At 40.2% G+C, this 144179-nt stretch overlaps 3 protein-coding genes across 3 annotated transcripts in view; all 3 read left to right on the top strand.

Moving 5' to 3' along the window:
* Positions 1 to 46764: 46764 nt before the first annotated feature.
* KPNB1 (karyopherin subunit beta 1) lies at positions 46765 to 72342 on the top strand. The gene is made up of 22 exons (XM_074261317.1): positions 46765 to 47191; positions 47333 to 47391; positions 49822 to 50004; positions 53027 to 53227; positions 54593 to 54745; positions 55723 to 55782; positions 56194 to 56283; positions 57381 to 57491; positions 58853 to 58954; positions 60276 to 60500; positions 61511 to 61702; positions 62441 to 62571; positions 63708 to 63855; positions 64109 to 64180; positions 65236 to 65380; positions 66572 to 66654; positions 67108 to 67215; positions 68355 to 68498; positions 68610 to 68715; positions 69374 to 69488; positions 69871 to 70032; positions 71151 to 72342. Coding segments are annotated over exons 1-22 (2631 nt in total). The 5' UTR covers positions 46765 to 47151; the 3' UTR covers positions 71152 to 72342.
* Positions 72343 to 84739: 12397 nt separating this feature from the next.
* Positions 84740 to 108653, top strand: TBKBP1 (TBK1 binding protein 1). The gene is given in 10 exon segments (XM_074261316.1): positions 84740 to 85023; positions 85574 to 85696; positions 86208 to 86312; positions 86619 to 86799; positions 87312 to 87499; positions 88134 to 88158; positions 88161 to 88194; positions 103578 to 103696; positions 103901 to 104613; positions 106715 to 108653. Coding segments are annotated over 10 exon segments (1842 nt in total). The 5' UTR covers positions 84740 to 84798; the 3' UTR covers positions 106844 to 108653.
* A 31207-nt stretch (positions 108654 to 139860) lies between these two features.
* The window catches only part of LOC141540807 (T-box transcription factor TBX21-like), a 31309-nt gene continuing 26990 nt past the window's right edge, over positions 139861 to 144179 (top strand). The window contains exons 1-2 of the mRNA XM_074264760.1: positions 139861 to 139940; positions 140025 to 140094. Of these exons, the coding sequence (XP_074120861.1) occupies positions 139861 to 139940; positions 140025 to 140094 (150 nt within the window). The remainder of the gene's footprint in view (positions 139941 to 140024; positions 140095 to 144179) is intronic.

Raw genomic sequence — 144179 nt, 5'->3', positions numbered from 1 at the left:
CTTAAAATTATAAAAAATGAAGGCTAAAAATTGTTTTTATTAAGCCCAAAGGACTTTAAGCCTGTGTTACCTTTTGAACTAGCAATACCACTACTAGGTCTGTATCCCAAAGAGATCATAAAAAAGGGAAAAGGACCTACATATACAAAAATGTTTATAGCAGCTCTTTGTGGTGGGAAAAAATTGGAAATCAAGGGATTGCCTATCAAGTGGGGAGTAGCTGAATAAATTGTGGTATATAAATGAAATGAAATACTATTGTTCTATAAGAGATAATGAACAGGTGGGTTTCAAGAAAACCTGGAAAGACTTACATGAACTGATGCTGAGCGAAGTGTGCAGAACCAGGAAAACATTGTATACAAGGAACAGCAACATTGTGTGATGGATAATCAGCTTTGATTGACTTAGTTCTTCTCAGCAATACAATGAACCAAAAGAATTCGAAAGTAATCATGATGAAAAATGCCATCTACATCCCGTGAAAGAACTGTGGAGTCTGAATGCAGATTGAAGTATGCTATTTTTTTCACTTAAAAAATTTTTTTTTTCCTTACTTGTGGTTTTTCTCTTTTGTTCTGATTCTTCTTTTACAACATGAATAAAGTGGAAATAGGTTTAATGTGATTGAACATGTATAACCTATATCATACTACTTACTGTCTTAGAGAGGGGAATTCTTCCCAAATTTCTCTGTTTTTAACATGTTCATCACTACTTACAATTACATTAATGTGCCACAATTTATTTATTCATTTCCCAAACAATTGGCATCAACTTTGTTTCAAGTAAGAAGATAAGTTTTATATAGGGATGAGTGTAAAGTTCTAAATTCAAGTTTAAAAATGTCACATAATGGGATTGCTGTCATCTAGGGGAGGGGGAAGAGGGAGGGAGGGGAAAATTCAGAAAAGAAGTGAGTACAAGGGATAATGCTATAAAAAAATTACCCATGCATATGCAATGTCAAAAAATTATAATTAAAAAATTAATTAAAAAAAAGTCACATAGCTGGTAAATATCTGAGATGGGATTTGAACTGAGGTCTTTCTGACTCTAGGCCCTGTGTTCTAAATACTACACGACCTAGCTGGCCACTTTAGTAGGGATACATAGATATTTCAAATGTATCTATAATCTCATTCATTCAAGACTTCCTTCCCAAAATCCATGCTTATTATATATAATTCTTGTCTATTACTTTTGAACAGTTAACACAGGAAGTTCATTCAGTATAGTGGAAGACTTCACTTCTTTTACAACATATATCAAAAGTAATTTGTTGGGAAGAAGGCACTAATATCTGCAGGCTTCTTTCAGGAGGTGATGTGAATTGAGCTTTGAAGGAAATAGTCCTATGCATGAAGGAAAGAGAAAAATCAGTTGTCTCTGAGGTTTTAAATCTGAATGACTGGACTTTCCTCTAGTAGAAAAGAATACATACATACAGTTGGGTACAGCAATACATTTTACTCTATAGGGAAATAAGACTGAAAAGGTAGAAAGGAAAGGAGGAAATAAAAGACAGGATATATAAAGGGTGGGTGAAAAGCTAAGAGAAGAAAAAATATGGGAATAAGATGAATAGAAATATATAATTAACAATCATAATTGTAAATGTGAATAAGGTGGTGACACACAAAATAGAAGAGGATAGCAGAATGGATTATAAGCCAGAATGCAACAATATGTTTTTTTTTTTAAACAAGAAATAAGACAAATCTGGAAAGCATAAGAATAAATTATATCTTTCCTTAATACAATATGCAGTATCTATGTATAAAACTAAGAATCAGCATTATCTCTAATGGTGATAAACTAGAAGCAATTGTAATAATATCAAGGCTGAAGCAAGAAAGACTATTATCAGTGCTAGGAGCATGCTAGTAAATGTTTAGTGGCTCTCTGAAGGAAAAAAAAATTGCCTGGCATACTTGTAAGTTTAACCTGCATTATTAACATTTTCTCCATAACTTTCTTTTAAAAAATACATTAAACCTTGATTTCTACTGTTTGTCTATTTCTGAGACATAAATATTCACACTGAAAATTTAACAACTAGCTCTCATTAGTTTGGTTTCAACGCAGTCCTGATTATCACCATTACTTTAATCCTAGAAATTCTAGCTATAGTATATAAAAAAGAACAAATAAGCACAGGCAAAGATAAAACAAAATTATCATTTTTTGCAGATGAGACTATTTGCTTAAATATTTTTAGAGAGTCAGCTAAAAAACTAATTGGAACTATTTACAACTTAAGTAAAATTACAGGATGTAAAATAAATTCATTTAAATAATAATCATTTATTATCAAGAATGTATACTATCAAGAAAATCTAGCAGGAAGAATTAGAAAGAGAAATTCCATTTTAAATTACTACATGAATTATAAAACACTTGGAAGTTTTCCTGCCAAGATTCATAGAGAAACCATATCAACACATTTACAAAATACTCTTCACACAAATAAAACATCTAAATACCTGAAGAAATATTAATTATTCATAGTGAGCTGAGACAATTTAATAAAAATGACACTTAAGTGTGCTTATTTATTCAAAGATCCAACAAGCTGAAGCATACACAATGACCACATCCCAGTAAAACCATCTCAGCAGACAAGCTAAACCAGGTTGAGGGTAACTGATGGGCCTCAAATCTGTTGATCAGCTAGGAGGAGGTTTCCCTCAAGCATATAAAGACTTCCTGGGACAGTATGGGTGGATGAGAACAACTTGTTCCAATGGCCATGAAGGCAACTGAAGCAGATACTGTGAAGCACTTAGAGCTTGGTAAGACTTTGAAAATTGCAAAGAAATCCACTGCATCACAGGCCATTGTCAATAATCTTGAACTTTTTTCTTGACATTAAACTTCAATGACTGGAATTGAGAGTGAGACTCTGCCTCACTCAAAGCCAATTAACTAGCAAATCAAGACATTACTTGGAATGCCATAAATCCTCTGAAAACAAAAGACAAACAAAACTTATTCAAAGCCATACCAATCAAACTACTAAAGTATTATTTTACAGATCTATAAAAATTAATAAGAAAATTCATCTGCAGGAGCAAAAGATTAGCTAGGGAATTAATGAGGAAAAAAATAGGAAGTTAGGGGATCTAATAGTACCAAATTAGGTACTTTATCCAAAAGTGAATGAGCACAGAAGTTTAGTGTTTGAACCTAAAGGTCATAGCTATTAGAACAAGAATTCATTATTTGACAAAAACTGCTAGGAAAACTGGAAAATTGACTGAAACTAGTTGTAAGTCAGTATCTCACACCATATGCCAAGACAATCTCCGAATTGGTACACGATTCTGATACAGGTTACATCATAAGCAAATTACATGAGCAGGGAAGAAACTACTTGTCAGATTGATGAATAGGAGAAGAGTTCATGACAAAGCAAGTGATAAAAAGGATCACAGAAGGTTAAAATGGATAATTTTGATTACATAAAATTAAAAAGGGTTTGTACAAATAAAACAAATGCAACTAAAATTAGAGAGCTAGGTAAATGAGGGGAAAACATCTTTGCAGCAAGTTTTGCTAATAAAGGTTGCATTTCTAAGATAGGCAGGGAATTGATTTATATTTACTTATTTTTAAACATTCTTTTAAAAAATAATAATAGATTTTTATTTTTCAAAATATATGCAAAGACAGTTTTCATTATTCATCTTTGCAAAACCTCGTGTTCCAAATTTTTCTTTCTCTCACCCTCTTCCCTAGAGAGCAAGTATTCCAATATAGATCAAACAAATGCAATTCTTCTAAACATATTTCCACATTTATCATGCTTCACAAGAAAAATCAGATCAAAAAGGGAAAAAAATGAGAAATAAAAAGACAACAACAATAACACCAAAAAGGTAAAATGTTATGCTGTGATCCACATTCAGTCTCCATGGTCCTTTCTCTGGACGTGGATGGCTCTTTCCATCACAAGCCTATTGGAATTGCCTTGAATCATCTCATTGCTGAAAAGAGCCAAGTCCATCACAGTTGATCATCACATCATCTTGTTGTTGCTGTGTACAATGTTCTCTTAGTTCCACTCACTTCACTTAACATCAATTCATATAAATCTTTCCAGACTTTTCTTATAGAACAATATTCTATTACATTCATATACCATACCTTATTCAACCATTCCCCACTCATTTTCCAGTTCCTTGCCACTACAAAAAGAACTGCTACAAATTTTTTGCATATGTGGATATTTTTTGCATATTTCCCTTTTTTAATGATCTCTTTGGGATACAGACCTAGTAGAGATACTGCTGGATCAAAGGTATGTACAGTTTTATAGCCCTTTGGACATAGTTCCAAATTGTTCTCCAGAATGGTTAAGTCAATTCACAAACTCCTCCAACTCCATCATTAGTGCCTTAGCCCTCCAACATTTATCATTAGCTTTTCCTTTCATCTTAGCCAATTTGAGAGATGTGAAATGTTACCTCAGAGTTGTCTTAATTTGCGTTTCTCTCATCAATAGTGATTTAGAACATTTTTTCATATGGCTAGAAATGGCTTTAATTTCTTCATCTGAAAATTGTCTTTTCATAACCTAAAGCCCATTGATCAATTTAAGGAATGGCTTGTATTCTTACAGATTTGAGTCAATTTTTTACAAATTTTAGAAATGAGGCCTTTTTCAGAAACATTGACTGTAAAATTTTTTCTCCAGTTTTCTAGTCCCCTTCTACTCTTAGCTAAATTGTTTTGTTTGTACAAAAACTTTTTAATTTAATATAATCAAAATTACATACTTGCCTTTTATAATGTTCTCTAGTTCTTCTTTGGACATAAATTCTTTCTCCACAGATCAGAGAAGTAGACTATCTCTTGTTCTCCTATTTTGCCTATTGTATCACCCTAAAAATCTAAATGTCTAAATCATGAACCCATTTTGACCTTATCTTGGTATGAGATGTTAAGTGTTGGTCAATGTCTAGTTTTTGCCATACTATTTTCCAATTTTCCCAGTAATTTTTGTCAAATAGTGGGTTCTTATCTCAGAAGCTGGAGTCTTTGGGTTTATCAATCACTACTGTGTCTTATGAACCTAACCTATTCCACTGATCCACTACTGTATTTCTTTGACCAATTCTATTTTTCAAGAAGTTGTTTTCTTTTTCCATTTTGTCAAATCTATTTTTAAGAAGTTGTTTTCTTTAGTATATGTTTTTTTCCATTTCACCAAATGTAGTTTTAAAATTGTTTTCTTCAGTCAATTTGTTTCCTTTTCCAAACTTTCCTGCATAGTTTTCCCCGTTTTTCTTCTAACTCTCTTTTAAGATTCTTTTTCAATTCTTCCAAGAGAGCCTTTTGACTCGGAGAATAGTTCATATTCTTTATGGCTTCATCTGAAGGTACCAATGCCTTTAATGTCCTCAGGGTTCATAGTCTTCCCTGTCTCCATCATCAGAACTCTTTTTGCTTTTGTTCATTTTTAAAGGTTGAGATCTGCTCCTAGGGCACAGGAGAGATTGTCTCAAGCTTCCTCTACAGGGCCATATGGACTTCTTACTGTCCCAGAGACTTTTCACTGCAGGCTTTCCCATTGTGCTGTGTGGGTCGGGCTAAGTCCTCCTATTATTTGCGTAGTTGCATTGGAGGTCTCACAACTAGTCTGCTAATCCATTAGCCTTCTAAATCAGGACAGAATAGCCAATGCTGTTGTATTTTGGCTAAGAACCTCCCAATATATTCCCTGCAAGGAGCCTCTCTGCCCTGGGTCTTGTCCCTTCTGTGCAATTGAGACAGACCTTTCCTGAAGTCCTTCTAAGATATCTTAAGCTGTAAATTTGTTACACTACAGATATTTGTGAGTTCTGTCACTCCAAAATCCTCTCAGAGGCTTGATCTAATGATGATTCTGAGGGAAGCTAGAAAGAGCTCAGACAAATCCCTGTCTTGGCTCTACTCCCCATTATTATTATTTCTTAGCCAGTATCAAAAGGATTTAATGATCGCTGCTTTATAATATAGTTTTAGGTCTGGTACAGGTAGACCACCTTCTTTTTGTATTTTTCCCCACATTAATTCCACTGAGATTCTTGACCTTTTGTTCTCCCAAATGAATTTTGTTATTATTTTTTCTAGCTCTCTAAGGACTGATTTATATTTATAAGAATAAAAATCATTCTCCAATTGATAAATTGTCAAAGGCAGCTTTGAGAGGAAGAAATAAAAGTTACCAATAGCCATAGTAAAATGCCCTAAAATCACCAAAAATTTGATGTGAATTAAAACAAAACTGAGGTTCTATTTCTTATCCATCAGATTGGCAAAACTTACATAAAATGAAAATGACAAATGCTAGACAGGCTGTGAGAAAACAGGCACATCAATGCTTTGTTGGTAGAGTCATGAATTGTTCCAGTCATTGCAGAAAGCAGTTTGGAACTGTTCCCCCAAAGCTATTATATTATGCATACTCTTTGATTTAGAAATACTATTACTACCTGGTTCATACTTCAAATAGATCAGAGAAAGAGGAAAATGTCCCATATTAAAAAAATATCTATAGCTGCTCTTTTTGTGATGACAAAGACATGGAAATTGAGGGGGTGCCTATCAATGTGGGAATGGCCTGCTCAGGTATTTCATCCTGTAATTCAGTTAACCTTTTCTTTTAAGCATTTAGATACTATACAATTTGGCGCACATTTATTTGGCACATATTAATAATGTGATCATTTCATTATCTATGGTACTCATGTATAATATAGGGAGAAAGACTGGAAAAAATAAAAAAGATATTATAAAGACAAAAACACAATTATAATTTCTGTGAAGATAAAACCTCAATTATTTATTTTTCTTCATATCCATCAGATTGGCAAAGGTAACAAAGAGAAAAATAGCAATTATGGGAAGAACTGTGAAATGGTTCAGCTATTTTAGAAAATAATTTGGAACTATGCCCAAGAATTTAATTGTATATACTTCTTTGACTCCACAATATCGCTGTTAAGTATGTACCTTAAGGAGGTCTGGGACAGAGAAAGGATCTATATACACAGGAATGTTTGTAGCTCTTTGTGATAAAGAACTAAAAACAAAATAGGTGTCTATGAAATGAGGAATGCCTAAACAAATTACAGCAAATTGTGACATATGAATACAATGAATTTTGTTGCATCAGGAGAAATGAAGAATGGCAGATTCAGAGAAACATGGAAGGAAGGATTTATTTAAACTGATGGAGAGAAAAATCAGAGAACAATTTATGTGATGGCCAAAATAATTCTGAAAGACCTCTGGAATATGACTCTTTGTTACCTGTAAAATGCTCTGTAAATGTGAGTGCCATCATTATTGGCAGGCACCCATATTGCTGGTGCCTGGTATTTTCATAAATATGCAATTCTACCTTTTACTTTACAGCAATCTGTGGTTACTCCTCAAAGCTTCTGCATTCTTACTTAGTTACTCAGCCACCCTGACTGTCTCTTCTGCTGGCTGTTCCATAGTAGAGGTGTTTCCAAATTCTTTGGCTTAGGAGGGCTGCCATTTTTCTTTTTCAGTCCAAGAAAAAACATTTGGTGTATTTTCCTCTCTGCCTACACTTGTTTCCTCTCTGCGTTTATTAGCCAGAGCTGCCATTGTAAATGTTCACTTATCCCCAATATTTTTAAGAAAAAAAGATTTGGAAGCACATTCTACTTTCCCTGTTTAAGCTGATTGATTCATCATTTTTTTTCCTGCCAATTTGAAGCCTGGCAATTTTCTAGCAACTGACTTTTTATATGCCTTTACCCCTTTATGGAATGTTTTAACACAGTCAACTCTCAATTATTCATACACAGCTCACTCATTTATAGGCTAAGTAGAATTTTTAAAATTAAATTGAAAGTTTTATAGCTGCCTTTTGTTTTTATTTCCTTGCCTCCCTCTCATGAACCCTTCATTGGAACAAAAACATCAAAGATTGCTAATCAATGCGTGACCTCCTCTGATGCTATCTACTCCACAACAGTGATCCCACTAGTGCAGTAATTAGGATGGAACAGCCAGGGTCTTTGGGAGGGAGTTTTAGAAGATGTCAGAATCTTCATGGGGTCTCTCCTTTCCCTGCCTAGCTATTTTTGCCTCAAAACTTCAGTATCAGACTTGGCTCTGTTTTGGTCCAGAAGACAGAAACAATAGCTAGGTGTGGTGTCTCCAGAGTGAGTAGGTCTGATCAGAAGTACTTGAGGTAAGTTCCACTCCCTGCGGATTACTGGTTAGCTCTGGTCCCTACCTCTCTGATAAGAGGAGGAAGATGTGTTTCCTTATTAGCTACCTGAGCCTGAGTTAATTCATTAGATTTCATCAGAATTTGACTGCTTTTTAATAGTCATGAATATAGAATGTTCAAGCTAGAAGATACCTTATAGAGAAAAAAACACTCTGTGCAAATGTAGGTTGCAATTGGTTTAAAATTCTGGACTCTAGAAGTAAGAAGAACCATTGTACACAGTAACATCAAGATTTTGTGATCAACTATGATAAACTTGGCTTTTCTAAGCAATGCACTGATCCAAGACAATTCCAGTAGATGGAAAATGATATCCGTATTCAGAGAGAGAGCTATGGAGACCACGGTTGGAAACATACTATTTTCACCTTTTTTTTGGTTTGCTTTTTTTTTCTCATGGCTTTTCCCTTTTGTTCTGATGTTTCATTCACAATTTGACTAATACGGAAATTGTTTGCTGTCTTGGGAAGGAGTAAGGGAGGGAGATAGAAAAACTTTGGAATTCAAAATCTTACAAAAATGAATGTTTAAAATTATCTTTACATGTAATTGGAAAAATAAAATACTATTGAATTTAAAAAAAAAACGATTCTAGGCTCTATCCTTTAGTTCACAAGTTGAATCTCGTGACTATGCTGTCCATTTTAACAAAAGTGGGAGATAGATGCTATTAAGGATCAAACTAGTGGGAGATGATGAGTAATCTGTTTTCATAGCAAAAGTAGAGGGTGGTATTATTCTTTCTACCCTTAAAAGCCTTGGGGACTGTTGAAAATCTACGCCTGTAATTTTGATTAATAAACACAGGAAGTGTTTATTAATTAAGTCTAAGTAGAAAAGACCAAATTATTTTTCTTCTTTTTGGGTGGAAACCTGTAATACTATTGAGGTCAAGAAGGGGGACCCCAAAAGTCCCAGCCCAATGTTGCAAGGTATCTCAAAAGAATTTGCAGGCTTGAACCTATTTCCTCGTCAAGGGGGAAAGTTTTTTTTTTTTTTTTAATTTTATTTAGAATTTTTTTCCACAGTATATATGCATGAGTAATTTTTTTATAATATTATCCCTTGTATTCATTTTTCCAAATTATCCCCTCCCTCCATTCCCTCCCCCCAATGACAGGCAATCCCATACATTTTACATATGTTACAATATAACCCAGATACAATAGATGTGTGTAAATTGCACATTAAGTATTAGATTCCGAAGGTATAAGTAACCTGGGTAGAAAGGCAATAGTGCAGTTTACATTCAATTCCTAGTGTTTCTTCTCTGGGTGTAGTTATTTCTGTCCATCATTGATCAACTGGAAGTGAGATAGATCTTCTTTATGTTGAAGATTTCCACTTCCATCAGAATACATCCTCATACAGTATTGTTGTTGAAGTGTATAGTGATCTTCTGGTTCTGCTCATTTCACTCAGCATCAGTTGATTTAAGTCTCTCCAAGCCTCTCTGTATTCCTCCTGCTGGTCATTTCTTACAGAGCAATAATATTCCATATACCATAATTTACCCAACCATTCTCCAACTGATGGACATCCATTCAACTTCCAGTTTCTAGCTACAACAAAAAGAGCTGCCACAAACATTTTGGCACATACAGGCCCCTTTCCCTTCTTTAGTATTTCCTTGGGATATAAGTCCAGTAGTAGCACTACTGGGTCAAAGGGTATGCACAGTTTGATAACTTTTTGGGCATAATTCCAGATTGCTCTCTAGAATGGTTGGATTCTTTCACAACTCCACCAACAATGTATTAGTGTCCCAGATTTCCCACAGTCCCTCCAACATTCATCATTATTTGTTCCTGTCATCTTAGCCAATCTGACAGGTGTGTAGTGGTATCTCAGAGTTGTCTTAATTTGCATTTCTCTGCTCAATAGTGATTTGGAACACTTTCATATGAGTGGAAATAGTTTCAATTTCATCATCTGAGAATTGTCTGTTCATATCCTTTTTATCAATTGGAGAATGGTTTGATTTCTTATAAATCAGGGTCAGTTCTCTATATATTTTGGAAATGAGACCTTTGTCCGAACCTTTAACTTTAAAAATATTTTCCCAATTTGTTACTTCAAGGGGGAAAGTTTTTATTGAAAGTAATACATGATATAACCAAGCAGACTGAATTCTAAGGGAATCCAGTAAAGAAACTGAAGCAAGGAGATACACTTAAACAGCTTTCGATCATAGATATGCTAATTCTGTAAGGCTAGGAAGTAATCTCCAGATCAATTAAGGGTGGTCTCCAAAATTTGATTAGCCCAGACCAGATCATCCCTCAGCAATGAACTGAGAAGTAGTTTTATTCACCATTGTTTTAGGAGTTTGATCTGCGGGAGTTTCCTGAGGTCAGAAGCTATCTGATTAAGGAGTGGTCAGAATCAGATAGATTGAGGCAGATTCCGAAGCCAGAAGACCCAGGCCACTGAGCCATTAGAACAGAAGCCCCCCAAGGTCAGGGGGCCACAAAATCACATTACATCAATACTACTGTCCTAGGATAATGGAAGTTCTATATCACTACTATTGCATGCCTTTATGCCAAGTTTGTGAGGAAGGCAGGAGTGGCCTAAATTCAGTCCTTGATACTTTTGCTCATGTCATTTCCTCCACTCGTAACACTATCTTTTCTACAATTACTGTCCTACTCCTCTTCTCAATTCTGTTCAACAAACTAAATATTATTCTTTAAAATATATGTAAAGATAAGTAAATAAAAGGCATTTGAAGAGGAAGAGAGCAATAAGACAAGAAGGGGGGGTGGATCAGGAGAAACCTCCATAAGAGATGGTATCCAAGATAAGTTACGAAATATGCAAGGAATTATAACAATAGAAATGAGGAGGGAGTTCATTCTAGACATGGGAGATAGCTTGTACAGAGGTGAGAGACAAGAGTAGGGATACTGGACTCATTAAGCCCATGGATTAGTTATTAAGCCAGTTTGACTGGAACACCGAGGGCATGCAGGAAAGTGATACGAAAGATCATGAGCAAACTGTGAAAGGCTACTAAAACTTTTTAAGCAGGAGAGCTACATGGTCATGGCTGTGTATGTTTTGGAAATAGGGACAAGACTGTGATTTCACTGATAAAAGAAATTCTTTCTGCCAATGCAGGTCAACATTTTTTCTGCAACATAAAGCCTTAAGAGAATTGCTAGGAGTACCGAGGAATTAAGTGGTTTGTCCATGTTCATATTGTCATTATGTGCCAGATATGGAATTTGAACCCATCTTCCTGATTCCAAGGCCAGCTCTCAATTCTTCATTCCACACTGCTTTTTAGAATAGAAAATTATGTTTTCGCCATTTTTAAGATAGATTTGAAAGGGGAGAGCTAGAAATTTAAAACAAAAACAAAAACAAAAATCACAACACATTGAGCTATTGTAATAGTCCAGATTAAAGGGCAAGAGGGTGGTAGCCATGTCAGTGGAGAGTGTTTGGCATATCTTAGGCACTATGCTAAGCTCTAGGAATACAAAACAAAACAGTTCTTGTCCTCAAGTAACTTATATTCTACCAAAGATGTTATAGGTATAAGCATTTCTAAAGTTTGACAAGAGATTGGCTTCTAAGGTTGAGGGAGAAAATCGTCAAGGATGACTACAAGATTGCAAACTCAAGTTTATCCACTGGAAGGCAGTGTGAAATAGGAAAGTTTGGATGAAGAGCAGGTTTGAGGAAAGGAATTTTGTTTTACGTGTGCTGAGTGTGAGATGACTAAGAGATACCCAGATCCAGGATGAAGAAATGGAATTTTAGAAAGAGAATAAAGATGATATTTAGATTTGGGAGATCATCTTCCCTGCTCCTCCATTTTCAAGACCTTTAAGACATTCCTGTTGCCCTGTAACTGAACCTTCCTTTATTAAAATGGAATCTCCTTGGGAGGAGCCATTTTATTTTTCTATCTGTATGCACTGAGCTTTGCACATGATAAGTGTTTAATAGATCCTTTTTCATTCTTTCATCTTCCTAGAGATGGTAATTGACCTAAGGTAAGATCACCCAACAAAAAAAGTATAAAGAGGAAATAGAAGGACCCGTTAGAACCTAGGGGTATTGCAAGACTTAGAGAACAGCAGGCAGATGTTGATCTTACAAAGAAAACAGAGAAGGCATGGTCAAATAGCTGTGGGAACTCCAGTACTGTCACTGAAGGCAAAGGAAGAAAGAGAAGAGGAGAGGCTGGTTGACAAAGTTTGGAAAAGTCACATACAATAACTGAGAACTGAGAAAGGCTTCTGGATTTATCAGTAAAGGGATCTTAAAAAGAGCGATTTTAATGGGATGGGTGAGGTTAGTCCAGATAAAAAGTTAAGAAGTATATGAATCTTCATCCAGGTCACTCTGGCTAGCCACAGATGTCCCCAACGGTTTTATCCTAGACTCTCTCCTCTCCTCTCCTCTCCTCTCCTCTCCTCTCCTCTCCTCTCCTCTTTCTTTTCCTCTCTTCTCCTCTCCTCTCCTCTCCTCTCTTCTCTCCTCTCCTCTCTTCTCCTCTCCTCTCCTCTTTCTTTTCCTCTCCTCTCCTCTTTCTTTTTCTCTCCTCTCTTCTCTTCTCCTCTCCTCTCCTCTTCTCTCCTCTCCTCTCCTCTCTTCTCCTCTCCTCTCTCTTCTCCTCTCCTCTCCTCTCCTCTCTCTTCTCCTCTCCTCTCCTCTCCTCTCTCTTCTCCTCTCCTCTCCTCTTCTCTCCTCTCCTCTCCTCTCTTCTCCTCTCCTCTCTCTTCTCCTCTCCTCTCCTCTCCTCTCTCTTCTCCTCTCCTCTCCTCTCCTCTCTCTTCTCCTCTCCTCTCCTCTCTCTTCTCCTCTCCTCTCCTCTCTCTTCTCCTCTCCTCTCCTCTTTCTTTTCCTCTCCTCTCCTCTTTCTTTTTCTCTCCTCTCTTCTCTTCTCCTCTCCTCTCCTCTCCTCTCTCTTCTCCTCTCCTCTCCTCTCCTCTCCTCTCTCTTCTCCTCTCCTCTCCTCTCCTCTCCTCTCCTCTCCTCTCCTCTCCTCTCCTCTCCTCTCCTCTCCTCTCCTCTCCTCTCCTCTCCTCTCCTCTCTTTTCTCCTCTCCTCTCCTCTCTCTTCTCCTCTCCTCTCCTCTCCTCTCCTCTCTCCTCTCCTCTCCTCTCTCCTCTCCTCTCCTCTCTCTTCTCCTCTCTCCTCTCCTCTCCTCTCTCTTCTCCTCTCCTCTCCTCTCCTCTCTCTTCTCCTCTCCTCTCCTCTCCTCTCTCTTCTCCTCTCCTCTCCTCTCTCCTCTCCTCTCCTCTCCTCTCCTCTCCTCTCCTCTCCTCTCCTCTCCTCTCCTCTCTCTTCTCCTCTCCTCTCCTCTCCTCTCTCCTCTTCTCTCCTCTCCTCTCCTCTCCTCTCCTCTCCTCTCCTCTCTCCTCTCCTCTCCTCTCTCCTCTCCTCTCCTCTCCTCTCCTCTCCCCTCTCCTCTCCTCTCTCCTCTCCTCTCCTCTCTCCTCTCCTCTCCTCTCCTCTCCTCTCCTCTCCCCTCCCCTCCTCTCCTCTCCTCTCCTCTCCTCTCCTCTCCTCTCCTCTCCTCTCCCCTCCCCTCCTCTCCTCTCCTCTCCTCTCCTCTCCTCTCCCCTCCTCTCCTCTCCCCTCCTCTCCTCTCCCCTCCCCTCCTCTCCTCTCCTCTCCTCTCCTCTCCTCTTCCCTCCTCTCCTCTCCCCTCCTCTCCTCTCCCCTCCCCTCCTCTCCCCTCCCCTCCCCTCCCCTCCCCTCCCCTCCCCTCCCCTCCCCTCCCCTCCCCTCCCCTCCCCTCTCCTCTCCTCTCCTCTCCTCTCCTCTCCTCTCCTCTCCTCTCCTCTCCTCTCCTCTCCTCTCCTCTCCTCTCCTCTCCTCTCCTCTCCTCTCTCTTCTCCTCTCCTCTCCTCTCCTCTCTCCTCTCCTCTCCTCTCCTCTCCTCTCCTCTCCTCTCCTCTTCTCTCCTCTCCTCTCCTCTCCTCTCCTCTCCTCTCCTCTCCTCTCCTCTCCTCTCCTCTCCTCTCCTCTCCTCTCTCTTCTCCTCTCCTCTCCTCTCCTCTCTCCTCTCCTCTCCTCTCCTCTCCTCTCCTCTCCTCTCCTCTCCTCTCCTCTCCTCTCCTCTTCTCTCCTCTCCTCTCCTCTCCTCTTCTCTTTTCATTCTGGACTACTTGGTGATCTCATCAATTCCTATGGACAGAATTATCATCTTGATGCTGATGAGTCTCAAGTCTACTTCTACAGCCCTTACTGTTTTCCTGAACTGAAATCTTGCCTCTTCAATTGTCTTTTAAACATCTTGAACTGGATGATTTATAAACACCTTAAAGTCAACATGTCCAAAACTGAATACATTTTCTTTCCCCCACAGCCTTTCTTTTTTCAAACATTTCTGTTATTGTCAAGGGCACTACCAATTCTCTCAGTGCTTCAGGCTATTAAATAGATATCATACTTCATCGTGTCTAAATTTCAGAACTATCAGACCAAGGAAAAATATTGCAAAGGCCAGAAAGAAACAATTTAAACACTGAGGGGCTGTAATCAGGATTACCTAGGATATGCAACTTTTACCTTAAAGGATGAAAGGGCCTAGAATCTGATATTCTAAAATGCAAAAGAACTTGGATTACAGCCAGGAATAAATTACCCAGCTAAAATGAGCATTATCTTTCAGGGAAGAAGATGGACATTCAATGATACAGGTGAATTTACCTATTTCTGATGAAAAGACCAGAGCTGAAGAAAAAATTTGATCTTCAAATGCAAAACTCAAGAGAAGCATAAAAAGGTAAGAAGGAAAGGATTCTTGAGAACTATATTTCTGTTATAGGTATACTTAGAGATTACAAGTATAATTTGATTTTATTATGATAATATGAAAAAAGAAACTAGAGGTGGAAAGGGGAATATACTGGAAAAAGAGGGAAAAGGAGGTAAAATAAGGGAAATTACATCTCACAAAGAGGAAAAGAAGACTTATAATCGAGGGAAAGAAGGGAGGGGGATGAACATTGTGTGGATCTTACTTTCATAAGATTTGGCTTAAAGAGAAAATATCAGACATATTTGGTTTCACAGAGAAACTTGTCTCACTTTATAGGGAAGTGAGAGAGGAAAGGGGAAAAGAAAGGGGAAGGTTAGTAGAAAGGAAAACAGAAGTAGTAGGGGAAAGGTATAAGAAAGGGGGAGGCTCTAAAGGAGAAAGGCTGTTTGAGAGAGGTAGTGATCAGAAGCAAAATATTGGGGAGGAGGTAAGGGGGAAAGGAAACAGAAAAGTATAACTTGGGGTAAATAAGATGCCAGGAAATACAAAATAAGTATATATTCACTATTAACTGTGAATATGAATGGGATGAAATTTCCCATAAAATAGAAGCAGATAGCAGATTGGATTAAAAGCCAGAATCCTACAATATGTTATTTACAAGAAATACATGTAAAGCAGAGTGATACATACAGAGTAAAAGTAGAAGGCTGGAGCAGAATTTATAATGCTTTAGGTGAAGTAAAAAAAGCAGGGGTAATGATCTCAGATTAAGAAAAAGCAAAAATAGATCTAATTAAAAGAGATTAGGAAGAAAACTATATCCATAGATAATGAAGCAATATCAATACTAAACATCAATGCACCAAATAGTATAGCATCCAAATTCCTAGAGTAGAACTGCAAGAAGAAATAGACAGCAAAACTATACTAGTGGGGGATCTCAACCTTGCTCTCTCAGAACTAGGTAAAATGAACCACAAAATAAATAAGAAAAAAGTTAAGGAAGTAAATAGAATTTTAGAAAGTATACTTTTTTCTCAGCAGTTTATGGAAACTATATAAGAACTAATCATGTATTAGGGCATGAAAACCTCAAAATCAAATGCAGAAAGGCAGAAGTAGTAAATGCATTTTTAAAAGATCATAATGCAATAAAAATCACATGCAATAAAAGACCAGGGGAAAATTATTGCCAAGGACTAGATTTCATCTTTGCAACATCTCCCTAATGTGCGTCCTTCTTGATACCAACCTGATTCAGAGCTCCATTTCCTTATGCCTGGATTATTGTAATAGCCTGTTGGTTGTCCTTCCAATCACACTTTCTCCCACTCCAGTCCATCCTCTTCATTCAATCATTAATTAAATTAAATTTCTTGTGATGGCTCTCTCCATCATAAGACTAGTAGAATGGCCTGAATCACCTCATTGTTGAAAAGAGCCAAGTCCATCAGAACTGATCATCATATAATCTTGTTATTGCTGTGTATAATGATCTCCTGGTTCTGATCATTTCACTTAGCATCAGTTTATTTAAGACTCTTCAGGCCTCTCTGAAATCATCCTGCTGATCATTTCTTATAGAATAATAACATTCCATACATTCATACACCATAACTTATTCAGCCATTCTCCAACTGATGGGTTTCCATTCAGTTTTCAGTTCCTTGACCCTACTAAAAGGTGTGTTACAAACATAAAATCCAAACTTTTACCAGAAACTTTTCCCAATTTCTTTTAATGTGAGAGCTTTCCCTCTGTTGACTAGATACAGATAAAAATATATTTCTAGATACAGTTAGGGATATTGATATTGATACAGATATATAAATATAGTTATAACTATGGATAGTTATAGATGTGCACATAGACATAGATATAGATATAGCTTATTAGACACAGTTATTATATCCTTTTAGATTTTAAGGTCCTGGTTTTGCCTTTCTATCCCAAGAGTTTAGAAATAGTATATGCTTAATATTTACTGATTGTTTTTATTAATATTTTAATATTAATATATTATTAATTAATAATAATACTAAATATTAATTATTTACTGACTAAGAAGTAATGGTCTAAGAGGGTTGTACCTTCCACTCCCTAAGGATTTTGCTAAATTACTTAAACTCAGATTAGTGATTAAGGAACTTCCATCCTGTCATGTCCTCTCTAACCCAACGATTCAGAATCCCCATATCATTATCCCATTTTCTGTCCCCCACTACCTGTTCCCATACTCCCATCTCCCACCATCTAAACCCTCTTTCCTCATAGCATTTAAACCTACCAATCCCTTCCACTGTGCTCTATAGAACACCTGCCCCATAGGTAACAAACTTGCTTTCATCTTTAAAATTTTCCTTTCACATTCCTTCCATCTTCTAGATCTCATCTAGATGTAGACCTGAGATCTACATCTCAAAGACAGTCTCCATGGCCATATTTTTCAGAACTGACTGCACTTTTACTCATTTGCTCTGACTCACTGATCAAGGTTAGAATACTCCTTGCTCCTTACTTCTAAGTTCTCCTCCTACCACTGCCACTCAATAATTACTCTTCCTTTGAAGTTCATTCACTCCATATCTACCATAACATTTGTGGTAGCTGTTATCTACTGATTCCAAGACAATTTCTTTTTTTCTTTTATGAGTTCAATGTGTAGCTCAAAGCTCAATTTACTTTTTCCTTCAACTTACATATTGGCTCCCCTCAATATGCATATTTATACCCTCTCAAACAGCCTAACTTCTGAGTGCCTCAGCTTAATCATTTCCCTTGGCTTACTCCTCCACCTGAACTCAATTAAACACAATTTACTTATAATTAAATTGTTAAAACACACTAAAAAACATGGTCAATTAAAAAATTGTCAACACAAATGCACCATGTCCATATTCATGAACACTGATATTCTCTTATCTGATCATAATCTATTGTTATTCTATATCTCTTTCTGTCTTAAAAAATCTAACCCTGTTCTTTATACTTATTATGATCTCTAATGCTTCCACCCCCTCAGCTCTTTCCCAGGCTATTACTCTGACATTGGCTACCCTCTTTTCCCTTCTGCATCTTGAACATCCTGATGAACTCTACACTATCCTCTTCTCTGAAGTCCTTTGTCCTTACATTCTATCAAACAGCTTGCCCTACTAAGTCTCAGCCCTGGATTACTCCCACCATCTGCTGTCATTGGTCTTATCTGTTGCTGAACGAAAGTGGAGAAAATCATGAAACTATATTAACTGACTAAAATTTTATATTACATAATCTCAATTGTATATTCACTGCTGAAAGGCAATACTTAACATGATCATACTCTTAGTTATAGCTGCCCCTCAACTCTCAGCTAAGGATTGCCTTATATTTTACTGAAAAAAATTAAGGTCTTTTGTCAAGAGCTCCCTTTTCTCCCTTCTGCCACTATCTTCTCCTTCCTCTCATCTCACATGAACAGGTTATCCTTCTCCCCTCCAAGGCTAACTTTTACAAATACAAATGATCCCATTCCATCTCATCTTCTGCTTGTCTCTTTTGTCATCTCCAGTCACACTTGTCTTCAACTTCTCACTTTCTATTGATTTTCCCTACTGCATCAAAGATGTCTATATCTCCCCCATCCTCAAAAAGCCCTCTCTTTATCAGTCCAATTGTCCAGTAATGAAGAGAGCCATACCCAGAGAGAGGACTGTGGGAACTGAGTGTGGACCACAATACAGCATTTTTACTCTTTCTGTTACTGTTTGCTTGCAATTTTGTTTTCCTTCTCAGATTTTTTTTTCTTTCTAGATTTGATTTTCCTTGTGCAGCAAGATAACTGTATAAATATGTGTATATATATATATATATATATATATATATATATTGGATTTACATATAATTTAATATATTTTGTTAATTTATTGGAGTACCTGCCATCTAGGGGAGAGGGTGAAGGGAAGGAGGGGAAAATTTGGAACAGAAAGTTTGTAAAGGTCAATGTTGAAAAAATTATCCACGTATATGTTTTGTAAATAAAAAGATATAATAATAAAAACAAATAAAAAAAATTTTTAAAATCTGTTAATTGCTAAGCATAATAGACTTTTGCATTTTTTTTTTGGCGGGGGAAGGCTAGGCAATAGAGGTTAAGTGACTTGCCCAGGGTCACATAGCTGAAAAGTATCAAATTTCTCAGGCTGGATTTGAACTCAGGTCCTCCTAGCTCCAGTGCTAGTGCTTTGTCCATTATACTAATTACCTCAAAGGCCTTTTCTTAATTCTCTAACTTTCTTTGTAACCTCTGACACTGTCAATGACTCCTTGAATAGATACTGTCTTCTTTATCTCTAGGTTTCTGTGACACTATTCTCCTGGTTTTCTACCTACCTATCTGACCGCTCCTTTTCAGTTTTCTTTGCTGGATCATCAACCATGTCATGCACATTGATGGTGGGTGTCCCACCGAGGATCTGTCCTGGTGCCTCTTCTCTTCTCATGTATACTCCCTTTATCTCCCTATTCCTTGTGAGGGCATGACTATCTTTCTAGTCATCTTGGCTGACTACCTAGGTGTCATATTCTTCACTCTCTCAGCCTTCATATCCAGTCTGCTGCCAAGTTCTGTCAATTTATCTTCATAGCATCTCTTGTATATGCCCCCTCTCTTCTTTGTCACTTATACCATTCTGGTAGAGCCCCTCATCCTCTCATACCTGGGTTGTTCCAATAGCCTGACAATTGGTCCCTCTGTCTCGTCTTTTCCTACTCCAGCCTATTCTCTACTTAGTTGTTAAATTAATCTTCCTAATGCTCAGATCAAACTATTGTTACTCCACTAGTTAATTCCAGTGATTCTTTATTACCTTCAGGATCAAACATCAAATCTTTTTGCTATTTACAGCCCTTTACAATTTAGTCACCTTCTATCCAGTCTTTTAACACCTTACTTCCCCCTCAGACATACTCCACCATCCAACGGTACGATGTTCTTTATTCTTTCTCATAGGAGACACTCTACCTTCTGATTCTGGCATTCTTACTGAGTATTTCACATGGCTGGAATTCTTTCCCTTTATTCCTCAGCTAAAATCCCTTCTACAAGAAACCTTCCCCAACCCCCCCCCTTAGTGCTAGTATCTTTCTTCTGTTGATTATCTCCTGTATGTGTCTTATTTGTACATAGCTATTTTCATGTTGTCTTCCCTGCCAGACTGCTGAGCTCTTTGACAAAAGGAATTGTCTTTTGCTTAATAAAGTGCTTCTTTGTATTGTTGTTGGCCAGTCTTGAACTATGGCCACTTCAACAAGCCAATTTAAAATGCTTTAAAGTTTAAAATAAGAACAGCTTAACAGAATTAAGATAAAAACACTCTTCCCTTTTCTTTCAGAATTAGCACAGCAGAGACAAGCCTTCCCAAGAGGACAGTAAGAGCACAGGCAAAGCTTTTAGCCCAGTTTCCCCCCAATGCTGAGCCTCTTAAACTTAAACTTCAAATAGCAAGGAAAAAAAGGAAAAAAAAAAGTCAAATGTTCTCCTTCTTAAAGTACAGACATATAACCCTGCTCTTAGCAATGCTGATAGGCACACTGGGTTGGTTAGTTGGTTGGCTGATTAGATTAATACAAGCTTGGAAGGCTCTACCAAAGGTTGGACACAAAGGGTCCATATGAACATTTGGGATATCTCTTGGCATGGCAGCAACTTCTCAGTGCCTCATTCATCACTCACACAAAACCAGCTGAGTTCTGACTCCAGAAGATAAGGAAATAGTTGCAAAAAATAGAGAGAACTTCATTTAGGAGTTTGTCTGTGAATGGAAAAAGACACAGGATAGGGGATGATTTAGAAAGATTGACTTCAGCTATATTGTGAAGGTTTAAAATGCCAAACAAAGGCATTTGTATTTCATGTTAGTTACAAGAGATAGTCAGCCATTGAAGGTTATTGATCAGGAAGGTGACATGATCAGAACTATACTTTAGGATTGTGGGGAATAGAGCGAGATAAGGTGAAGAACTTACAGGAATATGTGAATTCTTTTTCTGTATTTTATTTTCATTATTTCTGTGTTTCCCCTATGGCCTGTATAATATGTGCAGGCCCATATTTACTTGAGCCTTGGCCAGCTAAAATCATATTTACTTAACCTGAACTGATGATATTTATCAGTATTTGACATTTATTGATATTTAGTTTATTAGCTGGACCACTATCTGCTTGATTAAGCCTGAAGGTCTGACTTTCTGTTTCCTAGAAATCAGGAGATTTAGGGGAAACAGAAACCTTCCATTCCAATCTCTCCAAATAGCAACAACCAGTTAGATGCTTTCCCCTCCCCTTCTCTATTCTCTCTTACTTGTGATGTAATTTCTTATATAAAAGCTATGTATCTTTACTACTACTTTAGCCCTCTTACCACGAGCTTTCTCTTTCTTATCTCTCAATGGGACGGCTCATCCTTCAGAGATTTTCAATAAACAACTTTTCTGCCTTCAACTGAGTGATCTCTGAGTAGTCATTTTGGGTAAGGGTCTTCTACATCCCTCACAGGATTATGAATCTTCAGTGATGTGGAGGATGGATGAGCGAGTAGAGATACCAGATAATTTCAATAGCTCAAGTGAACAGAAATTAAGGTCTAAATCAGGATAATAGTGATGTGAGTGGAGAGAAAGGAGAAAGGAGAAAAGATTTTGTGTAGGTAAAATCAGTAAGACCTTGCAACTGATTTGGAAAGAGAAGTGAGGGAAAGGAAAGGTTGCCAACTTGGATGATTCAAAAGATGCTATTTTCCTCAGCAGAAATAGGAAGAGGGGAGTTTTCATGGGGAAAAGATAGTTTATTATATTTTGGATATCCTGAGTTTGAGAAGCCTGTGGGACATCCAGGTATACTCTACCAGGAACCTTCTACAGTGCTGTGGGAGAAGTATTTCTATATATAAACTTTCTTCCAAGATCCATCTGCAACAATATGGAGCTTTTGAAAGTATACTACTCAAGGAGGAGGAGAAAAGGCTTTGAAAGGGGCTAAAGAGAACAGAAAAGAAGAGAAAGTTTGGAATAATGTTTATGGGAAAAAAGAACCCAAGGATTGCTAAGCTTCAGTGAGGGGCCAGTTGAAACTAGATAACAAATTTATAGCAGATTCTGTTAATCCAAGTGGCTTATTTCATCCAGCAATGTTCAGTATCACTCCCTGCTTCCTTGACCCTCTTCTAAACAACTTTGCTTGCTGTCTTTCAGCTCTGATCAGAAAAAGTGCCCCGGAGATTTTAAACATGTTATCTTTGAAATTTTTACTCTTTTCGGCTTCAGTCTCCTGATTGGTGACTGCCTTCCTTGGTCCACTGTTTACAGAAGACCTCATTCATGCTTCCCTTTACTCCCAACTCTCCAGCCATCTTATGAACAATTTTGTCAGTTGTGTGCTGCACATGTGTTCATCCCCTTCTCTCTTTCCCTCCTCTTCATCATTTTGCAATCAAGGATTAAATCAACTTAGTTATTGTTTCTAGAAGGGTATATCAATCTTATTCTTCTACAGCTCCACTCATCATCCTCATAGCTTCCCAAAATGTTCCCTTTTCCATTAATTATACCCATCTGTGTTGTTTCTCCTTCTTAAAATATAAGAATCACATGGTCCAGTGGATAGAGCTGGGTTCAAATCCGGCCTCAGATACCAGGGCAAATCACTTGAGCCTGTTCGTCTCAGTTTCCTCATCTATAAAATGAGAAGAAAATGGCAAAGCAAGAAACCTCAAAATGGCATCGTGAGTCAAATATGACTGAAATACCTGAACAACAAAAAGAATTACAATGCAAGTTCCTCAAAGGCAGAGACTATCTTTGCTTATATATTCTACCATACTTAACGCATAATAAGTCTTAGTAAATGTCTTTTCTTGCATTCGTAATGTAGCCTTGATGATGGGAAGATGAATGGGAGTAGAAGAGGCAGGAGATGGTCATTGCCTAGGTTTGAGATTTGGCAAAGTATGAATGCAGATTGGACTGGGGGCAAGGGATTCAAGACTGAAGGATTGCATAGAATCGAACAAATCAAACCTGAGTAATGACTATGAAGTGGGGTCAGACCAGGGAGATGATGGACAAAGAGAACAGAAAGGGTGGAAGGTCCAGTTTTAAATTTATGATCCTGTGATCAGGAGTAGTTTTAGGATGAGTAAGGCAAAGGGAAAGATAGAAAAATATGAAGTGGGGGCAGCTAGGTGGCGCAGTGGATAGAGCACCACCCCTGAATTCAGGAGGACCCGAGTTCAAATCTGGTCTCAGACACTTAACACTTCCTAGCTGTGTGATCCTGGGCAAGTCACTTAACCCCAGCCTCAGGGGGGAAAAAATAAAGAAAGAAAAATATGAAGTTATTTTAGAGTTCTAAGTACAGAGGTACAGGGAAGAGAGGTAAAATCAAATGTAAATTATTAGACATGAATGCTAGTCTAGAGTGAAGATGATATATTATAGATTCAGAAATAGAAAGGACCTTAGAGGCCATGTGATTCAATCCCTTTGATGTAAAGTTGGAACTCTTACTCAGCTCCCTGGCGTCCATTGTCAGTAACTCTACTCCATCCATAATGTCTCTGTTGTCAAAGAGTTAGGTCAAACTCTGAGATTGTCTCGATTAGTATATCTTCAGACAAGTCTGAGTCCTGGTCAATTAGATAGACTTTACCTGGCTCCTCCTCGATCCCTTCCTGGCCTTTCCTTAACTTTTTCCTAAGTTTCTCCAGGTTCCTCCTCTGCTCAGACTTTGCCTTTGCTCTGCTTCTCTCTTGAGACTCCCAACCCAGAAGCATGTTGTTTAATCATTTATGATTTTGCCTTGCTTAGTTATATTTGGTGAAGCCCACGAACTATTTCACATAATAAATGATAAATCTCTGTGACCCATGATAGATGTCTAATAAGATTTCCTCATGTTGTAAAGCATTACTTTAACAGTCTAAAACAATGTTCTATCACAAAATAACTTGGTATTCTCTCTGTTTCCTAATCTACTTTTACTCTACAAATGAGAAAAATGAACCCCATTAAGTGTAAACAATTTGCTCAATATTCCATAGGTTGTGAGCAGCTGAGCCAGGATTTAAATTTAAATTTAAATTTAAATTTTCTAACTTCAAATCCAGAAGTAGGGCATGGAATTTGAAAAAAAAAAACAATTAGGTAAAGTTTTAGAGGATATCGATATTAAAGTTCTTGTGTATGCAAAACAGAATTTGGAGTGGAAAATAATAGACTGTAAGCTAAAAATTAGGCTTCTTATTTAAAAAAAGAGAATAACTTGGAAGCTGATAAGTGACTATGACAGAGATCTGGACTATGTGATGGACTAAAATTCAAAAAAGAGGAGTTGCATGATGGTAGCAAAGAAATAGTCTGGAAATGGCAGTTAAAAAGCAAGAAAGGAGTGAGCCTGTTCTTCCTCACACAAAGTCACACAAAGGGCATGAGAGGAGCACCTAGTGCTAGAGAGAGTAGTGAAGGATGAAGGGTCCTTCCGAGAAAGTGAGACTTCTATCGGGATTCAGTTAACAATAGAAGGCATAGGAATGGTAAAGCAGAGGAAGATATGTATCATGGAAAAGGAGGGCTGAAGTCTATTGGCATGAGGGTAAGGGAAGAAGAGAAAGGAATTAGTTATCATCTCAGTTTATTATTTTAAATCAATTAATACATATTTTAAAAATTTACCAGTTTAGATTTCTAATGTAAAAATAAACATAATCGATGTTAAAAAAACAAAACAAAACAAAAACAAAAACAACTCTTTGGTGTCCTTAATTTTTAAGTAAAAGGGTCCTGACATCAAAAAGTTTGAGAAGCAGTGCTTTACGGTAATTAGTTTCAGTTCAGTCATTTTCCACCTTCCAGCCACCTTTGGGAATCTTATGTACAAGACAAAGGTGTGAATGTAGTCTGTGCCCTGGGGCACAGTTCATAGTCAATCTTGCACTAAAGGTATTCACCTCCTTTTCCAAATAAAGAGAATTTATTTAGTCTTTGAGTGTTACACTTGGCAGCCCCTCACTTTTTTCTAAAGTTCTTCAGAATCACCCCTTCTTAAAAGATGAATAAGCCACAATCCCAGTCATTTGGGCACTTATTTTCTTGTATCTTCTCATGGAAATATTTTCTTCTCCTAATTTTCATGTTTATGTATCTTAGAGCCATTCCAAGCTAAGATTGTCACTCTTGGAAGACTTGGACTGCATGGTTTATTTACTTTTTTTTTTAAATTCTCTACAATTTCTAGAATAGAGCTTTACTTTTTTTTTTCTTTTTTCTGGTTATTTATTTATACACACACATAAATTTTTAAAAATACATATTTCTTTAGCAATCATGTTGGAAGAGAAAAGTCAGAATAAAAGGGAAAAACCATGAGAGAAAAAAAAAAAAAACCTTAGAAAAAGAAAAAAAGTGAACATGGCATGTGTTGATTTACATTTTTGTGGCACTGTGTAAGACCCCTTTTCCCAAATTAACTAATCTGAGACATCTTCAGGTACAAAGAGAAAGCATTTATTTAATCCCTGCAGGGAGAGGCCCAGACACACCTGGGAACGATCCCAAGTCCTGCCATGTGCTGCTGGAAACTTGGCCAGCTTCTGGCTTGTTCAGGACTTAAAAGCAAAAGACTGAGCCTTCTCATTAGATAGACTAAAGGGACATTACCATTCTTGACCAATGGTGTCCGCTTCCTGTGGGTCACATCACTTCCTGTAACTCCACTAACTTCCTGCATCTCAGGGTTCAAGGTTTATTCCTCCAAAAATTATGTGATTTCCCCTCCCCCCCTCCAGGGTCCCTTCCAGGCCCAGGGTCCTAGCTCTGGGAACAGGAATCATGTGATTCAATACTGAGAATCAATATCTAATCAGTCCCATTCACATTTATTCTACTTAATTCTTTCTCTGGATCAAGAGGGGAGTTTTCTATCCAAAGTTTATTGAGATTGCCTTGGATCACTAAAGCACTAAGAAGTTCTAAGTTATTCATAGTTGATTATTACACAGTCTTGCTGTTACTATATACATTGTATTCCTGGTTCTACTTATTTTGATCAGCGTCAGTTCATTTAATCAGCTTGTTCATCATTTTTTTTTCTTTTTTTTTGAGGCTGGGGTTAAGTGACTTGCCCAGGGTCACACAGCTAGGAAGTGTTAAGTGTCTGAGACAAAATTTGAACTCTGGTCCTCCTGACTTCAGGGCTGGTGCTCTATCCACTGCGCCACCTAGCTGCCTCTTGTTCATAATTTTTTATAGAAAAAATGGTATTCTATTACTTTCATATACCAAAACTTCTTCAATCATTCCTCAGTTGATAGGCATCTACTCATTTTCCACCACAAAAAGAGTTGTTGCACATGGGGATCCTTTCCCCTCCTTTATGATTTCCTTGCACAGTTTTATAGCCCTTTAGGCATAGTTTCAAATAGAGCTTTACTTTCAATAAATACTTGTTGTTTTATTAAATGTTAGAAGATATAATTATTCTCATATTTATATAATTATAATTTATATAATTATCTTTCTTTATATCTCCAGTGCTTAGAGCATAGTGCCTGGTAAGCATTTAAATGCTTGTTGATTGATTGATTAAGGAAAGCTTAATGGAAAAGATGAGAAACTTGTTAGGCATTGAAAGATAGGAGAGTTTGAATAAGATGAGGGAGAGAAAGAAGGAAGGAATTCTTTGTAAAGGCAGTAACATGAACAAAGCATAGAAACAGAGACTGGCATTTCAGGGGAGTGAATCATCTAATTGGATGCATGTTGGAGAGTAGTAAGGATAATGTTGAATTGGTAGAATAGATTCAAATTATAGAGTGCCTCAAGAGCCAGGCCAAGATGGTTTTAAATGGAAGTATATAATGAATTAGGAGAAGATACATGATCAAGACAATAATTTAGGATGACTAGTCTTGTACTACACAGGAAGAGACTGGAAGCAAGAAAGTAGAGCATAGTAATTTATGTGTGAGGAATTTACTAGACTGCAGTGTTTTTGAGAGTAGAGACTGTCATCTTTCATCTTTATATCCTCAGTATTTTAGTATACTACTTTATACATGTCAGGGAAAAGATTCCTCAGTACCTTGGGTGGAGTCCCTATGGCAGATTTATGAGTTTAAATATGAGAATAATAGACTTAATCAAGCCTCCCTTTCCCACTTATAACAATAAGATACCTAGGCATATAGAGAAGCAACAAGTCAAAATTATGCCCAAGGAGTTGTGAGTTGTCTGTAGTCATTTTCAAGCCTGTTGAGAAAACTTAAGTCACTTCAGAGATCGGACCTAGTATGGCATTGTGACTAAACCCCTTGAGAATCAAGGGAGGATAGAATAGAGGATGATGGTAAAGAGAGGTATTGTCTAAGGTCTTCTTCCCACTCTTCCCTAGCCAGAGAAAGACATTCTAAGATTTGAAGGGCACAGAGGATTTTGAATTTCCCACCTTCCCATACCAGCTGATGTCATTGTCTCTTTTGAGAATCAAGCACAGTTGGATGTAGATTCATGACTCCACAAAGAGCTCAGCAAAGAATCTATATGATATCCTACAAGGGATAGTAAAAGACCAGGAACTATGTTACCCCTTTGCACAAAGTCTTTTAAAACTCAAACCCACTTTCCCTGATCTCTGTATATAGTTGTGGAAGAGAATGTCACAGACTTTGGGGAAATTTCATAACAACTGTTCTTAAAATACTACCTTAGTAACTACTACTTCAAAAAATAGTTGAGTCTGGCTAACTAAATGGCAATCAACTTGAAATTGTGCTGAGTACACAGAAATGAGGGCTTGAGAACCAGTGACATTAGTGAAAGCCACTCTACTGCCCTTTAGAAGTATTCCTAGAACTTGACAGGGTGATGTAGTTAATTTAACTCACTCTGAGAGAGTGAGCTCAGAATACTGATAAATAAGAAGACATGGGCAACAATTGTACAAGGTTAGAATCATAGACGTAGACCTCAAAGAGTCAAGGTAGAGTATGTACCAGGCATTTTGCTAAGCACCAATCCAAAGAAAAGATATATTAGGCAATCCTTATCTTCTTTTTTTTTTTAATTAAAAAAATTTTTTATTATAGCTTTTTATTTACAAGATATATGCATGGGTAATTTTTCAGCATTGATAATTGTAAAACCGGGGCAGCTAGGTGGCGCAGTGTATAGAGCACCAGCTCTGAATTCAGGAGGACCCAAGTTCAAATCTGAGTCTCAGACACTTAATACTTCCTAGCTGTGTGACCCTGGGCAAGTCACTCACCCCTAGCCTCAAAAAAAAAAAAAAAAAAAAAAAGATAATTGCAAAACCTTTTGTTCCAACTTTTCCCCTCCTTCCCCCCACCCCTTTCCCCAGATGGCAGGTTGACCAATATATGTTAAATATGTTAAAGTATAAATTAAATATAATATGTGTATACATGTCTAAACAGTTATTTTGCTGAACAAAAAGAATCGGACTTTGAAACAGTGTACAATTAGCCTGTGAAGGAAATCCAAAATGCAGGAGGACAAAATTAGAGGGATTGGAAATTCTATGTAGTGGTTCATAGTCATCTCCCAGAGTTCTTTCTCTGGGTGTAGCTGGTTCAGTTCATTACTGCTCTATTGGTAGCCATGTCCATCAGAATTGATCATCATATAGTATTGTTATTGAAATATATAATGTTCTCTTGGTTCTATTCATTTCACTCAGCGTCAGTTCATGTAAGTCTCTTCAGGCCTCTCTGAAATCATCCTGCTGGTCATTTCTTACAGAACAATAATATTCCATAATATTCATATACCATAATTTATTCACCCATTTTCCAATTGATGGGCATCCATGTAGCTTCCAGTGTCTGGCCACCATAAAGAGGGCTGCCATAAACATTTCTTGCACATACAGGTGCCTTTCCCTTCTTTAGTATTACTTTGGGATATAAGCCCATAGTAACACTGCTGGAGCAAAGGGTATGCACAGTTTGATAATTTTTTGAGCATAGTTCCAAATCACTTTCCAGAATGGTTGTATTCATTCACAGCTCCACCAGCAATGTATCAGTGTCCGTTTTCCCACATTCCCTCCAATGTTCCACATTATCTTTCCCTGTCATTCTAGCCAATCTGACAGGTGTGTAGGGGTATCTCAGAGTTGTCTTAATTTGCATTTCTCTGATTAATAAGAACTTGGAGCATCTTTTCATAAGGCAAGAAATAGTTTCAATTTCTTCATCTGAGAATTGTTTGTTCATATCCTTTGACCATGCAATCCTTACCTCACAATGTATTGGGGGGAGACAACACATACAAAAGAAGGAAAAGGGAGAGAATGAGAGTGACCTGTTCAGGATATGAAGTCCTACAGTTGGAGTGGGAAATAATAAGGTCCTGGGAGGCCTCCTTATGTGGAGGATATACTCTCCACACTCTCCCACCAGAGAGATGCTAAGGAAGTGAGTTTCAGGGTTATTATCATGTTGTGTGATGATGAGTTCCTAGAACTGATGAAGACTAAAAGAGCAACAGATTGGAAAATTACCACAGAGGTCATTTAGTACAATCCCCTTATTTTACAGATCAAATGTGGCACGTGGATAGAGTGGATCAGAAGTCAGGAATACCAGAGTTCAAATCTAACCTCAGATATTTATTAAGTATGTGACTTAATCTCTGTTTGACTTGTTTCTTTATGTGTAAAATGATGATAATAATAGCATCTACCTCCTAGGGTGGTTGTAAGGACCAAATGAAATAAAATATGTCAAATGCTTAATGCAGTTCCTGACATATAGTAGATGCTATATAAATATTAACTATTATTATTCTAAGAAAAAAAAAATAAGCCTTATAAATGTAAAGGGACTTGGCCAAGATCACCCAAGTAAAATCAGACAAAGACTTGAAACGAGACTCCAGAGCTGGGGCTTTTTTTTTCTATAAGAGATGAATGGATTGCAATTTGCATCATTGAAGGGTACTTCCACTTGAGAATGACCCACCTCTGATGAGATTACAGATCCATGACATTGGGAGATGGTTAGGAAACTGTGCTTATTTTGTTAACGTTTCTGATATAATCTGGTTTGTTAAATTCATTGTGAAAATATACTTAGCCTTAAGATGACAGGAACAAATAATGATGAATGTTGGAGGGGATGTGGGGAAACTGGGACACTAATACATTGCTGGTGGAGTTGCGAAAGAATCCGGCCATTCTGGAGAGCAATCTGGAATTATGCCCAAAAAGTTATCAAACTGTGCATACCCTTTGACCCAGCAGCGCTACTACTGGGCTTATATCCCAAAGAAATACTAAAGAGCGGAAAGAGACATATATGTGCCAAAATGTTTGTGGCAGCTCTTTTTGTTGTAGCTAGAAACTGGAAGATGAATGGATGTCCCTCAATTGGAGAATGGTTGGGTAAATTGTGGTATATGAAGGTTATGGAATATTATTGTTCTGTAAGAAATGACCAGCAGAAGGAATACAGAGAGGCCTGGAGAGACTTAAATCAACTGATGCTGAGTGAAATGAGCAGAACCAGAAGATCGCTGTACACTTCAACAACAACACTGTATGAGGATGTATTCTGATGGAAGTGGAAATCTTCAACATAAAGAAAAACCAACTCACTTCCAGTTGATCAATGATGGACAGAGGTAGCTACACCCAGAGAAGAAACACTGGGAAGTGAATGTAAATTGTTAGCACTAATATCTGTCTGCCCAGGTTGCATGTACCTTCGGATTCTAATGTTTATTGTGCAACAAGAAAATGATATTCACACACATGTATTGTACCTAGACTATATTGTAACACATGTAAAATGTATGGGATTGCCTGTCATCGGGGGGAGGGAATAGAGGGGGGGGTAATTTGGAAAAATGAATACAAGGGATAATATTATAAAATATATATATAATAAAAAATTATTAAGTTAAAAAATATATATATATACTTAGCCTCTCTAAGTTTATTTCCTGTGAATGTTCTCTTTTCTCCAAGGAAGGGAATGAGGGGGAAAAAAGGGAGGAACAATAAAGAGACAAAAGTATATGGTCTCAACAAGAAGATTATGTGACAGTCAACTGTAATAGACTTGGTTCTTTTTAATAATGAGGCGGTTCAAGGCAATTCCAATAGACTTGTGATGGAAAGAGCTATCCACATCCAGGGAGAGAACTATGGAGACTGCTTATGGATCAAAGAATAGTATTTTCATCTTTGTTGTTTTTGTTGTTTGCTGGCTTATTTTTTTCCCTTTTGATCTTTTTTGTTGTGCAACATAATGAATATGGAAATATGTTTAGAAGAATTGCAAATGTTTAACCTATATATCAAATTATCTGCTATCTAACAGAGGGAGGGAGAGAGAAAGAAAAATCTGAAGCACAAGGTTTTGTAAAGGTGAATGTTGAAAACTATCTTTGCATGTATTTGGAAAAATAAAATACTATTTTTTATTATAGCTTTTTATGTATAAGATATATACATAGGTAATTTTTCAGCATTGGGAATTGTAAAACCTTTTGTCTCAATTTTTCCCTTCCTTCCCCCTCCCCAAGATGGCAGGTTGACCAATACATGTTAAATATGTTAAAGTATAAGTTAAATACAATATATGTATACATGTTCATACAGTTATTTTGCTGTACAAAAAGAATTGGACTTTGAAATAGTGTACAATTAGCCTGTGAAGGAAACTGGGTGTAGCTGGTTCAGTTCATTACTGCTCTATTGGAACTGACTTGGATCATCTCCTTGTTGAAGATGGCTTCATCCATCAGAACTGATCATCATATAGTATTGTTGTTGAAGTATATAATGATCTCCTGGTCCTGCTCACTTAACTCAGCATCAGTTCATGTAAGTCTCTCCAGGCCTTTCTGAAATCATCCTGCTGGTCTAAAATATTATTTTAAAAAAAGTATGCGATACTAGGACTTAGAAAAATAATTATAGGAAGGCACTAAAAAAAAAAAAAAAAAGGACCCCTCTCCCTTTACTATTTTCTAAATATTACCTTTATACTTCCTTAAAAAAAGGTATAGTTCATGTTCCCTTTCTTCCCCCACCCTTTTATAGCAGTTGATTTTGCTCAGTGAACAACTTGTTGACGGCCATAGAATAAGTACTTTTTCAGTTCTCACTACCATCCTCAGCAACATGTGCTTCTCTTGGACACATGAAGAGCTAAATGAGAGATAGGGGATTAACCTAGTACCTGAGAAATAACTTGAAGTACATGTTTTGCTGATGGTTAGGAGCCTCTGAAATATATGATCACACATTGAGAACCAGAATGGACCTTAGAAATTATCTAGCCTAGTTGAAACAAATGTTTTTGCAAGGGTCAATGTTGAAAAAATTACCCATGCATATGTTTTATCAATAAAAAGCTATAATAAAAAATTATCTAGCCCTATCTCCTTTTTTTCAGATGAAAAAACTGAAGAAGAATTTCACACATCATGTGGCATGTTGAGCTGGGATCCAAATATAGGTCTTCTGATTCAACATTGTTCCATACATTTGGCTTTGGAAACACTACAGAATGGTGATAGAGTAGCTCACTTTTTCTTGTTCAGTTGTATCTAACTCTTTCTGACCCCATTTGGCGATTTCTTAGTAAAGATGCTGGAATGGTTTGCCATTTTCTTTTTTGGTTCATTTTACAGATGAGGCAAACAGGGTGAATGACTGGATCACAGCTAGAAAGTGACTCAGACTAAATTTGAACTCAGGTCTTTCTGAGTCTACGCCCTGAAGTACTCTAAATTATTTTCAGGACATTGTCTTGTTTGTTTAGCAGATTTCTTTTATTAATGCCTTTTGCTTTTGCATCATGATCTGTTAGAAAATATAAGCATAAAAACCCCTTATGAAATATATCTGGTCACCAGTGCAGGATATAATCAAAGATGTGGGGACTAGCGTGGGTCAGGACCAACCATCCCCCAATAGGTCCTTTAAAAGCAAAAACCACCTCTGAAGAAAAAGTCTACAAGTTAGTTAACTCTGATAGAAAAACCCACTTCTTGAGCGTTCACTTTTTACTTTTTCCTAATATCTCTGTCAGAGTTCAGCAGAGGTTGGGAGGGATGATAATGGAGATTTTTTTTCCCTTTTCTTCCCCCACCACTGACAATGGCATCTTGCAGAGTAAAATCAGCAAACCCATTGTAAGAGATAGATATATGAAGGATTTTAGAAAAATGATTCTTCAGGTGCCAAAGTTAAGTGTATATTATAGTGTTTGGTGAATTAAAACTGTTAACTAAAACTTTCACCTGAACTTTGTTCTCTGGGGAGTGCCAACCTCATTATACAATAAGAGTAGCTCATTTTTTCTTGTTCAGTTGTGTCTAATTCTTTCTGACCCCATTTGGCGATTTCTTAGTAAAAATACTGGAATGGTTTGCCATTTTCTTTTTTGGTTCATTTTACAGATGAGGCAAACAGGGTGAATGACTGGATCATAACTAGAAAGTGACAGACTAGATTTGAAATCAGGTCTTTCTGAGTCTAGGCCCTGAAGTACTCTAAATCCTGTGACCCCCCTATGCTTTTTCTCCCAGCAGCACAGTGGGTCACAGGATTTAGAATTCTTCATCCTTTTGTAACTTTCATCTTATTGTGAAAATTTCTTTTGTTTGGGAATACTGCAAATTATGAATGGAAATGATTTGTGTGAAAGATTTTCAAAGGCATTATGGATCTCTGTCCTCAAGCAGATGACTGAATTTGTAATTACTGTCATTTCTTATAGTGTAATATTACATTACATTCATATACCAAAATTCATATCACTCTTCCAAATTTCTGCTATTCTCTCTCTTTTTCTTTTCTTTTTTTTTTTTTTTTCCCTGAGGCTGGGGTTAAGTGACTTTCCCAGGATCACGCAGCTAGGAAGTGTTAAGTATCTGAGACCAGATTCAAACTCGAGTCCTCCTGAATTCAAGGCTGGTGCTCTATCCACTGCGCCACCTAGCTGCCCCCGAAATTTCTGCTATTCTCAAGGGTATCACCAACTTCTCAGTCATCTACACTTACATCAACATCATCCTCTATTCTTCTCTTGAACCCAATATCCAATCTGTTGTGAAGACTTGATTCTATCTTGATAATATCCCTCTTTGTAACATTCCCCTTTCTCTCCTCAATACTGCCAATAACCTGGTACAAGTCCTGATTACCTCATGTCTAGATGAATGAAGTAGGTTTCTGGTTCCAGTCCTTGCTTCAAATCTGCCTTATGGTCCATCTTCCACCTACCTGCCCAAGTGATCTTTTTAAATTAAAGGTCTGAACATGTTACCCCTCTACTTAATAAACAGTAATGGCTCGCTATTGCTTCTAGAATCAAATGTAAAATCTTCTTTGCATTTAAAGTCTTTCCTAATCTGATCTTTTCTTGTCTTTCTAGTATTCTTACACTTTATTTCTCTCCATGTATCCTAATATCTATCAGCATTAGGCTTTTATGCTGATCTGTTTCCTGAATTGGTGACTTTTTACTGCCTGAGATCCAGGCCTGGACTGCTCTCCCTCTTTACTTCTACTTTTGGGTTTCCCTCTCTTCCTTCAAATCTTACCTCAAATTTCTTCTTCTAACAAGAAGCTCTTCCTGATGACCCAGATTAGAGAACTTCTAATTCTTTCCCTCTTGAATTGTCTTCCATTTATCCTATTTATATCTGGTTGTTTGCATGTTGTCTTGCTTGAGAGCCAGGACAATCTAATTGCCCTATAACTCACTTAGAAACATATAAAAAGCCTGATATGGAAACATACCTATTCATATCCTATGGATTCATTTATTAACTGAATTATCTGTTGTTGTGTTCAAAGAAAGAAGGCTTGCCATGGGGGGATGAGACACCTACCTATTCCTTCAAATTCTCTACTTATATTTTTATTCTTTATTTATTTAGAGGACTAAGAATGAGTACATTTATGAAGTCTTTTAAAAATCTATTTTACTGATTTTTTTTATTACTGTCACTTCCTAATTATTTCTACTCATCTTCCCCAGAAATCCTTCCTTGTAACAAAATATAGTTAAGCTAAATAAACACACTGACCATGTCTGACAGAAAATGCCTTATTCTGCACCCTTAGTCTCCAGCACTCTTCTCAGAAGAAAGATGTTTTATTTCCAATCCTCTGATCAAGACTGATCCCTGCAACTGTAAAGTGCATATAAGAATGAAATGTTTTGTGTTGATATGCTAAGCAGCAGATAGAATTATGAGGGTCTGGTGCATGTGTAGACTTCTTTGATTTGCTCAGCTGATGCATTTCCCCCACATGGAGAACCTGGGAAGGTTGCTTCCAGGGGACTTGTTATGATGTGTAAAGTGGAAATGTCTTAGAGAGACTGGGGAGCATTTTAGACATTGGTTCCAATTGGCTAACCATGGAGGTGGAAGGAGCTTTTTAAATTTCTTTTTCTTTTTCTACAGGCTGCTTATCTGGAACTGTTCTCATCTTTAAGAAGGTCTGAGTCAGTTTTGGCCATCTCTTTGCTCCATTTGTATCCGAGATAGCTCAGTGGTAATGTCACAGTGTCTATTTAGACCATGTGGTAAAGGGAAGAAAGCCTTTGGGCTTTTGCCTTCTGAGGCCATAACAGGTTAAGAAATGGGGCCTTGATGGTTTTTCCATTTGCTCTTTTCCATTCTAGATGAAGAGAATTTCAAAGGTTGGAAAAATGAGCCACAGCTATGCAAAAGACAAAATCTACCAGAGTTTGTACTCCACTGTCCAATAATTTTGATATCAGAATGAGGTACCTTACTCTGGATTTTGCAGTTAGGTGAGAATCAAAGTCCTGAAGAGCAAGGAGTGCTTTTTGGAAATGACCAAAAATTTTTGGGACCCCAGTCCAGACTTACGCAGCATTGATGCCACATTTGGACATGAATTTAATAGGACCCACATTATATAGGAATTGATCCAAATCTTGTACTCACTTTTCTACAGACTGAAGTGGTAGAATATCTCAGAGGATTGGATGAATTATTTGCATACACGTTCTTGATATATCTTTGATGTAAATATTCTTCGTTAATATATCCTTTGAAATAAATAACTAGTGTTGAGTGGTTAAATAAATTGGAAGGAACACAACCAGTAGGTGCTCAAGCTAAGGACAGTATGGAAAAAAATTATATAAATTTCTCAGGGTATCTTAAAATCCTGGGGGGCAGACATAGGTCTCCCCAGGGAGTAAGACCAGAGTGTAACTATTGTAATAAAGCATTTATTAAGTCCTTATCATGTGCTAGGCATTGGGGATACAAATGGAAGTAAGCAAATCAGGCCCTGCCCTTAGAGAGCTTACATTTTAATAGAGGAAGATATGCATAAAAGGAAGTTGGAAAGAAGGGACTGTTTGAGTGAGGTAATATGAAAGGAACTTGGAGCTCTGGGTCCTAATAAGATAAGATTTATCTATTAGAGCTAATTTTCCAGGAATGAATTTAGGTACATTGTCTTTCCAGCATAAGACCTACCAGAGTTTGTACTCCACTATCCTTATATCCTTCAATACCAGAATGAAGTATTAGAAGAGTACTGTATTCTAATGCTCATCTTACTCCTCTGCTTAAGAGTGTAATTGGACTGTGAGATCTATAAGGGCAGGGACCTAGTCATTTCTAAATTTGGAATTTCTTCCAATAATATAGTAGTGCATTTATACTTAAATGGAGCTTAGTCTCACAGATATAGTTACTTTTTTCAGCAGTGCTGAATTCATTCAAACTTTACAGCATTCTTTTGTCATCCTCTCATAAATCCTCTAGACCTTTTTGTAAGGAACCATTTATCAATCTAGTGAAGCCTACAGACCCCCTCACAGACTAATGTTTTTAAATGCATAAAATAAAATACATAGGATTACAAAGGAAATATTATATTGGGATAGATTTATACTTTGAAAAATATTTTGGCTTTTTTTCCAATTATATGTGAAAACAATTTTTAACATTCTTTTTTAAAAATTTTGAACACCAAATTTTTTTCCCTTCTTACTTCCCTCCCTCTCATTGAGAAGCTAAGCAATTGGATATAGATTACATACGTGTAATCATGCAAAATATATTTCCATATTAGTTGTATTATAAAAGAAAACAGATAAAAATGAAAAAGATAGAGTAAAATATAGTGTGTTTTTTGATCTGCAGTCAGCCTCCATTAAGTTCTTTCTCTGTCAGGGGATAGCATCCCTTTTTCATAAGTACTTCAGAATTGTCATGGGTCTTTGTATTGCTTAGAATAACATTTACAGTTGATCATTGTATAATATTGCTGTTACTGTACACAATGTTGATTTAGTTGTATTCACTTCATTTTGCACTAGTTCATGAAAGTCTTTCTAGGTTTTCCTGAAACCCTCCTGCTTGTCATTTCTTACCAAAACTGTATTCTATCATAACTATATATCACAATTTGTTCAGCCATTCCCCAATTTTGAGCATCCCCTCAATTTCCAATTCTTTCCCACCACAAAAAGAGCTACTATAAATATTTTTGTACAATTTCTTTTTCCTTTTTTATGATCTCTTTGGGATAAATAACTAGTAATAATACTGCTGGATCAAAGTATATGCACAATTTGATTGCCATTTGGGCATAATTCCAAATAGCTCTCTATAATGGCTGGAGAGGTCACAACTCCAAACTTTGCCTGTCCCTATTTTTCCATACCTTCCTCAACATCTACTTTTCGTTTCTGTCATTAACCAATCTGATAAGTGTGAGGTGGCACCCCAGAATTGTTTTAATTTGCATTTTTCTAATCAAGAGTGATTTAGAATATTTTTGTATGACTATAGATAGCTTTATTTTCATCTAAAAACTGCTTATTCATATCCTTTGGCCATTTATCAATGGGGAAAGACTTATATTCTTATAAATTTGGCTCAGTTCTCTATATATTTGAGAAATTTGTTGTGAAAATTTCCCCCCAGTTTTCTACTAAATTTTTCTAAAACCAAGTTCATGAACTCCAGGTTAAGAACCCCTGCTCTACATAGAAAATTCACTCAGTTGTGTTGAAATCCTTCATCCCTTACTCCCATACCTAAGTCTTTGACATGGAAGCAGTGCTTTCTTTGGATTATTTGCTACACCTTGCTGTTTAAATGACCAGCTTACATGCTTTTCTTATCATACATTAAAGGATATCATCTTCTAAGCCAGGCAAATCTCTAAGACTTAGTTGCAGAGATGTCAAGCAACAGCAGGAGAGAACATTCCTTACTGGGAGTTACCTACATTAAAAACAAATCTCGGGCCTTATCCATCTTTTAAGCCACTTCATGTATGTAAAGTCATTCTTGGTAATATGCTTCAGTTACTATACACATATCATATATCTCTGTAGGGCTCTTCCAGTCACTCACAATTTTGCTTCTTTGGAGACTTTCAGACAAACCAGGCCAAATGCACTCAGAAGAAATTTGTGCTGAAAGCAAAATGATTTTTTAAAACTTGCAGGAATCCATTTTCTAGACATTTTGAAAGACAGGAAGATAACCTAAGTATTGGGAAAAACATCAGAGGTAGAAATATTGTTCAAAAAAAGAGTTGAGAAGATAACAATAACTACAAATCTGTGTCTTCCTTCTTATGAGAAAGATATCCATACGCATTAAGGATACCCTTGATGAATATATGATAAGAGAATAGGTAAGCTTGGGCAAATTATTTTCTATAGCTCTGTAGTTGACTATATTGCTACAGTTCAAGTGAAATGAACAAGCATTTCTTAACTGCTTACTATGCACCAGACACTGTGCTAAGCATTGGTGTGACAAAGGCAAAAATAGTTCTCACCCTCAAAGAGCTTATACTCCAACGAGGGAGATCACACACACACACACACACACACACACACACACACTCAACTGGAAATAAGGAAGAAGATGCTAACATTAAGGAAGACCCATCTTACAGTTGGCTAAAATCTATGAAAAATAAAAGATCCTATTATGTTTATTTAAAACAAAATCTACTTGTACAATAATAAGAGATTCTGTTCAAATCAGCTACACCCAGAGAAAGAACACTGGGAAATGAATGTGGAGTACTTGCATTTTTTTTTCTCCCCAGGTTATTTTTACCTTCTGAATCCAATTTTTTTTTTTTTTTTTTTTTTGCAACAAGAGAACTCTATGGATCTTCACACATATATTATATCTAAGATATACTTTAACATGCTTAACATGTATGAGACTGCCTGCCATCTAGGGGAAGGGGTGGAGGGAGGGAAGGGAAAAGTTGGAACAGAAATGAGTGCAAGGGACAATGTTGTAAAAATTATACATGCTTTTGTTCTGTCGATAAAAAGCTATAATAAAAAAAAAGAGAGATTCTCTTTAATGTATCTGCCAATCATGGACCCACATTTAACACCACATACTAAGATTAGATCAAAATGGGTCCAAGATTTAGGCATAAAGAATGAAATCATAAATAAATTGGAGGAACAGGGGATGGTTTACCTCTCAGACTTGTGGAGGAGGAAGGAGTTTGTGTCCAAGGGAGAACTAAAGACCATTATTGATCACAAAATAGAAAATTTTGATTACACCAAGTTAAAAAGTTTCTGCACAAACAAAACTAATGCAAACAAGATTAGAAGGGAAGTAACAAATTGGGAAAACATTTTTACAGTTAAAGGTTCTGATAAAGGCCTCATCTCCAAAATATACAGAGAATTGACTTTAATTTATAAGAAATCAAGCCATTCTCCAATTGATAAATGGTCAAAGGATATGAACAGACAATTTTCAGATGATGAAATTAAAACTATTTCCACTCATATGAAAGAGTGTTCCAAATCACTATTGATCAGAGAAATGCAAATTAAGACAACTCTGAGATATCATTACACACCTGTCAGATTGGCTAAGATGACAGGAACAAATAACGATGAATGTTGGAGAGGCTGTGGGAAAACTGGGACACTGATGCATTGTTGGTGGAGTTGTGAAAGAATCCAACCATTCTGGAGAGCAATCTGGAATTATGCCCAAAAAGTTATCAAAATGTGCATACCCTTTGACCGAGCCATATTACTACTGGGCTTATATCCCAAGGAAATACTAAAGAAGGGAAAGGGACCTGTATGTGCCAAAATGTTTGTGGCAGCCCTTTTCATAGTGGCTAGAAGCTGGAAGATGAATGGATGTCCATCAATTGGAGAATGGTTGGGTAAATTATGGTATATGAATGTTATGGAATATTATTGTTCTGTAAGAAATGACCAACAGGAGAAATACAGAGAGGCTTGGAGAGACTTACATCAACTGATGCTAAGTGAAACGAGCAGAACCAGAAGATCACTATACACTTCAACAATGATACTGTACGAGGATGTATGCTGATGGAAGTGGTTATCTTCAACATAGAGAAGAGCTAATCCAATTCCAATTGATTAATGATGGACAGAACCAGCTACATCCAGAAAAGGAACACTGGGAAATGAGTGTAAACTGTTATTTTTACCTTCTGAATCCAATTCTTCCTGTGCAACAAGAAATTCGGTTCTACACACATATATTGTATCTAGAATATACTGTAATATATTTAACATATATAAGACTGCCTGCCATCTGGGGGAAGGGGTTGGGGGAGGAAGGGAAAAAATCTGAACAGAAGTAAGTGCAAGGGATAATGTTGTAAAAAATTACCCATGCATATGTACTGTCAAAAAAAAAAGTTATAATTATAAAATTAAATAAAAATAAAAAAAAGAAAGAAAAAAATGTATCTGCCAATACACATCAATCCAAGATTGTCATATGCAGCCATAGAAATAATTTTTTAAAAAAAGAACAATCTTTTGTTTATTAATATATATAATGGCATATATACATATATATATATATATATATATATATATATATATATATATATAATAGTATAAAATAAGGAGAGCTAGCTGCAGTGTCTCCTTGTTCAAAATCTATCTGATTCCATTAAACTTTGTCCTGTACCCACAACATAGAGTACTGAAATAATCAGGGTACAAGTAAAATATTCTGGGCTATATCCACATAGTTCAGCATGACAGCCATGTATCTAGTATCAACATATCTGGGGGAACTGATGAGATCTTCTATAAAGTTCCCTCTGCTTCTTTTACCTTCAAACACTATGCTATTGTATTTCCAGCATTACTATCCTCCCATCACTCTTTCTGACTCCATGAGCTTGAATATTTCTACAGAGGCTCACCAAAACTTTTCACCAATACCTTGGAGTTTACCCCCACATAATCTACATGGAAGAAATCGGATGACAGAGTGCTAATTTCTTTAAGCACCAGAATACTACTGAGCATCCTCAATGAAATCGTAAAAAATATCCCAATAATCCATATGGGGAAAACTGAATGGATGAAAAATGTCTATTGTTTAGGCACACTGGATGAGCATTCATTCAGTTAGATAGGCAGGCTACTGAATTAGGCCATAGGTAAACATCTCTTGAAGAGGTAGATGACTCTGGATGGAAAATGAGCCGGGATCTGAATAGAAGGCACTAAGTAAGCTGGAATATTTGGAATATTATCCACTATTTTTAACAAATTCAAAATGTTTCCCAAAACCACCACTCGGCTTTTTCTTTTACCTTTATGGATAGTATTATTATTTACACCACAGTCATTGCCTTTAATTTCCTACATCTATTGTTTAGGGCTAAGATTAATCATTATAATTAATCAGACTTTGACTGCCTCCTAATATAAACTATCATTTTGCTTTGGTTTAGCAGACTTATTTTTTTTTTCCCACTTATCAAATCACAACTGTCCCTCAAATAGTGCAGATCTGCTCTGTAACTTAAGAGAGCTGCCTACAGCACTGAGAGGTTAAGGGTGCTGCCTAGAGTGGGACAAATGTCCTTCTGGCCGTGAAGGCCAATTTTCAATCCACTATGCAAGACTGACTTTTCTTAATATTATTCTAATAATGTTCAGTCTATCTGTTAAATGTTTTTGTTTGTTTGTTTGTTTTTGTTTTGATATTTTAATAGTTTTTATTTACCAGATATATGCATGGGTAATTTTACAACACTGATAACCTTTTGTGCTAAATTTTCCCCTCCTCCCCCCCCCCCAAGATGGCAGGATGACCAATACATGTTAAATATATTAGAGTATAAATTAAATACAATATATGTATACATGTCCAAACAGTTGTTTTGCTGTACAAAAAGAATCAGACTTTGAAATAGTGTACAAATAGCCTGTGAAGGAAATCCAAAATGCAGGCGGATAAAATTAGAGGGATTGGGAATTCTCTGTAGTGGTTCATAGTCATCTCCCAGAGTTCTTTCTGAGTGTAGCTGGTTCAGTTCATTACTGCTCTATTGGAACTGATTTGGTTCATCTCATTGTTGGAGAGGGGCTTGCCCATCAGAATTGATCGTCATATAGTATTGTTGTTGAAGTATATAATGATCATTTCACTCAGCTTCAGTTCATGTAAGTTTCTCCAGGCCTCTCTGAAATCATCCTGTTGGTCATTTGTTACAGAACAATAATATTCCATAATATTCATATGCCACAATTTATTCAGCCATTCTGCAATTGATGGGCATCCACGTAGTTTCCAGTTTCTGGCCACCACTATCTGTTAAATGTTTAATAAAATATCTGTTGAATTAACTCAAACAATTTCATGGCTCCAATTGCCTACTGAATAAAGATCAAGCTAATTTGTCTTTTAATGCCTTCCACAATACAGTGCTGGCCTTGAGACTCCTTCCTTCCATATGTTCTGACCTCCTCCCAAACTAGACTCTGAGATGACCCCATACATATCCTGTACTTTCCTACCTCTAAAACCTTAGTGTTGTGGCTACTTGTCCTCTATCTCCCAGAACCCTAGGGGGCTAAATTCTAAGTATTCTTTAAAGTCCACTTCATATGCTACCTCTTTTTTTAAGTTTTGCTGATGCCTCTATTTGGTGTTAAACATTTCCCCCTTGAATCTTACTTAGTTCTGTATTGGTATTCTTATGCACTTACTTAAACTTTTGATAGATGCCTTTTTTTTTTTTTTTTTTTTAATACTACAGAATTTCTCAATAGACTTCCTCTCCTTCAAGAGATCCCTCCCAGGTCACAAATTAAAATGTCTTATCTACTTTTGCATTATTTTATATTAGTTATTCATGTGTGCCTTATCCTCCCCAACTCTCCTGTGTATGCTTTAGCAACATTGTCTCACCTAAACTTTGTATCTCTTCTCCTACCAAGCACATGATAGAGACTTTTTAACAAAGTCGGATTGAATGGGTTCCATTCTTAGCTACTCCATCATTGGATGACCCTGAGTAAAGGAAGGTGGCTCTGAGTCAGACTAGATTTTATAGTCTTGTAACGCTCAAATAACACAAAATTATATTAACTCAATCCTATAACTGTTTGCTTTCCTCATAACTTTACTAGATGAGGAAAGCTATAGGATTTAGGCCTAGAAGGTATCTTAAGAGAGAATTTAGTCCAATTCTTTTGTCTTACAGAGGATAGAAAGAGAAAAAAAAAATCTGAAGTTAGAATTACCTACGACAGAATTCCTTACCATTTGTAGGCTTCAAAGAGGCTGGTTCTACTTAGCAGGAAAGTTTTGGTTTTTCCAATTTATAAATGAAGCAAAAAACAAAAAGAACTGTGACTTATATAGAAGTTAGCTTTAAGGGCTCTGCACTCACTAGTCATGGTTAGACCTCTGAGGTCCTCCCAACTCTGACTATGGGTTGATGAAACTGAAGGACAGAGCAAAGCCAAGATTTGAACCTTAATCTTCAGATTTTAAATACAGTACTCTTTCCACTCTTAATTGGCAGTCTAAGTTTTGTAATCCCATTTTACAGAGCAGGAAACTGAGACCCCAAAATGTTATATAACTTGTATGACTTTTTGGGCCAGTCACAATATTTCTGGACCGTGAGGGAGTTGGACTAATTGATCTTTTAAGTTTTCTTGTACATTTTTCTCACTAGTAGAGCTTGCAATTCATCTGTCTGTATCACCTTCTGTATATATGTCACCTCTTTCTATGCTATACTAGTCCATATTTAGTTCTACCTCCATATCACAAAAAGATGACTCTACTATGAGGCCTATATGCCCACTGGTCCACTCTCTAGGAGCTCTGGGTATGTTTCTCCTCCCCACCAGTTACTTTGCTGCCCCTGTGTAAGTACCTTTTCCTTCCTTCCAGCTCACCCTCTTGTTTTGTCCGTTCTCCAAGTCAGGATAGTCTTGGGACATTTTTGTTTGTATCCTCTAACACTTAACCTATCTGCTGCTATATAGAGGATTACCAATTACTTGTGAGTAAGGAATAGCAAAAAGATATTAAGGATAAGGAATGAGAATTCTCACTGATAGCTCATTTTCCATGTCTGCATATATTTGCATAGGCAAATTTATGTGCTTTCTCACATTTGAGTCCCATTTTGTTTCTGCATCTTAATTCTTTTACAATTCAGATGTCATCAATTCTATGTTTTTCCCTGACCCTCTCCTCCAACCCAGTGTTCTTACCTTTCAGACATTACCTTGGATTTATTTGTATACCTTGTCTTCCCCCCAAAGAATTTAAGTTTGGAGAGTACTTTTTTTTTTTTTTAATATCCCCAGTTTGTAGCAGGTGCTCTAAAATGTGTGTTGAATTGTATCAAATGTAGTGGTAGTGAGAGGTGACAAATGAACAGTTCAATTGTTGCGCTAGTATCCTCAATTAGGAGGGTTGAAAGGAAACTTTAAAAGTTCTAGTACAGCTTATTTAATAGATAAGGGAGCTCCTGAGGTCACCCAGTTGCTATGTCAAATGTTTTGACACACGCCCAGGATCTATCCTGTTTTATGATATGACGTATAACATCCTTTTTTTTTTTTTTTTTTTTTTAAATATATCACATTGTTTCTCACTTCAAAAACCCCAAATGCCTCCAGAACAGTGGGAGATCTTTCAGGCAGTTCTTAAGACTATTTTGACTTTCTGAGGGTATTTCTGTCTTGTGAGGGTTCTGCTCTGCAACACAAAGAGCACTGAGAAAGGAATGACCGTGGGGGAGGGAGGGCCTGTAATAATTAGGATGCACCAGAAATGTGGGGGAGCATTCAAAAACATAGCGATGTGATACACAGAACTTTGTGAGATTTGGGTTTTACAATTTTCGAATCAAGCATGATGGAACCACTAGAAGCAAGGGAAGCACTTTGGATGACAGAATAACCTACGTGATATATGAATCCCTACACATTTCTAATTTCTTCTGGGGACTTAGATATAAACTGAAGCCTCAAATATTCTTCCTCATGACTCCTTGGATCCCTTCCTCGTTGGGCCTGATTTAAGCTGCCTTTCCTTACTCCCCTAGCACTCGTGGCCCACTCCCAAAATACTTCATACATACGTAAAACACACCTATTCTCCTCCCCTGAAGTAGAAGACTCAAATGTTCAGCCTCACAATCTCTCGGAATGTGTGGTCCAGCTTAAACTCCTTTGCTTATTCCTCCAGCTGTGCTGTTCCTTCCTTAAATGCTTTATATAAGCACATAATTTTGTGCACCTTTTTTTCCTCTTTTCCCTGAGACTGGAGCTCACTCATGCATGTCTTTGAGTAGTGTCAGTACTTATTACTGTATAGTGTGTAGTGTGACTTCTTGGTCCAGGAGCAGTAATTTCAATGCTTTGGTTTTATACACGCGCACACACACTCCCCAACTGGAAGAATCAGTGATTTCTTCCGCAACGAGACAACTCCCCACACATGCAGATAAGACCAAGCTTAATTATGCAGAGATCAGAGAGCAATTCAGTGTTACGCACTAGTAGATTTGAGGATTAGGATTAGAACCCAGATCTGCCAAAAGCAAATTTATTATAAGCTCGAAAGCAAGAGGGTCTCTAATAAACACCTGGACGATTTTCCATTTTCTGCGGCTCACCCGGGGATGTCTGCAGTGAGCCTACCTCGTTAGGGCACCACCCTCACACCCTAGTACGGAACCCCCCCCTTCCTTCCGCCCCAGCCTCGGGCCATACACTAGCCTCGGCAGAGCCCCGGCCTCAGCCCCGCGCCGAAATCAGTTAGGAAGGAGGCCCCGGCACCGCGCCCGCGCCCGCGGCCTAGAGCGACCACACCAAGCCCAGCTCAGGAGCTGGGCGGGGGCGTCCAGAGAGCCTACTTGATTGCTAAGCCGGCCCGCCTCTTTCCTAACATATCCCATGATGCCCCGCGGGCCGAAGGCCGCTTAGAGCCTCCCGCCTTTCAGACCGAAGCGACCCCGAACTCCTCTACTCAGTTCTCTGGAGCGCCCAGCCTCAGTTCATCCAATCGATTCCCAGCATCGCGTCCAATCAGAACCCTCCGGGGCTTTCCCTTCTATTTTCCCCCCTCCTTATCCCCAACCAATGCAAGTGCAGCACCCTCATGAGGCGGGGCCAATCAGCGGGCGGCTCCGGGCAACCTCTCTCCCGCCCCCCCCGACGCCAATCCGCGCGTCCTTCCCGGCCGCCTGCCCATCCAACCGGAGCTTCGCAGTCAGCGGGCGAATCGGCACGCGGCGGTCCTCCGGCACCAGCTTGCGGACCAATCAGGAAGTCCGCGTGGCCTCGTCGGGGGCCAATCGGATGGGAGCGCGGTGCCGCCGCGACGAGTTCCGGCCCGGATATCCCTCCGCCTCCTCTCTCGCTCTCTCCCCGCCTGCGAGCCGCCGTTCACTCAGTGACTACCTCCCACCCTCTCTTCCTTCTTTCTCCCTCCGCCGCCCCAGCATCAGCCGCGCTCCGACTTGCCCCCGGGGTCCCTCCCCCGCCGCCGCCACTGCCACAGCCGGAGGAGCCGGAGCTCCCGATACAGCAGCACAGGAGGAAAAGGAAGAGGAGGTGGAAAAGAGAAGAAGGCGGGCAGAAAAGCGGGCAGGGAAGCCGGAGCGACCAGTAGAAGGGAGCCGGTGAATGGGCTTGTGGTGACCCCCGCCCCCCCACCCCAACCCTCCCTTCCCACCCGGTCCCCCAACCCCCCGTCCCCCATCACAGCCATCGTCGCTGCCGCGGGAGTCTGAAAAGCCGGAGCCGCCCGAGGAGGAGCCCGAGCCCCCGTCGCCGCCATGGAGCTGATCACCATCCTCGAAAAGACCGTGTCGCCCGGTACGAGACCGGGGTCGGGACTGGGGCCGGGGCCGAGACCGGGGGCTGGGGCTGGGGGATGGGGCCTAGGTGATCTGACTGGGGGAGGGGAAGCCCCCTCTTCGCGGTTTCCCTGACCCCCTTCCTTTCCCCTCTCCACAGATCGGATTGAACTGGAAGCGGCGCAGAAGTTCCTGGAGCGGGCAGCTGTAGAGAACCTGGTGCGTTTTGCGCCTGGCCCCCTCCCATCCCCCCAGGCTGGGGCCTTCCCGCCCTCCCCGGGGCCCAGGCCTAGGGAACCCACCCCGCCCCATCTCGCCCCCCCTCCCCCTTCTCCCTCCCTTCCCCCCCTTCTCGGACCAACCTAACCCCGCCATCGGGAAGCCGGTGGGTGTGTCCCGCCCCAGGCCCCGGCAGCCGGCCAATAGCGAGACGCGCCGGGCGATGGCTGTCCAATCATCGCCCGGCCTGAGGGCGGCGGTGCAGCGGGAGGGAGGGGAAGTTAGGTTGCATGGCGCTGCGTGTTCAGTAAGGGTGGGGGTTGGGGCGCCGGGGCCTAGGGACCATGTGGAAGCCCTAGGAGCCCGGCCAATCGCCCCGCCTAAGGCCTTGCTTCTCCTTTCCTGTAGCCCCTCTCATTCCCCGTCCACTTCATTAAACCGGTCTCTTGCAGTCCCTGTTTCCGTAGTCAGGCCTGGCACCCCCAAATCTCCTTCCACCTAATGCCAATATTTTACCCTCTCTGTAGAGGTGGGTCTTCTGCTTTCTCCATCATGAAGCCAGATGGGCATAGAGTTAATCGGTCAGGGAGTTAGTCTTATAGACTAGGCAGTGTGGCCCAGCAATGAGGAGATGAGGCCTATTTCCTGTTGCAGTGTCAGAGGAAGTATTTTGCTATTTAAAAAATTTTAAGAATTAGAAAAAATTAAGCAGTTGTCCCTCATTTAATAGGGAGCACTCTCTCTGGGTAAAAATTTAGGATTGAATGAAGCAGTCCATATGCCAGTCATGTCATTTTTTGGTGTTTTTCTGGTAAAACTGAGATTGAGATGTCTGTGGTATAATAATATCTTTAAATGGCTGGAGAACCGTTAAAAATACAGTATGGAATTATTAATTTAGTGAATTAGGTATAGCATAAACCTTATGCCAAAAGAAAAAAAAGTGTAGATAATTTATTTTAAAAATTAAAAAAAAAAACTAAATTAAACCATTTAGTTTGGGGTATTTAAAGGTCAGTGTTAGTTGGCACTACAATTTGGATATTTTATTCCTTAGCTTGTCTGTTTGTGCCCTTCACATTTTGCAGGCAAGACTTTTTACTGATATAAATGAACCATATTTGTGTTTTATTTTTGTGAAGAACTGTAAAAAATCTATTTGACTTGTTACTTAATAATGTCCTGCTATTGAGATTAATTCTTTCATATCTCATTTCAAAGACTGGCTGGGTTCATTTATGGATTAGCCAATGAACTTTGGGAGAAGGGTTGAAAGACTTTGGGGGAGGGTATATTCTGTACATTTCTAAGAAGCTGTGACTTGATGGAGTGTCTTGCAGATTATGCAGATTACTAGATTTCTAGCTTCAGCAAAATGCTCTGCTCCAGAATAGAGAATCAGAAGCAACTGCTAAGTATAAATTAGTACTTGATAGTAGTTTGTTGAAATCTCACCTTAACAATTTTTCAATTCCTTTTTTTTCAGAATTAAATTGTTTCCCTTTTTCACCAACTTTTATGTCTTAAACTCATCCTTCTCATCTTTAATTTTATGGCCCTTTAATGCTTTGAACTTATTTTCACTTTACAATGTCTTTGGCTTGGGTTCAAAGAGGGTTTCTGAAAACTTATTTTACTTTGAGTTTACATACAAGTAATCATAGAATTTCAGCTATTATTTATTTGACAAGTCATCTAATCTTTGCTTGAAGTGAAATCATTATTTCCTGAGGCAGCCTATTCTTCCTTCATATGTAGAATTTTACATTGTCATAAAACTTTTCCTAACATAAGCTTAAATTTGTTTCTTCTACTGGTTGCTCCTGCTAAAATAAAGCTGAGTTTGAAGCCAGGGGTCTGGAAATCCTGAATCTTCTCAAATTAGCCATGTGACCATGGGCAAAGCATTTTGCTTATCTGATCTCTTCTATGAAATGGGCATGGTAAAGGATTTCCAAGACCTGAGGAGCACTAAGGTTTAGTGAATCAATCTAATCCATCTTGAATGAACATTTCTAGAAGACACTTTTAAAAACTCGTGCTCTTTAGATTCACTGTCAGATCACCAAATGAACTTTGACTATAGACAAGTTAAATGGGGTGATGAAGACAATTTACAAATCAGCTTGAAATAGAAAAGAATATTTTTTAGTTTTTTAGGGTTTTTTTTTTGTTTGTTTGTTTTTGTTTTTTGTTTTTAATGTGGTTTGGGAGTTGGAGAGGATGAGTAAATGTACAGGGTGTCCCAAAAGTCTGAGTGCAGCTTAAAGTATATTATTAATGTATGAACAAAAATAGAGTATTGTAATTGTTATTTTAAAATTTACAAGGACCTTTTGCTTATCTCTCATGAGTTGTTAACCAAGCTGGCTTTAATCTAGGAAATTCCCAGAGGTTGTTTCCATTTACAAATATTTCTCTTCTTACCAGCCCACTTTCCTTGTGGAACTGTCCAGAGTGCTGGCAAATCCAGGAAATAGCCAGGTTGCCAGAGTTGCAGCTGGGCTACAAATCAAGAACTCTTTGACATCTAAAGATCCAGATATCAAGGCACAGTATCAACAGAGATGGCTTGCTATTGATGCCAATGCTCGAAGAGAGGTCAAGAACTATGTAAGTAATTGACATGCAAAGTGTTTCTTTAGCCCTCTTGGGAAAGAGAGTAGCAAGTATCTTTCAAAAATTCTCATTTAGTCTTTGGTCATTTGTTGGGAGTGGAGCTTACAAACAAGGTGAGGTATTACTTAAAGCACAAGCTCCTTTCAGATCATAGTTTAGGTCTTTGTTTTTTGGTTCAGAATCCCACTTTTTATTTTTTCCTTTCCAATAACTGTTGGATACAAAAACATAATAATTTTGCAGACTTATTGTTAAAGATTATTAGGTCTTACATTTAGTGATAGAAGTTGGGAGGTCAGTCTTTTCCAGTGACTTTCCTAAGTGATTTTGATGAGCTCCTTTTGGTGCGGGGAGAGGAATGGATAATTCAAAATCTTCAAATCCAATTTTGTGAACTAAGAATGTCAAGTTTTTTTAGTGAATGTATTGACCCAGGATGATCTGAATGATTTTTTTAGAAATGGTTTTCTCATATTCCCCAAAGGACTTTTGGAGGGTATTCCAATACCTTAGGAAAATAGAATTTCACTTGCTAGAACTTGTTTGGAATTTCCCAATTGATCTTGAAACATGCAGCTCAATAACTGAAGTATGAAGATAGGTTCCATGGACATCATATTACTTTTTCATTTTTCTCCTTTCTGGACAAACAGTTAATTTGAAGGCATGGTGCTCTTGCTTGCCATTGGATAAATTAATGGTAACATTAATACATTTGGGGAAGGTGAATTTGATATTGATATATGGGGTATTTTTCCTTGTGCTCAGTGTTTCCTATTAAGTTGAAGCCATAGAACAGTCCAGGTGATGCACATTTGAGGGGGACACAAGGAGTATATTATTCAAATCACTTCCTTAAAGTTCTCACCTGTTATTTTTTGGCTTTGGATCCCATCTGTAGGTAAGTCAGCATCACTCTGGTACATTTCTCTACTTTTTTATTATCCATAGGAATAAGGTGGGGTGAGATTCAGGGTTCTAAGTCTTCTGTAATCAGTCTTTGGAATATAAAAACAAGATTGTCATCTTTAACTATGAATTCTTTTAAAACTCTTAGCAATTTAACAAGTATTATCTTTTATTATTGGAAATCCTAAAGCATATAATGCTGTTTCTTCCATTCTCATCCCCAAACAATTACAAAGTAAATAATAGATAAAAGTAATATTTTTAAATGTGAGGTAAGATTTGTGGATGCTTTTTAATATTCAGAATTCAGATGAGGATGACCCTGGTAGACATTGTTTGAATCCCTCTTTTTGTAAACTAGAATGAAATTGATTGGTATTTGCCTAATAATTACTGTACTATGAAGTAGTATTAATAATAGAGGTTCCTAATATATAAATCTTTGACTTATGGTTAATGACTTTATTATTTTGTTAGACACAAATCTGTTTGTAGTTGACAGAGGGCTTTTTTGAATGATGTAGGATATTAATGCATTTGTGCATCTGTAGCCCCTGAAATCACATTAGATAGCATTAATTAGTATTTTCTCTGGAGGATTGCTTCTTTGAACTAATATATTATGGGTAGCATGATACTGAATACTTCGATAACTAAATTGAGAGTCGAGACTTGAGTTTCAGAATTGACTTTGAGGAAGTCATTTAATCTCTCTAGTTTCCTCATTTGTAAAATGTTTTGGATTGTGAGATCACTAAGTTCTCTTACAGATTAAAAAAAAATTCTATGATTCGAGGGATATCTTCTATGAATTAGAAGATACTTTGTTAAAGTCTCATATATGGAGTCGAGGGTATTGGGAGAAAAAGAAAAGATTGAGTACACGTTATTAACCACAAAGCAAGTTACTAGATGACCTACCTTAGTCAGTAGTTACCTGAAAAGTCTGGCAGCTTTCCATGTTTCCTCTGATCAGCATTAGGAACAGTTAACTGTTTGTCTTTTGGGTGGCCTGGTGATTTCATTGACAAAATTAGACAGAATTAGCTCTAATGGTAATGATTAATCCTTAGACCCATTGGTGTTATAATTTTCTGCCTTATCACTGTATCTTCATTGCTCTTATGCTTTTTCCTTTTAATGAACTGATGTAAAATTCTACTTCACAGTGGGAGAAAAGTTGATTTTAAACTTTTTTGGGCAAGCACCAATAAGTCCTTGCAAACAAATTAAGAGTTCGATTGGTACTTAAATTTTTTGAGGTTTAGGTTCTTGTAGCAATTTATTCAAGATAGTGTGATAGATTTAAAGCTAGGATAGGTCTTGGACATCTAACCATTTCATAGTTGAAGAGACAGATTCAGAGAGCAATTTCTGTAATTTCAGATAGTAAAAGACAATTAAGAGATGAACTTGATTCTGCTAGCTAAACCAGTACTCTATCACATTGCTTCCTAGGTTATTGGGTTATTAGTGAACAAACAAAAGGAAAAAATATATATATTTTTCCTCTTCTGGATAAGTGACATGTTTTTTGTTTTGTTTTGTTTTTTGAGACAATTGGGGTTAGATAACTTGCCCAAGATCACTCAACTAGTGTTAAGTGCCTGAGGCTGGATTTGAACTCAGGTCCTTTGACTTGAGGAACTGTATTTTAAACCTTTCCTTCCTCCCTTCCTCCCCACCCCCCCCTTTTTTCCTCCCTCTCTATCTCATTAGTGCTGTCCCTTGTATTTGTCTTTTCACTAGTGGTTTGATTCCCTTCCTATCTAAATACTTGTCAGTTGATTTTCTTTCCATTCTCCTGTTATTTTACTTAAGCCAGATTTTGAGATTCTGGGCATTGGTAAGATCAACCTTATACTGGAACCTGACAGTCAGACCTGCTACCATTGTTGCTTTCACATATTTTCCTTGAGATTTGTTTTCTAATACCATCCTATCCTTGTCTAATGTGGGCCTTTAGAAGGTTGTAAAAAATTACCATGACCATTTTCAGTTGAGGTTAAGGCTCATTGATATGGGACTGAATGAAGTAGATTAATAATTGTTTTTCTTAAGCATCCTAGAAGGGATCTCAAAAGTTGTTGTTCTTTCTGTCCTGAAGGTTTTGCAGACTTTGGGTACAGAAACCTATCGGCCAAGCTCTGCTTCACAGTGCGTAGCTGGTATTGCTTGTGCAGAGATTCCAGTAAACCAATGGCCTGAACTCATTCCTCAGCTGGTAGCTAACGTCACAAACCCTAACAGCACAGAGCACATGAAAGAGTCAACATTGGAAGCAATTGGTTATATCTGTCAAGACATTGTAAGTATCTACTCAAATAGACACCATACCTCATTTCCTTTTTGTTTCAGAAGTTGGATGATATTAAATGGTGCTTGAAAAGGTAATGGGGGAAAAAAAATCTTAATGATTAAGTGTAATTGGGGGGGATAATATAATATCCGTTATGGATACCAATTTTCTTTAAAGCTGCTTTAGGGAGAAGAGTTGTCCTTTATTGCATGAGAGAACTAAGTGTCTAAAAATAAAAGTGTCTTTAATGATAGAGTCTAAGCATTTGTAATTATACTGTCATTACCTTGTCTAAGCACTGAGCTAAAAAAGAAATTTAAGGATGGGAAATTTGGAATTCCATCTCTTGATAGTCTTCTGGACCATAGAACCAAGTGGTGATTTTCAACCTTCTGGTATTTGATTTGTTACAGTTGGCCTGGATAGAACACTGAACTGCTGACCCCATTTACATTAGAAAATTCATGTGATTGTACTAGTAGGGGCTTAAGATGATCTTTACTTCCATGGTTTTCACAGAAAACCATAGGATCTTGGAGGAGTATTCCTTTGTCCCCAGTTTTTATAATAGATGTATACACTTAATTAATAACTTTTCTTTATTAGTGCAGATTGCAGCCCACTGTTATTTTCTTTTTCTTTCTTTTTTTTTTAATTATAATTTTTTATTTACAAGATATATGCATGGGTAATTTTTCAACATTGATAATTGCAAAACCTTTTGTTCCAGTTTTTCCCCTCCTTCATCCCATCCCTTCCCCCAGATTGCAGGTTGACCAATACATGTTAAATATGTTAAAGTATAAGTTAAATACAATATATGTATACATGTCCATACAGTTATTTTGCTGTACAAAAAAGAATCAGACTTTGAAATAGAATCCATTGTTATTTTCACTTAATATTGCTATGGGCATTCCTCTAGAAAAATTTTTTCATCACTATAATTTTTTGCCATGTGGTCAGTTATATATCTGATTATGTTGGTTCGGCAATATCTTTTATGTTCTTTCTTGCATATCAATCATCATATACATATATGCTGAAGTTTCCTTCAACCTTTTATGTAATCTCTTTAGAATACCCACAACATTAATTTGATACGGGGAGGAAGAAGCAAAGTTAATACTACATTATTTCAAGATTTGTAACTATACCATATCTCTGGGCAAATATTTGTATTTAAAAATGGGATTTTTATACTTTTAAGTGAGGGATTAATAGGAAAATAGAAGAAAAGGGATCTTTAGGGAGATAGCCAAAGATCAAGGAAAGCTGTTTTCTAGTGCACTTCACAATTAATTGAATTCCATAACTACACTACTGTTGGATTTGTTACTAGCATAACTCCTTGGCCTTTTCATCTCATTTCAGGACCCAGAACAGCTGCAGGATAAATCCAATGAGATCCTGACAGCCATAATCCAGGGAATGAGGAAAGAAGAACCTAGTAATAATGTGAAGCTAGCAGCTACCAATGCACTCCTGAACTCATTGGAGTTCACCAAAGCAAACTTTGACAAAGAGGTAAGATTGTTTTGGCATAGGATGTAGACTGGGTACAAGGAATCAAAGGGCTATGTGATTCCTCACTGGTTCATCATCAAAGTAAATACATCATGTCAGTTTCTTTGTGCATTGATTGCTTTGCTGGAAGATATATTTGTCTTAATGTAAATCCAAAATCGTGGAATAGTTGAATGTAGTATTTGCCACATCTCTGTCTCTAACCCTGCATCAGTTCTATCCAGTTGAGGCTGCACACAGAAGGAGATGACTTGGCCTGGCATGGATGCTTTTCTGCTACCAGCCTCCTGTATTTTCTCACCCTTTTTATGTAATTGGATTAGAATTGAACTACCTCAAGAAATGTTTACTAAAGCTATTCCAGAAAATATGGCAATCAAATCCACAATAATTTCTTGGTTGAAAATGAATTTTTAAAATTTTTTATCTGATCTATGAGGAAGACTTAGAACTATGTTTCTAATTGGTTCAAAAGGCAGGAAGATTTATCTTTTGAATTTTAAAAGGTTTCAAATAAAAGTGTGATATATTGTTATCTTCTGCCACTACATCTAATTTGTCTGCCATTCTTGGTCTTGTTTCTACCTCTTTGTTCTCTCGTGTGCCTCTGAAGCACAGCAAATTTTTGATAATGTATTTCAGTTTTGATAATTACATTTTTAAACATGGTTGTAGGGAAAATTCAGAGTTGTGCTAAAGTCATGTAGAGTTTTTCCAAACTAAGATTACCTACTTTTGTTCTTTCCATCAGATCCTGGCCTTCTTAGGTATTTTTAGTAATAGTCCATTCTCAAGATTAGATTAGCAACCTTATGTTATGTAGCAGGTACCAAACTTAAATTCCTTATAGGTATTTATAGGATAATTACTCCAAGAATAGTGAATTGGCTTTTGTGTTGCCATATAACCATAGGAAATGACCTTCCCGTGTTTGTTTCATGTTTTCCTTCATTTTCTTCATGTTTTCTTCCTTGCAGTCTGAAAGGCACTTTATTATGCAGGTAGTCTGCGAGGCAACCCAGTGTCCAGATACAAGGGTAAGTGTTAGATCGAATGGAACCTCTCAAATTATTGTTGTAGCATTCCCAGAATCTTCTTACTTGGTTTAAGATTCTGGTATTGTATTGACTGAATATGGGAGGATAGGGTTGGAGCTTTACATGTTGATAAGAATTTTTTTGTTTGAAATCTGTAAGATTACTAAAATGTGGTAGTTGGTCTTTGAAAGGTTCTAAAAAAGAGAATTACCTTCTGTCTGGATTATTGCTCTGCTATGATTGTTAGTAGGATGAGTTTCACTACAGGACCTCAGATAAGAGAGGCAGAGAGAAAAAAAAAAGCAAGAGCCACAAATGGTGGAGAATGATAATATAATAGTTCCTCAGAATCTCAAGTTATATACCTTTTGTCACTTGACTTTGAGATTAATAACTTTGTTTCCTCTGTAGGTTCGAGTAGCTGCGTTACAAAATTTGGTGAAGATCATGTCCCTCTATTATCAGTACATGGAAACATACATGGGTCCAGCTCTCTTTGCTGTAAGTAGACAACTAGGTGACAACAGTGACCTAAAGTCAAGAAGACCTAAGATCAAATCAGGCCTTATACATTTAATTTGCTGTTGACTGAGCAAGTCACTTCTGCCTGCTTAAGTAGTCAGCTGTAAAATAGGTTTAATAGTAGGACCGATTGACAAGAGTTGTTAAGACCATCTTATGAGATAATATTTATAAGAGTGCATAAGATAGGACCTGGCACATACAAGGTGCTTTACAAATGTTTATTCTCTTAAAGAACTTGTAAACAAATAAAATTAATTTTTTAAGAATATTGCTGTCACTTTCCAGAGACTTTGGTTTTCAGGACCCTCCTATAATGAAGCACAGAGAAATAAAGCAAATCAACACCATTGACTATTTGATTATATTAGTAATTTATCACCTTTTTGCCAAAAGCATATTTTTTATGATTGGTCTTTGTGTTTATGAAAATCTGGCATTTTTCAGTTTTTTTGCTTTGGGTTTTTGTTGTTGTTGTTGTGTGTTTTTTTTTGTTTTTTGTTTTTTTGTCATTTTTGTACCTCCTTTGTCTCTGCAGTTTTTGAAGTCCAACTGAAACACTATCTTTTCCAAGAAACTTTCCTTGATCCTTTTAGTCAGAATGTGATTATTATTTTTTTAAATACGTATTTAAAATAGCATAGAGAGATGAATGGAGTGGTGGTGTGGAGTCAGGAAGACCTAGATGTACCATCACATTAAATAGCTGTGTGACCCTTGACAAATGATTTTATTTCTGTGCAGATGAGAGAGTTGGAGGATGGTCTTTTACACCTCTTAAAACTACAATCTTATTGTGGCAGTTGTACATCACTCTCCCTTCCAATTTTATTTATCTGAATTTGAATTTTTGTTTTAGACATGGTAGGTACTTAATATTGGTTTAATGAGATTAAAGGATCCTGAAGTCGAGGAAATTGTTGAGCCGGAGCTATCGTTAACTTTAGCTGTAGTTATAATACAAGTTTGAAATAACGCTTTGAACAACTTAATTGCTGAAATTTGTTTTCATGGAAAGGAGGGAGAGAATTACTAAATGAAGAATTAATTGGACTGGGGGTATTTCTTTCTTGAAGATCACAATTGAAGCAATGAAAAGTGATATCGATGAAGTAGCCCTTCAGGGAATAGAATTCTGGTCCAACGTGTGTGATGAGGAAATGGATTTGGCCATTGAAGCATCAGAGGTGAGCCAGGGTGTGGGGGGGAAATGGGGTTCTGACTGGGAGAATCAAGGAGGTTGATTAGGTTAGCACAGACCAAACTTCTATTAAACTTCTTGGATAAAGAACAGAAACCTTGAATTAAACACCAGGGGGCAGTAGGCCAGCACCTTTGCAAATCTGGGATGTGTTGTGTTGTTTTTCTAGTAGTGAAGTGGTTAAAAGAGAAAGGGGCATACTCTAATTAATTAATCTATTTGGTGATTAGTTAATTTCTAAGACTGGAGTTTCTACAGGCACTTTGGGTATTCCTTATGTAAACATAGAGCCTATCAACTTTTCTTAAGACTGCCTATATAATCAAAAGGCCAGCTAATTGGTACAGTGCAATAGAACACTCAGGAAAACCTGAGTTCAAATCTGTAACAGATAAAAGTTTGGCTTTTTTTTTTTTTTTTTTTTTTTTTCCAAACTGTAAAATGAACTGGAGAACTAAGAGTCTACTATTTCTGAGTGACAACAAAAAATGATAAATAATATGAATTCAACCAATGAGAAAAGAGATTTTCTTTGATTATAGTTTCATTGAAAAGATTTAAAATAAGAACCTCTAGAAAAGATTCTTAACCTTTTTTAGGTCATGGACCCCTCTTGAAATTTGGTGAAGCCTATGGATCTCTTCTCAGAATAATGCTTTTAAATAAATGCATTAAAATATATGTAGACTTAAAATAATTTTTTCTTTTGTGATAGTTATTAATTTTTTTTTTTTTTTTTTAAATTTATAGACCCTAGATTAAACATTCCTGTTCTTAAGGGGAGAAATTCCAGACTTCCCTCATCAGTTGTTTGCCTTACACATATGATAGCACAATATGATTCAAATTTTAGTAGTGCTCTAAGATTTATATGGCACTTTTACTTATAAGTTTAAGTGAAAGTTGTATTCTCTGTTTTATAGCTGAAGATTTTTTAATATGAAAACTGACTTTGGATCCATATCTTAGTCTCTTGTCTAGGATTTTTTTACTCTATACTTTCACTATATATAATCCTCTCACTAGGCTGCATCTGCTATAGATTCAGTTGTTGATAATATGAGTTCTTTGAGGAGTGACCCCTTAAAGTGCTGCTACAGGTGTTTTGGAGCTTGCAAGCATTTTGGAACCTCTAAAAATGATTTATTTAACTACCAGCAATATGATTCAGGCTACTAAAAGGCCTACTTAATAGTAATATGATAAAAATATGTGAAATGCTAGATGTCTGTTTTCCCCTATTTATCTCTAGATCTGAACTACAGTTCCTTATGTATACCCCTTGTTACAAACTGATTCCTAAAGATCTCTCTAACTGGGATTTTTTTTAATGTATCTTCCCCTCAGGCAGCAGAACAGGGACGACCCCCAGAGCATACCAGCAAGTTTTATGCCAAGGGAGCACTACAGTATCTGGTCCCGATCCTCACACAAACTCTAACAAAACAGGTGAGTTTGTTCTAAAATTCAAACCATGACATGAAACTGTATCAACAGTGTTTGGCTTCCTGAAGTATGATATGGTTTTAATACAAGAAGTTGGCATCTTTTCAATGTTCTTACAGATGACTCAGGAACAGTGAGCTGGCTCTAAGAGATCCCTTAGGCTTTCAAGAGTTGTTTTTGAAGGCAAATTGGGTCTGAACAGTTCAAGTGGGGATGGGGCTTGGTCACTAGAGATGAAATGATATACATTAATTACCGAGTTGTCCTAGGTGCCTTATCTCATTGGGTTTTAGGAGCTTAGGCAGCAAAGTACCAGGAACATAGGGATTCACTTTAGTTACTTCTCTCTAGAGTGATTTAGTGATAAGAGAAGTCTCTTAAGTTTTTTCTGAAAGGTTTCTGTTGGTTAACCTTTTTCCTTTGGATTGTTCTGTGGCATCTCATTTTGGAGGGAATTGTGATAAGGAAAAATTCTTTAGCCTCATACATGTTTATTCTACCAAAAACATTGCTATTGCCAAAGAAAACAGCCCTGATAGCTGAAGATTCAGGTGCCACTATAGAGTTCTGTGTGTAAGGAAATTTACACAGAATGATACATAGAGGGAGAGCTAGGAGGTGATCTAATTCATCCTCTTCCCTTTTATAAATGAGGAAAGTGAGACCTGAGGAGATTAGATGACTAGCAGTATCACAGAGATAGTGATTATCAGGGATAGGATTTGAAATTAAGAACTGTGATTCCAGAGCCAGAACTTTTTCATTTGTACCAAAATTGCTCTGTTAATGTTAAAATTCTCGAGACGAATAGCAGTATCATCCACTTTATAATTTTTAAAAGCTTAACTGTTATGTAGGTATTTTATTAATTTTGCTAGGTCAATTTCTTTTGGTCTCTATTATGTCTAGTTTTGTTGACTTTTATTCTATTAAATGGCATTAAACTCCTTAGGTAGACCCATCTGAAACTACATAGGGAATTGATTTTATTTGACAGTATACAAATTGCTAGTCTTGCTAGCTATGGAATATGTAGATTGAATTACAGCTGGTGGCACTGGAAAGTTGGAATGGAAAGATTTTATGTATCAGGTTTAATTAACTCAGACCTAGCATTATAGAATGAAATCATATAAATTAATTTCTTTAAAGTTCATTTGCCCGTAAAGACAACCCTCATAGCCTTTTTTGAGGTTGAAGATACATGTGTATGTACACACACATACATCATCAAGGATGATAAGAATATTTAAAATATTTTAATATTAAATTTAAACATTAAATATTTTAAAGTGGTGTTTTGACTAGTACAATATTTTTCTAGGATGAAAATGATGATGATGATGACTGGAATCCCTGTAAAGCAGCAGGGGTTTGCCTCATGCTCCTGGCTACCTGCTGTGAAGATGACATTGTCCCTCATGTATTACCCTTCATAAAAGAACACATTAAGAATCCCGATTGGCGGTATAGAGATGCAGCTGTCATGGCTTTTGGATGCATTTTGGAAGGCCCAGAACCCAATCAGCTCAAACCACTAGTGATTCAGGTAAGACTAAGATAAATGTTGGGTATTCCTCTTTTAACTTGCAAGGGACTTAGAAAAGACCTATTTTGAATCAAGAACTAATTCATACAAAGTCTCCATGAAATGATCATATGTTGGTTCCTACCAAAGGAGGTTAGTTTTTAGTGCCTTAATGAACACTGGGTATGGAAAGATGATAGAATTATAAGAGTTGTAAGAAACTTCAGAAGGTCTGAACCCTGCCTAGGTTTAATAGATTTGGAATACTATGCCACTTAGGTCTTGAAGACAGTTACTGTGTCTTTACCATTTACTTGATTTGTTGATATTCCTTCTAAAAAAGAGAAAGCCCAGAATTGCACTTTAATAATGTAGGAGTGACCTAAGAGAAAATAGCAGACTATCACAACCTTAAATACAGATGCAGTAATTTCTGTTGATGTTGTTTAAGAAAAGTCTGACTCTTTTTTTTTTTTTTTTTTAAAGACTTTTATTGATATTTTTTGTTTTTATGTGTTACTTTCTGATTACTTCAACCAGTTAAACTCTTCAGAATCAGGAGGGCCTCTATTGAGGCTATAGAAGATATTTGAGCAGTTATCCAACATAGCATTCCTGCTCAGGAATATGTGCATAGTCATTTGTATCTAGCCCCACCACCTGTCCTGAGAGGAAGGTATATTTTGGCACCTATTCTTTAGGATGAAGATCAATTATTAGTCATGTCCTCAATAATCGGGTACCCATTTTGTTTGCAGTGTTTCATCACCACAAAAATGTTGCTATATTGTTGTGTGGATTTTGTTTGTTTTTGTTTTTTTGTGTGTGGGGGGGGGGCTTCACAGGGCATGTGAATAGAGGGATAGCTTTATCAAAACCCAGTCATGTCCTCTGGTATATTAATTTCATGTCTTCTGTAATGGCATTTGGCATGTTTAAAATGGAGCTTTTAGCAATAAATTATTTTTTGGAATGGATAAACATATTTAATACTTTTCCTCCTTGCCTGACAATACTGTGCTGTATTTTAGGCAATGCCCACTCTTATAGAATTAATGAAAGATCCCAGTGTGGTAGTTCGAGATACAACTGCCTGGACTGTGGGCAGAATCTGTGAGCTGCTCCCTGAGGCTGCCATCAATGATGTCTACCTTGCTCCTCTACTGCAGTGTCTGATTGAAGGCCTAAGTGCTGAGCCCCGAGTGGCTTCCAACGTGTGCTGGGTGAGAGGTTGGATTTACGGGGGAGGGAAGCAGGGGGAATGACTAAAGAGGGGAACGGTGCCATTAGATTGGCTGGCTTACTGTCAAGAGTGCAGAAGTTGGGGGAGAAAGTTGAGTTTTTACAAGAATGCTTTTTTATAAACACCTACATTCTCATTTCTTCAATTAACATGTGGGAGAACTGCCTCAGCGGATGGGAACTGTTGACTCATGGTGAACCATTAAGAACAGTCATGCTATCCCAGCATGAGAACTATTTGGAGCCAGGCATTTATTTTGAGTGTCTTGGGAACTCAAAATAATGGCTATGGGGTATGAGTTGTTAGTTACAAAGCTTCTAAGGATAAGAGGGAGCAAGAAGGAAAGTAGGTATGAACATAGAATATAGTTAGCTTTTTGTTTCCTGGGGATAATTCTAGAATGTAATGTCTACAAGAAGACATAGCACTTTGGAGGTAATAAGGCACAGAGAGTTTTTTTCTGAATGGAAATAAAAGTGGTGACAGCCATAGTCTTGGTCTAGAGTCTTGGTGAAGTTTGGTACCATGGACTGTCAGCCATAGCAGAACAACAATAGAAATTTGAAAAAGTGGCAAGTTGTCTGTGGCATTTGGGGTAGAAATTCAGAGAATTCTGTCAGTTGAAAAGTTCTCCTAGGTTGAGATATTTTGAAAATATGATATGCCTGAATCTAGTAAGTGTTCTGACACTAAGATCTGAGATATTCTTGGGTTTCAGGCTTTTTCTAGTCTGGCTGAAGCAGCCTATGAAGCTGCAGATGTTGCTGATGATCAGGAAGAACCAGCTACCTACTGTTTATCTACTTCATTTGAACTCATAGTCCAGAAGCTCCTAGAGACCACAGACAGGTAATTGTCATTCTCTGTGGATAGTATTTTGGTATTTCAGCTCCTAGGGCTTTCTGTGATAGATGTGAACATACTGATCTCAAAGGAGAAAGACAGAAATATTTCCTTGTGCTGCAAGAAGGTGATAACGTCTATTAAATTTCACAAATATCATTTTATTCATTCAATTAATTACGTTTCTTAAGAATTTGAATCAAATACTCACAAATTTCATTCTCTTTCAAAATGTACTAGGACCAATTTTGAGGGTTTTTAAACTCTATGTAAAATCTAGGGAGTCGTCAGCACGAGGCATACATGAAGCTGCCGATTTAACTGACATGAGAACCAACTGATTACTGCTTTTTTTTGTTTTGAACTCTTCATAACTACTTTTTAAAATATCTGGGAAGTATAATTACATGATGCCTGTCTATATGGATCTAAATAGTCATCTTGAACCTATTACTACACTACTTCCATTTCTGAGAAAAGTGGGGTAGATGTCTGACATTGGAATTGTGAAAATACATTTTATTATAGAAACAGTGTTATGTTGTTACAAAAGCCATCTTATAACCAAAAGGCAATGATGGATGGGTATAAGGTACTTAAGACTGATGGAGATCTTTGTGATCAGATAAATGATCCACACTCTTCCTTCAGTTTTGTTTGTTTTTGATGCCTTTATGAGCAGAGAGGAGTTTATTATCTTCTGAACTTTTTAGGAAGACAAATTGTAGGCTTCTTGAATGTCAGAGACTAAAGTCTTGCATCGTAGGAACTTTAATTTGAATAAATTAATCTAGTCTAGCAGTGCCCCAGAGATATGATGGACATACAGGTCCCACACCTAAATGCACTAAACCTGGAACTCAACTCCCGGGTCAGTCTTTTCCTCAAGTCCTCAGGTCCTCATTCCTTATTCAATATTCAAGCTTAATGAACCTTAGAGGATTTGAAGGTTGGCTTGATTTTGGTCAAATCCGCATCAGGTCTGTTTTTGCTCTTATTTTCTGGAATCATTTTTAGTAGAAAAATGGGTCACAAAAACTGCTAGCTATCTCACTAATCAGACCCTCATTCAAGGGAATGGAAGGAAGAGCCTTTGAACTTTGTTGAGAACCAGAAGACTAAACCATTTTGTTTTTGACCAGACCTGATGGACATCAAAACAACCTGAGGAGTGCTGCATATGAAGCCCTGATGGAAATAGTGAAAAACAGTGCCAAGGACTGTTATCCTGCAGTCCAGAAAACAACTTTGGTCATCATGGAGCGGCTACAGCAAGTGCTACAGATGGAGGTAAGGCTTAGGGAACCAGTAGTAGTGAGTATGATGGAGGCAAGACAGCAGGAAGAGAGGGAAAAGCACCATGCTTTTATTACCTTTTTTTATTTCATCCTTATCAGTTCCCCAAGGGGGTCTTCATAGCAGACTCACATAGTTTGAGAACTAGAGTTTTGGGAGTTCCTGGGAAGTTGGTAAAGGCACCAAAACAAACAATAAGGAGGGTCTTGAGTCACCCATTGTGAATTTCCTTTCTCTCTTTATCCAGTCTCACATCCAGAGCACATCAGACAGAATCCAATTCAACGACCTTCAGTCTTTGCTCTGTGCTACTCTTCAGGTATGAATTTGGCCTTTTTTACTTCAAACATGTTTTGGGCATAGGGTGGGGGGAGAAAGGCAAGAAGGAAAAGAAAAGGGAATATTGTTGACTTGGGACGCCAAGTACATGCATTTCATAGAGCAAAGTTGAAGACATTAATTGGAGTCAATCCTCTTTTTGCCCTGTGACTGACTAGGAGGCTAGAATTCACCACAACTAAATCATACCCATGCTTTTTTTTTTTTTTTTTTTTTTTTTTTTTTTGTGCATTGTCTCTTTGTGGGCAAGCCAAGCCCATCCACAGACATTTCCTAGGCACCTTTTCCTTTTTCTAAAAATTCAAGCTAGTATTAAATAATCCTGGTTTTGCCATTTTTTTTATAAACCTTGACAGTCAATGATTCAAACACCAGAGTCCAGAACAATCATGAAGTTTCTTTTTCTGAGCCATTTATTCTCCAGAGTTCAGATCACCTACTAGAAGGAATAACTAGAAAGCAAAATACTTTTCAAGGGATAACTATTGAGGTTTGCTGACTTCGAACAGATAAGTCAGAAAGACTTAAGACATCTGTCTTAAGTGTCTAAGACATCTTAAGATATCTGTCTTTTGAGGAACATAGGAAAGATTGGGGCTGGTGAAAGTGGATAAAGAAGTCAAGCTCTGCTTCCATTAGTAATAGATGAACAGTGATAGTAGATCATTGTCTTGGGTAGGAACTGAATTGTGATACTATCTCACCAAAATCCTGGGGGAAAAAAAAAACAATCATTGTCACTTGAGAGTTTAGCAATAGGATTGGCTCCAATTAACTTTAATTTCAGGCATAAATGAAATGCAAGAGGATAGTTTTCTTTACCAGGATAGATAAACTCTGTTTATTTTACAACACATCAATAAGAAGAGTAAAATAAAGGGTATTTTAGTGAAGATGGTCTGCATTGACTAAACATTTAAACACCACTGCAGCTTGGGTTTTGGAGAGATGAATGTCTAATAAAAAAAATAAAGTGAAGCCTTTTCTGTTATCAAGCTTGGAGCCGTAAGCCCTAAAGTCTTACTCATTTTATAGAATGTTCTCCGGAAAGTCCAACACCAGGATGCTTTGCAGATTTCTGATGTGGTCATGGCATCCTTGCTAAGGATGTTTCAGAGCACAGCTGGGTCTGGTGGGGTACAAGAAGATGCCCTGATGGCCGTGAGCACATTGGTAGAAGGTCAGTGAGCAAAGTGATCAGTGAATATGTATGACTTGGGATAGATTTGAAAATTTTTTTTTTTGATTTATTTCCTTAATTTGTTTTTACTGGTAGATCTAAAGTCAAGCCTGAAAGTCCAGATTTGCTTAAGTGTAAATTTTAAGTATCCATGTAACTTTACAGTTGTACTTCTGGAAGTCATCAAGGAATTAATTTGAGTGTAAAGTATAAGTTGGCATTAGCAGCTTGCATCAAGTCAGCATAGCATCTTAATAACTAGGTACTTTTTTTCTCAAAGTCTTCATAAGCGGTTGGTTCCTATCATCCAAAAGAGTGCTGGTGGCAATGGGCTAACTGGGAAGATACAGCAAAAGCATCTAGGGTGAAAGAAGGAAATATTCTTCTCCTTGTTACTGTAATTGAGGTTGTATTGTAGAATTGAGGTAACACATAGTGATTGGCATGTAATAGAATCTTAGAGTTCTAGAAATTAGTTACTTTTCTGATCATTTCCTGCCTGAATTTAGACAGTGAAAGATCATTAAGAACTCTATTAAAGAACATTTAAGAAACAAGGAATGGTTTGGGGGACATCTTTTAGTGAGCCTTACTGGGGAATCTTCCATTTTCTGAGGGACTAACCTCTGAAGGACTGGATTTATTTCTGGCATTAAGAAAATGATATGCTGAAATATTCTGGGAACATGTGGTAGTCCTGAATGAGAGTTTCATCTTGGATCTTAAGAGTAGCTTATTGAAAGTTGAAGGCCAGTGTTGCTCTCCTAGATATAGTTTGTTTCAGAACCTTGGGGGATTGCCTGAGGATCTTGTTCACAAGTTAGCCTTCAGATAAAGAGGTGGACAAGAGTTGCTGGATCAGCCTATCCAAAAATTAACCACATTTCTGAAGGCCATGCCCTTTTCTTCTGTCCAACTAAGATGCTATACTGAGTTGGCATCTTCAGAATATTTGAACAGAATCTCAAAATTCCCCTCTAACAGTTGCAGTAATTTGGCTTGTTCTTTTAAAACAGCTTGTAAATGTCTTTGTATATAAGTTCTATTAACTCAATTAATTTGCAACAATCTGTATACTGTACTATAGTACATTTTTTAAAATTTGACTTCAGAGGAATCCAAATATTCACCTCTCTATGCCTAAAGTCTTCTCAGTGGTGCTTTAAGCTAATAGATTTTGTCTCTGTACAGTGTTGGGTGGTGAATTCCTGAAATACATGGATGCCTTTAAACCCTTCTTGGGCATTGGTTTGAAGAATTATGCTGAGTACCAGGTGGGACATACCTCTTGATATCAACATAATACATTGAACTTTTGTGTACCTGATGGAGGTTGGAATGCACTAGGTACAAATTATCACTTCCTTCTCCCTACCCCCAACCCACAGTAGCAAAAATAATTGACTCACTTGTATTTTCAGGTTATTTCCTATATCTGTGTTATTGTTCTTCCATTAAGCCAAGATTAGTACTTCCGTGTCCTTATACAATGGCATCTCTAGAGGTGTTGGACTTGTCATCTTCCCCAATCTCTCATCCTCCATTTCCCATAGTCTCTATTTGTATTTCTTCCTTCCACCTTAATTTAAAGAATCATATATCCTACTAAGGAGAAGAATTTCTTGACTTTAGTTCTCTGAGCTCTTGATAATAAAGCAGCAGGTGTGTTGCAGTTCTATAGTTAGTCTTCTGTGCAATTCCAGTTATTTTCCTGGCTTCCTCTTTAGGTTTGTTTGGCAGCTGTGGGCCTGGTGGGAGACTTGTGCCGAGCTCTGCAGTCCAACATTTTACCTTTCTGTGATGAGGTGATGCAGCTGCTCTTGGAGAACTTGGGAGTAAGTTAACAGAATGAGTTTGCTGTGTGTTAGGCATTGAGGTTATAAAGACGTAAGGGAAGTAGTCCTTACCCCAAGGAGCTTACCAGGTACAAAAGTGTATGCCAAGTATATGTGAGCTAATTTGGGGGAAGGGCAATGTTTAAAAAAAAAAAATTCTTATTTAGAACATAGTGTTTAAACTGACCTTTTGAGGAAACTAGCAATTCTATAAGGCAGAAGAGAGGCAGGACCTCCATTTGAGGATTGGGAATGGGAGTAGGTTGGAGGTAGTATAGACAGTGGATGAACAGGTCTAGTACCAGGAGACAGAATATTATCTGGGAAGAATAAAATAGCCAGTATGGCTGGATTATAGAGAAATGAATAAGAACAATGTGTACATAAATTTGGAATGGTAAATTGGGAAGTAGACCGTGAAAGGCTTTAAATGCTAAATGAAGGAATTTGTATTTGATTCCAGAGGTAATATGGAACTACTGGAAGGGAATGACATAGTCACTTTGGAGGATGCATTGGAGAGAAGAGAATGATGTCGTGGGGGTAGAATTGGCAATTTGACAACTGATTAGATAGTTGGAATGAGGGAAAGGGAGGAATTGAGGATGACTGAGGTTTTGAACTGAGTGACTAGAAGGATGGTGGTGCCTTTGCCAGAAATGGGGAAGTTTGGAAGAAGGGTAAGTTGGTGGGGGAAGATAAAAACGAACTATTGTGAACAAAATGAAATTATAGAATTTGCAATTTCAAATGTCCAGTAGGTAGTTGGTGCTCAAGGGTGGAAGAAGCTAGGGCACAGCTAACCAACTGGTATGAGGAAACAGAGATGCAGTTAATGCAGTTAAATCAGTTTTATAGCAAAACTTGTGTTTCAAAGGCAACAAGTTTCCAAAAACTGACTGATAGGGACATGTAAAGATAGTGAGTTTCAAATCTCATAAAGGACCCATTAAACTTCGTGCAAAAATTGATAGAAGTTAATTGAAATTTTGTATTAAAAATTGGTATGTTAGGAGCTGCAGTTCTTAGGAAAAGTTCTTGAAAAAGCAGATTAAAATGTAGATAAATTAAAACCTTTTCTCAATAAGCTAGGTTTATAAATTCTGACTTTTATTAACTATTTCTTTTTTGTTCATCAGAATGAAAATGTCCACAGGTCTGTCAAGCCACAGATTCTGTCAGTATTTGGAGATATTGCCCTTGCCATTGGGGGAGAGTTTAAGAAGTACCTTGAGGTGGTATTGAATACTCTTCAGCAGGCCTCCCAAGCCCAGGTGGACAAGGTAATAAGTCATATGGTAGTTGTGGCTCTAAGTCGGGATGGGGAGAAGGTATTTTTGGATGTGTCAGAAGAGGTGACCTTCCTGGGGATGTCTGTTGTTTGTCTCCTATAGTCGGACTACGACATGGTGGATTATCTGAATGAACTAAGGGAAGGGTGCTTGGAAGCCTACACCGGAATCATCCAGGGATTAAAGGGAGACCAGGAGAATGTGCACCGTTGAGTATACATTATAATTTACTTGGTCCACTGGTCAATGTCTACAGCTGGGACAAAAAGTATTTGCTTAGAATTTTCATTTTTGGAGCTTTCCTTCTGTGATGTCCATTGCTACTGAAAAGGAAAGTTTCAAGGAAAGGAGGGAATGGGAACTTTGTTTTTTCATTCCTCTCCTTGCCACATATCCTTGGTGTAAAAAAGAATTGCTCCTAGACAAATATAGAAAGTTTTGATGTAGGAAATGCAATTTAGCTCCAACATGTGAAGGGGAAAAACCATATCTGCCGAGATACACTCTTGTTTCTTGTATATGGGACACACACATCCCTGACCTAACAGGAAAAAGTTACTTATGAGCTGCTGCTTTTTAATTGAACATCATTTGAAAAGCAGCCCTGACTTTGAGCTGTAGGTATCTGTGCTTTTTGGACTTTATCCAGTTAGAAGAGGAATATCTGAGGTGCAGAAATCTTTTTAGGAAATGCATATTAAAACATCTCAATGTTCATATTATGCACTGATGGACAACTAGCCCCCTTTCATTCCCTTCCTGGTTTGAAGGGTTATAATACAATGGAAATGTGGAGTGAAACACTGGACTTTATCCTAATTGAGAAAAAATCCAGCAAAAAATTTTTATTTTATTTTTTTAAATAGCGGATGTGATGTTGGTGCAGCCCCGAGTAGAATTTATTCTTTCCTTCATTGATCACATTGCTGGGGATGAGGATCACACAGATGTAGTAGTAGCTTGTGCTGCTGGACTGATAGGGTAAGTTTTACATTTTGACTTTAATAATTAAGTTATTTCTATAGAGCTTCTCATAGAAGCTGACTTGTGGGCCAGAAAGTGAATATTTGCAGAAGATTTACATTGTAGAAGCTAGGATGGAGTAAGGTTATGGGCTATTTCTGTATAACTTATTAGTATTAATTCAAGGATACTGATTTTGTGAATGTACAAAAATGTTTACCATATTTCTCCATTCACCACTGAATTTCTTTAAGTGAAATTTCCAAAGAAAGACCAGATTTATTGGTCTGTTGCTAGGCCCTAGTTTTCCTCCTCCTGTAAAGACAGCCATTTTATTTGGTCTCAAAGGAAATAGTGCTACTTGGTGTTTTGATTTCTCTTTTGTTTTTGTTCTGCTTAGAGACTTATGTACAGCTTTTGGAAAGGATGTACTGAAATTAGTAGAGGCCAGACCCCTGATCCATGAATTGTTAACTGAAGGACGAAGATCCAAGACGAACAAAACAAAAACCCTTGCTACCTGGGCAACAAAAGAACTGAGGAAATTAAAGAATCAAGCTTGGTAAGATTTCTATTTACTTCTATACCTCTTCCCTAAGTAGGTGTTTCTTGACTTTGATGGCAAGAGCTCTTGTTAAAAAATATTGTTTTCCTGGTGGTGTTGGTATTTCTCTACCTGTGTCTTGAAGGACTGTAAAACAGGCTTGATAATATTAAGTGATAAATGATAGGATACATTTTAAATAAATGAAAAATTACCCAGATTTCAAGCTTCATTCAGGGTCAGATAGGGACTATTCTTGATGCTGTTCACTTGGGGCTCTTTGAAGCTATTGTTTTTGGCCTTCTGCTGTTCCAGAATAGTTCAGTATCCCTGAATGTCACTCTTTCCACATTAAAAAGATGTTTTCTTAAAGAGTTTTGTCTTTTACATCAGAGGTATTTCCCAGGGATCTCTATCTCTTTCACCCCCTCCTCACTACTAGTATCCCCAGAACAACAAAAAAACCTTAAAAACTGTGTGATTGTAATAGCTGAATGGGTTGACAATGTTACTTGCATATATATAGATCCTGTTTCCTCTGACCATACCTTTTTGATTCCTCTGGACTTTTATTGTTAGCTTTGATCATGAAACTTGAAACTGGGGAAAATTGGTACCCCTACCTACTTTGAATATAGTAAAATGAATGAGTGGAACTTACCTGCTTCAGTGTTGCTGGGAGGATCATAGGGATTTTTTTTTTTCCTGAGGCTAGGGTTAAGTGACTTGCCCAGGGTCATACAACTAGGAAGTGTTAAGTGTCTGAGACCAGATTTGAACAGATCCTCCTGAATTCAGGACTGGTGCTCTATCCACTGCGCCACCTAGCTGCCCCTGAACTATAGTAATTTAAATCTCTTCCCAACCACTTAAGAATTATTCACCAGTAATTTTCACTCTTGACAGAATTAGCTAGTTTGGTGTGAGATTTATCTTTTTCATTTCCCCCCCTTGCCCTTTAGTCTAGATGAATTAGGCAAGAGGGTAGAACAGGAAGAAGTGAGAGAACTTGTTGCCAAATTGAGTTTAAAAGAATCTTGTAAAATTGGAGAGAACTGAAACTCTGCTAATTGCACATCATGAGTGTACTATATTCAGTTTAAAAGGCTGTGTGTGTTCTTTTCCTCTCTTTTCAGATCTGTTACCATTGGGATGACACCCGAGACCCCCACTGGAAATCTCCAATCTTTTGAAAAACCCGGAAGTGAGGAGTGTGCACGGATGCTGAATGTTTGGGAATGAGAGGATGAGTGAGTGAGGCTTGAAAACACACCACATTGAAAATCCTGCCACGGCAGCAGCAGCAGCAGCCAACAGCAGCGCTGTTAGTGAGCTAAGCACTGACTTCCGTAGAAAACCATAACATCGGCCGTCTTGGAAAAGAGAAAAGTGACGGGATTTATGTGCTTTAAAAAAGAGAGAGCGAGAAAGAGCTATCTCTTCCCAAGAGAGGCTAGAACTAGCTTTTCTGTCTTTCGGCCAGTGCTGAGCGGAATGACTAGTGTGGGAGAAAAGGGACTGGGTTCAGCTGTGGTTCTTTGTTGTTAAAGGCCTGGCCTTTGCTACTGATGAGAGAGATGGAGCCTGGGTCTCGAGCCCACCTTCGGTGTACCTTTGCCACACGGTACTGTACGCGTGCGGGCTAAAAGGAGGGTGAGGGATTTTTTCAGTCTAAGAGTGAGTGTGTGTGAATGAGGCGGTATCCACATTCTCAACTTCAAGTCATTGCAGTTTATCTTTTTCCCAGAAAAAAAAAAAAGGGGTTAGACGTTACATTTCATAAAACTAACCGAAGTTCTGTCTACTGATGCAGCACAAGAGATGTAAAAAGGAAAAAAAAAAAAAAAAAAAAGGAGGAAAGTCGCTCTTTAGGGTCTTTTTTTATTTTTAATTTTTAGGGAAAAGCACTGACATGTTCAGTACCCATCCCAAGTGACGCTTTTCATGATCTCTTTTCATCAAGGCGCCTTTCCTAATATGGTTCAACTGTGAATGTAGAAGGGGGGGAGTGGGGGGAGGGGAGGGGAAAAGACAACTCTGGTTTAGAGGATATAGGAAAAATGAGATTGTCAAAAACAGACTTTAAAGACAACCCATAACCCAAACCAAAATTTAAATGCTCAGAATTGGCAGCACAAAGGGAAAGCTCTCTCCTGACTTGTACTGTGACAGTCTGAACGCCCCAAAAAATTGTGCCAAAGAATAAAAAAAATAAAAATATAAACATAAGAAAAAAACCCATAACAAACTTCAGGTAACTATTTTGGATTGCAAAATGAGGATAAATTTAATGTTCAAACAAAATCTGATAAAATAACCATTTGGAAACTGCTTGGCCTTCTGTTCTTTATTTGATTGACTCCAATGTGGTAATGGTCTCTTGCTGCACTTCAGAAACCAACCGACAAAACAAAAATGGAAAAACAGAATTTATATAAATATATATATATTATATAGACATACTGACAAGCTCTCATGATGAAAATGGCACTTGTAAAAGGTTATATTTTTCCACTGCAGTTGAAGATTAATAAAAGTGTCAAACATTCCCTAAATTTACTTTTTGTATATTTGGTCTTTCCAATTGAAAGAGATCCCACTCACTGATCTTTTTAATTTAAAAATGTAAATCAACAACAAAAAAAGATTCAGAAGCCCAATGGACAGTTAATCTGACCAATCAGGGATGTTGCTACTTCCCCAATTAGCCATTTGGAATTTTCTTTATAGGTGTGATGCATCATACCATCTTCATAAATCAAAGATTTATTTTTTAGTTGGGAAAGAAGCAACCCTGATTTTCCATTTTGGCATTAGCAATAAGAAGGCATATAGGGAGCTTGATTCCCTTTATTTTTTAGGCAGTTTTTTTGTTTTTGTTTTTGTGTTTTTTTTTTTTTTAAAACCAGCATCTTTAATGTGCTGCTTTGAAATAATGAAAAATGGTCTTTGGGTTTGGCAAGTGCAAACAGGATTCCTCTTCCCTTCTATACCTTCATCCCTGTATCTTACAAGAAAGGGGTCTTAATTTCTATCCTTTTCCTTTGACATCCCTTTTTCTAGCAGACTAATTTTTTTCATCCATGAGAGGGATTGGCTAAAATTTGCCCATCTGCACTGCAGCATTTCTAATAGCTCTTGTACAGGGTATCAGATATTGTGCCTTTTTGGTGCCAGGTTCAGAGTCAAAAAGTGCCGATCTATGAACCAGTGTGCAAAACAAAACAAATCCAGGTGTTTGAAGGAGAGAAGCTCCATATGTTAAAAGAGCTTACAATCTCTTAAACCCTGATTAGAAAGAGGCCTGGCTCTTAATGCCTTTTTTTTTTTTTTTTTTTTTTTTTTTTTTTAAATTAGAGGGGGTGATGTTACTTACAAACCATTCCTGAAAATTAGGGGTGGGTGGGAATAGAGCTTAAGATGTGGGGGAGCAGGGGGAATGGGGAGAGAAATCTGATCATTCCTCAGTGCTACCCATTTCTGTCCCCTGTGTGGGCTGCTCAGCTGTAGACAGCAGGAGAATAAAGTACACTGAGAACCATAGTGAAAACAAAACCTTCCGTGTGTTTGTCATGTTTTGTTCCAGGGAAGCAGTTCTGAACGCTGCTGTTAAAAGCTCTCCCAGACCCATTTAGTTATGGAGAGAGGAGGGGAGGGGTGGATGGGAGACTTGGTTGGGAAATCAAATTGATTGGGTTTTGGTTTTTGTCTTGGCACCTATAGGTTTATGTGTTGAATCCTGCTATCTATCCTTGGTTGGTGGATTTTCCACATTATACATTGGAATTTTCTTTTAAATTATGCTATCTTGGGAATAGGATGCAAAGTACATTGTTAGTAGAGCATCCTGTCCACTTGCTGCCTGGGCCTCCCCATGGCCAAATCTTGGCATGAGAGTGTAGTTACTGCCTGTTTGGAAAGACAGTATTGCATAAGATCTAAGAAAGCAGTTATGGGACTGGTCTTTGGTTACCTATGTGGGGCAAGCTGCATCATACCCTGTATCAGTTATTTCTGTCACTTGGCTTTTCATCTATTATCCCAAGTAATTGACCATTGTGATGGCTGTCAAAGGCAATTATGTTGCCCTAGGAACCAAATTTTTGTGTGTGTGGGGATAGGGGGGTTGGGGGGAGGGGACCTGTGTCAGTGTACTCTTGGAAGTGTCCATTTTATGCAGCTCTTAGCATTTTAACTTCAAACCAAGCAACTGTCTTAACTTTTGTCACTCTGTCAAATGAGTGTTAGTCCAGCATAAAGAGGAACCCAAAGTCCAGGCATTCTGAGCTTCTGATTGCATCTTGACTTTGGATCCAGCTTCTGTAATCTCACTGGGGGTGCCTACCCCTGGTGTGCCATTTCCTATGATGGCATTAGTGACGTGTTATAATTGAGCCCTACTTTACTAACCAAAACTGGTACCATCATCTTTATCTTCAAAATAAAGTCCGCTTTATTTTTATTTTCAATACTTTGCTGCTTCATTTTTGTCTCGTTATTCCAGATGTAGACATTATTTTGTGGGGGATAAAATGGCATAGAAAAGTGTGTTTCTTTCACCTTGGGTTCATGAATATTTTGAAAACTTTCAGCATGATTGGTTTCCTTTGTAATACAGTAATATTTTGTGCATTTAAAAATTGGGAGAGATAGGCCTCAGATATATAAATGGGTCTCTGACCCCCCCAAAAAATAAAAAGGGTAAAACCTCTGCTCTAGGAAAAACTCTGGAGAAGTAGGAATTATATAACTTTTAAGTAATAAATTCTTTTTGAATAGCATAAGCAAGAATAAGCTAATAATTTGCCTTAAGTCTTTTAAGTAGTCAAAATTGCTTGTTAACTGTATTAAAATAGGTATCATGTGGCTTGTGTGTTTGGTAACTGGCAGAGACCTCACAAGAGCCTTTTACACTTAATAGTGGCCAGTCGAGGTGTTAGGAGCCAGCTTCTACTTCTGACCTTAACAAGAATCCTTTCTGTTTTGAGGAGTGCTGCTGATGCTTTCCTGCATAAATGCAGAAGTGATTCTCTACTCAGTGCTGGGAGTTTGGTTCAGAAGAAGCTAAAGGAGAACTTGGTTAGTATTGGTGGCTTTTGATCAGCTCAGTCTATTTCAGTACTATTTAAGTTTAGTGAACAAGTCTGGTATAGTGCAGAGGCCTAGACTAACGTTTTAGAGACCTGGATTCTGATCCCAACTCTAATGGTGTTGGACATTGAGCAAGTCAACTTTACACACTGTGGGCTTGAATTTCTCCTTCCTGTTCTAACTTCCTATAATACCATCACCTTTTCCTTATTTGGGGATGGAATGGTGACCTGAATTCTGTAATGTTCTTATATAAGGAATAGTTTTCTGATTTCCCCCCTCTTTCCTCAATTTCCCCCCTCCCTGCGCTGCCTTAGGCACTTCTAGCTATTTGACTAGACAAGTCATTTAGCCTCCATTTGCCTCAGTTTCGTCATCTGTAAAATGCTCATAAAAATAACAGACCTTCTATCATAGCAGTGAGTATTGAATGAGATGATGGTAAAGGGTTTAGCACAATGCCTGATTCAAAGTAAATACTATAAATATTATTTCTAGTCTTTTAAATGAAAAATATCCATCGTCATATTAGTCTGTAGCCCTGAATTTGCTAACATTTAGAACTTTTCTTTTAATGGATACAGATGGAATTACACATTGCAAAAAAATGCCCTGCTGAGACAAGTGCCACTAAAGGTAACATTGACAGGACAAGTCCCAGATACAGAGACACCCAGGGCTTATAGAGATAGCTCTGTTTATATGTGCTGATTGACTCTGCCATTGCCATTAGAATACAACTACCAGTTTGGTCACCTTAAAACATCTGACAATGTGTATAACCCCTTACTCAGAAATTCTCAGTACCTCCCTATTGCTTCTAATTTAAAATATATAAACTCAGCTGTGCCATTTAAGTCTTCTACAGCCTGACTTCCTTATACCTCTTCAGTCTTGATTCATATTTCCTTTCTGGAATTCTCTGTCCAGCTAAGATTTGTCAGTTTTACCTTCCTCAGCATTTGCTCTCCTGCATAAGTGAGCCCTCATGTTTGAATTGGACTCCCACCTAACTGTGGGATTCCCTCCCAGCCTCTGCTACAGCACCTTTCCCACATCATAGACTTTCCTGATTTCCTTACTCCCGGTTTTTATCATTCTCCCTTTTGGAATTACTATAAACTTTGTATTTACTTGTCAAGTCAACAAGTACTTTCATAAAAGCAGATACTATGTGCCAGGTATTGTTCTGAGTTGTGGAGATTAAAAAAAGGCAACATACCTCCTGCAAAAACTAAAAAATGCAACAAAAACATAAAGTCCCTTCTGTTTAATGACAAATAATGTATAATAGGCAGCTAGGTCCAAACAGGTTAAAAATTGGAGATAATTCCAGATACAATTTGTGTTGTGAACACCTTTAGATGAAGACTTTTTCTTCCCTTTCATTCCTAGTACCCAGCATGATGTCTTGCAGATAGTAGGTTCTTTTAAAAAGTCCATTTATCACATTTCCCCAAAGTTCCCTTCTCTTTCCCTCCTAGAGGACTTCACAAGTTGAGCCAAAGAAACACAGAAAAAGTTTAGACTGCTATACAATTCCAATCCTCTAGTGTCTCACCTCTGTAAGGGATGGAGGGAGATGCCTTCTCATACCAAGCTCCTTGGGGTTGGATATTAAATTTTCTTGGTATTCATTTTCAGTTATTTTGTTCTTTTCACTCATGTTGTAGCTATGTCTATTCTTTCCTTGTTTTACTTCACTTTTCATCATTTTATATATTTCCCCACTGACAGCATATTCATTGTCACATTATGATGATAGAAGGTACTTGAATGGGAAATAACCTTGTCCATGGTTGCAGTTAGTGGCAGACCTTCTGATTCTCTCTCTTCTTCTGCTATCCTACACTCTCCCATGAATGTTTTATCCCATACATTTATTTGAAATATTGAAAGCTGTTTCTATCCTCAAGCTATGTAATTTTAGGGGTAATCAGTTGCATAAATTGGCTGTCCTATGTATAAGTAGTATTTCCTTCTAAATGTACCTATTTTGATGCTTTGTTGGATCATAGTTTTCTAGAAGGGACCATAGAAGTCATCTAGCTAAGTCCAGTATTTTTACAATTGAGGACATTGGTTAAGTGATTTACTCAGGTTCACAAGGTCACAAAGTAGGTGGTACTTGTGAAACTTCATCCTCAGGCCTCTAAATCTGATGTCTGTCTGGTTCCCCTAGGGGCTGTCCCCAATTTGTGCAAACCAGCATTTGGTTTGACCAGGTCCATCTTCAAGCTTCTCTTCTATAACTAGGCAGCTTACAAATGGCAAAGAGACTCTAGAAGGGGGGTTTAGGAGATTTAAATTTTGAGGTCTGCCTTTATGTCTGGATCACTGACTAATAAAAGAGCTAATTGATAAAGTAACTCTGACTAGTTACAGAACCTCCCTTTGGAAATGTCATCTATTAAACAAAAAAAAAAAAAAAAAAATGATTTTATGACCAGCTAGGCCTGTCTGCTTGCAGGGAGAGCAGTGAGAATGTTGAAGAGTAGGGCATGTCCACACCTTTAAGGAGTTGATACATGGGAGCATGCTGGGTGAAATATTTTTACATACACACACACACACTATTAAAAATATGCCTTTAAGGAACTTAGAATCTAATACATGGGAGTTGCTGGGTGAAATTTTTCACACACACAAGATTCTCACTACTCACACACACATTCTTGTGCTATTATAAGATAAGGTGCCATATCCAAGCTCTAGATTTCAAGATTAATTCAGCAGAGAGGTTGGAGGGAGATGAAAATCCATGAAAACAACTCCAAATCGTCTTGGAAATTAGCTGCCCTCTCCCATCCACCATTCACTTCAGCTAGTATTTAGTCTGATTCCCTTAAATTGATACCGAGAAAGAGAAAGCAATTTTTTTGGGGGGAAGTAGCAAGAGTGGCCAGAAAAGTTAACTGTATAGCTATACAGAAAGTATGAAAAAGTGTAGAGAAAGTATCTCTGATGGGCTCAAGACTGAGCTCTTTGGTAGCAGAATTAGGTTTGTTCTTACAATGTGATATTTGTATTTGACCCCGAGTCGTGTGCTCTCCATTTCTGGAACCAACACCCTGAATCAATTCAGGGAGAGTGTGCACATGTCATTTCTGACAATTTTGACAATTCCATTTCTGGACATGTTTATTTTGGACATCCTATATGAGCTTTTACTGCCGCCTCTTTCTGGCAGAGTGACAGAGGTTCTGCTAAGCTCCAAGCTAACAATGTGTCTCACACCCCAAGAGGAAACAGAGCTGCAGTGATCACTTCTAAATGAACTCTTGCCTTCATCAGCAGTGCCATTTGCTGAGTGTCCAAGAAGGCTATCACGTTACCCAACTTTCCATTTGCTGTGAGTTCCAGGTTGCTCTGTCTTCACTTCAGGATGTAGGTTATTGTAGACCTCAATTCATGCTACTGTAACAAATGTTTTCTGGATTGAATTGATTTCTATCTTACCAATTATGTGCTCAGATTTAGTCTGCCTTCAGGGCCTGTGTTCCTCTTAATCTTAGATCCTCATTGTCCCATGGTGTAGGGGGAAAGGCAGGAGAATTAGGTCTCCATGACCAACTTCTCCATAGCAATGAGTAATGCTTTGCCATTGGCTAAGCACTGTCTTCCCAGATTTTTTTTTTTTTTTTTTTTTTTTCCATCATTCATCTACCTACCCTCCTTGGCAGAGAGAGCAGGGCTGGAGAAGGATTATGTGAAGAAAGGGATTCAGAAAGAAAGAACCAAGACTGGTTGATTTCAGATTTTCCATCAATCCACATCCAATTAAGAATTGAAGAAATCACTTCAGGAGTTAAAAATTTTACCAGAAACTATAATGCCCTCCTTTAGAAAGAGTTAGCCCTTGAGAAATTTGGTTGAAAGAAACATTTCTGCCTTAGATTTCACACAAGGCTGACCTGCAGCACCACATGGATTCTCAAAATGGTTCAGCTACAAAACCTTTCTTCAAGGTCTCAGAAGGCAGTGCTAAGGTAGCACCCTGCTCCCCACACTGCCACATGTGTCTAATGAGTTTTCCTGCTTGGCTGTTTCTATTTAAGTCATCTGGATTTTATTTTGATTCAATCTCTCTACCAGCTGCTGATGTCACCTACTCCTACTGCTTTCAAGCAGGAGCAGGGCAGGAAAGGATAAGCCTGTTTCCAGAGCAAGAGTCAGTAGGAGAAAATCTCTCCCTGGGCATTTTTTTTTTTTAATTCAATCTGATTTTTCTCACTTAAAATTTTATTTTCTCTCCTCCTCCCCCCAACATGGGAAAATTAAAATAAATAAATAAATAAAGTAAAACCTTGTAACAAATATGCAAACTTGTGAAAAAACAAATTCTGGGCAGTTTTTGAGGGAGGAACTTCCTCAGATTGTTAAGATTCTTAGTTGCAGTTTGTTTTCTGGAGCTGTTTGTTTGCTTTTTCTTTACTTTTTTTTTTTTTAATTCCTTTTCCCTCATTCCACCTCTTGTTGGGCATTTTTCTTTTCCTCCCTCAAATGCACTCTTGCATTTCTCTTTTTTTGATCTTCACCTTCATTCTTTTGCTCCACAGCTTTTGAAAGCAGCTTTCTTTAGAGTAACACTGCTTTACTTAGGCCAGTCACCAAGGAACCAGGGCTGATAATGACCACGAGGTAGTCATGTGCCCTGGAGGTAACCCATGACTTTGACATTTGGAGGGGGAGGGGCCTGGAGTGGTGTGGCTAGTGTGTGGTGGCTTTCCCTTCAAACTTAGTGGAAGTTGTTCCAACTTAGGGCAATATCCTTGTTTCCTCCTAACCTAACCTAACCTAAACGGGGCTATGACAACATGAAAGATTGGGAAAACTTCCTCTTCCCCCAATAAAATTCCAAAATTGCTTCTCAAAAGATAAGTAGATATGCTAGTACTGGGGAGGCCAAGGACCGCCACCAGCACCAGGGCCTCCCTTTTTAAAATTATAACAAAGAGGGAGGAAGGATCTGCCCCTGTCAGCAAGAATGGAGATGACCTACTGCAATGGAGATCACCTTCATTTTAGGAATAGGAGCCAGAAGGGGCAGTCAATGGAAGCCACCTGCTGGTTTTCCTGAGAGAAGAAATTCAATTCTAGGTCCTATTTTCTCAGGGGACAAATTAAGGGCAGCAGCGCTTTTGACCCTCAGTTTTACTTCATGAAAGTTGTAGGAGTCCCCAGTAAAAGCTAAGAATGAATGTTGAATCCTCTTTCACCCCTCCCAATTTAGTCCTGCCCAGAGCCTCAGTCTCAAGGCATCCTCAGATGTCAGAGCTAGAAAGGACCTTGTCTAATTCATACCTTTATTTTATAGGGGAGAACTGTATAGACTCATGCCCCATGTGGGTATGTGACAGCTTGTAAGGAGGGAATTGAGAGCCAGAGTTCCTACCACCTATCCATTAGCAGTTACCCTCCTCAGTTGATTCCCCAACATCCCCCAATGTCAAAAGCACATTCCTATTTCACATTTAGGTATCTTTTGTTCCCTCAGTGATTACTAGCTACCTGACACAGAAAGTTACACTAGACTTTAACTTGTCCATCCCTTTATCTTCAGGTAGGATGATCTTCACACATGTGAGAAATTTGGTTGGATTCTAATACTATATTCTTAATAAAGAAAGATCCTGTGGCACAACTGCTGGCCCAATCAACTTCCTGAGGCCTCCATTCCTACTCTTTAAGCATCTTAACTTTTAAGGAAGTTATCTCTGTATGTGACCCCTTCTACTGCAGTCTACCGGTCAGTGCCCACGCAAAAAGTGACCCTTATTCCAGGAACAATGAAATTTGGATTTTATATCTCCCTAGTCCTAGCCTACGTCCCCTCTCAAAGACGAACAAAACCTACGTTTCCTGACTTCCCAGCCCATGTACCTCACTTCACCTCCTCTTGTCCTCAATTGCAAATACTGGAAAATCTGGAAAATATTGAGCATCTCGGGCTTGCTTCCCATGCTTGGGTGGGAATCAGAGTGTGGTCCAGGTAACTGGAGGAGGAGGGGAGGGGAGATCACAGGGCGCTGTGCCAAGTCTGGGCAACCGCGGGGGCTGGCGGCCCCGTGCCACGTGGTGGCAGCGGCGGGGTCCGGGGCGCCTTTCCAGCTCAAGGAACAGAGAGCAGCCGGGGAGGAGGCGGCATCGGAGCTGGTGGCGGCGGCGGCGGTGGTGTTGGTGGTGGTGGTGGAGGAGGAGGAGGAGGAGCGGGGCGAGAGGGAGGGAGGGGGCAGGGGAGGGGTGGGGGGTGGGGAGAGACCCGGCGGCAGCGACAGGGCGAGGAGCGGAGCGCGGTGCCTTGGGTGGGGGCAACGGTGCCAGTCTGGGGAGGGAGCTGGCGGAGGGGGGAGCTGCGATGCAAACCGGAGCCGGCAGCTGATGTGAGTCCCAGGCTGGGGCCGGGGTTGGTGGGGTGGGATGGGGAAGGGGGCGGTGCTGATGGCAGCGGCGCCTGGGGTCCTAAGCCGGAAGCCCTGGCGGGGGGTCGCGAGGGACTGGCTGGGGGCGTTGGCATGCACTTCGTTAGGGATGGCGGGAGGGCAAGGGTCCCAGTGCCCGGGCCGCTGCATCGGCCCTCCATCCCCATCCCCCCTGCTTCTCAGGCCCCGCAGCCTCCGCACCCCCTCCTCTAACCCCATGAGCTCTAGGGGCATGAAAGGTGTTGGGGCAGGGGATCGGCCAGGCTGGGGAAGAGGGGGTTGCGTGGTCTCAGCCCCCGAGAGGGGAGGGGCGATAATTCCTTTCCGCCGAGCTAAAGGGGTTTAAAGGGCGGCTCTTAAAGGGGCCGCGGGAGGGGCTAGGGCCAGCTAAGCCACAGACCCCTTCCCTTTTCCATACCCCGACACCTCTCCTTCTTTCACCTCCTACCCCACCCCGCCCCTCCTCCGGCTAGGCCCAGGGAAGGATGCGGGAGCGAACCTTTGGTCGTTAGTAGTCCGGCGGGTAGGCCCGCCAGTCTAGCAGTTAGCAGGGACCCCCGTGGGGGGGCGAGCCAAGGCCGGCCGAGGAAGCCGGCTTTGAGAGGCTAGGGCTGCGCACATGGGCCTTGGCCTCTTCCCCTCCTGGGGGGTCAGAGTGTCGTGGGGTGGGCCGGGAGTGTGAGCAGCAGCATCGGGGGAGGAAAGGGTTAAAGGTGGGGCTAGACACACAAACACACCCACCCCTTAGACATACATACACACTATCGCGCACGTTTCCCTGACACTTAAGCCAGGTCTCCTAGCGGGTAAGGACTGGGCTCCTGGGGTGCTAACCTTTGCTGCTTAGCAAACACCCTCTTCTTTCCTTCCCACAATCCTCATGCTGCCAACACACACAGAGCTTGGGCTCAGGGACGCGCACTCATAACCACAACACACTCACACACCCCTCTGACATTCCCGTACGTGCTTTACGTGACACAAACCCACCCAGCCCTCACCGACAGCCCAGAACAATACACACACAAATTCAGTCACTCTCATCTCAGCCCCTTTCCACCAGCACCCCAAGCCAAACTCTCTCATTGAGGTACCAGCTCTATGACACCCACACTCATTCAGAGACACACACTGCTTCCCCCCTACACACACTCAAAATCACACAGATAGCCACATTCATAAACAGGTCCCCAGAAAAAGCTTCCTCCCCCTCTCTCTCTCTCCCTTCTCTCTCTTTCTTCTCTGTCTGTCTCTGTCTCTGTCTCTCTCTTTCTGTCTCTTTCTTTCTGTCTGTCTCTCTTTCTCTGTGTCTCTCTCTGTCTCTTTCTCTGTCTCCTCTCTGTCTCTGTCTCTCTCACGCTCTCTCTCTCTCACTGTCTCTCTCCCTCTGTCTCTGTGTTCTCTCTGTCTCTGTCTCTCTCTCCCTTCTCTCTTTTTCTTCTGTCTCTGTCTCTGTCTCTCTGTCTCTTTCTCTGTCTCCTCTCTGTCTCTGTCTCTCTCACGCTCTCTCTCTCTCACTGTCTCTCTCCCTCTGTCTCTGTGTTCTCTCTGTCTCTGTCTCTCTCTCCCTTCTCTCTTTTTCTTCTGTCTCTGTCTCTGTCTCTCTGTCTCTTTCTCTGTCTCCTCTCTGTCTCTGTCTCTCTCTCTGTCTCTGTCTCTCTCTCTCTCTCACACTCTGTCTCTCTCCCTCTGTCTCTGTTTTCTCTGTCTGTCTGTCTCTGTCTCTCTCTCTCTGTCACTCTTTCTCTCTGTCTCTCTCCCTTCCCCCCCATGCACATGAACACATACTACAACCTGCTCTTTAAAGAGTATCACAACCCACTCCTCATGTCCTCATGTCATCCATTTTCTTTTGTGGAGAAATAAATCAGCAATTGGTGCTCCATCGAATCTAAGCCAGACCATCATCACTATCACTGAACCTTCCCTTCTGACCCTGAAACCCTTCCTAAAACCTGAGGTTCAGCCTCTCACCCTTCATACAAAAGTGCCCATCCCATACCTGCCTGACAATGAATGCCTCCCACCCCCTGATCCTTACAATGGATTTCCTTCATCCTGCACTGAAGTTCCTCCCCTCCTCCATCCCTAACATACATTCTCATCCTTGAATTCTAGCCTTCACTTCCCTGATAGCCAGCCTTGAATCCCCCTTCACTGAAACTGGGTGCCTTTGTCCCTGACAAGTGAGCTTCCTCTGTCTCTGATACTGAACCCACTCATCATTAACACAGGGCCTCTCATTCCAGAATTGAGCCCTCTCTCCTTAACTCCAAATCCTCTGTTAGTGACACTGAGCCCTCACCAAGCCTGACAATGAATCCCTGAGTCCAGACCTCATCTCCCTTCCTTCCTCTCTCTGGGCCCTAGACATGGGCAGAACATGAGTACTGACTATCTACATTTCTAGTGAGGGCTTGGAAAGAGTAGAGGGGGGAAGGGAGGGCATTTCCTTTTCCTGAATTCTGGAATCCTTTGGGAGGAAATAGGGTGGAGGGACAGGCTGGAGAGGATATGATGCTGGGAGTTTAAGAGAACTGATACTCTTGGAGGCCTTTGTTGATCCTTCGGGGAAGAGACTTAGGGACAGGAAGAACTTGGGATCAGGAGCATGGCTGCAAGGTATTTGAAACTTGTTGGGGAGCTGTGAGAGGGGAATTGGGTTAGGTAAGATAGGGGCACCAGGATCCTGAGTACTGGCATAATTGATTTCTGATATTCCCCAACCCCTTTCTGCTGTAGCCTCAGTTTCCTTATCCCTTAACGAGGAAGGGAGACAGGTCTGAGATCCCTGGCTTCTAAGGAAAATGGTTTCAGTAGCCCTTGGGGTAGGGATAGGAATGTTATATGTAATGAGTAGGATTGTTTTTAGCTTTCATGGAGTTATGGGTTTGGACAGAATGACTGTCACCCCCCACTACAACCCACCAGGGGCTACTAGAAAAGGAGGAATGAGGTCTTTAGGCTTTGGGTTCTTAGACCTGAGGCTATCCACAGCCTAGCTGGACTTTATCTAGAGTTTACTTCCCCTCTGGCCTGGGGTCCCTCTCATTATGGAACTGGGAAGTCCCCTGTCCTCATGTCCCAAAAGGCTTTAAAACTCGGAGATACAAGGAATGTGGATGAGCCATGTGGTAGAGACACACCCACCCACATTCCCAGTTGGGCTGGGGGGGGTTGGTATTGGGCGCCCTTGGCAGACCTTGGCTCCCCCTTCCCCCCAACCCCCTCAGGTGGCTCCACCAGGGCCCCTGCCCCTCACCTGAGTGCCATGGAATCCATGTTTGAGGACGACATCAGCATCTTGACCCAGGAGGCGCTGGGGTCCGGCGAGGTGTGGCTGGATGGGCCGGGGGGCCCTGTGCTGGGCAGTGACATGTGTTCTGCCTCCCACTTCGCACTCATCACAGCCTACGGGGACATCAAGGAGCGGCTGGGGGGGCTGGAGCGGGAGAATGCCACCCTACGGCGCCGACTCAAGGTGTATGAGATCAAGGTCAGGGGCCATCCAAGGCCTCCCTCCATCCCCACTCTTTCAGGGAGGGATCTTATCAAGGGCCCTGGTGGAGGAATCAGGTTATTGGTCCCATTGGTTTTCAGGGGTCCCCCAGGAGGGCTCTGCTATTGTGTTTTATTCGTGGGAGAGTGTGGAGAGATCAGATCACCTGATCCTCCAAAAAGGTTATCAAGGGAATGATCTGCCTCTTAGGGACCTTCAGTGGGAGGTTTTGGCTAGAGAATACAAAGATCTGGTTCATAGATCTCCCTCACTGAGGACACCTCTTGGTGGGTTCTGCTAGCGATAGACTTGGGAAATCTGGTGGGAAGATCCAGGCAGGACCATTCTGAGAGACATCTGAGAATGGTGTTCAGCCAAGGGTGCATGCCGGAGGCATGAGAGGGATTGGGAGAAGATTAATTAGGGATCTGGAGGAGGGGTCTGCTGAGACATTCTGGCAGCAGGAGAGGTGACCCTCAGGGATGGTACCGGTGGGTCAAAGGTCTCGATGGGTCCCTTTTGAGAACCTTCTTTTCTGCCTCTGCAGTACCCTGTGATTGGTGACTTTGGAGATGAGCACAACTTCTCTTTGTATGAAATTAAGGAAGGCTCCCTGCTGGAGGTGGAAAAGTCCAGTCTACAGCAGCGACTCAATCAGTTCCAGCATGAGGTGAGCCCTGTCCCCAGAGGATTGCCCTCCGCAGGTTCTCTCAGCTCTCCTCCCGGGGCGGATTTCAGATGTGATTGTACTTCTTCCCCCTGCCCAGAGTCGGCTGCATTCGCCCCTCCCCCTTCTTGCTGAGGTGGACGGCAGGGATGACAAACTAGGACCCCGAGAAACCCTCCACCAGGGCTATGGTCTTGGGATTAGGGCCCTTAGCTTTAACTAGCACTGAGCAAATAGGCCTCCCCACGCTGAATCCCGCAATGTTTAACTAAAGGTGAAACTACCTGCGGGTGGTCTGAAATAGACTACAACTGTGTGAAACTGATGCAACCCCGAGCCTCAGTTTCCTCATCTGGACAGAGGGAGATGATAACAGTTGCATTACTCCTTATATTTCCTGGGGAAAAAATGTGACAAATCCTAAGACACTGAAAACAATGCTGCGGCGTTTCTGCCAGCTTCTGACCCCACTGCTCCCTGTCTCCCCTCCCTCCGCTTCCCGGTTCCGGAGCAGCTCCAGAAGAGCAAGGAGCAGGAAGAACAGCTGGGGGAGATGATCCAGGCGTATGAGAAGCTGTGCGTAGAGAAGAGCGACCTGGAAAACGAGCTGGGGGAGATGGTGAGGCCGGGGGCGGGACGGCCGGGCCGGGCGGGCGCTCCCGCGGCTGGGTGCCAGCGGGGCGTCTCGGCGGGAGCGGGTGAGACGGGCTTGGGGACGCAGTCCGTGCCTCAGTGGTGCTGGGGAAGGAAGCGGGGAGCATGCTACGGAGTCTGGCTGCTCGGAGACTGGCCCAGACCCGGGAGGCTGGGGGGGGAAGTGCGCCCCGATCCCCGCCAGGGACGCGGGTCAGTGAGGGCCGGGGGGGGGGGGGGTCTGGGTCAGGACCGAACTCCCCCCACTCCCCGGCGTCCTGTCTCCCTCCAGCGGGCTTTGGTGGAGACGCACCTGAGGCAGATCTGTGGCCTGCAGCAGCAGCTCCGGCAGCACCAGGGAGGTGGGGACGGCGCCTTCCCCAGCCTGAGCCCTCCGGCAGCTCCTCCCCACGCTGACCCCGACCTTGACCTCCACTACCTGGCACTACGCGGAGGGCCTGGCCTTGGTCATGGTGAGATCCCCCTGAGGGCTCCCCCTCCTCCTTCCCCTCCCCCCCGATCCCGTGGGAACCCCTTCCGTCACCACACAGACACCACTGCTGCCCCGGGACTTCTCCCCCGCTCTTCCCGTTGCCAAACTAAAGGCCCCGAGCGTTTCCGCGATGGCCGGCAGAGGGCACTGCCCGCCCAGGCTCGGCGTTCTTTGGGCTGGGGCGCGGAAGGCGAGGACCTGGTTGAGAATTAGTATACCCTGGGATAGCGGAGGACCCCGGAGAGGGCGCTGAGATACTGGACAGAGGCGCCCCGCCCCCCGCCCCCCGCCCCCTCAGCTGCCCTCCCTGCCGGGCGGCTTGGATGCCGTGGGAGGGAGACCTCTCCTACTGCTCTGGATGTCTGATCGCAGAGGCTGGGGAAGGGGGGAGGGCGGGGAGGGCAGCCCCCGGCTTGGCCAGAGCTGACCTTGAACCCGCCCTCCCCCTTCCTCTGTCTGCTCTCTCTCTTGACCCCCGCCTGCCTCCCAAAGTGCTAGAGCCTTCCCTGGGCTGGCCCAGCCCGCCCAGTGTTGGGGAGCTGGAGAGGAGGCGGCTGGAAGAGGCTTTGGAAGCGGCTAGAGGGGAGGCGAGGGGGGCTCAGCTCCGGGAAGAGCAGCTCCAGGCTGAGTGTGAGCGGCTACAGGGAGAGCTGAAGCAGCTCCAGGAGAGCAGGGATCAGGTACGCCTCCCGGCACCACATCTGACCCTGGTCTGCCTCCTCTTTCCCAGATCCCCGGGATCCAGGTTGGGGGAGGGGCAAGATGAGGCACAAGGCGGGGGGGGGGGGGGGGGGGGGGGGGGGGGAAGAGACCGGGAAGGCCCTTTAGAAGCCACCTGGAAGCATCCAGGGAGAGCTGCCCTTCCCCCATACCAGTCATGCCCGTTTGCAGAGGAAGTCTGGTAGGCAGTGGGGTAGGGGGCTGTGCCCCAGAGACGAGATCCCATGTGTATTCGGTCTGAAAGTCTCGCTCTTTTGTGATTTTTATGTAATTTATATTCCAATTAGTAAAAAATCCATCTTCTCTTTCCCCCACCTTCCCTACCCTATCCCATCCCATTGAAAAAGAAAGAAAAACAAAATAATTGTGCGTCCTCAGACTTTCGCCTGTCCACACTGGCCATGTCCCCAAAAGCATGGCTAATATGCACAAGAGCCTCTCTCTCAGGAGGCGGGCAGCCGGTTTCGCCACGGTGCTCCAGGATTGTATCCTTCCTTCATCGCTTCCATCAGAGTCTGAAGTCTCTCAATGTGGTCTGCTCTTGCAATGTAAACTTTTCTCCCGCTCAGCGCTTTTTAACCTCTTCTCTCTTAGGATTTGGCTTCCAACCAATCAGAGCGGAGATGGCCTGGGTGAAGAGGGTTGGAGATGACCAGTAAGTTCTATGCCTCCCAGCCTTACCATCCTTTCCTTGACTCCAGTCAGGGCACCCGCCAGAACCCTCAGTGTCGATTTCATAATGATGATGATGGGGAGGGGCAGGGACCGGCCCTGTGATTTATTGTGTAGAGAATTTCCATGCAGAGTCTTCATTACCAAGGGAGACCATGACTGCTTTTCAGTGTCTCAGAGAATTGCTTGGGGAAAGGAGGTCCAGGATTAAGTGAATTGTCCAGGGTGACACAGCTAATATGTATTGGAGCAGATCATCCTGACTATGAAGTCAATCTATGCAACAACTTCTTTTCTTCTCCTCCTCCTCCTCCTCCTCCTCCTCCTCCTCCTCCTCCTCCTCCTCCTCCTCCTCCTCCTCCTCCTCCTCCTCCTCCTCCTCCTCCTCCTCCTCCTCCTCCTCTTCCTCCTTCTCCTTCTCCTCTTCCTCCTCCTCCTCCTCTTCTTTCTTCTATTCCTCCTCCTCCTTTTTCTCTTCCTCTTCTTTCTCCTCCTCCTCTTCTTCCTTCTCCCCCCCTCCTTCCTCCTTCATTCTTCCTTCTTCCTCCTCCTCCTCCTCAACTATGTTTTTGTAACATGTTATTCAATCATGTCTGATTCTTCATGACCATGTCCCCCCCAAAAGTACATCTCAATATGCACACTGAACCTATCACCCCTCTCTTAGGAGGTGGCAGCATGTTTCAACATGAGTCTTCTGGAATTGTATTTAGTCATTGCATTGATCAGAGTCTTTTAAGATTTTGTTTGTTTGTTGTTCTTCATGACCACATTTGGGGTTTTTCCTGGCAGAGCAGTTTGCCAGTCCTTCCTCCAGCTCATTTTACAGATGAGGAAACTGAGACAGACAACAATTAAGTGTCTAGTGTCACACAGCTAGTTAAGTTTCTTAGGTTAGATTTAAATTCAGGTCCTTCTAGCTCCAGGAATGGCACTCTATCCATTGTGCCACCATTGACTATATCACATTTTAATATATTCAAACAAATACACATAGTCCCATTATTCCAACAACTACATATTATCTATATTTTATAACTGAGGAAGCTGAGGTCTGAAAAGTGAAATGACTTACTTAGTGTCACACAGGTAGCACTGAGTCAGAAGTGGAATTCATACTCAGGTTTCTCTTGAGCCCTTAAGTCTCATGCCTTTTTCCAGTGCCCACTCTGCCTTTCCACACAGGGTTTAACTCTTCTCCTGCTCTCATGGAACTTTTGTCTCAGTGCCCAGCAGTTAAGGGGGAGCTGTTTGGGTTTCCTGAAGTGACTTTTTCTCCTCCTGTGGTTTTTCTATGGTGAGGTGGGAAGGAGGTGAGAGCTGGGGGTGGAGTTCGGGCTTGGGGAAGTTCCCTTAATTTTCTTTTCATGCCCAACCCTCTGCTCTTCTGAGAGTAGGATTAGACTGTTTCCTTGGTGGGATTCAGTTGCTTTGCTGCTGCCAATGAGCTGTGTGCCGATGGGTAAGTCTTCTGGCCCTTCATTTCTCATATACACCAGGATGTTAGGCTTAAGTCCTTCTTCCTTTCCTGCTAACAGAGAGGGATGAGGTCAGGCAGGAGCCATGTCTTTTCTCTGCTTCTGGATAGGGATGGGGATGGGGTATGTAAAAAGGGGAGGCACAGAAAAAAGCAGAAGCTCCCCTGGAGTCACACAGTAGGGGTAGGATTCCAATCTGTGAAGGGCACATTAAGAATCAGACCAAGACTGAAGCTAAGATAGGAGCAGGAGGGTTTGATATTATAATACTATCAAGGTCTCTTGGAGAGGACATGTGTTTATAGCATGAGGACTGGCTTCCCCATGGGCTGTGAACAATAACCAGGTTTTAAGTCATTTCTAATCTTGCCTTTTGAAAAGCTCAGAGTTATTCATGTTCAAACTTACTTCAAATCCTGTACTTACATGAGGTCGTAGCAAAGACTTCCTTCTTTTGGGTAGGAGAATTGGAGGCCCAGAGAGAATCAGGATCACATCACACAATGTGCCAAAGGCTTGGGCCTTTCAGAGTTCTGCCTATCAGCATTCACCTTCCTGGATTATCAGGACCACCTCTTTGCCTAAACAAATTAGGTCCTAAACTGATCTGGGATTCCTCATACACACATACCTTTGGGCAGGATGATGAAACCCTTCTCAGATAGAGGGGTAAAGGGATCAGTACTCAGAAACACACACACACACACACACACACACACACACACACACACACACACACACACACTGCACTCCACCATGACTTCCAGTTTCTATCCAAGCAATGTGGCCTTTGTCCAGAAAACCCTTTCTGAGTTGGGAATCCTAACACCTGGATTTCTTGCCACAAAACTTCCTTCATCTGTAGAATGAAGGTTTTAGACTAGGTGACTTCTAAAGGTTTTCCAGCTCAATGTTTTGTTCTAAGAACCCTTGTCTGCTCTCTCTATTAGAGTCTGTGTAGCTGCCTTGGGGACAAAAGAGAAAGATGTTTCTAGGTAAAGTGAGCATGAGGAGTTCTAGCTGTGAAGAGCCCCTTCCTTCTCCTTCATCCTTCTGCTTTCTTAAGTCACCTCTAACAGAGTGGGAATTCTCCTCTTTGTCTAGTTCCAAGGGCACTAGGAGAATCTGAGGGTCTTGGGAACCAGTCTTGGCTCTGTCACTGAGATGCTGGATGAATGCTGGTCTATCTTCTGGCCCACCTTGAGGAATGAGACCAGAAATCAATAAGTATATAAAGATGTAAGCCCTTAGGGCAGCCCAGTTAGAGGGAAGGGTGTCAAATTTCTAGCAGCTACTATATGAAAGTGTCCGTGAGAGATGAAAATTCACTCTTTAATTGTATAGGCAGAGGTCAGATCCAGGAAGATATTTAAAGAAGAAATCCTTTTTAAAAATATAATTTTGGAAAATAATGTTTGAAAGAGCTGTAATATATGGTTTTTATATATATTATATATACCTACACATATATACGTGTGTGTGTATACTTTTAATATTGTAAGTATATGAAGCAAGGTTAATTTGGCATTTCTCACTCTAGATGTATATGTGTATGTACATGGGTGAAGATACTAAGAATTAGAAGACCTGATTTCTTGGTCTAACCAATTTAGCTAACAATTAACTTAAGTAATCACACTTTGTGTGATATTGTGTGACTTTGGACCATTTCCTCTTTTAGGGCCTCAGTTTCCTCATCTAACCCCAATGGAGGGGTTAGACTAGATGGCCTGTGAGCCCTCTCTTGCTTTGGCACTCTGCTTCTATATTCTAAGGTTCCTTACATACCTATTGGGCAGGATGATGAAACCCTTTTCAGATAGAGGGGTAAAGGAATCAGTACTCAGAAGCAGTTTTAGAAGATACCCTCCTCCATACTGCACTCCGCCATGACTTCCAGTTTCTACCCTAGCAATGTGGCTTGGTCTTTTGTTTTTAAAGATTTTTTTTCTGCTCTGACGTTCTATGTCATGCTATAGTCTATATTCTAAGGTCCCTTTAACTGTGACATTATGTGGTCCCAATTCCTTCCCATAATTTTTGATACAAAGGATTTGATAATCCTTTAAGTTAATACAGTATGCTAAGAAGTCAAATGTTTTGTTTCTGGAAAGCACTTACAAATGTGTATGTGGTTTATCTAGGAACCAGAGTGAGGGCCTTGAGGAGCTCAGCTCTTACCCTGTCTTTTTCTATGACATACAAAGAACTTTATCTGATTAGCTAATTATTCTTCTAGAAAGAGAGGAGGAGCTTGAGGTTATGTGGAACCTGAAGGAACTGACAGAAAAGGAGAAAGAGGAAGAAGAGAAGGAAAAGGAGGAAGGAAGGAGAGGGAGGAGGGTTAGCAGAGAGAAGAAGAAGAGCAAGGGAAGGAGGGAGAGAGGAGGAGGAAGGGGAGAAAATGAAGGAGGACAAGGGCAAGGAAGGAGAGAATGGAGAAGAAGAGGAGGATGGAGGATGAAAAGAAGAGAAGAGGAGGAGAAGGAGGAATGGAAAAAGGAGGTAGAGGGAGATGAGGAGGAAGAAGAGAAGGAAGAAAGGAGAAAGGAAAAGAGGAGGAAGAGGCTATAAGTATGGCTACTGAACTGTCTATGCCAATGGCGGGGATGCTGCTAAGTAAGGATGGACACTAGGATTGTCAACACTAGGATGGCTGTTTTTGGATTGCCAAAGCTGGTTTCTGGGAAAGACAACTGATAAGATTGGATTGTTTTTGTGGGCAGGCTGAGTATGGTGAAGAGGGAAGAACACCCCAGTCAAAGTTAGAAAACCTGAGTTTTACTTACTATCAATGTAATCTTACAAGCTATTTTTCCTCTCTGAGCCTTGGAAGTTGGATAAAATTACTTCTAAATTCTCTTCCAGTTCAAAATTCTATGAAATGAATTAAGTAAAGTATTGAGTGGGGAAAGGGGAGGAGAAAGAAGATGCTCACTTGCAGTCCTTCCGATATCTTACAAACTTATGCCCGTTTCCTTTTCCTTTTCATTTTGCTGACTATAGTAATGACTGGGACTGTAGTTGGGCCCTGAGCCATTTAAGTTCTAGGTATGAGCCCTATTCTCCAGTCCTTGTTGTCAGAATTTGCACATTAAAGAGCCAGCAGTATTGGTGGGTCCATTGGAGGGCTTATTTTAGCTAAAAGAATCCAATATATGGAACTAATGACTTAAGGTTCTGGTTGCCAACCCCTGGCCTGGATGGCCCCTAAGGAAAAGCATCATGCATTGTGAATGATATAAGTATAACCACAAGGCCAAGAGTCCAGTGGCTTTGGGCAGGGCAGCTAGTTGGGGTAGTGGACTGCTCCTTACCTCCTCTCCATCTACACAAGAATTGCATTCTCCTCTAGCCTGGTATCCCATTGCTGTCATTGACTTTTTCATATCTAACTGCTGTTTTGCTTTGTTGGGCTCAAAGGAGACAAATTCTTAAGTCATGAAGACCATCATTCAAGCCTATTTCTCCCTCCTGAACTCTAACCAACTTCTGTCCATCCCTCACAAGCCAGTTTTCCACTTTCCTCTCCCTCTCTGTGCCTCCATCTCCCCGCTTTGCCACAGTGGACACAGCATTATGCTCCAGCTAACCCTACACAGGCATGTATCTCTGAGCCCTGAAAGGTGTGGGCAGCCTAAGGATGACAAGAGTTATTTAATCCTGGGAGGAAATCTTGTTAACAGTTCACTCCCACAGGTAGTTTTCTTATAAACCCAACTCCTGGGGCAGCTAGATGGTGCAGTAGATAGAGCTCGTGCTCTGATCTCAGACACTTAACACTTCCTAACTGTGGGACCCTGGGCAAGTCATTTAACTCCAATTGCCTCACCAAAAATTTTTTTTAATTAATAAACTCAGCTTTTCTAAACTCAGCTCCTTTTGGCTACTTACCTATTCCCTGTGTCCTCTTCTCTCCTTGTTACCTTATCCCTTCTCATCATTTAGAGACTTATGACTCAGGCCCAGGCCTGATCCAGTCCTTTCTCTCCCTCCTCAGCCTTTACCTCCCTTCTTCAAACACATTTAACATACCAGTCTATAACATAGTCTTAGAGATGGAAGGTACTTCCAGGCCATCAAATTCAGCCTTCCAGTAGATGTAGGAATATCTTCTACATTCTCTACTAGCCTCACTCAAATATGCCTAGAGGAATTTGTATTGACATCTTTTCTTTTTATGTCACCTTCATTTCCAAATAAGTCCCTCCCCTCCCCATCAAGGCATCCCTTAGAACAAAGAAAAAGGCAGGTCAGTCAGGAATACTGTCCCACAGCCATGATCCTCTACCTCTACTAAGAGGAAAAAAGAGTATATTTTATCAGCTCTTCTCCAACTAACTCAGTCATTAGAATTGCACAGAATTCTGCTGGGTTTTTGGTTTGTTCCATTTATGTCATTGTAATCACTGAGTATATTATTATTCTGGTTCTACTTGCATCATTCCACATTGTTTTCTATACTATCCTATACTTTTCTGAATTCTTCATATTCCTTGTTTTTATGATGCCATATTTGTTTAACATTTCCCTAACGAATGAGCATCTCCTTTGTTTCCAGTTCTTTGCTACTCAAAAAAGTTTATTTCACACAACAGCCTTTTAAACAGAAAATTGGCTATTGAACCCCTTAGATTCTCTCATTTCTAAGTTAGACATTACAAGTTCTGCTGGAGCTAGACTAAGTTCAAATCCAATCATAGTGTTTCCTAGCTGTATGACCTTGGACAAACCATTTAATCTCTGTTTCAGTTTCCTCATCTGTAAAATGGGAATGATAGGACTTACTTCCCAGGATTGTTATAAGAATAAAATGAAATAATATTTGTTTAGTGTTTGGAACATAACCTAGCACATAATAGGTATTTAAAAAATGCTTGTTCCTACTCTCTCATCCTGACCAGCTTAATCTGTTGTCAATATCCCTTCTAAATGTGAGGCCCATAATTGAACAGAGTTCACCTGATGGGTCCTCATTAAATGAGATATTTGTACAGTTCCTGGTATACTGTGGAAGATTAATTGATGCTTGTTCCCTTACTTTCTCCCTTTGACCAGGGTAGTGGACAATAGAAAGGTAATACCCTGTTTCAGAACTCTCTGCTTCTACTAATGAAGCCTGTGGAGGAATTTATCTTTTTTTACATAACAAGGTCTGGATTATAAAGGTGGCGGGTTATTTAGGCTATAGATTATCTCTCTTGTGATTTTTTTTAAGTTTAGGAGACATTAGTCTTTGAGAGCAAGAAGACCCTGGGAGGCTGAATAGTCTTTTCAGTGTTACTCAGCACATTTGACATTAGAAGCCCCAGCTGTCTTCCAATTTGATACTTCAGGAGATAGAACCATAAAGCAGAGTCCAAAGTTGCAGACTAAGGAAAGGGGACTGAATGGGAGTGAAGATTTCTTCTGATGTTTCCTTTTCTCCCTGAAGAACAATTTAGACATCTCCAGGGATGAGGTGGGACAGGCCTCAGGCTTAATTCCTCTCCCTGTAGCTGGAGCTCAGGGTTTCTGCCCCACTTTTTGCCCACTCCTTGTCTTATAGCTTCACCCCCTCCCTCTTTACCCACAAGTCTCTGCATTCACTGCGGTTGTTTATCAGAGGAGAGGTGTGAAGTCCATAAGAGAAAATGGAAACTCTGTCTCAGATAATGGCCAAGGGACAGTGTAGCATCAAATAAGGACTGAGCTCAGACACCCTTCATTCCCTCTGTGTCCTACTCCCTGACTCCCTTACAACTCCTGTTTGGAATCTACAGCCCTTTCCATCATTTCTCCTTCCAATGCCATCACTATATTGAGAATAGGGATATTGGGGTGTTTGAGGTGGCGCTTTATGGTTTGAGTTTCAGTGAATTGGGGAGTTTTAGAACCTTAGTCATTATAACTTTTCCCCTACTTCTAAATGAAGGGAAAGATGTCACACAGGGCTATCTCCCCAGACGGAAAATTCCCTGAGGGATCCCTCATGCTTGACACCAAATGACTGAGCAATTGATTTTTAATAGCATTTGATTCATGAAGATTTAATAGCCAGCTGTGCTAAAATAACTCTCTACTCCTTGTTCCTTAGAGTCCCTTCTTATTCTTTCTTCCTCCCTCTACCTAGGTGCCCTGTGTCCAAGGTCCAGGCTAGGAAAAAAACACTTGAGCTCTTAGAAGTGGGCTTTGGGAGGTCTTTGGGGGTTTCTCAGATCCTGAGAGGTCCTTTATGCAATTTTCTAGTTTGGCTATATTGCATAAGGTTTTCTGGAGGGGAGGAAGAAAAATGGGAAAAAGCTGCTCCTTAGACTGAGATTCTAGGAACCATCTGCTGGAGTTGGAGGGGCAAAGATGTGGGAGGTGGAGAAGGTGTAGGGGGGAAGCACCCTGGAGGAAGTGGTAGATCATTTGGTTGCTGTGCTTCAACTTCCTCCTTCTTCTCCTCCTCCTCCTCCTCCTGGCCCTATAACCTCAAAGTCCGCTCCACAGCCTTGGTGGCCCGGCGGCCTCCCCTGGGGTTAGGGGTAGGAAGGGCAAGGATGGGTGTGGCTGAACCATTGGTGGAAAGTTTGGTCTGTTGCTTCTCTGTACCCAGAGTGGGGGTGACCCAAGGACAGTTATGGTGAGGGGCTAGCTATAGAGCTGGGGATCAAGTCACTCACTTCAATTCTGGAACTTGATCCTAACTCTTACCTTACTCTTGATCTTGACTCTGACCCTAATTCTAAACCTTATCCTATTCTTGACCCTAATCCTTGTTTTGACTTTGGCAGTTTGGATTAAGTAATTTGCCCAAAATTATACAGTTAGTAAGTGTTTTAGGTGGGATTTGACTCCAGGGCACTGTGCCCCCTAGCTGCCCCTGCAGCAGAAAAAATTCTTTTTTTTTTTAATGGTTATTTTTTTTAATTAAAACTTTTTATTTTTCAAAACATATGCACAGACAATTCTTCAACATTAGCCCTTGAAAAACCTTATGTTCCCCCACCCTCTACCCTTTATGCCAAGGAGTCCAATATATGTTAAACATGATAGAAATATATGTTAATTATAACACAGTGGGTAGAACGCTAGCCCTGAAATCAGGAGACATGAGTTCAAAATTTGACCTCAGACACTTAACACTTCCTAGCTGAGTGACTCTAGGCAAGTCACTTAACTGCAATTGCCTCCGAAAAAAGAAAAAGAAATATATATTAAATCCAAAATATGCATACATATTTATACAATTATCTTGCCACACAAGAAAAATCAAATCAAAACAGAAACAAAATGAGATACAAAATAAAATGCAAGCAAACAACAAAAAGAGTGAAAATACTATGTTGTGAACCGCACTCAGTTCCCACAGTCCTCTCTCTGAGTGTAGATGGCTCTCTTAATTACTGGACAATTGGAACTGGTCTGAGTCATCTCATTGTTGAAGAGAGCCACATCCATCAGAATTGAGCTGAAACAAATTCTTGACCCTGACTTTACTCCTGACATTTTCCCTACTGGTTCTAATTCTAACCTTTATCCTGGATTGGACTGACCCAACTCTAATCCTAACAGGTAAAATACATAGCACACACTCCTGTGTAGATGCTAGGTGTCCAGTGGCGCATCCTGGTGTGGCTTTTCTAGTTCATTGATGCCACTTGATAACTGTTTGAACTTGAGCAAGACATGTCCCCTTCCTTCAACCTCACTTTCCTCCTCTATATAGAGAATGTAAGAATGCAGAATGTTTCATATTAAAGAAGAGAAAACAATCTATCGGGAGTCTCTGAAAGCCCTTCCAGTTCTAAAGATCAGTCTTCTGGATGTAATTTACACATAGTTATCAATGGCAGAGACCCCACTGGTTAGATCTCCTGCTTCCCATTTCAATGTTCTCCCTTGTCTATGTCCCAACAGGGAGTTGGACCAGATCATCTCTGGATGTCCTGTCCATTGCTAAGATCCACAATTTTATGATTTATTTTATGATTTGATGAAATATTAATTGAATCAATGAATGGATGAATTCATTTATTCTTTAATGGCTTGGATACCCATATTTGGAGCCCCTTAGCAACCCTGTGTTTTGGCCTTTGGATCTTCAGAAAGTGTTGGCTCAACAAAGTGAATCTGTAGGAATTGTGGCCTTTTTCTATTCAAACTAACCAGAGTAGACTTTGAGATAGTCCCATCTCTATGCAGCTCCACAAACCTATCTATTTAGCACTTTCTTTTCTGTGTTAAGAATATAAAGTCCTCTTAAGTCTTTCTACCCCAGGTTTCTTCTCCATGCATCCATCCATCCATCCACCCACCCACCCATCCATCAATCCAGGGCAGTTTGTGGGCATTGTTGATATTACCCTTTCTTAGGAGAATCTTGGTCTTAGAGTAAGGGGGAATTTGAGTTTTATCTCTGTGTTTGAGTAATATCTCTGATACTTAGCTGTATGTATGTAATCTTTCACTTGTAAAATGGGAATAATAATTTGCCTGTCATATCAAATGCTTCTTAATTCTTGCTATTATTATTAAAAGCAGTGAGGCGATGAAGTAGATGAAGTACTGTTTCTGAAGTTAGAAAGACCTGAGTTTCAAATTTGGCTTCAGATACTTCCTCAGCCGTGACCCTGGGCAAGTCACTTAACACTGTTTGCCTCAGTTTCCTCATCTGTAAAATGAGTTGGAGAAGAAAATGGCAAACCATTCTAGAATCTTTGCTGAGAAAACCCCAAAGAGTTGGACATAACTAAAATGACCTCACAACAATATTTATCATTATCATTTTCATTATCAGGCCAAACAAAAGCAGATGGAAGCAATGTAAATTTGGAGTAAGAGGTCCTTGGGTTTAAACTTGACTCTGCCACTGATTAGCTGTGTAACAATCTATTTTACCATTATCCATTTCATTACCCATAAAATCAGGAGGCTATAGTAGATGTCTAAGATCCCTCCCAGTTCTAAATCCTCAATCCTGGGATCTTCCATTTCTATTCCTTTCCCAATTCAATTTAATAAACACTTATTAAGCATGTAATATATACAAAGCTCTAAAATAATACAGATGAAAAATGGCCATTTCTGCACTCAAGGAGCTTATATTTCAGGAGGAGTCATATGTATCCGCATGTAGCTATGGTTCTGGATAAAATGTGATGAAGCAAAAGAGAAGACTAAACAGAGCATAGAAAGAAATTTAAGGAGACCGATAACTTTGATGAGGGGGAAAGAAAAACTCCACTCAAGTTTAGGCCAGAACCTCAGGAAATGGTGTGTGTTTTATGTACATTTTTCTGCGTGTTTGTGAGTTTTAGTTTAGTTTAGTTTAGTTTTTTTTTTTTTCCCCACTGAATTTGCAGTGTTTCCAACATGAGTCATGTTGCTTCTAGGTTTCTCCCACTGGGCACAATATGGCCTGGCATCTCAACCTGATTTTGTTGGGCATCTGGGGCACAATCCTGGGGGGGGTGGAGAGGAAAGAGATAGAGGATATTCAGAAGCCTCTACTTTTGGGGAGGTAGTCTTGAGCATAAAAAGGTGTGTATTTGGAGGAATAGGGAGTGTTCGTGGGAGAACTTCCTAAGAAGGCAACAGGACCTGTTTGGGGAAGGCCTATGGGAACCAATACTGTAGATAGAGAACAGTCTCAGTTCCCCCCATTGGCCCAGTATGTCCAGAAATAACTGGTAGTCTTTAGAGGAGGGCTTTCTCTTCCCTATCTTCTCTCCTTAAAGCTTCTCTTTCTCAATCTATTTTTCACTCCCTGTTTTACCCCAACCAGGAATTCTGGCCTCATCTTTTCCTTTCTCCCTCTCCCCTCCTTTTGTCTGACCAAGAAGGGGTGACAGCTCTCAGCCCTACTCTTAGATTGCAGTGTGACTGGCAGGATCTAGGGTGATGATGGCAGAAGCAGTGTTAGGAGGGAATAGAGAGGAAGGGAGAGGTGACAGGAACTTGGAAATCTAGACTGTCAGGTGAAGAAATAGAGGTACATTGGGAGATTTCCGAGACCCTGGGGTGAGAGCTGGGTGTGAAGGCACCGACCTGTATCTGTCACCTGAAATCTAGGCAGATGGGACAAAGGTGGAGAGGACCATAAAGTGTTTGGGCTGTAGAAGGGACATAATATAATCCAATCCCTTTAATTTGCAGAAGAGGAAAGTGAGGCTCATTATCATTTCATTGAGAACAGGGGCTTTTACCTTTGTATCCCAGTGCTTAGTACAGTGCTAGACACAGAGTAGGTACTTAATTATTTATCAACTGACTAAATGACAACAATGAAGTTAAGTGACTTATTGAGCTTACAAAATGGGTTAGAATTGGGTGGACTCCTGACTTTCAGGAGTCTAGGGTATTTTTTTAAACTACATCTCAGCTGTCTTTGGCTGGTGGATAAATTAATCAATCAACACCTTGGACAGTGTCCCCTGTGGGGTAGAGCTAGGCTGAATTCTGGGGCAAGGAGGAGTAACGGTCCCTACTTTAGGGAGGTTCCAGACTGACTTGGGAGGTACTCAGGATTTCAGAATACTTAAATATGCTGAGCATGTTGTGAGGTTACTTGGGGGATGAGGCAGGGCCTGCAGAGTGCAGAGGCAAAGAGGGAGCATTCTCTCTCCTGCCAGCCATCCCTCTTACCCTGGATTTCTTCATCTGTGCCCACTCTTCATTCTAGAAGGGATCATAGTGATGAAAGTTGGAAGAGACTCTTGAGTTCATCTAATTTATTGCCTTTGTTTTCCCCTTTAATTTTTACCTTTAACATTATTTTTTTAATTTGGAGCTCCAAATTCTCTCCCTTCCTTTCCCCCTTCCCCACCCATTGAGAAAAGCAAGCAATAAGCTATCAATTATATGTGTGAAGGCAAAACATAAATCTTCTTATTTTTTAACCAGTAGGGGAAAGGAGAACTTGAGTGACTTGACCAAAGTCACAATGGTAATAGGTAGTGGAGACAGAAAGAAGCCCACCCTTCTTTAAAATATTCTATTTACTATTTTGGACCAGGACACATTTGGGTGGACTCTTTCTGGGAAAAGAATTCTCTAGGGGCAGGCTGGTTTCCTTTGGAGACTCAGGGCCCTAATTTTCCCTTCACTAGCAGGAAAATGAATTGAATGAGTTAAAAATAATGTTGCTGTTTAAGGGGGTTTTGTCCCTATCCACCCTTAGGCTCCTCTACCAACCCAGCCTGATGTTCAAACAAGTGAGCCACTCAGTCATTCTTTCTGGTAGCCCAGCTTTTCCTGCCCTCTGAAGCCCTAACCTCATCCACTTCCCCTCCACTGTCCCAGCACTGCTCTCCCCCCCAAGTGTTTATTGAAAACAGTTCAGAGGGTTCTAATCTCTGAGTTTGTAAATCACTTTAGATCTTGGATCTCATTTTATCCTCATAACAGTCTAGTGAGACCGATATTATCTTTATTATTAGATCCATTTTACAGATGAGGAAACTTGAGATTCAGGAAATGCAATATCACACAGTGAACAAGTACCAGCTCAAGTCTTTTTAAGTCAAGTCCAGTGTCTCCCCCTCCCCAACATGAGATAATAGGTTTGGTTTGTTTTCTCCTCTAGGACTTATTCACACAGCAAAGCAAATTCACAAAAAGGACACCACAGTGAAGGCATTAGAAGTGAATATAGATGGTTCTGTCCAGCAAAGATTGTCTGGATGGTGCCCAAGCTCTTTATTCTTATGTAGCAATGGTTCCCCTGGCTGAGTTTGTAGCCATTCAGAGACTATGTTCTTTACAGTGGAAACCACACTTGTCATAGGATCATAGATTGAGAAAAGACCTTTGAGTCTCACTCCTTACTTTTAGTAGTTGAAGAAACTGAGTCACTGAGAATTTAAATGACATGCATAAGGCTACCCATTGCAGTAAGTGTCTGAGGCAGAATTTGCCCTATCCATTGAAAATTTGCATTTAAGTCTTGGCTGAGATATTTTTTAATTAGCTGTTGATTCTGGTTCAGAGATAATATGATCCAGTGGATAGAAGAAGAATCAACTTAGAATGAGGAAAAACTTTGATTCAAATTTTTTCTCAGATAGTTATGGGCTGTGTGACTAGGAATGCCATTTAATCAATGACACCTGATGTTATAGAAGAGACAGATTCTTGATATATTGATGTGATCCTAAGTCATTTTAATCTGGGTCTCAGTTTTTCCATCTGTAAAATGGAAATATTTATACAATTTGAGGAAAGTAATACGTAAATCTTAAAAAGACACAGAAATGTGAGCTATTTGTTAATATAAATGTAAGTTATTGAATTATTCTCTTGACCTCTAGAATATTTTGACCCTAAGAATGTCTCTGGTTTATGCCAGAATTTATAAAACCTCACAAGGTTATTTGGCTTTCTCTTTCTCCAATTCCCCCTTTTGCTCTCCCCATCTGCTTTCCTAGTCTTCCCTTAAAGGCTAAACTGTGTTTATGTCCTGGATAAAAAAGTTCAGACCCTCAGGTTCTAAAAAGATTTCACTGCCCTCAACTGGCCTCTTTCCCAATAATTTTTGTAATTTATCTGTGGAGATAGCATGTGGCATTGGGAAAGAAGGGAGTGTCTTTTTATTTTTATTTTCAATTAGGAATTTAAAAAATAATATATTCTCCCACCTCAAATAAATTAAAATAAAAAAGCCCCTAATACATAACTATATAGTCTGGGAGGAAAAAAACTTGCATATTAACTATCTTGGAAAATTGTCTCTGCCTTGTACATTTGTCACCTCACTGATAGGAAGTTTGTGTTTCATCTTCACTATACTGGACTTATATATTGGTCAGAATTCTAAAGTCTTTCAAATTTGTTTTTCTCTATAGTATTATTGTCATGGTATAAAATTGTTTTCATTGAACAATTGTTCACTTTGTTCTCCATCAACTGATGGAGTTAAAGATACTTCCAGTTTTCTCTGAAGCTATCTATTTTATCCTTCTTTATGGTGCAATAACATTCCATTTATTTACATGCCATGTAAGGATACACCAGTAGTTGCCAGTTTTTGACTACTACAAAAAATAAGCTATAAATATCTTTGTACATATAGATCCATTTCCTCTTTCTATGACTTCTTTGAGGTATAGCTGGTTCAAAGTGTATATATACAAGTTTGGTAATGTTCTGGGCAGAGTTCCAACTTGCTTTGCAGAAAGGCTAAGTCTACCAGCAGTAAACTGGTGTCAGTTTTCCTACTGCCCCTCTAGCATTTATAATTTTCTTTTTTTTTGTCAATTATGCTATTCTGATAGGTATGAAATAGAACTTCAGATTTGCTTTTATTATTTCTCTCTTAATTATTAGTGATTTAGGGCCTTTTTTTCCACATGATTGTAGATAGCTTAAATTACTTCCTTTGAAACTTGTTCTTTGACCATTTATATATTCGAGATCTCCATCATTTTTCTAAGTTCCATTCGTGACTATTATGCTTATTAAGTATTATATATTACATGTCATTTCCCATCTCTGAGCTTCAATTTTCTCATTGGTCAAAGAAGGGAGTCGGACTAAGTGGTCTCTTACTTCTGATCCCTTCTAGCCAAGGTGTGATTGCAAATTTTTTCAAGTGGGGCTAACACACGTGGGACCCTAGGAGTAAGTGGGTAGTCTAATAGGGGAATTGTTTGGGGGTTCAGAGGAAAGTCCAATTAAGATTGCGGGGTAATGTGTCTATTTTGGACCCAGCTTTCTTCCTTCCTCTTGTTGCCCCTCAGGGACACCGTGGCCAATCAGAGATTAAAAGTTCTAAGAGATCTCTAGATCCCCATGATGATGCCTGAGCCAGAGCCTTGACTGCCCCTTACTAATTAGAGCTCCAAACCCTAATCATCCTGTGATCATAAGATATATGCAAGACTTTGTCCGGACTCCATGCCTCATTTTTCTGCACGTTCCATAGGGTTAACTTGGCTCTGGCCTACACAGAACTGACCGAGGAACTGGGCCGGCTCCGGGAGCTCAGCTCCCTTCAGGGGAGGATTCTGCGGACGTTGCTGCAGGAACAAGCCCAGAGGAGCGGTGAGCGAGCCCTGGGTGAGGAGCAGGTGGGAAGGGGCAGGACTAGAACCTGGACTAGCTAGATTCTGCGGGGTCACGGCAGCCATTCTGAACCTTGTCCCAACCTTAACGGCTTTCCTTGCATGCTGGGTCTTTCCATTTCCCTGGGGTGGGAAGGCTCGACTTTCCCCTCATCCTCCCATTCCATCCTGTTTTCCTTTTCAGGCCAAAGACACTCCCCTCTCTCCCAGCGCCACACCCCATCTCCACAGTGCCCTTCGCCGTCCCCGCCGGCTCGGGCTCCCCCGCCCGGGCCCCAGTGTCAGTCCCCAGTCCCCCAGCGCCGCTCCCCTGTCCCGCCGTGCCATTCCCCCCAACAGCGCCGCTCCCCCGCCTCGCCGTCCGGTCCATCCCCTGCTCACCAGCGCCGCTCCCCTGTGCCTCTGCCGCCCCCCCCACCATGCCAGTCCCCGGCCCCCCAGCGCCGCTCTCCTGTGCACCCTCCCTGCCCGGCTCCCCCGCCTCGGCCCCCACCAGGGGAGAGGACTCTGGTGGAGTTGGCCTATGCCAAGCCCCCCAGTCACCACGTGAAAGCCGGCTTCCAGGGGCGCCGTAGCTACTCGGAGGTGGCGGATGGGGCGGGCTACGCGGGAGCGTGGCTGCAGGCCGAGGCCTCGACGCTGCCCAAGCCCCGACCCTACGGCGGGGAGCTCTACAACCCCAGCCGGCCTCTCAGCCCCCGAAGCACCTTTGAAGGCATCCGGCTTCGGTTTGAGAAGCAGTCTTCAGAAGAGGAAGAGTGGGCTGTGCCCAGCCCCCCCAGCCCAGAGTCAGGCACTATCCGCTGTGCTTCTTTCTGCGCCGGCTTCCCCATCCCCGAGACGCCCACTGCTGCCTACACCCACGCGGAACATGCCCAGTCCTGGCCGTCCATCAACGTGAGTGAGGGCTGGGGAGGCCGAGGCGGGGGAGGGGGGGATGGGCGGTCACAGAGTGCCCACTCTCTTCAAGTCCCCAGCACTTGGACAAACAACAGGCCTGAGAGCCCACAGAGCCACCAAAATACCCAATGCCAAACTAAGTTTTTTTTTTTTTTTCTTCCCCCCCCCAGCTCAGGCAATTGAGGTTAAGTGACTTGCCCAGATTCACACAGCTAGGAAGTGTGAATGTCTGAGGCCAGGTTTGAACTCAGGGCCTCCTGACTAAAGGCTGGTGCTCTATCCACCGAGCTACCTAGTTGCCTCAGTTCCTCCCTCCAAGGACTTGGAGTGTACTGGGGTGGGGAACAATGTATAGCACAATAGAGACCATAATAGCAAAGGAAAACTCCAGCTCAAACCCCCAGGGAGAATTGGCAGAGGGAGCCATTGCTTTCACCTGAAGCCGATCAGGGCAGCCTTGACGGATGAGGTGGCCCCCGGAGTAGGGCCTTGAAAGAAGAAAGGAAACAAGCATTTGTTAAGTGCCCGCTAGGAGTTCATAGTCTTACAAATGTCTCATTTTATTTTCACGATAATTCTGGGAGGTGGGTGCTGTTATCAGCCTCCTTTTACAACTGAGAAAATGAAAGCAAGCAGGTTAAGGGACTTGTGCAGGATCATATAGCTTGGAAGTATCACAGACAGGATTTGAATTCAGCTTGAATTTTCTGACTCCAGACCCAGGAACTGTCCACTGTGCCAGCTCAATTCAATGTGTGTGTGTGTGTGTGTGTGTGTGTGTGTGTGTGTGTGTGTGTGTGTGTGTAAAAACCCCGAGAGAACCTAGAAGCTCCAGCCTCCGTGATCTAGAAGCTCCAGCCTCCGTGATCGGGAGGGTTTCTAGACTGAATGATGCTGTCAGTGAAAATAGGAGAGTAGAGAAGTGGGAAGATGAACGAATTAGTCCATAAACTTTTATTAAGCACCTAAAGTATGCCTCTGTGTTTAATCGTTGGGAATGCAAAGAAAGGCAAAAGACGATCCTTGCACTTAGAATCTGGAGGGAGAGAGACAACATATAAATGACTATATACAAACAAGATACATAATAAAATATGTAATTATATAATTATTTTGTTTTATATATGTGCAATTATGTAATAATTATTTAATATATGGTATAGCATAATGTATAATAGATTGAAAATAATCAACAGTGGGGGAATCAGAAAAGGCTTCCTGTGAAAAATGAGATTTTAGTTTCGATGTGAAGTTCAGTTTTGCACTTGCTGAGTTCAAGATTCTTGTCCTGGAAAGGTGTCTAGCCAGGGACATTTCAAAATTGAATATCAGAAGAGAGATTGGGATTGGGATTAATAGATTTATATCATCTACATAGAGATGATTGAAGTCATGGAGAGTGTGTAGAAAGAGAGAAGAGAGAACTGATGTCAGCGCTGTCAGAGATACCATATTTATGGGGCAAGTGTAGGAGAATATGGAAAGCACTTGTAGGAATCAGGGGTCAGGAAACTGAGAGCAAAGACTAGAGAGTAAAAGGAAAAAGTGAATAGTTCCTGCCCTCAAGGAGCTTACATTCTCCTGGAGATATATGGTGCCTCAGTTAAGAAAACAATGGAAACCAAGGGAGGAAAGAGTTAACTGTAGAAAATGGTAGTTAAAACAAGGATAGACTGAGAGGAGGACATTGAAGAGTCAGCTGGCCAGGCTGGAATTTGAGGAGGAATAGAGGACTGATCCCCATGCTCTTTATAATGCAAGTGGACCAAAGGCATTTATTAGAGTATCTAACTGTGTTCTAGGCACTGGGGATACAAAACAGAAAAATGTAAGTTTATATTTCCTATCAATTTATTTTTGTTCATTAATGTTTAATATTTATTAAAATCTTTATTATTTATATAAATATATTTATTTACAATATTGTATATTTATCTATATATCCTAAAGTTTATATTTTAGTATACTGATATGTAAGTTGAGTTGAGGTGGGACCCAGGAGTAAGAAATAAGGAGAAAGTGGGGGAAAGTATGATGATTGGGGGTGGTGCAAAGAGAGTCCTCAGGAATGACCCCTTCTTTCTCCCTCTCCCTGCAGTTGCTAATGGAGACTGTGGGTTCAGACATCCGAAGCTGCCCTCTCTGTCAGCTGGGATTTCCCGTTGGGTACCCAGACGATGCACTCATCAAACACATTGACTCGCACTTGGAGAACAGCAAGATATAAGGCACACCCACCCTCCCCTCGTTGACCATTCATTTTCTCCCACCTCTTCAGACCACCATTTCCCCTACTTTGAATGCTGCATGATTCTCGCAGGATCCGTCCTCCCTTACCTCTGCTACTCTGGCCAAGTGTGCTGTCTCTTTACCATGCTGCCGGTCACCATATAGCTCTGGCTCATCCTAGGAGGAGCTGCCAAGATCTACTCCCTGCCCCTTCCACCCCTTCTCTGGCTTCTTTACAGGGAAGTGGGGGACTGGGATGGAAAGGGTCAGGGTGCTCCATCTCCCTGTGAGTCTCTTTGTCCTTCCTGTTCACAAATTGTGTTGGATGCAGTAAAATCTCCAGTGTTGTTGGGCTAATGGGGGAGGGGGGAAGGAAGGGGATTTGTGAACTCCGAAAGGCCCCAGCCCACCCTGGAGATGTGTCTGTGATGTGTTGTAGCTCTGCCACATTTCACCCCATTTTAGTCCTCCATGCCCCACTCTCATTCCAGGTCCTCAGCCCTGCCAGGCATTGATGTCAGATGCCAACTCTTCCCTATGCACTGAGTCTCCTGGAGTGGGGTTCCCAGGGGAGAAAATACCAGATATAGCCACCCCCTCATCCCTCTCCTTCTGTACATGTTTGTCCTCCATCCATCCCAGGGCTACCTCTCCCTATACTATTCCTAGAAAGGTCTTCCCTCTCTCCCTTCTCCCCTACTCCCAACTGCCCCCCAGCAGGGATTGGATGATTAACTGCCTTCCTGGACCTGAGCAGAATAGCAGAATATTTTGTGTGTGTGTGTGTGTGTGTGTGTGTGTGTGTGTGTGTGAGAGAGAGAGAGAGAGAGAGACAGACAGACAGACAGACAGACAGAGACACAGAGAGAGACTGAGTAGTGATGGGGTTGCATTAGGAAGATACCCTGGATGTTCCAGCTTAGGTTGGCAGGGTCTCCCCCTTCCCCCCCAAATGGGTACCATTTGTTTCAACTTGCTGGATCCAGAGGCTCAAATGTCTGCCTGATTGAGTTCCTGGAACTTTCACCTCACATAGTGGTGGGGCAGATCCCCCCTCTCTTTTTGCCCAGACCCCATTACCACAAGTGCCCTGGGAACCCAGAAAGGGCTGGTGCCAGATCAGGCATGGACATTGGCATTGCTTCCTGGGTGTCAGACCGGATTCCTGTAAAGTGGGTGGGTTGGTAGGCAGCCCAAACTGTTCCCCAGTGCCCACATGGGCACCTGGACCCAGCCCAACCCTGAGAATTATTGGCCAAGGGCAGGCTGCTGAGATCTGCTTCAAAAAAGAGCTAACTCCCTTTACTGCTTCCCCTCCCCACCTCCCACCCACACTCCCTCTGTAAAATCTACCTCAGAGTTGATAAATCCCAGAAGGATGGTTATGAGGGGACGGGCTAGGGGGGAGGGAAGACCCCCAGGGCCAAGAAGGGGAACTCCCCACAGCGAGAGCCCGACCCCCCAGTGATTAGACCAACTTCCCCCCTCCCCCCACAACCACTACTTGGTGGTCAGAGGAGGAAGAGTGCTGCTTTCAATGCATGTACAGTTCTGATCCAACTCTTCCAGAATCCCCCTGACCATCACAGCCCTCCCTGACCTCTGGTTTCCTAACCCTCTGCCTCTATTCTGGGGGTGTTGGGTATGGATGCAAGAGGGAGAAAGGCTGCAAGAACTCCAGAGACACATGGACCTGGCTGTATCATCTGGACCTGAAAGTTCCCCTGGAGGAGGGGAAGAGGCACAAGAGAGGAGGGAGAGGGGGGCCCTGTGCTCTGTGAACAAAATAAAAGTCCAAATAAAAATCACCTGTCCCATGTGCATGATCCCGCTCCTTCCCCTTTGGGAAAAATATTGGTTCCATGCCCCCTCCTTTTTGCTTCATCCTCCTCTCCAACATAATTCAAAGTAGTACCTGAAAGAGGCAGGCAAGCTAGTTCTTATGGATGGAGAGAGTGTCATAGATAACAAGGAGATAATCTCCAGATTTTGTGGTTTCCAAAATGTATTCACGTGACCTTAAAGGGGTCACACGAATAGAAAGGGAAGAGCACAGATTTTCTAAAACAGTCATAAAGAAACTCCAAGAATCCCAGAAATCCTTGATGCTTATATTTTAACAGCTTGTTGGTATAGTCAGTTGCTCCTTTGTTGGCATTATGCCCATTATCTGTAACTACTTTAATTTCTCCTTTTCCATGTTACTCAAGGGTGAGCAAAAACGGAAAGGGGAGACCTATGACATTGAAATCCTTTTCTCTTCCTCTGCCCCCAAAGAAGGGGTAAGCCAAATAGTTAAGAAAAAGAGGTTGGGCAGCTTTGTTCAGGATAGAGCTCTGGTCTGAGAGGTCAAACTATTTTTACTCAACTTGAAGTGGTAGGAAAAGCTAAAAGGACTTCGACCACATAGCCCTTTGAAGCATCTACTCTTTTTGGTCTGAACCAGGGGTGTGGTTCTGGAGGGCATATGTGTATGCACACAAATTTTCAAGTTTATTTTGCTTGAACAGTTTCTTAATTCTAAATAGCTAACAAAACAATCCCTGATTTTTTTAACTATTTGGATTTCCAAGGGACAAATGCTTAATGAAAATGTTAACTGGCTTTTGTAGGTTAGGGATTATCCAGTATAGATAGCCTTGATCTAAAATGTCCTGAATCCCTAGGACATTGGACCCAACCATCAACAAAATCAAAAATACATGAACAAAAAAAAAATTTAATAGATTTTTATTGACAAAACATATGCATGGGTAATTGTTCAACATTGGCCCTTGCAAAAAAGTCTGTTCCAACCTTTCCCCTCCTTCCCTCACCTCCCCCCCCCCAGATGGCAGGTAGTCCCATACATGTTAAATAGAACAAAAAATTTTGATCATTTTGTGTTTTAGACTTATCTATGGGATAACATGCCTCTATATGAGACAGCAGCCTCTAGATTGGAGAGTTGGCTTTCTTTACCCACATCCTCAGTAGACACTGGGCTACACATAATTTCCTTTGGTCCCCATTCCAACCACCTTTAGGTTTAGCTACCTGGTTATGCTCAAGAGGTATGGCAGGCCTTGGGGCTTACCAGATTTCATCTTAATATAGATGATAAGTTTAAAATGAAAAGAGATTCAAGTCAGAGAGCATTGATCTCATCAACCATCTAGAAAAATACATCTGAAAATAACTAACTATAGCATGCCCCACATGTAGGTATTTAGACCTCCAAAGAGTGGGAAGCCACTACATTTCAAATTGTTGTGCCTTGGGAGGGTGACAAAGTTTGCATGTTATAACAGTCCTTGGGGTCAAAGACCTATGACAAATAGCTTTCCTACTATAGCACAAAGAATCTTTGGGGTTTTTCTTTGTCTTTTTAGTTCAGAGTCTCCTTTTGCTTCAGTTCTTGAAAAATGTCAGAGGACTTAGGTTCACTGACCATGTGCTCTTAGGTAAGTCACATCCTCTCTGAGCTTCCTCTTCTCATTTAAAAAATGAAGATATTGACACTAGGTGACCCATAACATTCTCCCCAGTTCTAAGAATGTGAACCTATGAATGGTGTTTTGGAAGGACCTTTCTTTACATGAATGACCCAGAAAGGAGAACAAAGAAAGCCCACAAATGGCTTTCTGTGATCCCCAAGACCACAGGATCCTCAAACAAGTGCCCCTTGGGAGTCACAAGCTCAGTGTTACAAGTCTGGTTGTAGCAGAGAATCTACCTTTCTAGAGTGAAGTTCATTTAAAGGTTTACCTTCCTCATCTTTCAGGTTCACCAAGGTTTGCCATGAGATGTTCCCACCCAGAGCCTTGATCCTTAACTGCTATTCTAATTAGCCCTGAATTCTGTGTTCTCCCAGAAAACCTCTCTCTCTGAATTTCTCCTTTTTGACATCTGATATTATAGGAAGATCTCTCTTCCCTTTGGTCCTCTCTTGCAAAGGGGATTCCAAAGTATAAATGCTCAATAAAAATGTTAACTGTCTTTTGTGGATTAGGATTGATCCAGCATACCCTTGGTCTAAAGTGTTCTGAGTCTCCAGGACATTGGACCCAACCATTATCACAAGTAAATCAAAACTGCATCTCTTAAACAAACAAAAAAAATATTTGGGGACCATTTTGCCTTTTATACTTATCTGTGGAACAACATACCTCTATTGATTCAGACTGGAGAGTTGGCTTTGTTGTTTACTCCACCCTCAGTCGGAACTGGGCTACATTTAACTTCTTTTAGTCCCCATTCCAGCCAACTTTGGACATAACCACCTTGTTATACTTGAGGACCACATCTTGCTAACACCTATTGGACATTTAATCATAGTTCCCCAGGAGCAGCTAGGTGGCGCAGTGGATAGAGCACCAGCCCTGAATTCAGGACCCGAGTTCAAACAGATTGGTCTCAGACACTTAACACTTCCTAGCTGTGTGACCCTGGGCAAGTCACGTAACCCCAGCCTCAAAAATAAATAAATAAATAAATAAATAAATAAAAAATAAAAAATCATAGTTCCCCTTTGCTGAGAAGATATGAACCAGCCAGTGATCTGAAAGGGCACAGGTCCTGGAAGCTCCTTTCAGACTGGGGCTCTGCAAAAGTTGGAGAGGTAATGCTAACTCTTTTCAATTTGGAGTGTAAGGAAGTATAAAATTTAGAATGCAAAAATGTGAAAAGCCTGGATTCAAATCCAAGTTCTGACACTTAACCAGCTATGAGACCTTGAATAAGTTCCTCTATTTGGGTTTTTGTTTTCCTATAAAATAAGTGTGTTGGACTAGATTAACTCTAAAATCTTCTCTAATGCTAAATTCTATGAGCCCATGATATTGTTGAGTTGCTCAGAGGTCAGATTTGACATCAATATCCTTGGAACACTACATAAAGAGCCCACTATCATCCCTCACAACTCCCTTAAGTTATGTTATCTTTTTCCCCCTTAACCTCTACCAGCAAAAAAAATGTGAAGTCTGAAAATTAATCCTCTTTTAATAAAGGATATGAACAACAACCTTACCATACTTACTTGTATTCTTCTAAGAGGTAGTCTTGAATAAGAATATGTTTTTCTTCCAAGAATAAATGTTTTATTGAACACATTTCTATTCAATTGGTTTCTAAGCCTTCAATCCTAATTTATGGCAATCTATGTCCAAGATATTAAATTTTTAAAGAACTCTTTTCTAGGTAACTATTAATTGGATCCAATTCTAAATTCATGTAACAATCAGTCAAGGAAAAGTCCATGGTGGAAGTGGCCCATTACAGCATCTCTAGCCTTGGGTTTGTTGAGATGCTGTTTTCTTCTTCTATGCTGTAAGGGCTGTTGAAGGATCTTTATTATCCACAAGAACAAAGATTTATTGGCTATCTCTTATTACAAGGTACGGTTTAGGTATATAATAGGGGATGAAAAGATGAATGAAAAAGGATGATAGAATTTGCAAAGTGTTTTCCCAGCTACATTCCTGAGAGAGAAGGAAGGCAAAGATTATTGCTCCCACTGTACAGACGAGTCTCAAAAGTGATTTACCCATGATCACAAAACTAGAAAATGTCTAAAGCAGGATTCCAACACATTTGTCCTCACTACCAATTCAGTTTTTCTATGCACCATGCTAAGTTGCCTCTTGAATACCTCTTCCATAAGGGTCTTGCATTGAGCATCTGAAGTGCTCTCCATTCAATCTCTTCTCCACATTAAACATCTCTCATTCTTTCAAACCAGTTCTCACATTGCATGATGTGTAGTCGTCTCACTATTCTGGCCACTTTTCTCTGGGCTAGTTCCAGCTTCTTAATGCTTCAGCTTTTCTGATCTGTTTTTTTCTATTGCTCTGAAGAGAAAAGAGGGAAGGGCAGGGATCGAAGGCCAAGAACTCAATGTCTTCAGCCAAAGTCACAAAACCAAGAGGCACCTTGGATAGAATACTGAACATTTGGCTTCAAATCCCAGCTCAGATACTTACTCACTAAGCAATCATGAACAAAATAACAATTTTTCAGAGACTTTTATCATATAGTAAGAACCTCAAAGGGTTACATAGTCAATCAGTAAGTTATTAAAGTAGACATTAAGTATCTACTCAAGATACACAGAAAAACAATGTAGTCCCTTCCCTCAAAGAGTTCATAATCTATAGAAGACAAAACCTAAAAAAAAAAAAAAAAAAAAAAAAAAAGCTGAAAGGGAGAGAGACGAAAAGGGAAGAGAAGGTACCTGTCTTGGGGACCTGATAAAAAGTCTGTTCTGGATCCCCTCCTTAAACAGAAAATTTGGGAGAATCTTCCTGACGTCCACGTTTCAGTCTCTCCAGTAAGAAGGCAGAAATGATCCTAGAGACGGGATACTGAGAGAATGTGAATTTCAGATTTGAGGTCTTCTTGTAAGAAGATGAGTTTCTAGAGGTAAGGATGAAATTCAGTTTAAGCAGTTAAATGAGAAATGACGAGGGCTCCAAAGACATGAATATAAGGTGCTTTATAAATCTTTAGACATTATTATCATTATACATGGTGATAAAGTAGAGAGAAGGAACTGGAGTCAGATCCAACTTCAGAGTCTTATTAGCTGTGTGATGTTGGACAAATCATTTGATCTCTCTCAGCCTCAGTTTTTTAATCTGTAAAATGGGGATAATAATAGCATCTGCCTCCCAGGGTTGTTGTGAGGATCAAATGAAATAGCATATGTAATGTGCTTTGAAAATCTTAAAATACTGCATCAGTGCTGTTATTGTTATTGTCATTAGCCCAGGAAAAATATCTCTATATATGGGCTAAACCAGATTGAGGGTAATTAACAGATCTCACTGTCATTGAGTTAAGAGAGCTATAGACTCCAGCATGTGATGACTTTCTTCAATAGAACTGGTAGATTGGAACAATTTGTTCTCTTTTTTTTTCTTATTTTTTTAGATTATACATCTGTATTCATTTTTTACATATTTCCATGAATCAAGTTGAGAGAGAAAAATGAAAACAAAAGGGAAAAACCACAAGAAAAAAAAGGTGAAAATAATATGTACTGATCCATTTTCAGTCTCCGTGGGTCTCTCTCTGAATGTGGATACCATTTTCCATCCAAAGTTTATTGGAGTTGCTTTGGATCACTGTATTGCTGAGAGGAACCAAGTCCATCATAGTCATCATCACACAGTCTTGTTCTTGCTGTAAACAATGTTTTCCTGATTCTGCTTGCTTCACTCAGCATCAGTTCATGTAAAATTTCCCAAAGTTTTCTAAAATCAGCCTAGAACAATTTGTTCTAATGACCATGAAATAGGCTGAAGTGCTTACAACTTGGTCAGGCATCAAACACCAAGGTCACCCACGGTATCGAAGGCCATTGCCAATTGTTCTCACTTTTGTCTTGCCATTGGACTTAGATGACTGGAAGAAAGCGTAAGTCTGATTTTGTGCAACTGCCTCACTTCAATTCACAAAAGAATGAATATATCATCCTGTGATATCATTGCTTTTCTTCAAAAACAAATAACAAATAACAACTGTAATGTCCAGATTAGCTCTCTGGAGGATTTCTGGATGAGCCTTGGTCTTAGGTGGAGGAATGATGAAGGCAAAAGAGCCACCATGAGGATGGTCAAGGATGGAGTCCGTTTATTTCAAATCCTCTCAGCCCTTAAATATCTCAGTAGGATTACATCACTACAGCACACTGAGCATGTGCCAACTGTAGAATATCATAACACTGCAAATGTGTTAACTATAAGCACTTTGCTATTGATATGTAAATGCCTCTCTTTATTGTAAATATCCCTTGCTTCAAGTAGAACATAGGTGGTCACATCCTCCCTGACTTCTCAGAAAGGCTGAGAACCCTTAAGAGAGATGGGGAGTCAAACCAGACATTGTCAGCAGGTTCCCTCTGGGCTAAAGGGATTTATGCCTTACTCAGAGCTCCCCTGCTATCTGTGGCCCTCTACAAACAACAAAAATATCATTAATATTCCTGGTAGACCTACAGAGAATTCAAGATAACATCTTGTCTAAAATGGGCATGATTTATATTGCATTTAACATGTACTTTAACATATTTAACATGTTTTGGTCTACTTGCCATCTAGGGGAGGGAGTGAGGGGAATGAGGGGAAAAGTTGAACCAGAAGGTTTTGCAAGGGTCAATGTTGAAAAACTACCCATGCATATGTCTTATAAATAAAAAGCTATAATTTTAAGAATGGGGATGATTGCTTTTTTTTCTTTTTCAGTTTTTTTTTTTCTTTTTCCCAGTGTTGGTAGAGAAAAATCAGAACAAAAGGGAAAAACCACGAGGAAAAAAAAAAAGTGAACATAGCATGTTTCAATCTCAATTCTTTTTCTGGATGCAGATGCCATTACATCCAAAGTTTATTGGGATTACCTTAGGCCACTGAATCACTAAGAAGAATCAAGTTATCATAGTTACCATCACATTTTTTTTTGCTGTTCCTGTGTACAGTGTATTTATTCCTGATTTTGATTGTTTCGCTCAGCATCGGTTCATGTAAATCTTTCTAGTCCTTTCTAAAATCAACCTGTTCATTTTTTAAAAATAGAACAATAATATTCCATTACTTTCATATACTATAGCTTATGCAGCCATTCCCCAATTGTGGGGCATCCATTCATTTTTCAATTCTTTGCCACCACAAAAAGAGCTGCCTACAAACATTTTTGTACATTTTCCCTATTTTTTGAGATACAGACCTAGTAGTGGAACTGCTGGATCAAAGGGTATTCACAGTTTCTTAGTCCTTTAGACAAAATGGGCATGATTGCATCTGTAATACTTGCTGCACTGGGTTGTTGTGGGTAACCGATAAGACAAATCACTTTGAAAATCTTGAGTCTGGTAGATAAAACCAGTCTTTTTGTTTCCTTTTTTTGGGCTTTCCCCCATACTTGAAAAACATTAGCTTGTAGTTTCTTATTTCTGACTTCTAAGGATCATTAGTCTTTAAGACAACTACTTTTTCATAAAATGCCTTTCTTGATCTCCCCACAGTTGCTAATATTCTTCCTTTTGTCATTTCTTTGTATCTACTTCGTATCTAACTATAAACTTACATCTTATCTCGATGTAGAATGTAAATCCCTGGAGAACAGGGATTGTTCTACTTTTTCTTTGTATCCCCAACAAAGTGGGTAGCTTCTGTATTGGCTGATTGATTGAGGGCTAGACTTAAAATCTAACCTCAGAAACTAACTAGCTGTATGGCCTTGATCTATTTCAGGCTAAAATTTCTCATCTATAAAATGGGAATAATAATAGGCACCTACTTCATAGAGCAATTGTGAAGACCAATCAATTAAATAAACATTAATTAAGTATTTACTAAATTGGCAACTATTGTGGGAGGTACTGGGGATATAAAGATAAAAATTAGCCCTGTCTTTAGAGTGTAATCTATGATAGGAAAGGTAATATAAGTACAATGTAATTTTTTGTGGGGGAAACGGGAGAGAAGAGGGCACTAGCAATTAGGGGAACCAGAAAAGACCACATGAAAATTTTGGAGCTTGAGCTGAACAAAGGTGCGGATAATGATAAACAAAATAGGATATGTTAAGTGTTTTGCAAGCCTTTAATCCCTATATAAGTTTGAGCTATGCTTATTTTAGCATAATGTCAGCTGCGCTACAATTAGAAAACTGGGCTCCTGGTTCCAAGCCCTGAGTTCTCCCCAACAACTAATCACTGATTATGAAAAGTGTCTGTACTATTCACTTTATGAGGCCTCTGGGTAAGCTCATTTCCATATTATGTTTGGGCAGATGCTGTTATGCCAAAGAGTACTTTTAAATGCTAACTCATGTTATTGTAGCCACAATTTATACCTTCCCCACAACAGCCTTATGAGGTGGTTACATATTATCCTCATTTTATAGGTGGGGAAACTGAAATATAAAAAGTAAAGTGATTTAGCTATGATCACATAGCTAGGTAGTGCCAGAGCCAGAATCTAGATATTTTGACTTTTGTTCCCATGCTCCTTTTACCTTTGGATTAAGCTATTTCTAACATGAACTATGGGAACTGTTTTGGGAACAAATATGGAATCATAGAATGAGGCAGTTGTGCTAGATGAAAAGAATTTTGAACTTGGCATCATACTACTTGTGGTCAAATCCCAGCTCTGATATTTATCAGCTGTGTGAATTATGGGCAAAAATTATTTCACTTTATCAGAGTCTCAGCTGCTGTTTCTATAAAATGGGGATGATATTCACAGGATTATTTTTTTTAAATAGTTTTTATTTACCAGATATTTGCATGGGTAATTTTATATCATTGATAATTGCCAAACCATTTGTTCCAATTTTTCCCCTCCTCCCCACCAAGATGGCAGGTCAATCAATACATGTTAAATATGTTAGAGTATAAATTAAATACAATATATGTATACATGACCAAACAGTTGTTTTGCTGGACAAAAAGGATTGGACTTTGAAGTAGTGTATATTTAGCCTGTGAAGGAAATCCAAAATGCAGGCAGACAAAATTAGAGGGATTGAAAATTCTATGTAGTGGTTCATAGTCGTTTCCCAGAGTTCTTTCGCTGGGTGTAGCTGGTTCGGTTCACTACTGCTCTAATGGAACTGGTTTGGTTCATCGCATTGTTGGAGAGGGCCATGTCCATCAGAATTGATCATCATACATATTGTTGTTGAAGTATATAATGATCTCCTGGTCCTGCTCATTTCACTCAGCATCAGTTCATGTAAGTCTCTCCAGGACTCTCTGAAATCATCCTCACAGGATTAATCTTATAAGGAGGTTGTGAGGAAAGCACTTTGTAAATCATGATCCCCTATGGAAATGTAAACTCTTATTATAGAATCCAGTAGCTGGAAGGGCCCTTAAAGATGATCGTATTTGAAGTTTTTAGTGCTTTTTTGTGTGTCATGGATCCTTAGGTAGTATGGTGCTTTTAAGGGCACAAAATACCAATTACAAAAGAAACCAAATATATATTAAAATATAGTTGTTAAAATGATTTTTAAATTTTTTTGAAGGGGGGGAAATTGGGGTTAAGTGATTTGCCCAGGATCATACAGCTAGTAACTGTCCAAGGATGGATTTGAATTCAAGTCCTCCTGACTCCAGGACCAGTGTTTTATCTACTGCACCAGCTAGCTACACCCCAATTTTTTTCAGAAATAAATTCATTAAACCTGGGCAAAGTGCCTAATTAATCCAGTGCCTTCATATGAAAGATGAAGAAATGGAATTTAAACGAATTATACCTATTATATAGTATAATCTCATGACCATCATGAGAATTTATTTTGCTTGGCCATCTATCTGTATAACAGAAGTTTTGTTTTCTCTTGCTTTTCAGGGAGGTGGGGAGAGAGAGAGAAGGTAGGAAAAAGAAAAGATAGAACACACAAATACATATGTGAACATGTACATGTACACATGCTTGTGTGCATGCATACACACACATATACCAGTGTTCCATAGCTAAAAACTCTTTTCAGTATTACTTAGAGCCTAGATCCACTAATCTGAAATTATAGCAATACTTTCCCACTATAGGTCCAATTTTATGTGGTGCTTTATATGACATTTATATGGCACTTTAAGGTTTGCAACATTCATGTTTTCAGGGGAGCCTCATGAAAACCTTTGATGTAGGTGCCAATGCCAATGCCATTATCCCCATTTTACAGATGAAGAAATTAACAAACCATGGAGCATAATTGATAACCTTTTAGACATGTAATCAGTAAAACATACTTTAGAATTTCCCATGAGATGGCTGTTTACCTACATTTCATCACTGTTTCCAGAAACTCATTTTCTTACAAGATGACCTCAACTCTGAAATTCATGCCTTCTTATTATTACTTTCTCTAGGACCCTTTCTACCTTCTTATTGGAGAGGATGAAAGGTAGACATCTGGAAGATTCTTCCACATTCTCTATTTAAGGACTTTTCATCAGCTCCCCAAGGCAGGTACCTTCTCTTCCTCCTTTCTTCTTCTCCCCTTTCAGCTTCTTTTTAGGTTTTGTCTTCTCCCATGAACTCTTTGAAAGCAAGATCTATTGCTTTTCTTTGTATCTTGAGTGTTTAGCAATAATGCCTGGCACATAGTAGATGCTTAATGTTTACATGACTAACTTACTAATCGACCACTGTAACTCTTTGAGGTAGCTATAAGTCATGTTGATTTCTACTTTAGGGATGTTAAAGGGCTCTGAGAGATTGCTATTCCATATAGCTGTTTAAACTTGAGGAAAGCACTTGCCAATTCAACCTCTATTTCCTCCTCTTTAATGTAGGGATACTAATAGCAATTATTATTGATCATAGGTTCTAAGCACTCTATAAATACCAGTTGTTATTATTACAACATTTTTGAAAGCTGAAAATGGGGACAATTGCTTCTCAAAAACCTACTTTCCTCTTAGGTAAAGCATATTTGGTCATCACAATGCAAAGAAAAGACTATCAGATGTTGAGTTAATGAATTGACATTCAATTCCTGATTCTGCTATTTATTTATTGACTGTATAACTTTGGGCAAATCACTTTCTGAACTTCATTTTTGTCATGTGTAAAATCTAGGGATTGAACCAGATGACTCTGAGTACCCAGTCAATTCTAAATATATGACGCTTTTTCTCATCAAAATGGTGACCAAGCTGAGACAAGGATAGCTTTATCACCACCCTGCCTTCACTTATCCAAAATATGGGAAAGATTGAGGATATTTTCCTTAAATTTAAAGATTTTATTAATGTTTTGTTTTTTACATTACCTTAATTTCTCAGCGGATCCTTCTCATTACCCCTACAAGCTAATTGTTGTAATAAGAATGAAAAAAGAAAGAGAAAAAATAGGTCAGCACAACTAATCAACACATCAATCAAGATCATCATATGCTGTATTTTACCTCCATAGCTCTGCTATTTTTCAAAGACGAGAGGAAAATATATTTTCTTATTTCTTCTTCAAGGACAAGACTGGTCATCATAATAAAAATGATCAAATTATAACATTGTTTTATATTTTTAACTTTCCATTTACAGTGCTGTAGTCATTGTTTTTATTTTTTCTGATTCTGCTTACTTCATGTTGCATCAGTTCATATAATTCTCTGAATTTTTCATGTACATTGTTTTCTATGTTATAGAATATTCCATTTAACCATTAAATGTATATAACACAATTTGTCTAGCTATTCATGTATCAGTGGACATCTACTTTTTTCCTTTAGAAAATGAAATTTTATTTTATTTTTAATAGTATTTTATTATTCCAATTACATATAAAGATAGTTTTCAGCATTCATTTTTGCAAGATTTTTGAGTCCCATCTTTTTACCTTTCTGACAGCAAGTAATCTGATATAGGTTATACATGAAAAATGCTTTTTAAGATATTTCCATATGATTCATGTTGGGAAAGAATAATCAGAACAAAAAGGAAAAATCACAAGAGAGAAAAAACAAAACACAACAGAACCAAAAAAAAAAAAAGATAAAAATAGTATGTGTCAAGAACAACTATGTCTCCATAGTTCTTTCTCTAAATGAAGATGGCATTTTCCATCCCAAGTCTATTGGAATGGACATCTATTTTATTTCCAATTCTTCACTACTACAAACAAGTGTTTCTATGAATATTTTGGTATATTTTGGGACTTTTCTTTTTTATCTTTGATCTCTGGAGAGGCAAAGGTCCAACTGTGGATTCTCTGGGTCAAAGAGACTCACACAAAGACTGTCTTTGAATTTGAGAAGCTCACAGTCTAAATGATAGGCTGAAAACTTTCCAGCCATTACTGTCCAAGGTGCTTGACTGGATTTTGGAAAAATAGTATGATGACTAATATTCAAAAAATCATTCAAAATTATTCTCCAGTTTGGTTAAGCTAATCTATAGCTCCACCAAGAGTATGTTATCTCAATCAAATGAGAATATTTGTGCAGCTCTTAGCACAGTATTTGGCACATTTCAGGTGTTCAATAAATACTTATTCTCCTCCTTTTCTTTCCTCCATTAGTGTGCCTGTCTTTCTCTAGCTCCATCAATATTGTGTTTTGTTTTTTTTTCTTTGGGTTTGAATTTTGTTGTTGTTATTTGCCTTCTATCATCTTTGCCACTTTGCTGAATCTGAAGTGAAACCTCAAAGTTTTGTTTTGTTTTTTGCATACCTCCTATTGCTAGCTTTGGGGCAATCTTTCATGTGCTGGTTAATAATTTATATTTCTTCTTTAACAGCTGTTCATATCCTTTGACCATTTATTTGTGGGAGAATAACTCTGAATCTTATGTAATTTTATTTATTTCCTATAAACTTTATATATCAGACTGTTGTCAGAGACATTTGATATATATTTTTCCAACTGACTAATTTTGTTTATGCAAAAGCTTTTCCATTTCATGTTTTTGGAATAAGGGAATCGTTTTCAGTTGTCCTGACCAATGTATTCCCACTGGACTCAGATGACCCTGGAGGAGAAAATGAGGTCCATGACTTTGTGGAGCCCTACCTCACTTAAATCCAATTCACTCCAAAGTCAAGATATCACCCTCCTGATGTCTTCATTAGTCCTCTTTGAGAATGAAGGACAAACAACAACAACCTACAATAATTGAAATAATATATTTTATAGAGGCACCTAGGTGATACAATAAATATAGTTCTACACCATGACTCTGGAAGTACTGAGTTCAAATCCAGACACATCATTTACTAACTTGAGCAAGCCATTTCATCTCTAAGTGCCTCAGTTTCTTTATTTTTAAAAGAATGAGGCTAATAACACCACCTGACTTTCAAGATGCTGTGAGAATAAAATGAGATATTTGGGTTTTTTTTCATTCTGTTGTAAATTTATTTATTTTTAATACACATCATTTTATGAATCATGTTGGAAAAGAAAAATCAGAGCAAAAGGGAAAAACCATGGGAGAAAGAAAAAAAAAAAAAAGAAAAAAGAAATGAAGATAGCATATGTTGACTTACATTCAGTCTACTTAGTTCTTTTTCTGGATGCAGATGACATTTTCTGTACAGAGTCTATTGGGCTTGCTTTGGATCATTGAGAAAAACCAAGTCTTTCATAGCTGATCATTGCACATTCTTGCTGCTATAGTGTACAATGTATTCCTGGTTCTGTTTGTTTCACTCAGTATCAGCTCATATAAATCTTTCCAGGCCTTTCTAAGATCAGCTTGTTCATTATTTTTCATAGAACAATAATGTTTCATTATCTTCATATATCACAACTTGTTTAGCTATTCCCAATTGATGGGCATCTACTTATAAAATGAGATATATGTAAAACATGTTGCACACCTTAAAACACTATAAAATGCTGTTGATTATTATTATTATGATATGATTGTATTTTCCTTTGATCAATCAGTCAACAATCATTTATTAAGCATCATGCCAGCACTGTACTATACACTGGGGATACAGAGAGAGGCAAAAGACAGTCCCTGCCTTTGAGGAGTTTGCAATTAATTGAAAATTCTCCATTAGCCATTGCTGTCAAAAGTATATTAGTTGGGGCAGCTAGGTGGTGAAGTGGATACCGCACTAGCCCTGAAGTCAGAGGACCTGAATTCAAATCTGAATCATACACTTAATACTTCCTAGCTGTGTGACCTTGGGCAAGTCACTTAACCCCAATTGTCTCAGTCCAAAAAAAAAAAATTATATTGGTGTGTATGTGTGTTGTGTGTGTGTATGTGTGTGTGTGTGTGTGTGTGTTTAATGGTGTGACCTTTAATATCCAGATTGTATATATATTTTGAGATTATTTTGAAATATAGTGAAAGAGCTCAGCCTAAACTTAATTTCTGCTAAATCATATTTCCTGGAAATATTTTCTAGTTTCTTAGAATTTCAGAGGTGGAAGAGAGAGGCCTCAGCAACTACGTAGTTCAATTTAATGTGAAAAATACTATCAACTCCCTACAACATGCCAACAAGGACAGTATAGCCTCTCCTTAACAGCCTTCAATGGACTTAACTCCCAAGATACTTAATTGTGAGAGCTCTAAATTTTCCCTTAGATCAGAAAAAGCTGGCTTTTTTTTTGTTTGTTTCTTTAGGGGAGGGGGGAGCAATTTAATCATTTTATTAACAAGGCCAACAGATTATTAAATTAAAAAGAATGGCCATTTGGTCATCTCTTTTAGACCAAAGACAAACACTTCATCAAGGGTTTCTTGATATTTATGAGCAGAAAGAATGTGAAAGGAAAAATGAAAAAATGGATAGCGCTTGACAAAAATCAAAGAGGGCAATCCCCTTTGATAAGTAGACCTTACAGATAAAAGGTGGGACAAAGTAGATGTCTCCTTTCCTCTAGAAACATCAGATACAAACTGCCTTTTTTTAAGCACCATCCATTGACCCCTTTGCTGCTTTATCACAGTACCCCTTGCCCCTGGAAGTTCACCCCTAAGTGTGATCTACATTCTTCAAATGCTGGCTAAATTCCTTCATTCCCTTTGAGCTACCCCTTTAGGATACCCCTTGAAAAGAAGGAAGAAGAGAAAGACTATCTTTTCTTTTTCCTCTGAACTTTAACCCCAAAGATGTCATTCCAATTCAAAGTTAGACCTGAGATTATATCTCTAGAAGCATTTTCTAATGGAGAATTGATGAGGAAAAAAGTTACTTAAAACACAAAGAAAGGTATTTTCTTAAGGTGTTGCAGGAGAAAAGAGGGATAGTTTTTAGGAATGCTGATTTAGTGGAGGCAAAAAGTAGGTGTAATCACCAAGAATAACTTGATTGCACCTACACCTTGTGCCCCGCTCTTTCCCACCAAAGTAGGCTCCCAAACAGCCAAGGCTAATTGTAGCTTATCAGTATAAAACTAATTAAAATAAAAAGGCATTCTCCCACCCTTCTCTTTCAAAGCTCCTCAGTCCTCTACTCTTCCTCCTTGTCTTCTCTCTAATCTGAGCCCTTTTCCTCAGCATTTCCCCTAGCCTGAACTCCCTAATTAGGGGATCCCTACCTTACTCATGGATCCCTCCAAGAGTGGGAGAGGAGATCAGCTGAGAGGGGAACAACAGTTATTTCTTTTAGAAGTTGGAAAGGTGAAGTTTGCTAAGGAAGGGAAGGTGTCACTAAGTGAGTCAGCTGTGCTAATGAGAAGCATTTCATTCAGCTGATTAGAACTAATAAAGAAAAGCTGAAGGAGATGGGGGTCCCTCCTCTGCAATAGCTGTGGGTGGAGTCAGGGGAGGTGGGAAAGGGATATAGCTTTCCATTCTGATCCTGACCTGGAAGAGAAAAGAGGTGGCTATCTAGGGGACTTGTAAAGATGAATTCCCTGAAAAAGAGAGGGAATTGAGTAGGTAACAGGGACCAGGGAATCCAGGAGATAGTGGTAGCTGCATATTTTATCCAGGATCATATAACTAGTTTCTTTAACAGAATTCTTTTCCTGATCCTTTTTTTTTTCTTCCTGATTCTAAATGCACAGCTCTCAAGGGGTCAAAAGTTTCAAATGCCCACCAGAGATGAGTGGAGAACAGCAAATCACAGGCATGCTTTCTGAGTATTCAGTCCCATTTATGTTATCCTTACTGGCATCTATATGATGTCACCCAGTTCTCAAAGCCATATAGAACCTCCTCTCATAATAGGTGTGTCCAGGCTGCTCCTGGTCAGTTGGGAGATGTCCCAGAAACAGAAAGTTATGTCAATCAAATAGCATTTATTGAGGGCTTATTACATGGCAGGTACTGTGCTAACCATTAGAAATACAATCAATGGGAAAATCATGGTTCTTACCCTAATGGAGCTCATATTCTAATTGGGAGATAATATGCAAATAATCATTCACATAACTATATAAACATAGTAGATAGATGATAATTTCTGAGGGAAGGCATTAGAAATGGTGGGGAATAGGGCAGCAAGTATAGCTGGGGAAAGGCCCCCACAGAAGATGCAGAATGATTTTGGAACTGGACAGTTTGGGAGAATTTGTTTTTCTTGACTGCTCATATTTATTACAAGAGTTTTTCTCTCCCCGGGTTTGGAGGGAGAAAAAAATCCCAAATTCTTTTTAATTAAAAAAATTAACTCTCCATCTTCACTTTGCTCTGGTGGGGAGACCACCCCTTCCATTTTCCTTTTACATGCTATCTTCCCCTATTAGAAGTCAAGCACCTTGAGGACAAGGACTTTTATCCGTTTTGCTAATGTTTGTATTTCCAGAGCTTAACATAGTGCCTGGCACATAGAAACACTTAATAAGAACTTCATCTAATTTCACCAATTTGAGAATGATAATTTGTAATGGGAATATATGGTGGTTATTATTGTTTAGTCATTTTCATCATGCCTTACTCTTTGTGACCCCATTTGAGGGTTATTGGCTTTTTTTCCCTTTTTTTTTTTGAGGTTTACCATTTTCTTCTCCAATTCATTTGACAGATGAGGAAACTGAGGCAAAAATGGTTAGGTGCCTTGCCCAAGGTTATACAGCTAGTAAGTGTCTAAAATCAAATGTGAACTCAGGCAGATGAGTCTGAACCAGGACCTGGAGCTCTGTCCACTATGTCACATATCCTGATTGGTCTAATGTGGCTAACTGGAGTAGTGGGATTTGGTTGGTAATGAAAGCTTGGATACCCTGCCCTGTATTCACTTTACAATTTGTGATAAAGGAGATAGTCTCTGAGGACTCAACCAAAACCCACCAGCAGAAGTGTATCTTCCAACTACAATTCAGACCTCCAACTTTAAACCAATCCCTCTGGCATAATGGCTACACTACCCTCTTGGAACAGTTGAAACATATGTGTCGAGGGAGGGGGGTACAGGATGGGTGTAGCCCATCACCTCTACCACTTCATAATTTGCATTTCTGAGACACCCATGGGCTGAGAACCAGAAATAACAAAGAGAAGGGTTTAGGGGTGGAGGGAATGGCAGAAGAGATATTACCCTAGCATCTGCTTGCTGGAGGTAGGAGGTCAGATCCTGACAGATATAACACTTGGATGCATTTAATGTGTGATATTGTATTAGACTTCACAATGGATATGTCTTATTCTACCTTCCTCCCCACTCCCAACAAACAAAAACAACTTCCCACTTTTAATAAATATCTGTCATTGTGCTCTTTTCCTCTCATCCATCTAAGATTCCACTTCAAGTTGGTCAATCTGCCTTTATTGTCTGTCCATACCTATCCTTCCATCCCTCACCCTTCCCACAGGTCATTTCCCTAGCCAAGAATAATCTCTGACATACTCTATTCCCAGCATGCTTCCTTCCTCTAAAAAGCTTTTCATTATTTCTTGACCTGATTCTATTCTCCCAATACTGATGTCTACAGCTCTACTCAGCTTTAAAGTCTGCTCTTGTCCCTGTGTCTCCAGAGAGAAAGGACATAGTTAGGATATAGTTATGCCTCTGTGTTCTGGATACCTGTGTTTCTCTCTTGTTAGACTAGAAACTCTTTGAGGACAGGGTCTATGTCAACCACATCATAATGGAAGATCCCACAGCTGTGAGTCCATGACTTTCCAGATCCAAATTCTAACGTAATAGGATTTCAATTAGATCAATGAGTAGGACTCTGGATCCTGAAAGAGTATAGAAGTCCATGAAGTAGAGGCTGTAGCAATTTCTGTTCCAGAGAAAGTTCAGATAAAAGAAAGACTGCAACCAAAAAAGCTCTAAGAATAGGTTCCTTCTCTATCCCCAGAAAGGAAGAGGGCAAATAGATTTTCAGAACTAGTGGAGGTCTTAGTGATTGGGGTCTTAGTGAGAGCTGAGGAAGTAGATGAAGAAACCAGGTCAAGAGAGACAGACAGTTACAAACAGATAGAGATAGAGAGACAGAAAGAGAGAGAGAAACAGAAAAGCAGAGGTGGAGAGAGGAAGGAAGAAGGAAAGGAAGAGGAAAAACAGGAGAAAAAGAGGGAGAGGGAGAGAGAGACAGAGAGACAGAGAGAGAGAGAGAGAGAGAGAGAGAGAGAGAGAGAGAGAGAGAGAGAGACAGAGACAGAGAGAGACAGAGAGAGACAGAGAGAGAGACAGAGAGAGAGACAGAGAGAGAGAGACAGAGAGAGAGAGACAGAGAGAGACACACACACACAGAGAGAGAGAGAGAGAGAGAGAGAGAGAGAGAGAGAGAGACAGAGAGAGACAGAGAGAGAGAGAGAGAGACAGAGAGAGAGAGACAGAGAGAGAGAGACAGAGAGAGAGAGACAGAGAGAGACACACACAGAGAGAGAGAGAGAGAGAGAGAGACAGAGAGAGAGAGACAGAGAGAGAGAGACAGAGAGAGACAGAGAGAGAGACAGAGAGAGACAGAGAGACAGAGAGAGACAGAGAGAACAAAAAGAACCGTGAATACACAAATATACAGTGGGAAGGAATGAGCTATGAACTGAGAACTCCCCCACCCCCTACCCTCATCCCCCACCCAGATGCTATTTCAGGGGGAGTGAATATATGCAGTGATGGGGCAAGGTAGGTGAGGATGTTAGCTCTCTGAGGGGCCAACCTGTCCATTCTCTTGCGTCACCATAGCACTTTTGTCCCACTGGGTTTCCAGATCAAGGTCACTCCACCCAATGATCTTCAAATCCCTATTTGTCTGCTTATTCTAGGACTTTTTCCTGCATCTGTTCCCCTATTTGTTCTCCTTAGCTCTTCTTGCTGCCTGCCTCTATATGTGAGAGGTAAGAACAGACCCTGAAAACTGCTTTCCCTCTCCCTCTGTCTTACTGACCAGTGTTCCAGAGCTAGAATAATAATACTAATACCTTGTATATGTACAGCATGCTAGAGTTTTCAAAGCATTTACATCTATGATCTAACTTGAGAGGCAGCAGATATAGTGGAAAGAGCTCTGGAATGGAAATGAGAATCTGGATTTGAATCCTTTCTCTACCTGCATCAATTTCTTCATTTACAAAATGAAACATGGGATGGATTTCTTAATCTTTAAAAAAAAGTCCAAATTTATAAAAATTGAAATATTTTACCATTTATTTTAAAATAACTTTAAGTCAATTTTAAATTTAAAAATAATTTTTAGTGTTCTGAATTTGACATACCAACACATACGACTGTTTCTACACACAAAGAACATAAGAGAATATATGTATATATGAAATCTCGAATCTTTTACATACCTCTTGTGTTTTAAAACATACTTGATAAATTCAACACATTCATTGTGAAATTGTCCTGCTTATCTGGCTCCCTCCCAATGTCCTGGTCTTTTTTTTTTTTTTTTTTTTAAACATTAAAAAAAATGTTTCCATGACCTTCTTTTCTTTCTTTGCTTCTTTCTGTGGCATTTTGCTACTAAACACTTCTTCTCCAACCTCTCTCCCAGTAAAAACAAAACATTATGTCTAATTTTTATGTCTTACTCTGAACTTCAATGGACTTACTGGTTTTTCAGGTCCCTATGATCACGGGGCAGCTAGGTGGCTCAGTGGATAGAGCACCAGCCTTGAATTCAGGAGGAGCCAAATTCAAATCTGGTCTCAGACACTTAATACTTCCTAGCTGTGTGACCCTGGGCAAGTCACTTAACCCCAGCCTCAGAAAAAAAAAAGGAAAAAAAATCCCTATGATCCTCCCAGCAACACTGAAGCAGGTAACTTCCACTCATTCATTTTTTTCCATTCCAACACAGTCCTAGAATGGGTTAGACTTAGCATACTGCCTTAGGTCAGATTAACTCAAATAGAAGTTAGTACAAATTAGCTTCATCATGTAGTTTTAGCACAGTTTTAGAATGGGAATGGGAAAGGTTCAGGAAGAAGATAAGGACAGGATTACAAGAATCCCTGTGATGTGCTCTACTGTACAATGAAGAGCTTGGACCATATGATCTATAAGACTCCTTCCATCCTATTATCCCACGATATAGCTGAAAATAACTGCCTTACCCCAAGACAGTTTCTGTGTCCTGCCTCTTTTATGAATCATTACCGTCAACACCCTGTTTCTTTTTCCCTTTATAATAATTTTTTTAGGATAGGGGAAGGTAGTGAGAAGGGGATTAGAGTGGTACATCCTTTTCTTTTTTTTATTATATATATTTTTTATAATATTATCCCTTGTATTCATTTTTCCAAATTATCCCCTCCCTCTACTCCCTCCCCCCGATGACAGGCAGTCCCATACATTTTACATGTGTTACAATATAACTTAGATACAATACATGTGTGTAAATACAATTTTCTTGTTGCACAATAAGCATTAGATTCCGAAGGTACGTGTAACCTGGGCAGACAGATATTAGTGCTAACAATTTACATTCACTTCCCAGTGTTCCTTCTCTGGGTGTAGTTATTTCTGTCCATCATTGATCAACTGGAAGTGAGTTGGTTCTTCTTTATGTTGAAGATTTCCACTTCCATCAGAATACATCCTCATACAGTATTGTTGTTGAAGTGTACAGAGATCTTCTGATTCTGCTCATTTCACTCAGCAACAATTGATGTAAGTCTCTCCAGGCCTCTCTGTATTCATCCTGCTGGTCATTTCTTACAGAGCAATAATATTCCATAACCTTCATATACCATAATTTACCCAACCATTCTCCAACTGATGGACATCCATTCATCTTCCAATTTCCAGCCACTACAAAAAGAGCTGCCACAAACATTTTGGCACATACAGGTCCCTTTCCCTTCTTTAGTATTTCTTTGGGATATAAGCCCAGTAGAAACACTGCTGGGTCAAAGGGTATGCACAGTTTGATAACTTTTTGGGCATAGTTCCAAATTGCTCTCCAGAATGGCTGGATTCTTTCACTACTCCACCAGCAAAGTATTAGTGTCCCAGTTTTCCCACATCCCCTCCAACATTCATCATTACTTGTTCCTGTCATCTTGGTACATCCTTTTCAATACTATCTGGGCCCACCCCCTGCATGCCTGATCATTGTGCAGAATGTCCAGGAGCTCAGGTCTAATGTTACTTCCTTTTTTTTTTCTCCCACCAAAAAAAGGGCAAACAGATGGCCCCCTCATAAGCCTAGTGATGTGCCCCCACTCCTCTATCCTTGGCATAAAGGGGAAATTTCTGTGCCCGTAGCACAACCTCTCTGATTTGTCTTGACTCATTTTGGGATGAAGGCTCTAGTGGCCTGTAGGTCTCTAGGGAGGGGAGAAGAGTACTAAGGGGAGGCTTTTACTTTCATTCTCATGAATGTTTGTCCTCTCACTGAGAGGGAAGCTGTCACCTGAAAAGGAAAGGCTGAGAATTGTGGGGGGAAAGGAGATTGTCTTCTCATATAGGAGAGCAAGACAAGAACACTGTGAGCTGGCCACAGTGAGAGAAATTTAAGAACTTCCGACTTTGAGACAATTTTTTAAGGTAATCAAATCACTTAAACCTTTGGAGGGTTTCCAATGTGAATTCTTTGACTTCCCGGCCTGAGTTTGTGGAACAGATCAGTATAGAGACAGGGGAATGGGCAGAGGGGAATGATGGTTCCTCTGACCTGAAAATTCTAGGATGTGACACCCAGTACCCATGTGAAGATATGATTCTTTACTATAGGTGGACAAAAGCCTTATTTATGGGGCAGACTGGTTATGACCTGAGAATACTGACCCTTGAAGTTGGCCAAAAAAGAAATCAATTCCAATCAAATAATAAATCTTTATTAAATGCCTACTGTATGCCGGGTACTGTACTAAGTGTTAGTTATTACAAGAAAGGCAAAATATAGTCCTTTCCCTCAAGGAGCTTACAATCTAATGATCTAATGAAAGGCAAAGGAAGATGACATGTTTTGATGGTTCTGCTAGAAGATGGGTTGGCTGTTGTATTCTCTTGGGATAGTAAGCATGACAACTCAGTTTGGCAGCAGGCTCAGGTCCAGATTCAAAGAATGATTTATAGATCCAGAATTTCAAGGGACCTCAGAGGTCATCTTTCATCTTACAGATGAGAAAACTGAGACCCAAGAAGGTTAAAATACTTCCCCAGTGTAAGAGTAGGGTTGAAAGTCATATCCCATTTGGCTTATACCTTTAACTAGTAGAGAACATGGGTTAACCAATCAAATCAGGATCCTCACTTAGCCAAAGCAGCTGGAGCCAAATATCAGCCCCACCCTCACACCAAAGCTTCATTCCCCTCTGCCCATTTGGCACAATGGATAACATGCCATCTTCCTGAGTTTTCAACTCCCCTCAGACCTTAAAGTCACTTAACTTTGATGACCTCAGTTTCCTTTTCTGTAAAATGACCTGGATAGTAGCAGTGTGGCTCTAGGCAAGTGATTTAACACTGTTTGCCTCAGTTTCTTCATCTATAAAATGAACTGGAGAAGGAAATGGCAAACCACTCCAGTATCTCTGCCAAGAAAATCCCAAATGGGGTCACGAAACCTTGGACATGACTGAAAAATGATTGAATAACAAAAAGTATGGATTAGTGACATTTTGGGAGAAAAGTCCCTTGCTTTGTAGCTTATGGATTCTGGATGCTATAAGGTTATTTTATTTTACCTTCTTTTTTCAGCAAAACTAGCAAAACCTAGTATCTGCCTGAAAGCAGAGGCTTCTGTGAGGTGGGAGGAGGAGAGTTACAAAGACTCTAGTTCTCTGGTCCTTGTTGTCTTTATTTTTTTAAATATATTTTTATTTATCTACGTATCCACTTATTTAATATGTTTATATTATTTATTTCCTAATCATGTGTAAAAAAAGTTTTAACAAGCATTTTTTAAATCTTAGAGTACCATTTTCTCTCTTTCTCTTTCTCTTCTCTCTTTTGCTCTCTCTCTTCTGCCCTCCCCCTCACTGAGAAGGCAAACAATTTGTTATCGATTATACATGTGAAGTCATGTGAAACATATTTCTATATTAATCATGCTGCAAAAGAAAAGAGACCAAAAATCCCAAGAAAAATAAAGAAAAAAATTAAGATACTTCATTGTTTTTTAAAGACACATTCCTCTCATATTAAATTTCCAATTTAACAAATATACCCCATTGGGTTTCTGGAATTCTTACTTTTATCCCTTTTAGTGTAACGAAAAGTTTGAGGGGTAAGTGGGAAACAGAGGGAGAAAAAACCTATTAGCCTCTGTGGCCATGGTAGACTGGAAAGAGTCAGAGACCTTTGGTTCTAAGTTGGAATATGAGAGATTGATAATTAAATCTAGAATTATAGAATCACTGAATGTCTGAAGTATAAGATGCCTTAGAGACTATCTAGTCCCCAGGTCCATGAGCTTGGATGGGAAAAGATGTTTACTAACATCTAGCTGAAATTTAGCATTTTCTTTGATTATTTAAAAACTTTTTTCTGAGAAGAGATTCCTCAGCTCTACCAGATCACCCAATGAATCTGTGGCACTAAAAAGGTGAGGAAGCTGGAGTCTACTCCAAGGCCTTCATTTTACTCCAAGGATAGGGAGTATCCTCTCTACATTCCTCAGACCCCAGTTATTTACTCAAGATTGCATAGTTAGAGAAAGAGCTTAGAACCCAAATCTACTGCCTTCCAGTGCAGTTCTCACCTTAAAAAGCCCATCTTCACTAAGGGAGTAAAGTATGCTCAAATACAGCTGGACCCTGAAGAGAGTCATTGGAGAAACTCAGGGAACTTACAACTTAAAGTCACAAAGTCCTTGTGAGCTTGTAAAGTAAGGACTTCCTTCTCCACGTTTCTGTGAGATAGAATGGATGAGAAGACCTCTCCTTGGGATATGGTTGGATGAGCACTGCCCTTCCTCTTCCTGAGGCCCCCAATCTGTGTGGCTGCTAAAGAAGCTGACCTTCCCCTCCATCTTAAATTGCAAGAGCAAGTTGTGTGAATGAGGGTGGGGGGCAGGGGAAGGAGCGGGCAGATGGTGTGAAGGAGATAGCTCAGAGCCTTTGTGCTGCAAGCAGAGAAGAGGCCTCCTCCTCTGCTGCAGGGCCCCTGGGGTTCTGGGAAGTGAGGGGGGGAACAGGGGAATGCCCATCTAGGCTTGTGCTTGAACTGGACACTCCTAGAAATTTGCAATTAAAGAGGTGGTGGAGAGTAGGAGACTCTGCCTCTCTTACTTTTGGCCTTCCATCATCCCCCCACCTCCTAGAGAGAATGATGGCTAGGGGGCTTGTGATATCCAGAGCTAGGTTGGGAGCTTCAGGAGTCAGATAAGAGGAATAGGACCTAGGTAGGCAAAAGGGAACAGATGGGAGAATGGCAGAGAATGACCCAATTCAGGCCCTTCTCTCATTCATTCCAGGGCCACTTTCCACATGTATGTCCAGATGTGGGACACATCTGTCCCCTCCACATATGGCCATAAGGTTGCAAAGGCAATATGAGGAGACATATATATATAGGAACGCTGATATGAAGACACGCACTTTATACCTCTTATGCAGTCTAACACACTGCCTCTCTCTCTGGCTCTGTCTCTGTCTCTCTCTCTCACACACACATACACACATATATAAACAGGCTTCTCACAAAGGCACTCTGTACTCCTCTTGTACAGACCAGGAGACACAATTACCACCTCATATACACACGTGCAGGGTTTCCACAACACACAACGACACACAAAGACCTAGCTCTGGAGTCGATTCTCATTTTTAGAAATCACATGATAAACTTCAAACCCAGCTGGGCAGCCCCGGCCGATGGTGGGCGGACAGGAGGAGGGCACTGTGACTCATCGGGGTGGCTGGGGGGAGAGAGCAGCGGCTTCCGTGGGGAGGGGACATGACTCTCTTTTCCTTCCTACTCCCCTCAGCATCCCATCCTTTGTACCCCAAGTCTGTGCCCTATCCCCTTACTCTTCAACAAACATCTGTTAGCCCAAGGTGTGCAGGGATTAGCTGGGATGAGGGAGTTCCCAGAGTTAGATAAGAACCTTTTGATACCTTCAAGGATTTCCCAATATTGTCCCTGAATCTGAAGGGGGAGGGAAAGGAGGAGGCCTTTTTCCTGAAACCCTTGGACCCATGTGGGCCAATAACACTATGGATTGGAAGCAATGGTTTCCATGCTCGTTTCCATAGTCTTTACCTTATGCTTGTTATTTCTTCCCTTCCATAGGATTAGAATCCAAGGCTTTCTATTACAAGTTTGGCCTTCTTTCTATTATAATGTGCTGCCTCCAAGCTTGGTGAAGTGAGATAGCTTTAGATTTGGAATTAAAGAACCTGGGTTCAAATCCCCTCAGCTCTGCTGTTTATTAGTGGTGTGACTGTGGATGTTAGTTAATGTCTTTCATCTTTGGCTGAAGGGGGTTGGACTAGATCATAGAGCAGCTAGGTATCAAAATGGAGAGAGTGCCCAACCTGGAGTCAGGATCACTTGAGTTCAAAGTTAGCCTCAAAAATTTACTATGTGACCCTGGACAAATCACTTCACCCTTTTTGCCTTAGTTTCTTCATCTGTAAAATGAGCTGGAGAAGAAAATGGCAAACCACTCCAGTATCTCTGCTGAGGAAACTCCACGTGAAGGCAAGAGTTGGACGTGACTGAAAGCAAACTATAACAAAGTATCTTCCAACTATAAATTATTTGATCCTGTTTACGCTCTAGGCAGGTTGTGCAATGGATAGAGAGCTCAGCTTCAAATCAGAAAGATGTTGGTTTAAGTCATACATTTTCCTTTCTTTCTTTCTTTGGCAATTGGGATTAAATGACTTGCCCAGAGTCACACAGGTAGGAAGTATTAAGTGTCTGAGACCAGATTTGAACTCAGATCCTCCTGACTACAGGGCTGGTGCTCTATCCACTGCACCACCTAACTGCCCTTTAAGTCATATGTTTGATACATCCTGACTTTGTGACACTGGGATAATCGCTTAACTCTCCAGGCTATAGACCAGATGTGTCAGATGCTAGGGGGCTGCACAGCAGTCTCCACACACTTCAGGGCTACCTGAACCATATTAAAATACAATTGGGAAATATTTAACAAAATAAACATAAATTCAATAAACCATAGATAATGTTAATATGTGGTTTTCAAAGTCAATATGCAGCCCACAAGGATCTTATATATGGTTTAGTGGCTCTGTTTCTATTTGAGTTTGATATTGCTGTTCTAGATAATTCTCCCTGTCTCTGTCTCTCTGTCTGTCTGTTTGTCTCTCTTCCACTCTTTCTCTTGCTTTCTCTCTCTCTTCCTTTCTCTCTCCCTCTGTCTCTTCCTTTCTCTATATATGTCTCTGTCTCTGTCTGTCTTTCTATCTCTTTCTCTCTCTCTGACAATTCTCTAAGGCTAGATGTTGCAGGAAAGCATGCATGAGTTCCCTCACTTAGGAGTTCCCTATACTAGTGAAGTCATGGACCAGTCCATATCCCTAATTCCCTAACTTCAATTCCTTGATCCTTATTTGTAGCTGACATGCCCTTTTGGAAAGATAGGAGTGGCTTGTCTCATTCTAAATACTACTGGAGAAGGAATTTTCACAGTCTGTCTTGGAAAAATGAAACTGCCCAGTCAAGTTGCCATGGCTCAGGACATGAAGAGGAGCTTTCTCTTTGCTCTAAAAGCTGAAAGGCATCTTAAAGTTAATTTAGGCCAACAGGAGGTAAGTGGAGAGTCAGGATACAAATCCTGTATCTTAGTCCTCAAAAAAATAAATCCTGTGATCTTTTATCATCTGAATACAGATTTTAGGCTGGAAGGGATATTAGCTAATTCAACCTTCTTGTTTTACAGATGGGAAAACTGAGGCTCAGAGAGGTCACAGAGACAGAATGGCAGACCAAGATTCAGCCTTTTCTTTCCACTAACCCAATCTTTGACTACCCTTTAAGGTGTGTTTTCAGAGGGTAGATCGTGGTTGTGTCATGGCAAGCCAGGGCAGAGATGGGCATAGCCTCTCCAAACCCTTATCCGTGTTTCTTCTATGATCGAGAGGAAAGACTTACGGTTGGAGCTCCTGGTTTCTCAAAGGTTGGGTATCAATGTGTAATATGTAGGAGTATCTGAGAGTCCCATATGATCACCTTCCCTGCTCCTGCCATACTCTCCACAGTTCCTCCAGAAAACAGCTCAACCACAGAATTGGTTGTGGTTAGTTCTCTATCAGTCACTGCTACTAGTGGCTTCCCAAGATGACTAAGGGGGCTGGCAGTCTCTCCCAATACCCCTCAATTTTTGTGTATGGGGGGGGTTGGGCAAAGATGGAAGTAGCTGATTTTCTCTGCCTGAGGAACTTTGCTAGTGCTGGAGCTCATAACATGAAGCTAGTATTGTGTCTACTATTCTTAGGGGATTGGGAGGTTCTAGCCATGGATTAAAGGGTAGATTTGGAGAGTCAGGGGGTAAATGTACATCCTCCTCCTAGTCCTGGTCTACAATGACTCTCTGGATCAGTTGAGAATGATGTGGGTCCCTTAAGCACTTGGGGGAAATGCTAGAGTTATCCAGAAGTTCTCTCAATCCTCTTCCCTTCAACAATCAGTAATCTCAATCCCAGCTTCCATATGGGGCTTTCAGAGTGACATGATGAAAGGGAGTTATCTCCCAGTTTTTTTCTTCATAATACACAGATGATGGAATAAATGATTTTTAAAGTCCTTTCAGTCTGTGACATTCTGTGATTCTGGGGGAGGGGTAACCACCTCATAACCCCTCTCCAAAAATCTCCCTTTCTCCTGACCCCAACCCTGGCTTGCTCTGCCTTTTTTCTACTTCTCTCTGTCTGACTGTCCCTATGTCTTGGTTTCTCTGTCTCTCTCACCTGCTCTCATTTTCCATATCTTGTTCTTTCTTTCTCTTTCGACTCTTTTGACTCCCTCTGATCTTAGTCGTCTCTTCCAATTAAGCAAAACAGTCCATGGACAAGCTCTGTAAAGGCTGTTGGGGCACCTGGGTCAATTCCTGAGCTGATCCTTCTCCTAGGACTCTAGTTTCACCACAGGGGGGAAAAAACTCTCTGCAGCAACAACAGCTCCTCCATTCCATTTTAAGCAGAACTGTGGTTTCTTCATACTTTTGAACATGTCTGGACCCTTGTATGTGATTCAAGGATGGGAGATTGCAGAGTGGGCTGCTGAAGCAACATCATAGCTCTAAAGAGCCTGACTTTGAACTTGGGACTTTCTCCATAATAGCCTACTTCCTCCTCTGCTTTTGACCACTAATTAGTTATGTGATCTTAGTCAAGTCATTCTGGCCCCCCTCCAAGTGTCAGTTTCCTTTTCTGTAAAATGAGGGAGAGGTTCTCTTTTCAATATGGGAGTCTATTCCTTTCTGTTTTTCTATACCTTACCCCCAAACCTTGAATTTCTTTTACTTTCTTCCCTTTCTTTCTTGGGGTGGTGGGAGCAGAGGAAGGGGAGAAAGTTCAGCAAGATATCCACCAGTCAGTTTGATCCAGTTTAATAAATTTCAAGGCACATAGTGTGGTAGGGGACCCCAGCATCTGTGTGGTGTGTCATGAGGTAAATAAACATTAAACACATGCTCTGGTATAAAGCACTGCACTAGACATAATGCATAGATTGAGAGCAGGAAGAAACCCTAGAGACAATGATTCTCCTAGCTCCAGCCCCTAACCCCTAGCTCTGAGGAATCTGGGGGTATGAGCAATGTCTCCGGGCTACCAGAGTTACAGCCTTCCCATCTTTGCCTTTTGAGTGAACCACAGCACAGTCTGCTGTCACAGGAAGGAGTAGCTTCTGAAGTTGAGCTGGGGTGGGGACCAAGGACTGCAGCGTTAGCCACTCTCATCTCCCCCGTGCTGGAGGGGCACGACCCTTTCGTGGCCTCTCAACCTGCTGCAGCCTCAGCCCCCTTGATTTTTCCCAGCTTCGAGGAAACACCTCCCTTTAGGGGAAATCGCCCTTGTCACGGGGAAGCACTGACTTCGACAGGGGCAGAGGTGGTGAGCCTGATTTTCCAGTCCAATTCGGAGAGGAGGGGGGAAGCAGAGAGTAAGAGTGTGGCATAGGGGAGGCCCAAGGGAGGGAGCCCTGACTCAGAGCTAGAGCCCAGATGAGATCACAGAGCCTGTCTGCCATGTTGTGGGGGAACAAGAAGCCAGGAGGTTTATAAGAAATCTAAATCTCCTCAATGGTGCCCCAACCCACGCCACCCCCAACTCTATTCCTTCCCCTTGATGCAGGAAGTTAGTTAGGAAGGATATTAGATTGAAGGTAGTTCTTTAGAAGGAGCAAAAGGTTAGATTGAAGAAGAAATTTATGCTGCAGGAGTAGAGTTGGCTCCGCTTCAGTTTCCCTTTCTGGAAATCACCTCTGAGGTGGAGGGATATGTGTGCATGTTTGGAGGGCTGGGTGGGTCCTAGGTCATAATGTAGGTGTAAGAACTTCTTTAGCACTCCTAGATCCCATCCATTCCCCCTTCCCTTGCTCAGTCTAGAATGAAAACTCTTGCTATTAACCGATGGAACCCCAGGACTCTTAAAGATTTCTATTGAGATCTCAGAAAAGGATAGATGGAAGCCCCCACCAAGTGGGTCAGCTTAGTTGGCACAGGGTGATGGAGACAGCTGGAAGTTGCAGGTCTCTCCATGCCCACTCACCTCCTCCCTCCTCTCCAAGGCCCACCCTGGGCTCACAGCTCCCTCCTTCTCCTCTCCCCGCTTTCTGAGGTGAGAAGCAGCCAAGTGTGGGTCCTATTAGCAAGTTGGCAAAGCTGAAGGTGCTGATGAATCTAGCAGGATGGGGGTGGGGGATGTGGAAAACAGGAGGAAAGAAGGCATTGCCTGGTCTGGAGCTCAGACAGTGTTCTCCCTAAAATGTCTCTCCAGTCCTCTCTCTTTGCTCCCTCCCAGATGCAATTAATGCTATTGGGGCGGGGGAAAGAAGGGGAGGAGGAGTTTGTTGGTGGAAGGAGAGGTGATGTTTGCTCCCTTGTAAATCCCTCTTCAGGGTTACTGGGCAGAAAAAGTCTCCAGAGGACAGAATAATGATGGGATGAGCTACTGTTAAAACAGGTGACTGAGGGAGGTCACCCATCCCTGACTAAAGAAGTGGAAAGTGGAAGTTTATCTTTGATCCCTGAGTGGTCTCTTCTGAGTGGGGTAGGCAAGATGAGGAGATGATCACTTCTTCAGGTGCTACTGTTATAGCAAAGAGCTGTAGCTGATAGTGTCCTAATATAGTAGAAAAAATACTGTGCTTAGTAGGGAGAGCTAGGTTGTAGTCCTCACCATACCACTATCTTGGACATAACCTTAATCAAGTCACTGGGCAGATCCCAGCCTTAGCTGCCTCCTCTGTAAAATGGTAGGACTGATCTCTAAGGGAGCCTTTCACCTCTGCCCCTCTATGAGTGTAACACATTTTATTTACAAGAATATGGTTCTGTAGCATTCCCTCCCTTTGCTGGAGTAGTTTACAGACAGTATGTATAAAGAACCCTGCTAATCTTAGTTTTTAATCTGATTGTGGGAAGGGAGGTAGGATGAGTGGACACACAGACTTGGCTGCCCCATGCTCTTCTTGACTTCTGAGACCTTTAATGAAGATTCTCCAACGTAGAGCATCCCAAAGGAATTGATCTCTCAACCTGAGACATCTGTAATAAAGGTACCCATCCACAATTTCTCCTCTGATAGTCTCTCTCTCTCTCTCTCTCTCTCTCTCTCTCTCTCTCTCTCTCTCTCTCTCTCTCTCTCTCTCTCTCTTTCTCACTCTCTGTCTCTGTCTCTGTCTCTTTCTTTCTCTCTCTCTTTCTCTCTCTCTCTCTCTCTCTTTCTCTCTCTCTCTCTCTCTCTCTCTCTCTCTCTTCTCACTCTCTGTCTCTGTCTCTGTCTCTTTCTTTCTCTCTCTCTCTCTTTCTCTCTCTCTCTCTCTCTCTCTCTCTCTTTCTCTCTCTCTCTCTCTCTCTCTCTCTCTCTCTCTCTCGTCTCTCTCCTCTCTCTCTCTCTCTCTCTCTCTCTCTCTCTCTCTTTCTCTCTCTTTTTCAGTGCCAGTGACCTGAATGAAGAGGGGAGGGGCAGGAAAGGAAGCAAATCGGTTGTCATCCCTCGAGCCCTTGGCTTTTAGAGACACAAACTAAAGTGACACCTCCCAGGCATCAGGGAATGAGCTATGTTGCCCATGGCATTAGCAGATGGGGGCTGGCGAACTCCCTGTGACATCTCAATGGGTGACGGTACAGGAGGAGGGGGGCACCTCAGGGGGAAAGGAGAGGTGAGGCAGAGGAGGCATCTCAGACTCTAGTGTCAGAGTTGATCTATGTCTACAGTTGTTAAGTGGGGTTAAACTCTGGGTCAGGCCAAGCCAATCAGTCTCCTATGCCAATGTGGCCCCAGGCATCATGCCCATTGCTGTGGTTGAGACCCAGGTGCCTACCCAGCTGGGGATGGGCACTGCTGGAAGCAGGAAACACAGGGCCTCCTGCCTGCCTCATCTTTTTTTACCCTCGATACTCATTGCCTGCTTCCTTTAGAATTGGATATTCTATGCCCACCTGGCATTGGTAAAGGAAGAAAGTACAGTTGAGTTTCTAAGCTATTTACCCCAACTGCAAGGCCTACTTTCTACTAAGAAAGTAGCTACAGTTCTCAGAAGAATAAAAAGCACTGGACTTGCAACAAGAAAATTTGTAATAAGATTATAGTAAGAATTTCTTGACTTTGGGGATAAGGTGAGAGATAGTGTTTAAGAGATCTCTGGCAGGGGAGGTATGTGGTGCAATGGACTGACTAGTGGCCCTAGAGTCAGGAGGACCTGAGTTCAAATCCAGAAAAGAAAAATCTCAGAAATTTATTAGCTGTGTCCCTGGAAAAGTCACTTAATCTCGTTTGCTTCAGAGAGAGAGACAGAGAAAGAGACAGAGACAGATAGAGGGATCTAGGTGACCTAAGAGTGCCTGATCTAAGAGTGGGCTTAAATTTTCATATATTAAGTGCTTGTGAAGCACAAGGGATATTGTTTGCATTCACATAAATTTATATACACTGTGGCTCTTTACTACCTTCCAATACTGAGTTAGTCTTATTTCTTTTCACTTTTAGACTAACTTGCTATCCCCAAATTCAATGATCTAACTCCTGTCCATCTCCATACTTTTGTATAGGTTGGAATGTACTCTCTGACTCACCCCTACCTCTTAGAATCCCTAGTTTCAACTCAGCTCAGTTGCTGCTTCCTACCTCTTAGTGCCTCCTTCCTTCTGAGATCAGGAGGTATCTTCTCCAATAGAATCCTTGAGGGCTACAACTGTCTTTCTCTAATCTTTGCAATCTCTGTGCCTAGCACAATTCCTAGAAGTTTGTACTTCATAAATGTTCATTGACACTAGATTTGTAAGTGGAAGCTATCATCCTCCTCTTATCCCAAAGTATAAATATGGAACTTCTTCTACCTACACAACTCTACCCCTTGCTCAGGTAATAATACTTAGCAACTAACTTCTAAAGTTATTTTATAGATGAGAAAAACTGAGGCTAAAGAGATGTTAATCATCTTGCTTAGGATCATCCAACCTAAGTAAGCATCTGAGACAAAAACTATACCTAGTTTAGCCTGATTTCTTCTCCATTACTCTCTCCTTATTTTGCTATCCAGCTGTCTACACCACTTAGAGAGTTAGAGAGGAGAGAGAGAGAGAGAGAGAGAGAGAGAGAGAGAGAGAGAGAGAGAGAGAGAGAGAGAGAGAGAGAGAGAGAGAGAAACAGAGAGAAACAGAGAGAAACAGAGAGAGAGAGACAGAGACACAGAGACACACACACACAGAGAGAGAGAGAGAGAGAGAGAGGAGAGAGAGAGAGAGAGAGAGAGAGAGAGAGAGAGAGAGAGAGAGAGAGAAGCAGATTTTGTCCTTTACAAGAAGCTACAAAACTCAGAGAATATCCTGGAGAATCAGTCTGGAGAAGAGAATGTTTGGAAAGTTAGCAGTGTAGTTTCCACAAGAAAGGAATGTGAGACGATAAAAAGGAGGCAATTTTTACATGAATATCTCAATGGGTTAACAGTAAATGGAAAAATCTAACAGCCTCCTTCTAGAGAAAGAAAATAGGCTCTCTGTGCATCAAGCGGGTATACAGCAAGAATCATTTACCAATGAAACAGTCTTTAAAATACTTTGTGCCAAGTGGTTTAGGATGAGAAGGGAGAAGTTTCTCCAGGGAGGAACATTGTAACAAAGTGTATCAGGAGTGTATGAATCTAGATCCTAGAAAGCAATTCTTAGGGATCTAGGAAGATGGAAGCATGGAGACTGTCTAGGAGAGGGGAGAGGAGTGGAGGCAGGATACTGGCAGCAATGACCTCAGGCCACTGCCCTCCCCCTTTGCTATCTCTCTGTCTCTGTTTCTTCTTATCTCAGTCTGTTTTTGTCTTTCCCTCTCCCTCTCCTTTTTCTTTCTTTCTATATCTCCCTCTGTCTCTCTGTTTCTGTCTGTTTCTCTCTCCTTTTCTTTCTATCTCTGTCTCTTTTTCTCCTTGTCTTCTTCCTCTTCCTTATCCGCTCTCCTTTCTTCCTTCTTTTCCTCCCTCTATACCACACCCCCTCCTTGACGGTGAGGTCGGCAGCCCCCAGGGGAGACACATGAAGTTCTCACCACGGACCCAGTGCCGGCTGCGGCTCCTTCCCTCTGACCTATTTTTAAATCATTTGCTGGGATATTTCCCCCGAAACCCAAGCCCTGGCTCCCTGGGCCCGTCAGCTCCACCGAGTGTCAAAACCACCCCTGTCACTTTGCGTTGGTCTCCCAGCCCACCCGACCCTTCTCCCTCCGGGCCTGGGGTAGCGCCAGCTAATTATCCAGCTGCTGAAGTCATAGAGCCCAGCCCCCACCCTCCATGCCAGCCCCTCCGTCTTCAATCCCAGACCTCCCACCACTATCACCACTATTGAGGGAGTTTGACTGTATTTCAAGAGAAGAGGGAGGTTAAAATGCTTCCTCTTTCCTATAGGGTCAAGCTTTCATCTTTCCTTCCCTCTGGTCTACCCCTTGTAGAGTTGGGAAAGAATTTAATCACCCTGAATTAGAGGCACTTTCTCTGTATTTCTATCTCTTAGAGAACATAGAATATCAGAACTGGGAAGGACGTCATGGGTTATGTGATCTAATTCTCTCATTTTGCAAGTGAGGAAACTGAGGCTCAGAATGAATAATGACTTGCTTAAGGTAACTGCAAATTGGGCAGAATTGGGTCTTGCAGTCCAAAACTCTTTTCACTCATTTCCCTGAACTGATTCATAGCAATTCAGACTCTTAAGGATTCTTGGAGATTGTTAAACCTAATTTCCTTAGGTTACAAATGAGGAAACTGAGATATACAGTGGTATCGGTATAGGAATCAACAGATTTCAACTACTCTGATGGTACCTGATAATTCCTGGAGCACCTTGTGAATTTAGGTACCTGGTAGTGAGAAGTAAACCAGGGAAATCCTGATGATTTAAAAACTTTTCTTTATTTTCTCTGATTTCTCTCCTTCCCTTTTCCCTACCTGACAGTTTTGGAAGAGGCTGGGGAATAATAACTAATTTCAATTCATTTAGTTGATTAAATATCTATAATGTATGAGGTACTGGAAATATAAGTGTAAATAACTATTTCAATTGGACCCTTGGTTCCTCAAATCTGGATCTGTCAGACCTACCAACATTTCCCTGATTTTGCTGGTACCCAGGTAAGCCGGAGTACCTGACTTAGCTCAGACATAGAAAGAGCACTGGCCTAGTTTTGATGGTCACTACATAAATGACCTCATACTTGAATAATCACAACCTTCTTGGATATCATTTCCTTAATTTGAAAGGTGATATTGGTCTAGGTGACCTCTGAGTTTCTTTTCCAGCTCTAAATCCAGGTTTATGATCCTTTGTAAGCAAGGAGGCTTAAACAACATGGAAGAGAAGAATGGTTTTATTTACACATCAAAAACAACATAGGTTGTATCCAAGCCTATGGGCAATTGAAAAGTTCTTCCACCTTCCTCAAGGAGAAAGAACTCAGGAACATTAAATAGTCAATGTATCCTGGCCCACATATGCCTATAAGGTCAACCTAAAAAATGAGCCTGAAGTTTTCCTTCATGCAAGTAGTTCTCTAGTGTTCCCTCTCATCTTCCTCAGCTCTCCAGTGGTTGCTGTTTGTCCAGGTTCTATCTCCCTTCTTTTTTTATTGTATTTTTCCAGGGCTTCATAGATGTATCATCCTACAAGATTTCCTCAACTCTTTGGCCTTCTGCCCATTGTTTCCAATTCAAAAGGTGTGCTTGTTCTCTTTTTGTGTCCCTTTCACAATTTTAATGTTTTTAACTAATATCATTTCCCAAGGTGCCTTAAAGAGGACAGGCAAAGAACTCTCTCTGCTTCCTCCTTTGGTCCAGGTACTCCCAGACTAGTTTACTTGTGTGACCTTGGACATCTGTAGAGTGACAAATCAATGGTCCTCACTACTACTGAACTAGAAT

Source organism: Sminthopsis crassicaudata, chromosome 4 (genome assembly GCF_048593235.1).
Source record: "Sminthopsis crassicaudata isolate SCR6 chromosome 4, ASM4859323v1, whole genome shotgun sequence".
In the NCBI taxonomy this organism is placed as follows: Eukaryota; Metazoa; Chordata; class Mammalia; order Dasyuromorphia; family Dasyuridae; genus Sminthopsis; species Sminthopsis crassicaudata.
Note: the sequence above shows the minus strand (reverse complement) of the source record. Positions and strands in the feature narration are given on the sequence as shown.

Bases quoted from the DNA above. Each gene is read 5' to 3' on its own strand.
- KPNB1 (XM_074261317.1), top strand. From the start codon at position 47,152: ATGGAGCTGATCACCATCCTCGAAAAGACCGTGTCGCCCG. The intron at 47,392-49,821 runs GTGCGTTTTGCG...TCTTCTTACCAG, and splicing joins GGGCAGCTGTAGAGAACCTG to CCCACTTTCCTTGTGGAACT. The intron at 53,228-54,592 runs GTAAGTATCTAC...ATCTCATTTCAG, and splicing joins GTTATATCTGTCAAGACATT to GACCCAGAACAGCTGCAGGA.